General features: G+C 43.3%; 2 protein-coding genes across 4 annotated transcripts; both read right to left on the bottom strand.

Moving 5' to 3' along the window:
• Positions 1–1325: 1325 nt before the first annotated feature.
• On the bottom strand, positions 1326–65449 carry LOC144717651 (uncharacterized). Of its 3 annotated transcripts, XM_078593178.1 has the most exons (16): positions 65102–65449; positions 47631–47714; positions 40075–40149; positions 30468–30704; positions 27897–28020; positions 25022–25063; positions 23470–23560; positions 21067–21208; positions 16148–16252; positions 12493–12583; positions 8359–8437; positions 7097–7174; positions 5164–5266; positions 3696–3799; positions 2399–2540; positions 1786–1873 (listed from the first exon to the last, which is right to left on the bottom strand). In XM_078593178.1, exons 2-15 carry the CDS (start codon positions 47700–47702, stop codon positions 2399–2401), a joined length of 1485 nt encoding a protein of 494 aa, XP_078449304.1. In that variant the 5' UTR covers positions 47703–47714; positions 65102–65449; the 3' UTR covers positions 1786–1873. The 3 variants fall into 3 exon arrangements, with proteins under 3 accessions (XP_078449302.1, XP_078449303.1, XP_078449304.1); XM_078593176.1 differs by having other exon boundaries at positions 1326–2540; XM_078593177.1 differs by having other exon boundaries at positions 1326–2540; positions 65357–65430.
• Positions 65450–78952: 13503 nt separating this feature from the next.
• On the bottom strand, positions 78953–107021 carry SMYD1 (SET and MYND domain containing 1). The gene is made up of 10 exons (XM_078593175.1): positions 106794–107021; positions 104834–105007; positions 99500–99713; positions 97260–97390; positions 94847–94885; positions 92124–92301; positions 90774–90866; positions 89247–89410; positions 83871–84039; positions 78953–79116 (listed from the first exon to the last, which is right to left on the bottom strand). The coding sequence occupies exons 1-10, from the start codon at positions 106919–106921 to the stop codon at positions 78961–78963; spliced, it is 1446 nt and encodes a 481-aa protein (XP_078449301.1). The 5' UTR covers positions 106922–107021; the 3' UTR covers positions 78953–78960.
• Positions 107022–112023: the final 5002 nt, after the last annotated feature.

Raw genomic sequence — 112023 nt, 5'->3', positions numbered from 1 at the left:
ATAACTCATGATTACCTTCAGCATTAGATATTATCCCACACATTTATGCCAGTGCAATTGGTGAGGGATGCATACTAAATGTAACCAATGTTTGCGAGGACATAAAACCGAGCATTATGTCAAGTGGGTATGCATTCGATGCCCACTATGTTGTAATTGCTAAGGCTTAAAATCGTCTTGTCATTTTAATTGATTAACTTCAGGACAAAATTTAAACACCGATGTTTCTTCATTGTAACAAAAACAACATATGCACATGATGAACTTACATTTTGGGCTACAGTAGTACCTGTGTGTGTGTAAATGTGTGTGTGTAATACTCATTGATCAGTTGTGGGGAATTTGGGGGGAAATTCGTTATCAATTCCCACACGAAAACAAAATGTGTTTTCGTCTGTTGGCCTATTGCTTCCAGACTTAGAAGATTGTTCACCAGTTCTTTGCAAGCTTGACTGCTGATAAAACCCACAAGGTCCAAACAGGTCCTGCATTTGCTTATTCAAATTTTGCTGTATAACCTATGTCTGGAAAGCCAACAGTCCGACAGAATAAAAAAACAGAATATTTCTTTGCGTGAATTTAAATTTTGTTTCGTTCTTCATCGGATGTATTATTGCATCTATTGTGAGATCTGTGCTTTTGCCCTCGACAAAATGCATGTCAAGAGTTCATGTTCTGTGAGCCTGTGTCATAATTATTTATCCTGGATTGAATTAGCATAATTAGCGCAACTCAATAGACAAGAATATTGGAAAAAACAAAAGCGGCTCTGAGGATCATCAGCGGACATGATTACAATAATGATTTTAAATAGTTGCACGCAAACTACAGAATGAGGCGAGTGCCAGGTACTGAAATTTCTTTTCAAGCCAAGTAATTAAGGTCTCAAGATTTTCATTGACCTGCAATCATTCTCACCGTTAACATAAAATACAGTGCTGAAGAAGTCAACAACAATCTGGTGCACCCCCCTTGCAATTTAAGCCATTTTAAAACAAGAGGACAACATTAAGATTATTACAGCTGTTTTAAAAGTGCAATGCAGGTAAAAACCGATGCAAACAAAAACACTTATCAATGATGCAACACCTGAATATCCACTGCTGGCATTTTGTTTTTGTTGACACAGCAAACACCAACCAACGACAAAATGTGGAGGCTTTTTCAGTGACAATACCAGCCGCTGATCACTGACCCATCATGTCCTGTACAAATTCCCCAGTGCGAACATTCCAACATGAACTCAATGAGGTTTTAAGGCAGTTTTCCCACCCTGAAAAAGAAAAACCTTTCAGTCCCTCACACAAAGACATATTACAACTGTATTAAAATAACAGTAGCTTTTACTCGTGTGATATAAGAAATGCTCAAGATCTGTCGTTGAGTAAAAAATTTTTTCTCATTTTTAAATGTATTTGTTGTTTGCGAGCTTTGCAGCGACACTTGACATAATTCATATGCACAGTTCACCCGTTGCTTGAAAACACTTAATCGCTTTTGCTTTATAAACGTTGCACTATACACTGGTTCATATGAGGGGCGTTCTGGAATAACACTTGAAATTTCACAAAAATGTATTGTCTAGAAGGTAAGGTTCAGTTGATAGTGGATAATGTTGTTTACAGTCTCGAATCTATTCGCTGTTGGACGAAGGCCTCCTCACACCATGTCAGTTATCATGATTTTTTGGCCATACTTCATCATGCTGATCAGTGCAGATTGGTGAAGGGATGTATCCAAAACTGGTTCGGACATCACTTGCCATTGATGTAACTGTGGGCCCCGCGAGAATCGAACTCAGGTCGCCAGGTTCATAGGGCAGTGGGATAACCACAATAAGAAAAATGAATTAACGTTGATCGTGCCCCGCCATCTGCGGGGAGGAGTTACAATATAAACTATGAAAAGTGTCTTGTAAAGTGATCCAAAGAAATTAGCAGCAATTTTACATAAAACAAATATATACTTTTTTTTTAATTTATGATAGAATTTAGAATTAGGCCACGTAATGATCCGACTAAATTTGTGCTGTTAAGACCTTCCACCACTGGACAGCTCACAAGTTAGAGAACACATCTCACAAGTAAATTTCGTAATTGTATCCAATTGCAAAATATGGTTGTAAATTGCTCTTCAACCTTACTGGTGAGCTGAACCAATACAAAAATGTTGCACAGAATCAATCAATGATTTATCTGGCTGTGTCGGTTGTTGGTGAAGGGTCCGATAATTATGTGGCCTAACCCAAAAATGTATTAAGAATCGTAATATTGGCTGTGAAAACCTACGTGTTAAATATACATATATATGTGTGAGGATTAAAACATTTTCTAGGATGGCCCTCATTTTACATTGCTGTTAGAAAGAGGACGTGAGAGATTGCGAGACAAGACGAGACCTATTTGAAGCGCTGCCACGGTTTGAGGTCAACGGATCGGTTCTCAGGGACGTGGCGAAACCGGCAACGGTCTTCAAAGGTGCATCCAGTCGTTCGCCAGAAATAACACTCATTCCCATTGATTGGTCCACGCTTCTTGTCTCTGTCACATGGGATGCACAAGCGCACACGCACACACGCGCACACACCGTACGATAAAAAACCGCCGCTTTTATAGCCGCAATGTGAAGTTTATCTGAACGGTGTCGAGCTCGGTTGGGCAATACACACAACCAATGGCGAGGAAAGAAGTTGGCAGATATATAAACCGAATTCGAAATAGGCGAGCATTGATTCATGATTAATGTAACAATTCATGATCAATGTCTTTATTAAATTCCCCCCAGTGATTCAATGAATTTCGATGATTTTGGGGTCGCAATTTTATTTGAGAATCACACACTTTTGGCCTTGTTTTCGGAACTATTCGGATTTAAATCTACATTTAAATAGCATAAAAAGGCTAGAAGTTGTTCATAAGTAGATGAAAAAAGTGCGGTGCTACTGTGGAGACGGCGATGGATCGACAACTGATCCAGAAAGCGGACATCTCCTCGTGGGGCAAACGCTCGGCACAAGAAGATTTAAACACGGGGACAGGAGTTGGCGATGTGGACAACTCGCGGAGGGGCATTTTAGACCCCGAAACGCCAGAGCAGGAGCAACCTCCATTGGTGTAGAGATTCATTAAAGTTTCATTCGACTTTAATTAAACCTCATTTTAGCTTGTTTTTCTGTGACACGCATGAACAAACAGCAGTGCATTTTAAGCAAGGAATAAACACCACGCATACGAATGGATTCTCTAAATACATTACAACACGCGTTTGTTCTAGAAGTATTTAATTGGCTAAAAATAACCGTTAAGTTTCAAGCCATACGATGAGATGACGTCACACAACGATGCCATCTGCAGAGGCGAGGCAATCACATGATACGTGATATCATTTTAGCCTAAAACATCCATTTAATGCTGGCTTTTATTTCCAGATTTTGGGCGTCCTGTTTTTCAATGTGCCCGGTTTTATATAGGGAAAGTCCCGAATCGCAAGACCACTTCATGCTCAAGATTCGTTCTAATTGGATTATCCTTCATCATGACTCCCTGCTACAGAGAGAAGTGTGGACAAACAGAGCTAGTGCTTTACCACTTTCAACCTTAATTGGAACACATACAAAATAATACCAAATCGTGCTTTTTGACAACATGGCACACATCTCAGGCGAGTGACATGACGATGTGGGCTCTGAGAAATACCCCGACAGTGGAATGTTAGACGCCTTGCTCTCCGCCTTCGGTGTGTTGCTGGGGTGGTGGTCCGGGTATTTGATGAGAAGCTTAGTGTTGGCCACCTCACAGCCCTGCGGAAGGAAACGGACAAAGCAAATCATAGATAAAGACTGGCTTGAATAGGGGGGGTGGCAAGGAGAACAATTGTACGAGAGTAAGTCACTGGACAAGCTTAGTTGCAACAATAGCTCCCTTACACTGATTGTTCGAATTGCACTTTGGAAGCAAATATAACCCGAACTCTTGGTGTTCCGTCTCCACAGGGAGGTGTGGTTATCTGGAGTTTTGAAAGTTGAAGGGCTAAAAGGGCTTGGGCAGAATGGTCACATAATGTGTGTGATGGCAGACTCGAGGTGGAATACTACATTACTATTTTAAACAGTTATTTATAAAGTATTACTATCTTGATTTGAAGCTTTCGTGAATGCAGGAATCCATACTCTTTGGTTCTTTCGGTAAAGTCACGTAGGTAGAAAAATAAAACATTATTTTTATTTTTATTTAAAGCTTTCGTGACTGCAGGGATTCATCTTCTTGGTTCTTTCGGTAAAGTCATGTAGAAGGGAAATAATAAAATAATATTAATATAAAACGTCGTGAGAATTTTTTTTGTTTTATACTAATATGATTTTATTATTTCCCTTCTACGTGACTTTACGGAAAGAACCAAGAATATTATTTTTTATTGTTTTATTTTTCTACCGACGTGACTTTACCGAAAGAACCAAAGAATATAAAGTATTACTATATTACTGTAAATAGAACACTCGCAAGGTGTAACCATTGGCAATAATTGATGGCGCTGCTCTTGGGTGCGTACAAAGACCGCCTTATACAACCATATGCAGGGTGAACATCCATTCATGCTGTTATGGTGGACGAGGGGGTGATGTAGCCAGCACCATTACTGGCTGCCTTTGTCTCTGTAGTCTCAACATAAATATACACCGCACCAAGTACCAGGTACTTAAGGCTAAACGGACCCAATTTCGATTTTCGGCCATGGCAAATATCTATGACGAGCGATATCTGAACCGGTACTGCCTCCATATGATCAAACAACCCCCATGACCGGGCACAGCAGGGTGAGGCCTTCATCCAACAGTTGATTGACCTAGGTTAGGCCAAGGACAAATTCTGCTGCCACTTACCACCGACGCAAGCCGTGACCGACTGGACAACTGCTCCAAAATCCGAAATACATGTTCATACTTCAGTGCTTTGGTTGCACCGATAGATCAGACATGGGGTCAACTACGCATTCATAAAGAGTTGCAATCACAATGTACGTGGTTGTAATTTCAGCTCACAATGTTGCCGTGATTGTAATTTTAATTGATGTGCTCTAGATCAGTCACTGGGCGAAGGACTCGACGGGCGGCGGGGGTGGTTGTGGAGGCGTCGCGGGGTTAAGGGCTGCCCCGATGGAGCGAACCTGCAGTGCGGACATGGCCTTGGCTGCCGCCTCGCCGTTCGTGTAGTTGACGAAGGCACAGTAGCGCTCGTGCATGACGCGCACGCTCCGGATTGTGCCGTACCTGCAGGGGCGACGGGCGTACGACATTAAATGTTGGGCAAAGGCATCGTCATCGTGACCACCGTTTAATAATTATACCATGCCTGCCGCGCACTACAATGTGAAGGGTGGTCAACAGAGACACCCCTCCCAGCTGTGTGGCACAAGGTGAACGCAGCACTGGCCTGCAAAGGGGCATTCATCTGCCAGGAGAGGGTGATGTTGCTATGCGGTTTTTAACAATGATGTAGTTTAAATTTAGATTTAAAGCTTTCGTGACTGTAGGGATTCATATTCTTGGTTCTTTCGGTAAAGTCACGTAGAAGGGAAATTATAAAAATATAAAACAATAAAATTCTCACGACGTTTCGACTGCAACACAAGCAATCATCATCAGGTGTGAAATCCACAGCAGTTGAAACGTCGTGATAATTTTATTGTTTCATATTTTTATTATTTTATTATTTCCCTTCTACGTGACTTTACCGAAAGAATCAAGAACAATGATGTAGTTTGCGAATAATTTAGCAATTTCGTCAATTTGGATTGTGACGCCACCACACTTGGCCCCTTTTTCCAATAACGTGACGTGAACTTTTAACGTCTGCCTTGAAGCAGGGGGTATTTATTGATACACTCGCACTGGGCTCGAACCACAGCAATCCTATACCGCATTGGGCAGGGAGATGGCGAGGCATCCGTTTCAGCGCGCCCGCGCACGGGAGGGCCATAGGCAAAATGCTGCCACCACCAGAGGGTGAGATGCAAGCTGTGGGTAGCTTTATAGCCAGTGCAATACAATATCATTTACATGTGCACATGAACAGCCCTTTTGTCAATCCACTGCTCGGTGAGAGCCTCGCCACACCGAGAAGGTTGCTGGGATTATTTGACCACAATGCAGTATGCTGTTCAGTGCGGGTTCGCGAAGTCGGGGGGGTACTGATTTGAGGACAGAGATGTAGAAGACACCAATGGATTTTGCTGTACTGCCCTCTGCTGCCAACCACACGTCACTGCAGCCCTATGATAACCTGTGCGTGGTGGTCGCCCATCCAAGCACTATCTTAAGGTCAACCCAGCTTGGCATCGGAGATCTGACGAGGTCGGGTGTGTTCCAGGTGACATGATCATTGGCATGATATTACACTTCCTAACAGATAGAACTCCAATACCTGGGGCAGGTGGACAATACTTTTTAGCCGGTTAATAAGTCATCCTTTTTTTTTACAGTTACCGAGACGTAAGATATTGAAGGTTCAACCGCTGGCCTTTTTACTCAACTGCTGATGTTTCCAGCAAGAGTCTTAACAATAATGGAGAGGATGGCTGAGCTTGCGTAGTGGGCAATGCCAGACTGAGTGGAGGGGAGAGGCTCGCTGAATGTCACCGAATCCGCGGCGTTTGAAGAGTTTTAATTCATCTTTTGGAATTCAGGGTGGGGGTCACTGTTGCTATTAACACAGTGTGTTTCAAATGAAGTACATGCAGTGCATATTAGTAATAATATAATGTTATAGGTAACACATTTTTAACCTGTGACACACGCTCATTGTGTTATGGATGACACGCAACTGTGGCAATCTAATTAAGCGGCGCAATAACAAGCAATGTAATGTTCAAACAAATCAAATTCTATTTCGTGTTTATTAAAATAGAAGCACTCACTATTATTAGAATGTACATTACAGTTTAACGGGAACTGTGTAATGATTATTAAATAAATATTGCCATTCTCCACCGACACATCAATCATCCAGATTGTCTTCCTCCGCTGAATAAAGTGCAGCAGATGTGAATTGAAAGTAACGTAATGGAAAAGCATGATTCATATTAAATGTGAGGACAGTGCCTTTTAAAGAGATCCATGATGGCCTTCTCTGTGACATTGCTCGTGACGTTCCCGATCCACAGGGAGTTCGCTTCCATCCTGAAAAACAACCGCAGAGCATTCCCGTTGATTACATTTATTCCATCTGAAGGGGCGGCGTCACAATCCAAATCAATCATTTGCCAGTAATAAATATAATTGTTTTTTTACCCTTCTATCTGGCAACAAAACTGACACCTTTTTTACAAGGAGTCATGTTTGCATAGACCACAATACCTGCAGCCATAATGCAAACAAAAAACATAACTCTGATAATGTGCACTGTCCTTGAACTTGATTGGTCCACAACCCGAGACAGCTTTCCTTAGAGCCTAGTCACACATGGGTTGGACCAGATGACGCCAAAAGGCGCACAACTCAAAGACAATGCACCATTGTGCGCCTTTTGGCGTCATCTGGTCCAACCCATGTGAGACTAGGCTCTAAGGAAAGCTTTCTCGGGTGTGGACCAATCAACTTCAAGGACAGTGCATATATTATCAGAGTTTTGTTTTTTGTTTGCATTATGGCTGCAGGTATTGTGGTCTATGCAAACATGACTCCTCGTAAAAAAGGTGTCAGTTTTGTTGCCAGATAGAAGAGTAAAAAAACAATTATCATGAACTTAGTGCCCTGAGCTTGAGTCCTGGCCACGGATCGCATATTGTGCGATCATTTTTAACCGGTCCTGGGCATTCAACCTCCACCAACCCACACTACAAGTGTGGTGAAGTATGGTCAAATAACTTCCATTACTGACATTGCATGGCGAGGTCTTCATCCAACCGTGCATTGACAAAGGGCTGCGTATGATAACTTTTTGGTTATTTTCTCATTATAAAGCCTTTGTCGGTAAATTTAGAAGCAGTGCAACCTGAAATTAATGTTTGAAAGAAAGTATGACAACCATATTTTACGGACATCGTAATGTCATACGAGGTGTGATTCCATCAAGTTACGTGTGTGTGGTAACACACACACGGAACTTGTTAATATGGATTTAGACACCGTCACATGTTATGGTATTGTTGTTGCATTCTGTGCAATGGGAAACATGAAAAAAAATTAATCAGTGACATAAGTGCTGAATTGCTGATACAGATCTATAATTGCGAGTACACCTGCCATAGGAATGTGGACTTTCCATCACTGACCCAGGACTGTAACCAGAAATAAGCACTGCCCACTGTGCACTAGATTGGGGAAGGCAGCTTTTACATGTGGATTAATTTGTGAATTTTTACCTGGACGTGTGTCCCACGTGATTATTGTGAAAAATATCCGAATCACTCCCATTGGAGATGTCCATTGTCTCCAGGTACTCTGCACAGACAAACACAAACATCAATGCACCATTAGGCTGAAACAATACAATAGCAACAGCAGCAGAGATACTTCTATTTTTTCTGCCAATAACAGAACCGAACCAAAAATGGAAGTTTGCATCGCTGTTAAAAATCTTGGATTTACCAAAGAAATCACACCTAACGTTCAGTGTCGAATTGTTATAATATAACAGTGCCCTTTGTTTTATCCAAGAGGCCTCATGACTAGTTTTCAGGAGGGTTACGCACCGAGACGTTTGGCAAACTCCGTGACAGAGAGTTCAGCATGGGGGAGCAAACCAGAGAGCCCGGAGAAAACCCACCAAGCATGAGACGATATAATAACACTCAAAAGCTCCACAAAGATAAAATTAAAGACTCCTTTTCTGGACTGCCACCTCGAGGCTCCTCACAAACCAATTGTATAACATTTTGAAATCCCAGGCAGTCCTAAATACACGTACTAGCCAGGATCAAGCCTACTTAGCTTCCAATATAGAATGGGATTGGGCATATTCTCGGAGATTTGATTGCATATAGGCACTTGTAATTACCCATTTACTAAAGCATTCGAGGAGTACTGTGGTCAGAGCGTGCACCTCACGGTTGGAAGGTTGCGAGCAAAAACCTGTGGGGCCAGCTCAGCCCTTCGTCCGTCCACGTTCAATGAAATTAAACACCACGTCATGGGACGTCAACAACGGCTCTCCTACGGATTATGTTGCCTCCTGCCCCTGAAATGTGGAATTTTCACCACTGGCTGAAGCACCATTCGTTGAGGCCAGCACTGCCCTATTCTCGATTGACCAGGGAGAGCCTTTTTTGACTGTAATTTAAATACTGCATCAGTGACAAAACAACTTAATTTGAGCTTTGCCCGTTGTGCTTTAGTGCCAACACGGGGCAACGCTCTCCGTGTAAGTCTCCAATACGGAAACTATGAGCGGCTTTTTTATCTCGCGTCATCATCTGCCCCATCAACCATCATAACTTTATATTATTTGGGTCTTTCGGTAAAGTCACGTAGATAGGTTCAAAAGAAAATAACAAAAAAAATTCACATTTTTTGTTGTTCTCTTTGAACCTATCTACGTGACTTTACCGAAAGACCCAAAGAATATTAATTCCTGCAGTCACGAAAGCTTTAAGTCAAGATTGAATCCTCACCTCATTAGAATTTAATGCCACATCTGACTCAAACAAACCTGCCAACTAGGGGAAGTGTGTGCTGGATGGAATGTGCTCAAAGCAAATTGCATACGTTGTGAAAATGCACAGCGTCTCGACTCTAGAGGCACCTTGTTAATTTACACAATTCAAAAATAGCAGTTGCACCTATGTATGTTGAACTTCTTTTGCACCGTACGTAGCCAACCATGCTAATCCGAGGTGCGATTACATAGTTATCAAAGCACATTGCTACCTGCTCTTGTGCCTGTTGTATTTTCAGCCATTAATGCTGCTCCACGAAATAAAGATGGGACCTTCAGGTTGTATCATTCACCTCCGAAGCGACGTAAAAATGCCATGTGTTTCATAGGTAAAGCTATTTTCAGTGACCATTTCCATGAAACACGTTAAAGGGATTTTATTACCCCCCTTCCCACATGCTGTTTTAAGTCAAGAAAGTCAAAGCGATTTGCTTCTCAAAGGGGCATAGAGGCGGTACTCCTATCCACCACTAGCTCAGGGCCAGAGTGGTGGATATTCTGCATTCCTATGGGGAGGCGGGGGGGTCTATCCATAGGAAAACTATTGTTGACATTCCAACAAAGTGATACTTCTTCTTGGTTCTTTCGGTAAAGTCACGTAGAAGGGAAATGATAAAATAATAATAAAACATTATAAAATAATTCTCACGACGTTTCGGCCACAACGCAAGCAGCCGTCCTCAGGTGAAGAACAGGTCTGTCGGAAAGACAGCGTCTGAATACAGACCTGTTCTTCACCTGAGGACGGCTGCTTGCGTTGTGGCCGAAATGTCGTGAGAATTATTTTATTATGTTTTATTTTTATTATTTTATTATTTCCCTTCTACGTGACTTTACCGAAAGAACCAAGAAGATGAATCCCTGCAGTCACGAAAGCTTTAAATCTAAATTTAAAGTGATACTTATTATTTGAGCAACTCTTGGAGGGATGATGGGCTCGGTCAAACCCCAACCAGGCTATGAACTTGCAGCCTTCTGATTGTAAGCCGCTCATTCTGGCACTGACCCACCTGGCTGGAAGTGACTGGAAATTGCCCCTTTAAAGCTGCGCATTTCCCCCACAGGGCAGCAAACGTGCTATTATTTGAGCTTGAGTAGAGCAAATTACATTGAGTTGTTTTGAACAATGCCATAGATCACATGTGCTACCAACTTGTGTTTACAATTTGTTTTGCCCGGTAACGATGGACGTCCCAGGATGTCGCACAACCAACTTCCTGACACAAGGTGGCAGAGCTTTATTGAAAAACGCGAACGTGAATGAAAGCATTATATTTTACGGGACACATTTACTGCTCGGGACACACCTATCGATTGACCTCAGCGATTTATGCATCGTCACGATTCAGTCGTGATCCAATTCAATTTTTTTTTTGCTATAATAGTTTTACAGTCTCAATTTTACAGCTTGTTCCATTTATAAATAACCCACCACTGATGTAAGAAAAACACCTCTTCTAAACAGAGCGGTAGCACCATATCTTACAGGGGAGAACGTTATAATATTTTTTTATAAGGGCTATTAGATTAGTGGGCGATATCCAGAGGCTTTGCAAATAGCTAATTTCTATATAATTTCTCGCTATTATTGTCGTGGTGGTACGGCCCTTCCACCAGCTTTGTCACGAGCAACCAATCGCAGGGCTGCACCTTTACCTTTGCAAAAATAATAAGTAAAATGTATCACGCTCTATCGTCACGCGGTGCCGTCTTGTTGGTTCCTTGATCACAAATATATAACCACACAAAATTTTGACTCAATCAGAAATAATTGATTATTAAGATCATGCGTGTATTGTATGCATAGAAAAATTTAACTATGCCATATTAAATTATGTAAATACTTAGGATGTGTTCTACGTAGTGAAACGGATGAGCATAAAACAATTCAAACAAGCATCACAATTCACGATTCAAATCGAGAATTGGCTATTTTTTCCCGACCGATTTTACTCTTGTTTTGGGTTTGTTGTTTTTCCTCCCTCACTTGTATAGCTGTAAATCTATTCGCATTAACGTAACATGTGCAGATCACTTGCGCAATTGATGCACTGCTGCATACCTCGTGACTTTGAATAAGCCACAATCATCTCAAATGTATTGGGTTGCATACCAGACACAGCAATAGAGAAAATACGACTGCCAACCACGCGTTATATTGGGCCTCTGAAAATAGGCTTTGTTATTGCACCGATTGGAAATTCTCCAAAAAGAAATGCAAATTCACTGTCAGGAAACAAATCTACTCTGAATGAATGCGGTTGTCATTGGGTTTTCAAACCAAGATTACGGCCTTGGTAGGTCCGAGTGATGATTCATCCTCGTTATCATATTTGCCTTATGCCGACTGCTCCACACAACAGGCAATGCTCTGTTATCGTTAAAGACCATTATTAACCGGCTAGTATTACTGGCTGCAGTGCAACGAAAATGGGCGGATCCTGTCCAACGCATTATTATTACTGTTTTTCAGAAGGTGAGAAACACGATTAGCCGTAGTTGCTGGGGTTGATGATGTGGGAAAGTAGCGTAGGCTGCATTGGAGAATTGGCAAATTACAGCCGCCGTGGAGAGAGAGAGAGAGAGTTCGAGAGCTCGTGCTGTACTTGTGCACGCACACCCGGGCTAGCGTCCGCAAGGCCGAACGGAGGACATTCAAGGACATTGTGCTGTAAATAAAACGGAAGCAAAAAGAAAAGGAATCAATTAAACTTGCGACAAAACAAGCGAGAACACCGTGAAGAGAGGCAAGCTGTGAGTTAGAACAAAGAATCGAGCATTAAGGGGTGGATGCATAAAAGGGGCACTTGGGTAGAAATGGACAAAGGCATCTCACACATACCAGTGCTGTTCACAAGAAAGTTGTGAGCTGCTTCAAAAGATTCCTCCTGATTCAGAGCCTTTTCAGAGTCGTCGCGTGTGAAGCCCTGGTCCTGGAACGGTGGGAGATGAGCGTGAGAAAAACAAGAGGTTCTGCTCAGACTACCAGAACTTTCCGAGTGAATATAATATTGCACATTGAGAGAACCAGGTCAACCCACTGCTGACCAGGTGCTGAAGTATGTCAATCCCCAAAACCTGCACGGCGTTGGAAGGCCCTTATCCAGCAGTGGATGGAAGTGCTGTACATGCACACATTTACATAGGGTACTATACAGCAAGTGTTACACCGATACGTTTTTTTAAACACACAAATCATTAAGGAAAAACTATCAATCATTTAAAACACTTTGTACGGTTTTTTTTTTTTAAACAGACAAATCATTAAGGAAAAACTATCAATCATTTAAAACACTTTGTGCATGCTGCACGTGTACAGCCTTGGTGTCAATCCACTGTTTCTTAATGAGAGCCTCCCCCCCCCCATGCCGTCAGTGTGGGTTGGTGAAGGCAGGAACACATACGTTGCAGAAGAGTACAGTATAACATGGATGTCACTGCACTGCCTTCTTTTGACAACGTAACCCCACAGCAACAACATATTGCCACCTGCTTCCTGCACAGTGGTCACTCATGCAAGCACTACTAAGGCAAAACAAACCTGCTGAGCTTTTGAGATCTGATGAGATCAGACGAATTCAAATGACTTTGCTCATGGGCTTATAATTATAAGAATGGAATTCATTCAGGAAATCCTCAGTCTCAAAGCTCTTATTTTAAAATAGCACACTGCATTGAGATATTTAGCCAATTTCATGTAAAGATAGGGAGGAAAGCAGTAAACCCCGACAAAATCTCAAAACTATTTTTTTATTTCACCAGGTAAGGCCCACCGAGCTATATCGTTCCTTTTCAGAAGCGACCTGGCTTTCACACAAATGATAGCTCAACGAAATGGCTTTTGGAAATTTATAGCAGCAAAATACTCTAAACGTACGTTTCTAAATATGGAGGGAAAACCCGGAGGACCCGGAGAAAAATCCACATAACCACGGGGAGAACATGCAACCTCCAAATATACAGGTATCAGGTTCGGGATAGAATGGGCGACCTCCTGTATACCAGGCGAGGTAGTTAACATCTCGCCCACACACACTCAGGAGGTGCACACAGTTGGACTCTACACCTGCTTGCTGTACTGCTATATTGTGACCACCTCGCAATCCAGCGGTATTCTCAAATGTGAATGATTAACCAATCCTTAGCATCCTGGATCAAAGGAGTGTACCACCACGCCCCGGCTAATGCGCTCAGGACATCAAAAGCTCAGGACAGTCCTTAATCTTTCACTCAAATGATGTTGCAACGCTCAGATCATGCAACCGTTAACGTACCATTCCAGATATGGTATATACATGCGCACAATAGGATGACCATAATTTGAAGAATGATGCACTCTTACTTCAATAACCCCAGCCTAAAATTAGGCGAGCTTAACAGCCTCCCACGTTTGTGTATTCAGAGCCAAAGTGTCTTGCGGTTAATCACTATTGGTGGTTGGAACCAAAAGGTGTAAATGACCACTTTTTACAATGGTGGGGGCCAGTCTCTCGCTCGGGTAACCACGATTGACTTCTTACAAAGCAGTGCTCATTTTATTGACCGCAGGGGGATGACGATGGGACGAGTCGGCCTCTGACGAGATGTGAGTTTGCTGCCACTGCAATTTAGTGGCTTAAAATACAATGTTTCGCTCCGGATGATCGCTGCAAAGTATGATCTGTGTTTTGATTTAGTGTGCTGATCTTAAAGGTGCATTGAAAAATTATAATACTCCGATTGATGCTCCTGCTGTTGTGGACTGACTCATGCAGCCAGCTGTGGCTGCAGGGTTTTGGTAGTACATGTTGTTTATGACATTTATTGTGAAAATTCCGTCACAGTTCCTATGATCACTGTTTCATTGCTTTCATGGCTTTATTTTGGTGATTTCGAAAAGTGTATTGGTTTAGCCATGTTTGTTTGTTGTAGTACAGAGTTAGACTGATGGCCTTAATCTAAGTTGTCTTGTGGTTGTTGTTGGTTGTTTGACTTGCATCCCACTGGGATTTTTGCACACAGCGTTGGTGTACGGTGTTTTTTCTGCAATATTTTCCTGTCTTTTCTTGGATTTTCTGTTTGCACTCAGTCACATATTCACTTTAAGATGTTTTTTGTTCATGTTTTAGTTTTTTGTTTGTTGCGGTTGCACCCGATTCAAGAGCCGAATGGCTCACAGGGCTATACCTAATAAATGAACTTGAACTTGAGTCAAGCGCCCAAACAACAGTGCCACCTGGAAGATTACATCTGCGTAATAACTCGCAGGATGTGTGACAGCGAATCAGTGCTGGTTGTGGCAAGCGATAGTTGAAAAATGTCAGTTAACAAAAGTCGGTTAAAACTTGGAATATTCTTTCAGAAGAATTTTCTTTGAATGTCGCATGTGCATACACAATACATTCAACATCAGGAATATAATGATTCAGCACCACAAAACGACGTTATAATTTGTAAACATTCTGTGGTTGCGACTTGATTCAAGAATGATTTGTATAGTTTTTCCCGTCTATTTTGTACACTTCCACTTGCTCCCTAAACCAAAATATCACATTTACAATTTGTATATGATGAACAATCTTGATATGCAATTAAACACCAAATACTAGGGAGTATTTCCGGAAACGGATCGTCCTTCATTAAAAGGAAAATTATTAAACAGCAGTTTGAACTGCACAGTTGAATGTTGGGTTTATGTGAACGATAAAGTGTATGGCCCAAAACTGGGAAGCTTGAGTTGATCTTCAACATCACTTCATGACAAAAGCATGAAAAAAATTACAGCCGAGATGTTTATGAACACCTGGAAATCTGACAAATGTGTCACCAACACCATGGTCGACACCTGCAGGAATGGAGGGGCGAGACGTTATATATTTAACTTTGTGTGTGGGGAGCGGTGGCGAAGTGGTTAGCACACTGCGCTGAGAACGCGGCGACCCGATTTAGATTCCCGCTCACGAGGCAGAGGTCGCAAACGGGTTGATTCCTTACCCGTACCCAGCCGCACCAGGGTCGCAAACGGGTACCTGTACCCGGCCGCACCAGGGTCGCAAATGGGTACCCATACCCGTACCCGGCCGGGTACGGGTAGCCGGGTGTCGGGTAGGGTACGGGTATCGGGTACCCGGTTGCGACCTCTGTCACGAGGCCAACGTCGGTGACAAATATCTGAACGGGTCCTGAATCTCCCCTAGGTCGACGCCGCCTGAATCGAATCCCTGGTGTGGTGTGTACACATCAGCATTTGGCAAGATAAGTGCAGCTGGGTGGAGGGCTGGCCACCCACCCTTCATGTGCCGTGCAGGTCTTAACAGGTGCTCGCTAACAGCACTTGGCCCAACAGTCTGTTAAAGGCTATATGGGGCATCTTTGTCTCATCTTATAATTTTACAGACCTAGCTCAAGCTATTTCATGATAATTCTTTAATAATGGAGAGACCGTTACAGAGAGTGTGTAAATTCAAATAAAAATATAAACAAGCGCACTGGTTAGTAATGCATATGCCAATACTCACCATCAGCCTCTCAACTTTGATTGAAAATAAAGCGTCTACAGCGTCGTCACAGTCTTTATCCAAGTCGAGGACTCTCTTGAAGGCTTCTTCAGCCTGTTTGTATTTCTAAGGGTGGAGAGAGAAACAATCGATTACTCACACATTAAAACAAACCTTAACATCGTCATCTGCCTCAGAACAGAGAAGCACTAGCCTTTAGTGCTTCTCTGGCTTTTTCACAAGATTTTTCCACAAGGTTTAGTTTGCTCAATGTCTGCTCATGTAAATCTGTTCATGTCAAATCAAACTGTTCTCCTGTCAACTGTCTTAAATGTCTCAGTGTTGGTGCATCCCAACATAAATTGTGAGTGACAAAAACATGATAATTAATATATAAAATTTGGTAGTACTGCATTGGCAGTGCTGCAGAAAGCACACAAATCATAAGCCCTCACATACGTCAATACCACTGCATTAAAAAGAAAAGGTATATGATAGTCAACGTTTTGGGCCATGGCCCTTCTTTACAGCACAGAGAGGTAGAGTGGCAACTTCTAATATTAAACTATTACTAACACTATTTTTTATTTTACCAAGTAAGGCCCACTAAGCTATATAGCTATTTTTCATTAGTGACCTGGCTATCGCAAATGATTGCTCACCAAAGTGGCTTATCGCATGGACATTTATAGCAGCCAAATACTCTTAACGCATTCTTCTAAACTTAGGCCGGAAAAAACAAAGGACCCGGAGAAAAATCCACGCGACCACAGGGACAACATGCAAACTCCAAACATACATGCGTCAGGGTCGAGATTGAGCCCACGACCTCCTGTGTACCAGGCAAGGTAGTTAACATATAGCCACCGAGGTGCCCCACAGCACACGAGACGCCAGAGAGATAAGAGTGGCAACCTCTTGACAGCATAGAGAGGCCAGAGAGTTGCCACTCTACCTCTCAATGTGCTGTGATGGGCCATAGCCAGGAATGGAATCCTATGGGGGCTGGGTTTATAGAGCAGTGGACCAATGCTCTCGCCAACTGTCAGTTAACACGTCTCTCTTCTCTGAAGAGGGATCCCCTGGCTCAAACATCAGTGTTGACATTTCCCGATGTTCAAACATTTTTTTATCAGGTGCTTATTTAATGCAGAGTTGACCTGGGGGATGCTCAATGCACGTCCAGATACGACTTGCAACTGTAAGTAATCAAATATCTCTGGCTCTGTTCTAATGATGGGTGGATTGGCTAAAATGTCAGCATTCTATATAGTGTCTTTCCGCTCATCAAACCTTTATAAAACTACTTTTTATGTTTAGTTTGTTGTCCTTCCCCCGCACCGACCATTAGCATGGTTGGCTACGTACGGCACCAAAGAAGTTCAACATACATACAAACCTGTAGAAAATGGAAAAACCCCATGATAATATCAATCAATGTTTGTTAGACAGAAAGTCCTGTTTAGCCAGTTACCCAGCTAGTATGCAATTGAGATTCGTGGTGCATGAGCACGGAACAAAGAGGGTCCGTACAGGGAAATAGGAATGTGTCGAGAGGGGCAGGCAAAAATAATGCTTCAAGAATGTTTTTTTAAACAATAACAATGAAAACATAATAGAATAACAGTGCAGGCTGGAAAAGACAGAAATGTGTGTAAAAGAGCACACAGCCATTGGTACGCTATGCAAATAAATATGACCAACTGACAATAGCTGTATCGCTTCTGCTTTCGGAAGGTCACATTTGTCTTAGGTGGTGATAGAAGATAAGATAACCAAAATGCACTTCTTCAGGAAATGCTGACGCATGTCTTTCTGTTGGGAACCCGTGTTCATGATGTGTTTTTTTTCCCTGGTTTCCCTCTACACGACACTATGCAAACAATGATAGGTTTTACCCTTTCCGGCAAGAATACAGGTTAAATTTCGATGTAAAGCTTCTTTCGTGACTGCAGTAGGGATTCATCTTCTTGGTTCTTTCGGTAAAGTCACATAGAAGGGAAATAATAAAATAAAACATCATAAAATTTCGATTTAAAGCTTTCGTGACTGCAGGGATTCATCTTCTTGGTTCTTTCGGTAAAGTCACGTAGAAGGGAAATAATAAAATAATAAAAATAAAACAATAAAATTCCGATTTAAAGCTTTCGTGACTGCAGGGATTCATCTTCTTGGTTCTTTCGGTAAAGTCACGTAGAAGGGAAAGAATAAAAGAATAAAAATAAAACATGATAAAATAATTCTCATCTTCTTGGTTCTTTCGGTAAAGTCGCATAGAAGGGAAATAATAAAATAATAAAATAAAACATAATAAAATAATTCTCATCTTCTTGGTTCTTTCTGTAAAAGTTGCGTAGAAGAGAAATAATAAAATAATAAAAATAAAACATAATCAAATTATATAATAGAATAAAATAAAATAATATTTAAAAAATACTGATATAATAAAATAATGTCATAATATTAAACAATTAAATAATATTATATTATATTATTAAATTTCGATTTAAAGCTTTCGTGACTGCAGGGATTCATCTTCTTGGTTCTTTCGGTAAAGTCACGTAGAAGGGAAATAATACATTCTAAAAATAAAACATAATAAAATACAATTCTCACGACGGCTGCTTGCGTTGTGGCCGAAACGTCGTAAGAATTGTATTTTAAGAGGTTTTATTTTTATTATTTAATTATTTCCCTTCTACGTGACTTTACCGAAAGAACCAAGAAGAAGAATACCGGTGTTAAGTTGTTCAAACAACAGACACCCATCAACAAGGCATCAATTCTGCATTAGCCACACTTGGAAACAAAAATGCTTTGATATTGTATGCATTGTCCTTGAAACTGATTAGCTTACACCAGACAACCTCCTTTATGGCTACGTCTCACGATGTTAGGCCAAAAGGCAAACAGCACAATGCAAATATCCAAGCACCATTATCTCGGGGTCAGGAGTTATATCCATACTAACTATTAAGCCTATTTTTTTTACTAGGCTCGTGTTTTGGAAAAAGGCCAAAATATTTTTTTGAAAATAATTCAACGTCAGCCTAATACATATTTTTCCATTGTAAGGTAGTGTTAATGATGAAGGCGGTGTTTCCTTCATTGGGTGCCTGTATACCACCGCCGCCAATGCCAACCCATGTATTTTTTAACATTAAGAATAACATTACATAGTTTGTTTGAAAAAATAATTTGTTACTCAAGAATAACAGTGAGTAGGAACGGTAATAGTGTGAACAATTTTTTCCCCCCAGGGATAAGGCACCGATCTTCACTCGAATCTGAGTGCGTAAAATTACACACAACTAGCTTTTGTCCACATTATGGAACATTTTGGAAATACATTTACCAGAAATGAAACTTCACCGATACTGCATTGCCACTTGGCGTCAACACAAATCTCATTGACCGTTACACCGTTACAGCCGTACAGCCGAGAACCTCCACACCACCATAACATGTTTAGGATAACTGCCATCACAGCGGAAAAGAACTTCCTTCGGACCAAAACGATAAAAGTTTAAACCCTCCAAATTCAAAGACCAGTAAATATTTTGCTTCAAATGGAAGCCGAACTTGTTTTCCAATTATTATTGGGTAACAGGATATTTGTTTCAGTTTTCAATGTTATCTTATCCAGTCCTACGATTTCCTTCCATTAATTTGTTGTTGTTGTAGTATTGTTGTTACAGCCTTGAAGAAGTGTGGTAATGTTTCCTGGCAAGGAATGCTGAGATTTCTTTACAATAGCATGTCATGCACGGGCTTTGCGACCAACTGTTGCTGTTAAGTTGCTCATAAGTGGACAAGGGTTTAAATAATCACATGGTCCAAACATGGGAAAAGGGTTCAGACAGCTGGAAAATTAGATTTCTGTAAAAACATTTTTTATGTAAATACAATCGTGAAACAAGTGCATATAAATTAGGTATTTTAATTGTACGTATTAATATTTTTCTGTATCCTTGTTCTCAGTGGCATTAAGTCATTGGCCAATAATTTCAGAGCACCGCTGTTATTGAAACAATCTGTCGGATTAGTCACGTGTTTTGGTGTGAATTTTACACTTATCTATATTTTCTCTTCCAGCATTTTCAAATGCATGTCAAAGATTTCCGAGCACCAGAATGTTTCGTCTCAATCTTCCTTTCAAAAAATTAGCACCTTGTCTCAATGCATGTTAACTAATGTAGGCGGCTTTGAGCGAGTTTGCAAACATTTTGACTGCAAAATCCTGTTATAAATTTTTCATTTGGCACAATTCAAAACATCAAAACACAAACCTGATTTGCCATGAAGGAAAGCTTGTCAGGTACTGAATTGTGGTGCATGTCATCTAGAAATACTGACCTCAGTGTGTGCTACTTGAATATTTATATAAATACACACACAAGCCTGTAGGATGCTGCATTGATGTCATGGTTAGCACACTGGACTTGCAATCTCGAGGTTGCCGGTTCGATTCTATTTCCCGGCATGGCAGCTTAAACATTGGGTACGTGTATTATATCTTCTCATCCGTGTCCACCCAGAAAAATATATATGGGTAAGCACAGTTAGTTGATTGGCTGGTTGCCTGTGGTGAGGTAAAGTGTGGGTAACTCCCACCTCTTCCAAGACATGTGGCCAGCATGGAATAGTAGGCCAAATACCTTCTGGAGGGGGCTGTCTAGAACTCCCCCCCAGGCGAGATCCTTCCACCAGCGGTGGCACAAGCAAGCAATTACATGGCTGCGCCTTTACCACCTGCATATGGATGCGCTGGGTGATTTGGCAGCGACACCTTCTCACCATCCGTTGATCGCGAGGGCAAGTTCTGCTGCTGTGGCTGCGTAGATTAGCACCTCCGATTGGCTACGATTGGCTACGTACGGTGTGAAAGAAGTTCAACATTCGTGTGTATATATACACGTGAGATAATGTGTGCTCTTTGCCTCAAGTCCGAGCAAGGCACGTCCACGGCGAAAGTGTCCCTTGGCCCAGCCTGGGAAGAGCTCGAGTGCCACATCAGCATCCTTCAGGGCCTTGGGGAACTGACGCAGCATGTCATAACAGTACGAGCGGTTCCCAAACGGCCTGCACACGCCACAGCAACCGGCAGCCACATCAGCGAGATCAAAGTCTCACACAAAGAGACGACGCAGAGACAGGAACATGCACAAACATGCACAAACACGCGCAGGACCTACAACAAATCCTAAACATCCCCATTTAACGTTACAGTCCGGCGGTTGTCCAAATTTCCTGACCTTTCTAGCCGCATACCATGATCCTCATATGGCAAAGAGCCACAAGACACACACGATTTTACATATGCATTCCCTTGCGGGTCACGTGGGGTCGGTCATCTGGCCGGTTCACTCGAGATGGTTGGTGGTGAAGTTTTGCCATTTACAAAACTGGGGGAGGGGCGCATTTGGTTCGCTAACAGTGCCTGGACCACCCCTGCTATTGACCATCAGGGAAAGTGTCGTTGGCGAGCACCTATTAAGGATGGCGCAATGCTCGATGGTGCGGTGCGGCCAGTACCACGCACGGCCACCCTCGTGTCTCCCCAGTGCTAATGTTTATACACTTCTCCAGGTACTCATTTAAGGCAGAGTTGACTTAGGGGAGGCTCAAAGATAAGTTCAGAAATGACTTGCATCTGATGTTATCTTTGACCGAGTTTTATCTACTATGTACCAGTGACATCATGTGAAATTATGCTGCATTTATTATAACCTGCTAACTCCAGCTAGAATTCTGAAACATGTACAGCGTGATGCATTTATAGATATCCCACTAACATAATTAGGGAGACATTTTACTTAAAATCCTCCACACGTCTCCCACCAATCTCAATACACGAAAATAAATATTTTAAAACTCTCCCTCCGTGCGATAAGGGGCCATCACTTTAACAATATTCAATCACCCATTCGGAATAAAGTAAGATGATCGTGAGAAATTAGTGGGGCAATCTATAAATGGATCGCCCTGTATTCCAGCTCGCTAAATCCAGTTGCAATTTCTCTTGTATGAAGTGTAGAAATGTGCATGCAAACTCCACTTCATGGGAGTGTATTTTGACTGTAGTGCAATAAGACAAATTGCATTCTTTTAGGCGTGGATATTCCTAGCTGTCAGGACATACCCAGTAGTGTTAAGAAACCTCAACCATGCGTTAAGTCTGATTTTCACCTGCGAATACACCTTTCTTTGTTGCCCATTTGCAACTCACCATATAAAACTACAAAATGTAATTTGTATAAGATACTGGGAAATTGTACATTTTTGTGAGGCTCTTCAACAACCACAGTAATTCAAAAAATGAAAAAACAAACTGCATTACCCATCGTCATATGGGTAATGCAGGAATTATAGTACTTTACATTAGTTCAGAAGAGAATGCTATGTGCTGCGGAGATGTCCACTGACTTAGGATTCCCTGATGCGATGCAAAAGACGCCTCTCCTTGGCATCCGATAAAATTCCGCCATTTTATCTACGACAGGTCTACGAGTGATCGAGGGCTTAGTCCTAAAGAGACGGCCGTCACTCTTTGGACACGTCGCCCATCTTGACGCGCAAACTCCAGCAAATGGCGCAGCTCCAGTTGGCGGTTGACGTTCGAAGAGGACTGCGACCTTATAAGAATGACGCAACCCCCTTGATCGCCCCACGTGAGACATTGCTCATACAAATTATTCGTGACACCACAATGACAGCAAGATATTTTTTGTTAACGCTGTTGCAAGAGGGCACGAGACTTGTGCAACGGTCCTTTGCTGACCATGCGTGACGATTGATTGACCTGTGCATATAGGCCATCGTCACCATCGGCAAAGATGCATTCACTGCTGGAAGGCAGTTTCCCCGAGCTCGCGATGCAACAATCATCGAGCTGATTTCATCACATCTCCATGACAGACGTATTTTAGGGCGTTCCCTCCTTTGGCTGCCACTTGGTTGTGAGTCTTGACCACAGGCTATCATGCCTTACAGCGGTTTGACCTACTTCAGCCCACTTACTTAAAATTCAACATGACGCTGTGTATGGTGACAGATCCAGCTATATCCTCTGCCTCTTGGTTGAATTGCAAGCATGCCCCTCTCTACGCTGCTTTGTGCAGTTTTCAGAATTCGTTCCATTTTGACATTGTCCTCGTTTCTGATCCACGTCAAGGTCAAAAGTGGCGTTCATAAGTCATTCGACTGGCATACGAACGCGACATGGGTGAATACAATAAAATAACACACAAAATAAATTATTTACAGCACTTTGAATAATGCATATTTGTTAGACACGGTCACAAGTCGACATGGTGTTTGAGCGAAGGTACTGAAAAGCTCACCGGTAGTCGTTTGGGTCTATTGATATCGCTTTAGAGAAGCACTGCACGGCTTCGCTGTACTGTCCATTCTGCGCTCTGTCGTTCCCAAGCACTGCATGGCATAAAAGACGAGTCAAGCACACGCACAGGGGGCACAAATTCATGAGGAGGCACATTCCACGTGCTCCCAAAGGCAACTTCACCTTTAAAGACGAGTCTATATACAGCTCTTTTGTCAAATCACTGCTTAACGAGGGCCTCTCTACGCCACACAGGTGTTGAGGGTTTATTGGACCACGCTTAACCACGTCGGTCAGTGCAGGTTGGTGAAAGCAGGGAGCACAGTACAATGCAACGATGGCATTTGCTGCACGGCTGTCTGCCGACTGAAGCGCTGCACTAGCCAACAACAGCTGCTTTATATCCGATTCACGTTGGGTCAAGTGTACAAATCACGACCTGGAAAATAATTTGTGGACTAATAATGGGAGGCTGCTGCTTAAAAATATTCTTTGGAAATCGTGTATAGTTTATTTGAAAAACGAATGCAGACGTAACTCCCCTTTTGTCATTTACATAGTTACACTCTTAGACAGTAGGAGGATAGAATGTGTGCTTTACACAAAAATGTATGTATTTACACAGCACAAACTGGTTTTGAATGTACTTTACAAAGACTTGATTAATCCACTGCCAATGTTTTCTTGTGAAAGCCCAAGTTGGATAATAAAATATTCCTTTCCAAAGGATACTTTAGTTTTTGCCAATTGACATTACCATAGGGATCTATTATCAAGCATCTCAATTATACTACATCAAGATGCTGTACAATAATCGGGGCATGCACAGCATGGCGAACAACCGGGAACAGGAAGGTGTAATATATGTCAAGACAGTAAAGTCATATGTAGGAGGGTAAGAGGAATGTGTGGAGTTGAAGACTTGAAAATAGACTCCAACAGGTTCAAGGAATTTTTAACAGCACGCATGGCTGGGGAAGAGGAAGTGCGCCAGACGATGGGAGCAGCAGAGAAGAATGAGTGACCTCTCATTGACCTGAGCTTGAGAAAGTGTCGACAATAAGCTCACCAAGTAATTCTAGATTTGAAGCTTTCGTGACTGCAAGGAATCATCTTCTTAGGTTTTTTCGGTAAAGTCACGTAGAAAGTAAAATAAAATAAAAACAAAAATCACGACGTTTCGGAGGCAACACAAGTCTCCGTCATCAGGTGGGACCGTCACAGCCAGATTAGCTGTATCAACTTGATACATTAGCTGTATCAACTTGATACAGCTAATCTGGCTGTGACGGTCCCACCTGATGACGGAGACTTGTGTTGCCTCCGAAACGTCGTGATTTTTGTTTTTATTTTATTTTACTTTCTACGTGACTTTACCGAAAAAACCTAAGAAGATGATGAGTAAATTCCACACGACCAAGTGCTCCACGTGTTTTACAAAGTTAGACTAACAAAGGTTAGTATATATTTAATGTGTACAAAAAAAAACTGTTTATCTCTTGGGATGCGAACGTGAAGCGATGCAATTTGAAGACAGCAGAATGGTTACTTACACAGGTATTCTCTGCTTTTTAACGAATCCGAGTCGGGGTCTTCTCCCTAAACAAAGCAAGCACAGAGGCATAAGTGTGTGTGCAGTCATAGAAATAAGGATTGATATTTGGTCTCGATTTAAAGTACTCTTAGGTTTTTTCGGTAAAGTCACGTAGGTAAACAATAATAAAATAAAATAATAATAGCTGTGAGTGGAGCCACGTCATCACCCAGCTGTGCATAGGATGCACAGCTGGGTGATGACGTGGCTCCACTCGATGTCCGCCATCATACCCCAAAGTTCTTTTCCAAATCTGGTCAACACACCATTGAGAGTGTTGGCGAGATTGGGTCTTTGGAGAAACTGCTCATTCAATGAGGTTCCTTGGTAGGTTGCAGTGCAGTCGAAGACGACACGGATCTTGGAACCTCATTTGCCAGTAAAAAATATGAGAATTGTTTTTTTTACCCTTTTATCTGGCAACAAAACTGACACTGACACCTTTTGATGCCAGATAAAAGGGTAAAAAAAACAATTATCATATTTTTTTCTGGCAAATTAGGTTCCAATGGTGTAAATGCTTACCCCGAGCTCTCATACTCTGATGGTGCATTGTCTTTGAGTTGTGCGCCTTTTGGCGTCATCTGGTTCAACCCATTTGAGACTAGGCTCTAAAGAAAGCTGTCTCGGGTGTGGACCAATCAACTTCAAGGACAGTACATACATTATAAGAGTTGTTTTTTGTTTGCATTAAGACTGCAGGTATTATGGTCTATGCCAGGGGTCGGCAACCTACGGCTCCGGAGCCGCATGCGGCTCTTTACGGGCTGCTTCTTGACGATATGTACGTATGTACAGTATGGACTCAGATGCATTGCGGCTCTTGAAATACTGAATTTTGTACCGAATTGGAAAGAAATGGCTCTTCTTGTTATTTTGGTTGCCGACCCCTGGTCTATGCAAACATGACTCCTTGTAAAAAAAGGTGTCAGTTTTGTTGCCAGATAAAAGGGTAAAAAAACTATTATTATACATGGATCTTCTTTTTCTTCGGGTGGTACACCCCATGATGAGGAATACACTACACTCTTCTGTCTTCTCGTTCCTGCTGCTTTAGGCACTTTCACAGCAAAGCCCTTTGCAATGTCTCTAATGAAGCTTTTGTGGTCCTCATGGAAATCTGAGCTTTTGCTCGGCCTTCTCTTGAGACTGTTGATGCGCCGCCTTGCAACGCAGCGTTGTTCAGCATTTCCACATTCTCACTTCTCAATGGCAAACCAGTGGTATAGTGTCCATCGACCAGCTCGGCTGACCTTGCCACAGATTGCATGAACTGATGGTCGTCTTGTGACATCTCTGGTTTGTCCTCGTAACTGCGTTCTGAGAAGTCCGTGTTGTATTGTTGGACTAACGGTTCTTCAATGTTTGAGATGGAGATACGGTTTGCTGCGAAACTTTGCCATTTTCCATTGGCGTCTCCTGTTCTCATAGGTCCGTTCACTACCCAGCCAAGAGTGGTCTTGATTGCGTAGGGTCCATCACCTTCACTATTTATCACCTTCCATGGTTCCATTGCTCTGTGTGCATTAGTTCCTATCAGCAGGCCTATCTCTGCCTCAATGCGTGGGAGATGCACTTCTCACAGATAGGGCCATCTCTCAACATCATGCTGTAGTGGTATGTTTCCTTTCTTCACTGGAATCCAACTGTGGGTGAAGACCTTTGGCAGGTCAATATAATCGCCCTCCTCAAGTGCACTCACTTCCAGGTCTGACAGGATATAACTGTGTACCAACTTCTCCTGACCCATGATTCGCAGAAGGATTTCAGTCTTCCTGCCTCTGACGTCAAGTTGTTTCCTCAGGGTTTCAGTACAAAACGTCGCTGAACTCCCTGGATCCATGAATGCGTATGTCTCCACACTCGTCGCGACTTCGTTTGGATTTGATTTTCACTGGAACAATGGCGAGAATACAATGTCCGTCTCCAGGCCCGGTGTAGCCACAAGTTTCATGCTTAAGGGACGCAATAGCACTTGAGGCTATCTTCTCTTCAGTAGTGCCATCTTCATTTCTTTTCGAGGTGACAGTTTTCTTTAATGACGTGCAGCATGCTTGGATGCTTCAAGTTACACTCTTGACATGCCATTATTTTCTTACACTCCTTGCTAAGGTGCCCTTGTATAAGACATCCAAAGCAAAGTCCTCTTTTCTTCAGAAACTCAATTCTGTCTTTCTGTGGCTGTTCTCTGATCTTGATGCAAGAATCCAGTGTGTGAGTCTTCTCACAGAAAAAGCAGGGTTTCTGGAAGGCATTAGCAGGTTCCACACAGCATCTGAGCCAGCGGCACAGTGAAATATTTAGTGCTGCATGCTGGGTTCAAAGGTTTTCTTGTGCAAGTGTTTGGAACGGGCAGAGAATTTAGTGCAGTTGTGGAGGGAACCAAATTTTATTCAAACAAAGATGAGCATTTAAGAGTAACAGCCGAGAGGTGAACAGGTGGTTCAGAGGTCCGAGCACTGGGCCGGTAATCCATCACATTAAACTTAGTTCTGCATTTAAATTTCACTAAATTGCAGATCTTGAGAATTAAAAATATCAGTTTGACCAAAATTCAACAAACACCAGTCTCCGTAGATGGGTGTGCGGGAAAGTCCTGCCCCCCTGCTGCGAGGCCCAGAGGTTACTAAAAGGGATCTCAGAATTAGTTCTGCAATATCTGCTTCCACGGGCCATTCTCTAAGATAACGGGTACACCGATCAGCGACAGTTCAGACTGGATTCTGCCTCTCGTGACGCTGACACTGAGAGCACAAAGTGGGGTAACATTGTGAAAGACAACACAAGTGATTCGGAATGCTCCCGATGCACAGCTCTTATTCAGTTCCTGAAACTTGCCTCCATCATGGATGCCTCGCTCCTCCTCTTCTTGTCAGCTTTGCTGGGTTTTTGTAATGCCTTCACGTGGCTCGCCGCCACAGCAAAAAAAGCGCTGTTGACGTCCCACTCCGCATCCTGCTGTGGGAACACAGGGAGACGGCAGTGGTTAAAAAGGGAATTGCAGTAAAGAAAAAGGATGAAAAAAAATCTGAATAGGTTTTACCCTTTCTGGCAATAACACAGGTGGTTCAGATGTTCAAACACCAAATAGAAACCTTTTGAAAGGAATCATGTCTGGATTAACCACATGTACTTGTGGTGAACATGCATGCTCTGATAATACGTACATTGTCTTTGAAACTCATTGGTCTACACCAGACAGACAGGTGTCTTTAGGGCCTAGTCTCACCAGTGTTAGAGCAGAAAACGGCAAAAGGCGAATGGTAACATTGGTGAGACTAGGCCCTAAAGAAGCCTGTCTGGTGTAGACCAATCAGTTTAAAAAACAATGCATATATTATATTCTTGGTTCTTTCTGTCAAGTCACGTAGAAGAGAAATAATAAAATACAAAAAATACAAAATAAATAAATGTGGGGTTCTCCTTGAAAGTTATTGTTTTATATTTTTATTATTTTAATATTTCCCTTCTACGTGACTTTACCGAAAGAACCAAGAGTACTAATCCCTGCAGTCACGAAAGCTTTAAATAAAAAAATGCATATACTATCAGAGCATGTTTTTGGTTGCATGTTCACCAAATGATGTGTGGTTAATACAGACATGATTCTTTGAAAAGGGTTTCTATGTTATTGCCAGAAAGGGTACAATCTATTCCGATTTTTTCATACCCACCGAGCTAGTAGCTCTTTTTCAGACGCGGCCTGCCTACAAATGATAGCTCAACAAAAAAGTGGCATATGTGGAAATGTATAGCAGCCAAGGCGATTCATTACGAACAATATTTATCACACTTCCTCGCCAACTCTTGCAGTTTAAGTCATCTTAGTAGCACACAGCTGTTTGGAAATTATAAAACAAATCTGAGTTACTTTTTTTGTAACAGTCTTGTTTGTGTCTAACTTGTACGTGTGTTCCTTGTTTTTATCACACATGGCTGAACATGTTTCAATTTCACTACCCCTTTCATCAAGTCTTTTCAAAAACACAACAGAGCAGCTTTAATGTCCTGGTTAAAAGTGAACAATGATTTACTACCTTACATTTGATGCCACGAAAATATTGCGTTACGTTTTTGTTGCATGACAACTGCTTGCCTAGGGTGCTGTATGTTTACGTTAAAAAAATAAAAAAAGCTCTCCACTTAAAGAAAAGTCCTTACCAAAAAGCAGAGAAACCAAACCCCACAGGGAAGGGCTCTGGAATCTAATAAACAGGCTGACACAAGTAAAATGCAGAATGCTTCTTAATTTCCCTCATACTCAACATTCTTTAGCAGTGAAGAGGATTAGAAGGATATTCCTGGTAATGATTCTTTTTAGTTTCTCCCACAGTGTTACTCGAATTTATGTTTGCAGGTGTATGACGATAAGTATCCTTATGTAGGAAGGAATGTTACTGGTCTGCCCGCCAGGCAGTAAAGGTCAGTCACAACCCTTTCTTCAGTGATGTTTGTCATATCGTCGAGTGATATAAAATATTATACAATTTGCATTAATAGGGCATCCAAATCCTTAAATATTTAGCAAAGTCCCTGTAAATCCTTATTTCGTCTGTATTGCTATTTTTTCTACACTTTACAAACATAAGTTTTATAACAAACAGAAACGGATTTCCTCCAGTTATCATGTGAACATTAACATTTCTCATGCAAGGTTTTCACAATTTGTGATTTACACTTAAGAAATATAAGAATACCCTTTTATTCCAGTTTTAATCGCAAACAATGGGAAAAGGGTGCTATGAGACAATCCACACAGTCGTGGCATGTGGGCAGCGATCAGTGCTGGTTGCGGTGAACACAAAGCCAGCGTGTGGACACGCTCAGACACAAGCATGTGACTAATAATGACTCCAAATAATAATAATTCTCCAACCAATTAATTTATTTTTAAAAATCTGGCTTGCTGAAAATGGAAAATCTACAATTTTAAAACAACACAATTTATCAAAACCACGCGGGAGTAGCGGGAAAGAAACGTCCCAGGTTGTCCCGTGTGACTCCCTTGTTCAGAACGGAGAGGGCTGTACAGTCTACACACAGTATCTATTGCAATAATTTGACCTGCCTCAGAACATTAACAATGGCCACACATGAGAACTGCTTTCTTTCAAATCATAACACAGAACGAAAATCCTAAATCTCAAGAGGATTAGTTAAAAATGCTTGCGTGCCATGAACTACCAGACATCGCAAAGTCTCTTGTCATATCTTGATGACAAGTAAACATTGTTCTTGAACAAATCCTTCCATGTTTAGGTTAGACCACGGGTCGGAAAACCAACATAACAAGAAAAGCCATTTTTTCGAATTCGGTAAAGAAACACATTTTTTAAGAGCCGCAATGCTTGTGAATTACGTCACAAAGCACTGCTTAAAGACCCCTGGGCTAAACAGTGTCTCACCTCTCCCAGCTCCACTGTGCTTTTTCCTCTTGACTTTTTGGTTTTTGATTTCCTGTCGGCCGAGTGCCTCCGTCTGCTGCAGTCGTCTCCATTTGTCTGTACGCCAAAATTTGGGTCACAGTTCCTGTTCAGACCGTTAAGATCCTCCAAGTGTCTTTCCACCTCCTCTTCCTCCTCCTCTTCATCTTCCTCTGCATCCTCCCCCTCCTCCCCTTCATCGTCATCCGAAGACGAGTCCTGTAAGAATGACATGTGATGGAGGCAGTGTGCTTAGCATCCATTGCATTCAAAGTGATCCAACACCCCTGCACCTGACTTGCATAGCAAGGACAGACATGACAATTTCTTCAGGAATGTTTGTCGTATACAGACGAGAAAGGGTTCATTTTGATAGGAATGCGGGACAATCATTATTTATTCTACTGTAAAAACACTTTGCCATAGGCATTGTTCGTGTTTAGTTGGTTGTCCTTTCCCCGCACCTCTGATTAATTATCAAGGTTGGCTACGTACGGTACGAAAGAACACACACACAGACCAAGGAAAGGAAAGTCAACAACATCAATCAGAGAGGGAAGAGAGTTCCAGAATATAGGGGGCAGCAGAGGAGAATGAGCCACCGTTGACCTAAAATTTTTCCTATCTCGGTCAAAAAAAAAACCCTTTAGTGAATGAAATTGTTCACTATCCTAACAGCAATGAGTGGTGGCTCTATATTCAAGTTATAAATAAAGGCAAAATGTGGTACTGTACCCAATGTTAAGAGTGACCGCATGTTGGTGGCTAAAGCCTAATAAGTCTTAAGGCCTTTATGCTATGCAATTTTATTAAGGATTGTACTTTAAAAAAAATAATAACAATCACTTCTGAAGGATGGGACATACAAGCTCGTACACATTGTATTTTAGTAGTAGGTTTTTACCCTTTTAAACTGGTACAAAACTGACACCTTTATTCAAGGCATCATGTTTGCAATAACCACAACACAAGTAGTCAAAAAAGCAAACAAAAAGAAGCAACTCTGATAATGATAATAATATGCACTGTCCTTGAAGTTGATTGGTCCACACCCCAGACGGCTTTCTTTAGAGCCTAGTCCCCATTGGTGTTGGACCAGATTGTTGATTGTGTATGTCTATATGGAGCAAAGATGTATTTTTAAGTGGGCAAATAGAGTTCAATGTCTCAACGGCCAGGCCTCTTTCAAAAAGTATTGGACAGTCCACAGCATGGGAGACATGGGCAGGTTACCGCGCCGTAAAGACTCATCGGCACAATGCAATCGCCTGTGCATTGCCACGGCGTGCCCAGAGAGCTGTGCGGTCGAGGTGAGTGCAGCGAAAGAGTGGGGTTCTCCTTGAAAGTTGTGAGAACACACAACGGCGCTCATTTACAGGAATACAAATCCAACATGTTCAACGTCAACACGTATCTCCGTGCACGTAGATCCGTTGATGTTCACATGCATATCCAATACGATCCCAATTCACATGCTGAATAATGTTCCTTTCCGTCTGCTTTTTCGTGAAAACGTCGCGACGTTCCCCCATCGCTGTCAACGGGCAAAATGCCAACGTAATGACTCTTTGGTACTTTCGGTAAAGTCACGTAGAAAGAAAATAAATTACGTAATAGAATACGACGTTTCGATTGCAACACAAGCAGTCGTCATCAGGTAGAACTAAATTTGAGAGAGAGACAAAACACAGACACGGAGACACACAGACACGGAGACACACAGACAGACACAAGCAGAGAGAAACAACACAGAGACACACAGAGAGAGAGAGATGTAACATAGACACACAGAGACCCAATGCCGCTGTGTCGTGACCTTAAATAGAGAGAGAGGGGGGTGGGGCAGAGAGAGAGGTGGGTCTGCTGGAGCAGATAAATTAGCATGTCAATGAGAGAGCTGTGTGGAAATCCACCCTGTGGCGGCAGGGGGAGAGAAAGACCCAGCAAGTCTGTCAAATTTCAGATTTAACTTCTAATTTAGCAATCTCTCAAGAACGTAATCAACCAGGCTATGTGTTAACTGTGTGTTAGCCGACTATCGGCGTTGCATTGCATTACATTTCCAAAGATATGCTAAGTTTGTTTTTAAATCCTTTATATTAAGTTCACTTGCGCGCTTGCTTTGCTTGCTTGCTTACGACCGTGCAAATCTTTCAGTCGTTTTTTAACCCACTTCCCGTGATCCAATCGAGCTGACATTTTCCACACAGACTCGTTGTGTGTGACAATTAATGTTCGTGAAATTTTTTTTCCAAAATTTTACACTTTTTAGGACAAAAATATTATATATAATTACCAATTGCTTAATGGTGCCATGCAATCATCTGACCCATAGGTGGCAGCCATCTCAAGCCAGAGGACGAGAGGACTCTAGCCGCCACGCATATAAAGGATTTATAGTGAAAAAAACTTTGTTTTTACGGGTTATACTTGTTTCAAACTGCCTATTTCTCTCGCTAAAATTTACCAGGCTCTCTCATAGGTCCATTCGCTCTTTCTTTCCCGCGGCCACTTCGGGGTGGATTTCCACACAACTCTCTCTAAAATTTACCAGACTTGTTGGGTCTTTCTCTCCCCCTGCCGCCGTGGTGTGGATTTCCACACAGCTCTCTCATTGACATGCTAATTTTTCTGCTCCAGCAAACCCACCTCTCTCTCTGCCCCCCCCCTCTCTCTCTATTTAAGGCCACGACACAGAGGCATTGTGTCTCTGTGTGTGTCTCTCTCTGCTTGTGTGTCTGTCTGTGTGTCTCCATGTCTGTGTTTTGTCTCTCTCTCAAATTTAGTTCTACCTGATGACGACTGCTTGTGTTGCAATCGAAACGTCGTATTCTATTATGTAATTTATTTTCTTTCTACGTGACTTTACCGAAAGAACCAAAGAGTAATTCCTGCAGTAACGAAAGCTTCAAATCAAGTTTGCCAACGTAATGTTTCAAGAGTTTCATCAAGAAGCAAATCTGGCCGTGCTATTAAGTGCACACACGTATTAAACCTGTCACTATGACCGGATGCACGCTTGCAGATCCTTATCCACTCCCCTGGCAACACATTGTTTTCCCCACAAATTCTTGCACTCCCAGCTGTCCTGCCATTATAGAGATGCTATGTGTAGTGTTTAACATTGAAAATAAATAAATCGTGCCCTCGATGACAGCAGACCTATTGAGAACGGCTATGGAATTCTCTGGGCAGGCCACAGCAAGCATGTGTGACCATCTGTTCGCATGCACATAGGCACATTATTAAACATGCATATTTGCACGGGAGTGATCGGTATTAGAGATTAGCAGATTTAATCCAAGCGGTAGCAGGCACATGTCATTGCTGGGCTTGCAAGGACATTTATTTCTCAATACTTTGATGAACATGCGCTAGAATTTTCCTGCCCGCTCATGCATAGACACTCACTTGACACGAGGAATAAATGTTGCACACAAGGACAAAGATACCCCATGTAGCCTTCAACAGACTTTGGGGGCAAAAGTGCTGCAAGCAAGCACATAAGGCTGGCATGGCACACGAGGTGCCGAGCCGACTGAGAGGTCGCCACTTAGGTTGGCCACGAGACGGGAATCGAACTTGGGTTGCCGGGTTCATAGCGCATGGCACCGACGACACAAACGTGTGCAGTGAACCCGAACACGTGTCTAACTTTGCATTTCACAAGTCGTCCAAACACAAGCAGTGTACACTGGGATCTGAACTTGGCAGCCCGATTTTACTGTCGCTACCCACGTTCAAAACATAGGACACACACTCCAAACAGAAGCCTTGAGAAACCTGTTAAACTAACTCACATTCTGGAATTCACAAGTCATCTAACTACACAAAAACGTGTGCAGTGGACTAGAAAATGACTAACATTGCATTGTACCATAGCCAAATAGATCCAGTGAAGTAATGTTATTAGTGTATTATTTACCGATTGCTTAGTTATTTTGACGTTAAACGTTAACCGGTGAACATTAACCAGTGACGTTAACCAGTAAACATAAGAGGAACTGAAGACCATACAAATGAGCAACCAATTTTCATTGGCAATAACTACGTGAGATAATGGCAATAATCTAATTACATTTGAAAAACGCCACCTTATAAAACGTGTGAATGCCAGTGTTGTCGAAAGGTATTGCATTTCTTACACAATCCTTCGTACGAATGAAACATTCACAGCTGGAACAAGAAGTACTTCTTTGGATGATGTGTTATTCAATCATATCATCCATAATTATCTTTAAATGTAGCAACATCACGCTTGCAGATGATTGACATGGCTACGTGCGAATTAAATTTACAAATTCCTAAATTTGGGTACTCATTCTGATTACAAGGTGAAGTTTTTCAAAGTAGAAAAATGCATAGCATTATTACAGGCTTGATTTAACTTGCATATATATACCATTGAATTTGATATACACCCTTGTCTGTTTACATACTTGCATGTATGTTGAACTTCTTTCGCACCGTACGTAGCCAACCGTGGTAATCGGAGGTACTTGTACAATAATATAATCAGACTACATCTATTTTGATGTTTCTGTGACAATTTTATGTTGAATGGTTTTTAAAAGTAATAATAATTTGCACTAATTCGGCACCTTTCACAATGTATATAGGCGTACTACATGCAAACCATGAAGATAATACAGAAAGAACTGGTTGCTAAAGTATGGGCAATTGGAAGTTAAAAAAAGAAAGAAAGATGCGTTTAATTTGTACGAGCCAAATTTTGTTCGAGGAAATTATATATTTTAAAATGTAATATTGATTTATTACTGGTGCACGGTTTTCAATTTCTTTTGGACATCAATTGTTTTGGACTAATTTCTATTTGGCTATTTTTCCTCCAATGTATATTTTACTTAATTGTTGAACTTGTTTTTACACGACTGCTTTCTATAACCCAGGTCACTCTCGCAAATCAGGCTTTGTCTCAGGTTCTCATTTGATTAAACAAAAATAGACTTGAAAAGCAACGAAAGGCATTCGGATAAAAATCATCTACCGATTTTCAGGAGCCTGGCATACAGTGCTCGCGCACACATGTGCAGCACATCTCTCCAAAGGCCTGTGCTCTGTGCACATGAGTTATTTAACACATTGGCTGGATTAATGGAGGGATCCTGAAGGCCTGGCTATAAAATGTGTTCGCAGAAGTCTGTTGCTGTATGCATATAAACATATCTGTGTGTGCACTGTAAACCTGTGTATTTACTAGAAGCGAGAGGCCAATTATTATAATTGTGATTGTAATTCTGCAGTCTCAATTAATCCAAATTTCGTTCATGCGAATACTCATTATCACGGTAACTGTCATTGTGTTTACGCACTGCACTCGGATAATGGCTACCTCAGTTGAATTCCTGGCCACGGCTAACATCAGTGCTGAGTGGTATCCGAACCGATCCTGGGCTCGCCTCAACAAACCCACACTGACCAGCGCAGGGGTCGGCAACCAAAATAACAAGTAATTTTTTTTCGAATTTGGTAAAAAAAAAAATTCACGTGAATACGAGACGGTGGTTCTTAATAAATAACATCACGAAGCAGTCCTTCATGAGCTGCATGCGGTTCCGGAGCCGCAGGTTGCTGACTCCTTGCCCATGGTGAACTGGACTTCCATGGTAAACTGGATTTCCATGGTAAACTGGACTCCCATGGTAAACTGGACTCCCATGGTAAACTGGACTCCCATGTAAACTGGACTCCCATTGTGAATTGGACTTCCATGGGGAATTGGATTTCCATGGTGAACTGGACTTCCATGGTAAACTGGACTTCCATGGTAAACTGGACTTCCATGGTAAACTGGACTTCCATGGTAAACTGGACTTCCATGGTAAACTGGACTTCCATGGTAAACTGGACTTCCATGGTAAACTGGACTCCCATTGTGAATTGGACTTCCACGGTGAACTGGATTTCCATGGTAAACTGGACTTCCAAAATACCAACAAGAGCATTTTTTTCGACTTTGGTTAAAAAATATATATATTTCTAAGAGCTGCAAGTTTCCAGCCCCTGGACCAGCGTCATTAAGTATGGTTCAACAATTACATCCAGCAGGGGACTGCCAAAAGGGGTGTACGTTATTTCTTATCTCATTATACTTTATTGCAATATAATCATCATTATCATCAGCCTTGAGAAATCAACCACTACATGAAAACCTCTCCAAGTGATTGCCAACTCTTAACGATCCTCTGATGCAACCATCCACTTAGCACGTGCACACAAGCTGATTTCATAACTCTCCATTCCCTCTGTGGATATTCTCTCAGATGCGTTTCATTTCTCGGCTGCCATTCCATCATTATTCTTCACCACAGGACATCATCCCTGCCCAAGCTCACTTATTTTTACGAACAGTTTGATTTGTTTTTTAATTTGCATATGTTCTCTAATCCATGTGTTTATATTTCTGTCCCTCCATGTAATTCCAATCATGTTGCAAGGCAGTATATTGTAATTTAAAAAGAACATGAGCTGCAATTTATGACTTCACAACTATTGCATACCGAAAAACTTTGATAACAAATTACATAACTACGTTTATTTATTTGTACAGATTGATAGTATCTCCGGATCTCCACGTGCACACACACATCTATTGTCTCTGTCGTATTCATAAGACATTCCCACATTTTATGGGAGGACAAGTCTGTTTTGTTTTTCACATTCACGAAAATAAACTTTTCAGCTTCTGCATATTCCCAATGTGCCTTACACCAACCCAGAATGTGCCCAATTTCGTCAGAGCTCAGAAGCTCAGCTCGGTAGAGCTTGGATAGTGCTTGGATGGGCAATAGCTATGTACAGCGGATTGTGCCTGGCAGTGAGCAGTGAAGCCAACTCCATTTTTGTAATGTCTTTCTAGATTTGAAGCTTTCGTGACTGCAAGGATTCATACCCTTAGTTTTTTCGGTAAAGTCACGTAGGTAAAAAATGGAATTAAAATTTATAAAAATAAAATAATAATAAATCACAGTAAAATTAATAAAAATAAAATAATAATAAAATCACAGTGGTGTTTTATTATTTTTATTTTATTTCATTTTTTACCTACGTAACTTTACCGAAAAAACTAAGAGTATGTTGTAATGTCCTATACGCACCAAGTCAATGTCAGCCATGGCCCGGGAAGCAAACTCAGATTTGCCAGTTTCGCACTGCACTGCACCACCACAAACTTGTGTATGATATTTAAATTAATTTCAGCACCAAAAATAACCTTCTTTGGAAATGGTAAAATATCTTCCTGTAACAACCAATGCCTTTGTAATGTGCTCCATTATCCAGGAGTTACCTATCCAACGGGGGATTGGGCAATCCGTGTGAGAATCAGCTGACCACCTTTATTGGCAACACGAGATAAAAGCCTTGGGGTCCACTGGGCACATGAGCTCATCCATAGAATGCGAGTAATGTGCTAAAAAAAATAAACAAAAATTCTCTAGAAATAAAATCTTGGCAAGACCAAGGCAGGTGGATTTATTAATTATTTTCAATATACTCTGCTACGATCCCAAAACGGAAAGCATTAGTTATCGCCTTTTCACAACATAGATTTACACTGTGGTTGGAGCATATGGAAACCTAGATAATACTGTCTTGTAAGTGTACAGTCTTTACAGAGTTCTCGGGAATGCAAAAACAAAGTTCGCCAATGGCATGTTTCCTGCAGGCAAAAAAATACAAACGAAAATACTTCCACAAGCTCGACTGAGCAACTGTAAGTCTACATTCCAGCAGCAATTTTACACAACAGACAATATTGCCAACCATGCCTTCATGCAATTCAACATGAGCAATGTGTAATTACATAAGAGATGGTGTGGCAATGATTACTTGTCTCCTATACCCGATTTGTTTTGATGACAAAAAACTAGCTTCATTGCATGAAATGTTGAACTGGGTTGTTCTAAGAACACATAATTTATATTTTAGTCTATAACAACATTACACATTGATCGAATAATACATTTTTTTACGTTTCATAATATATTAATGCACACCGTCAGTCACGGGGGTTATTTGACCAGAGTTCATAACACGGTTTGGTATGTGGAGTGGCGGTGGTGGTGGGGGGGTACATTAATCTCCCTCGCAGATAGGGTACAAGTACAAGCATACACTTCAAGATTCTTTCGCGACTTCCTTCACGCAGCGCGAGAGAACCGCTCCGTCAGTGCAAACAGACGAAGGAATTTCACATCGTGTTCTCGTTCGGAAAGGAGGGGGGGGAATCATCTTCTTGGTTCTTTCGGTAAAGTCACGTAGAAGGGAAGTAATAAAATAATAAAAAAGTTTTATTTTTATTATTTTATTAAGAACCAAGAAGATGAATCCCTGCAGTCACGAAAGCTTTAAATCGAGGGGGGGGAATGTCAAGGGCAGTGTGTAGATGCCTCCCTCACACAGGTGAATTGCATGAAAACGTCATGATCCCGCTTCATCTTCGCCGTACACATTGACCGCGTGCTTGGGCTCGTTGCGCAATGATGTGTTGTCAAACCCTGCGTCGACATATTTTGTACAGTTTATCCATTTGGTCTGCATAAAAAAAAAGCGTCGCACACATTTTTTCCCGATTGTGTAAACACACAATTTAGCAATTAGGCAATATCCACGATACATTTACGTGTTTGTAGTCATCACTTTGGCAACAACGAGGAACTTTCAAATTTTAAACAATGCTAATTAAATAGCCCAAATTTACTCCTTGCTAAAATCATAAATGCACAGTGCTCAACTCTTGGTTTGCAGCCCCGGCATCGAGTGTTAGAAGTTCCACATTCCTATAGTGGGCATCAGTCTCTCATCAGGGGATGCACCACTGACGACAGTGTTCAGGGGTAGGCGTCATTGGCAGTCGTCTGGAGTGAAATATTTCGAGGGGGGTGCAAAATAATTGGAATTCAGAGTTCTCGCCATCCATCACGACACGTCCTGTATTCTTCTTTGCATTAGGGATGTTTCTGTATCATTTTGTTGTTGTTGTTGTTGCTGTGCTCAAGCACCATGGATCTACCTTGAAAAATAGCCAGAAAAACTGGCTAAACGAGATCATCCGTGGGACAAATAAAATAATTTCAAACTCGGGATGCCCAGGGCCCCAGCCACCTTGACAGACGCGAGTATTATTAACCGAGCATCACCCGTCTATCGTTGACATGCCACTCAGGATCAGAATAGTTATTTATCCTGGAGAAATACAATGAGCTATGAAGCTCTTCTTCACAGATGTCCAGCGGGGGCGGGTCATAAAGATACAATATCAAACAATACACTGCAAAGTATAGGAACGGTAAGCAAATCACGAAATATAAATATGTAAAATAAATAAAAAAAGTTCAAATTGCATAATTACACTAATTCTCGGGCAAGGCAGCAAAGCAACAACAAGAACAGCCCAAGACCACACAGAGACATTGCGCAATCCCTCAATAAAATTAAACAACAAAATGTAACTATCGATACATGGGCAAGGATGAAAGTTACAGACCTCGGAGGGACAATAGTGCAGAGGTAACTCAAAATAATTTGAGGATTCATTTGCGTGCGGCAGACAAGGATTTACGCTCACCTGAATTCTCAATGTCAACAGCGTTCCCGCGAGCCCACTCTCGGTCTGCTCGATTCTCCTACGCTCCTTCTGCCGCTGCAAATAACACAACAACAAGCAGCAGCAAGGTCAGCGGAGCAAGAGAGGAATGCAGAAAAGGTGGTTCTATTACTATCCATGGTAAATAATGACTCCAGGAGGGATAAAGCAAGCAGGCAACCCAGGAGGTATTATGGAAATATTTGATTACTAGCCTTTTGCCCGTCCAAAGACGGGTGTATTGCAGTAAATCTGAAACTTGCGAGCGAAAATCAGACCGCGATGTGATATTCATTGCATCCATTCGTGTGCAATTTGTAAGGCCGCGGTAATACAGACCTATTTAATTTAAAGGTTATTATGCCTTGTTCATCATGACGTCCTTTTTACTTTTATGTCTCAACAGCGTTACAGAGATCGCGTGACGTGAGGGTTCTGCCTTTGTAGTGAGGGTTATAAGTTGACGCTGAGGAGGGGGGAGGAGGTGCCCCGCCCCCCCCCCATGTGGAGTGACGTCACCCGCTAAATATTATTAATGGTCGGGGGGGGTGTCCATTTGGTGGACATCACCTGTTCATGATTATTAATGAGGGGGGCTGGTCGACGTGGAGTGATGTCACGTGCGGGACACACAGACATTCTTGGCTCATTATAGTCGTTAATAGTCGTCACTGTTAAATTTCGATTTAAAGCTTTCGTGACTGCAGGGATTCATCTTCTTGGTTCTTTCGGTAAAGTCACGTAGAAGTGAAGTAATAAAATAATAAAAATAAAACATAACTAAAATAATTCTCACGACGTTTCGGCCACAACGCAAGCAGCCGTCCTCAGGTGAAGACAAGGTCTGTCGGGGAGACAGATCTGGTCTTCACCTGAGGACGGCTGCTTGCGTTGTTTTATTTTTATTATTTTATTACTTCCCTTCTACGTGACTTTACCGAAAGAACCAAGGAGAGGAGTTGTCACTGTTGTTGATGTATTCATCAAACATTTAATATTTAGTTTAATACTTGATTCGGATTCCTATTTATTCCATATGTAAGTTGCAATTTGCCCGAGTTTCACATAATTAGCAATATCACATCTTGTTTAATTTCTGTTGTTCAAAATTGCGTGTTATGGATGCTTTGTTTTCACCTGGATATTTTAAAAATTAAACCTTTGCTTCAACCCAGCATGCCGTTGCAAGTACATCCAAGTATCATTGTGTCCTGATGGGTTGTTTTCTAATTCTTTATGAAATAAACATCCACTACTGTTTACAGTCTTATAATTGAACTTATACACCCATTAAATTTCTGCTGACAGCACTTTACCCTCCCACCCATTGCCTAGACACTTTCTAATAAGTGAGAGACTGAATTAATTATAACATACAAGCGGGAAGTACCCGGCGTTGTCTGGGCGAAAAATATATTTCAAAACTTCTCTTAAAAACCTGACATATACATTCACCAGATACTAAGCTACTTTGAAAGCCCAGTGGGCCGTTTGTCCATTTCTCCACCAACAAAATTATAAGAGGCTTTCACAAGTTCAAAAAGGAATAGAAAGTGGGGGTAAATAGTTGATCTAAAAAGTTTCCGAAAATTATCGACCCCCCCCCCCCTCAAAAATATATATATACACCCTACATACAACAAAGTAGTTTCTATTGACTCTGTAGTTATATCTACTGACTGTACAGTAGTATTTACTGACTGTCGTAACTACTGACTGTAGTAGTATCTACTGGCCCTACAGTAGTATCTGCTGACTCTATAGTAGTAACTACTAACTCTATAGTAGTATCTGCTGACTCGATACTAGCATCCACTCACTATAGTAGTAACTACTAACTCTATAGCAATACCTACTGACTCTATAGTATCTACAGACTCTATAGTAGTATCTACTGACTGTAGCAGTATTTACTGAGCGCAGTGGTATATACTGACTGTTTTAGTATCTACTAACTCTGTAGTAGTGTAATGTTCTTGTATGGAGATGGAGTCGTCGTAGAGGCAACACGGTTTATTTATAATATAACAAGGTACACTTAATCCCTAACACAAAGGGGTAGTGGCCCCTTTCACCCACAACCTGGGGAGGTACAGCCTCCGGGCTATCGTACCTAGTCACTCTGACTTCTCTAGCCCTCCGTCTGGCTAGACCTAGGGGAGGCTGACCCACCGCTGGCCCGGTGGGTCCCTGACCACTGGCCCGTTCAGACCTGGCCCTCAGAAGGACATCAGGCCGAGGGAACCTCAGGGTCCTAACCTCTCAACCACTGGCACCGCACTGAGCCCCGGCCCTTAAAAGGACGTCGGTGGCTTGGGGTCCAGGGTCTTGTCTCCAGGCGGGCTTCTGGCTTCGGCTTGAGGCGAACTGCCCAGCGCTCTCCAGAGCCCGCTTTATATACTGTTTCCCCCTGAGGGGCGGGGGGGTCTGTGAGATCGCAGACACTGCCCACAGCCCCTCCCCCCGGCGGGTCCCTGCCAGGAGTACACAACCGCCCCATACCGGCAAGCACCCTGGTTCTGGCGCGCGTGTGTGTCAACATGACCACCACAGTAGTATCTACCAGAGGTGTGGACTCGAGTCATGTGACTTGGACTCGAGTCAGACTCGAGTCATGAATTTGATGACTTGCGACTCGACTTGGACTTGCATAACAATGACTTTGTCCCACCTATGAGATGTGGACTCGAGTCATGTGACTTGGACTCGAGTCAGACTCGAGTCATGAATTTGATGACTTGCGACTCGACTTGGACTTGCATAACAATGACTTTGTCCCACCTCTGGTATCTACCAACTCGATAGCAGTATCTACTACCACAACAGCAGTGCATACCGACTGTGGTGGTACCTGCTATCACTGCAGCAGTGCATACCGACTGTGGTGGTATCTGCTACCACTACAGCAATTCATACCGACTGTGGTGGTACCTGCTATCACCACAGCAGCGCATACCGACTGTGGTGGTACCTGCTATCACCACAGCAGCGCATACCGACTGTGGTGGTACTTGTTATCACTACAACAGCGCATACCGACTGTGGTGGTACTTGCTATCACCACAGCAGCGCATACTGACTGTGGTGGTACCTGCTATCACTACAGTAGTACATGCTAACTCTATAGCAGTATATATCGACTCTATAGCACAAACTACGAACCTGACAGAGTGCTGTTGTGAGGCCTAGTCCCGTGCCGAGCCCCCGTCCTCGCCTAGATTGCCCAGCCGGCCGAGGTGGCACCTTGGCAGGCTGGGAGTTCGGCCGTTCCCCTCCCCCACCATTCCCCCACCCGCTCTACAATAATAGTATCTAAACGCTATATTAGTATCTACCGACCCTATAGAAGTGCACACATTGGGGTGGGGGACATGACACTTTGTAGAATTTATCTCAGCGTTGTGTTAATTTTGTTTAGCATTTTTAATGTGAATGAGAATTCCCCCCCGCCTCCACCGATGGCGCATGTGCGTTGCTAGGGTTAAATCCCCGGTCAGCTTTGACGTTCGCAGAGCGGTGCAAGGAAATAAATAATAAATGACCCTCAATTGTTAATTTAACTACTTTAAAGTTGACGGATGGGAAAATGAAATAGCGCTGGCTCACCACGGGGCTTATGGCGTGGTACCTGATGATATAATGCACAACAGACTTGTTTTAGATGACCAACTCAAGGGTCAAAATGAGATATGATGCAAGAACTCAAGGCATGGTGGAAGGTGGTGGTATATAATGACGTTAACAGTCCAAGGTGATGTTTATTCAGAGGCTGAACATAGATATAAGCCTCGATTTCACAATGACCCAGACTGTACATTTATCTGCAGCTGTCAACTTATTTCTAGGTGAAGGCCTCCCCATGTCGTGTTAATCATGGGGCTTGTTTTACCATACTTCACCACGCTGCTTAGTGCAATTTGGTGAAGTGGGAGCCCAGGGTAAGTTCGGCAATCACTCGCCACTGATGGAAGTCGTGGCCGGAAATCAAACTCAGGTCCAGTGGTAGTGCTAGCCAATAGGGGGTCCCTTGAAAAGAAAATAATTTGGGGGCCCTTTTCAATTCATACAATCAATATAATGATATAATTACTTGTGCATTTATTCAGGAAGCCACATTGAGTCGTCGGGAACCTTCCAGGAGAGTCATGTTTTTTTATTTTAAGATCTTTTCAGCCAATGAATGATGAGTGTTTATATAAGTGGGAGGAAACACCTATGCATGGGAGGGGTCAATGCTGTCTCCATACAGATGGAAACAGATGGCGATTAGTCCACTTCCTGTACTGCCTTCTCCCGGCAAGCCAGGGTATTGGCACCTTGACGCCCACGGGAAGAGAGTTTGATAAACAAAAATATTGTGCTATCCACTAACCCGCGCCACCACAGTGCTGGATTACAGGCGTGTGCCTGATGATAGTCAAGAAATGTAGATGTAGTGAGAAAAGAGAAATGCATACAAAAATATGTCATGAGATGAGAGATGCAAACAAAATATACATGAGATATTAATTGGTGCTTTATGTTAATTAGATTGTTTATTCGAATTTGAAGCAAGCGGATATTTAATGGACCCTAATTTCTGAAAAATCTGGGACACCTTTTGCTTGGTTTGTTTATATGCACCGCACCGCCACTGTTCAGACGGCCAGGTTCGTAGTAAGCCACCGCTTCACCACCCTACATTCCTCACCAGGGTGCAAATGCAGGTCTGAGCGCACACACGGAACAGATAACAGCTGTGTGCGCCAAATAGAGTGCAAATTCTGTATTCAAGCTGTAGTCACTCATGTGCGTTACCAACCTACGATGCATGCCAGGGCGAAGTGGTACCACTTATGTTTACTCTTCCACAACAATCCTCAGTTAGACCTTTTTTCCCCAAGTCATGCTATTCTAGAGTAAACCCATAATATAATGGTTCCCAGTTAAACTTTAACAAAGTTAAAAGGGAAATAAAGATGTTTTTTCACGGTTTTATTCCATTTACGTATAGCCACTTTTACCGACACCGGAATTTAAACAGATTACATTTATGCATTTAACTAACATTTATGTATGTACACAAGAGAACATACACAAGTTAGAGACATCGTACTGAATATTAAGAAAAGTGTGTTTGACCAGGGCTTATCACTGTTTATGCCTCCTCGGATTGGTTACCAAAATGTTGCATTCAACAATAACACGTTTCAAAAACTGTTGCTTTTCCATCCTGCCATACGAAAGAAGATCGCTATTACAGATGAGATGTCCAATGGGCCAAAGAAGCAATAGAGTGGAGATAAAGCAATAAAATCAGCTTGTGTACAAGGTGCTAGATGGTTTGTTGCATCGCAAGATCGTGAGAGATGGCAAGGGCCTGGGAAAGGACTTCATTTAGCAGTGGCTTGATCATGGCTGATGATATGTAGAGAGTAATGTATTTATATAAACAGACAGTTTAACTGTACACCATTATTCAAGTCAGCTCTACAAATAGTTAACACACAAGACGATACTGGAAACTAAATGGGACAAGGAAAATATAAATTGATTTTGCGGACAATAGCATTTTCTCAACCATTATTGGTGCCACCCAGGAGAGAGATTAGAGCAGGGTGAGGAACCCAGCACACCCCTAGGGCTTAATTTCATAGGGCCCATGGCTACGCAAGGCTGACCACTTTTAAACACCTAACTCACTGCAAACATCTTAGCCGGGTGCCTATGTCTGGAGCTGCGAGCCAACATCAATGGGTTTGGTGATAGGTAGGCAGTCGCAGGCATCACATTGGTACGGTAAAGGCGAGCCCTATGTTTATTTTTGGATAATATTAAGGTATGTGTGTGTGATGTGTGCCCACATTACCGATCCTTCAGAGGTATTTAAAAGTCCTACTCAATTCTCAGTAAGGAAATAATTCCCTACTCCTGGATTAAGGGGAGTGAGAGAGGTTCGCTTTCATAAACTAAGGTACAAAGCTTATACCGTGAGACAACAGTGAAGGTGAGTAAAAGGTCTGGCCTTGTGTGCACAATGATTACCCGGGCTCTTGGTATGGGGAGTGCAAGTACTCGACACAGTCAGGAAAAGTTAAGCAACCCACTGCGTTGAAACGTTCCATTCATAAACATCCTCAAAATTACTTAACCATATGGACAATATACTTTTGCCGTGTACATGGAAAACATTAATGAGGTGTATGTACGAAGATAACTGCATTCAGCTCATCATCAGCCTTCAACCACTGCTGCATGTCTCTCCCCAAGCTGTTGCAATCGTTCACGGTCTCGTGATGCAACAATCTATATAGCTCCTGCACATGCGCTGTTTTCCCTCTGGGCGCCACTCCACTTTTAATCTCGACAGCCACTTTATCAGACCATTCTTGTGACGTGTCCTGCCAAAGTCTAATTACTTTTTCAATGGTTAATTTGATATCTCTAACTTGTGCTTGTTCATCTTCTTAGTTTGATCGGTAAAGTCACGTAGAATGGAAATAATAAAAATAATAAAAATAAAACATAATAAAATAATTCTCACGACGTTTCGGCCACAACGCAAGCAGCCGTCCTCAGGTGGAGAACATGTCTGTCGAGAAGACAGAGTGACTTTACCGAAAGAACCAAGAAGATGAATCCCTGCAGTCACGAAAGCTTTAAATCGAAATTGTGCTTGTTCTCTATTCAATGCTTTGCTTTTTGTTTTTCATTGTAATTCCAAGCAGGCAATTCTCCATTATTCTTTTTGAACTTTTCAGCTTTTGCTCCATTTACATGGTTAATTTCAGTGTTTTTGATCCATATTTTATATCAGGGAATTCACAACGTCAGGGGGTTGTGGTTCCTTCTGTAAATGGCTTTTATCATTTCAAAAACTTTTTATGAAGTAAGTTACTCGAGTCGCAAATTAAAAACGGCACACGATCGCACGAGAATTGCAGTGGCAATCTGCTGCGTTGTTGATGAATGTGTTGGGTTTGTGTTATTTGCGCTTGTGCACCACTGCCAACGCAATATCACAATATTTTTGCGTGTGATTGGTGGACAAGGCAAGCTGCAGAAAATGACAATTTTGTTCATCCGTGTTTAAATCTCAGTTGCACTATAATTGGGAAGCCAACATGGACACATACCAGCTCACTTCTTAATGTGCATTCTTTCACAGCCACGGGAACGAAATGGAACAAGGCATAGGTTACCAAACCACCCCACCTCAGTTTAAACTAGAATATCCACATCAACTCCATCTCAGGCTTCACCGATCAAATGAAATTCACGTAAAACGCAAGTGTTGCTGTGGAGCATTCTGGGTATAAACAGAAGCATGAATCGGTTCTCTGTCTCCATATATAAACAACACACTAACGTAGTCCATCAGCCAGTATTAGTCAGCAGCATATGTACGTGAAAGGAAACACGCAAGATTGGTTTCGACCTTCAAGGTCTCACCATCAGATAGGCTCGTTGAACAAATGCTGCCCAGTTAGCAACCTTGGCAAGAGCACTCCATCGAAACTCCGGGGCCTTGTTTCACACAGCTCAGAGACACACTTTACCTTTTTCTTGGCCCTCCTCTTTTCTGCCTTCCTCTTGGCTTTCTCTTCCACGTGCAGAAGCTCATCTCCCATCCTCCGCTAGTTCTGCCCACAAAGAAAACAATCCATGAAAACGTTAAAAAAAGCGAAAGTACACCTTTTAATTGTGTTATCCCATTTACGATTGCTCTTTGGAAATGACCTTGCGTCAGGAACATCAATCTTCATTCGACGCCACAAGTGTGCAAGATAATTAGGATGCAACGTAGATTGTATCCCTTTAAGTTCGTGCTGTTTTCTATGCCGACCTTGGATACGCAAGTCATTATAGAATTTAAAAGATGTAAGGATTCAGTGAAAATATATTAAAAGGCAAAGGGCCAAAGTACATTAATTTGGATAAAATTAAATAAACCATATGGTGCATTGGATAATATTGTTATAAGTACACAATAAGGAGCTAAATTCATTACTGTTCATTTATAAATATATATAAATTGTGAGTATTACCATTTTAAATCGCGTTTCTTTAATCAACCAAATGTGCCCCGTATTGTTAAGAGCAAGGATAACACAGTGTGGGCGTGCTTTGTCAAATGAAGGTCGATGCAAATTAACACAAAACTTGGAAAATGTTACGTAAAAATGCGGGACTTTATAAGTGTCTTCATGAGGCACATTGCAACGCAGCAGAAATGCCTTCTGATCCATCATCATGACAGAAGATTGATTATCCGCACATTTGCTCCACTTATCGACGGCGAATAATATCGGAATAGTGCTGATCAAACGCAAGAACAAGGCGGCTCATAAGTAGATACGTAGAGATCTCCTCTCTACGTATCTCCTGTAAAAGAGAAGTCTACAGGAGAACTATACTTATCTCCTGTCCTGTCCCGTACAGGACAACGCTACTCATCTCGCGTACAGAATTATACCCATCTGTAATGCTCTGCATTGAAATGCTCTGCACCTCAAGCTGTGAGGAATGAGACTTCACGAAATTATTATTTATATACTTTCAAAAAATGTCCGGAATGTTGGAAGCACACAATTACCGTGCATACATTCACGTGGAGACAAAAAAGACAAAAACAACTCAACCAGGGCTCATGTTACGTTGCGTTTGTAATGTGGTGATTTTATTTTGCTCACCTTAACTGTATATTTGGGGAGACTACCGCTCTTTGCAAGAGCGATCCAGCCGTTTGAGCAGAGAATATATTTAGAGTTTGTCGTGCCCTTGACGAGTTTAACCTCTCAATGTGGGTCTTACAAAGATCAATGAGCATTTACCATATGGGTGGTTCATTGCACTTATCCCATTGCGGCTGGGCTATGAGACAACGTCTGAGCCCCTCATGAACTCACACAGACCAGAGCAGACTGAAGAGGCACAAGTACAATACAGTGCTGCCCGCAATTAATTATTGAATATCATTCTCACAAATGGATTCCGAGCTCAAAATAAACAATGTCTAGACATTTCTACAAACACCAGGACGTGTTTTGGAGCATGTTCATTAAAAATAATAATACTTCATTTGTGAACTCGCCACTCGATGCAATTTGCAGAACCACAAAGTATCTTATTAAAAAAGCAATCTATTCGTGACATTGTGATATTAACATAGCCGTGATGGCGGTTTAAATTACACAGTAGTGTCGTTTCACTTAGACGAACTTGACACAACGAATTAATGCATGTAACCGAAAAGCATTCACAGTATATTAATAAATAAGACAATGCTCATGTTGTTTTCATGAAGTGTAATCAATCCAACATTGAAGACGTGTGTCTCGCAAATTAATGAATAGCAAGCAAAATACACAAACAGTTGATGTTCGTGTCCTTCCCATGGTAGTTAATTAAAAAAAACAATAATTTCATCATGACTTCATGCAAAGGTGCTTCCCAGAAAACAATGAAAGTTGGGCCAAAGGTTCCGAACCACAAGCTGACTGACTGACGTTGGCACGTTTTACTGGGGGGGATTATTTAACAAAAAAAGGTACAAATCAGGGGCTGCTACCATTCTTAAATGACAACACATTTACATCATTTATAATATACACGGGGGCTGTACTACTCACAACTGCAAATTCGTTTTTTTTTACTATGACGTGAACTATCGCTTCACATATTCCTCTAAAAACACAGGTGTCCATATACAGAGTACACAACAAACACGTGTGCATCACCTACTGTAATCACCCACAAATGTCTGTCCGTCCCGCGCGTGACGTCACTCCACATGAGGCCCACCCTCCTCATGAATATTCATGAGTGGGTAGATCTTGACACGAACGCAGGTCGAGCTCAATTAAGTAATTAATTACGCAAAGTCGCTTCAAATATGACGTTTCTTTACAGAAAGTGACGGTAAAAAATAAATCTACACAGTGCTACATCCGTGCGTGACGTCACTGCAAAAGAGCCCCCCCTTTCATTAATATTCATGCACTCTATTCCACATGCCGCACCCCTCCTCGATAACCATTAGCGGGTGACGTCACTCCACATGGGGAACCCCCCCCCCCCCTCATTAATAATGAAGTGAACAATTTTTCTATTGAATATTTCAGATTTACTGCAACATACACCCGTCCTTGGACGGGCAAAAAAAGCTAGTAATCGATAAGAGTTCATGGTGGCAGAGATAATTTTGGTCGTAAGTTTTACCTACGAGACATTTTTCTAAGCCGGGTTACAGTGCGACAAAAAGAAGCGTACATCACTTTATTTAGGCAAATTCATTGGCAGCGACAGTTTAATATTTCTCCTTTTATTTTTATTCCATTTCAGTGGCGCAACGGAGTTGTGTGTTCCACTGCTGGTAGCTCCCATCCATTCACCCAGCAGCGGATAGGCAAAAAGGGGGCTGTTAGATGAGCATAACAGTATTTTCTCGCAAAAATGTCCAAGTCTTTCTATATACATCAATGCTTGCAACGTTACCCTTGTCGGACAATGCATTTTTGTGAGAGAAAGAAACTACTTTAAGCCCATAGGCATTGCAATACAGTAGTTGAAACACGTCGTTAATCACGTGCATTTGGAAGCAGTCAAGTCGGACCCACATTCTTCCATCCAAAGGCCCTTCATAGCGCACAGAATGGACCACTGCTAACTTGACATTATGCATGAGCAGACACTTACTTAAACACATTGGTGAAATCTTGACTTAAAGCTTTCGTGACTGCAAGAATTCGCATTCTTTGGGTCTTTCAGTAAAGTCACGTAGATAGGTTCAAAGAAAATAATAAAAAAAATTACAAAAAACTACGACGTTTCGATTACAACACCAGCGATGGTCATCAGGAGGAAATATACTTTTTGGGGGTGATATTTGCTTCATCTCATGTGCATAACCCACGAAGCCAGGCTGCAGCACAGGCTGGTCCAGATGTCTCGTGACCCCCCCCCCCCCCCCCAATTAATTGGATTGTTTGTTGTTCTTGCAACGTTCTGGCCTGCCCCTGCTGGACATCTGTGAAGAAGAGCTTCAAAGCTCATCGGATTCCTCCTGTATAAATACATATTCTGATTCTGAAACGCACTGTGCTTAAATACAGGCAACGCAAAATTTTTACTCACGAATGTCCAGCAATTCTGAAACTGAAAGTTATGCGACGATAACCATGGAAGAAGGTATACATAAAATACTGTGGTTTCAAAGTGTAGTTTTATATACTGCATATGCAAAACATAGTAAATTATCCAGTGCCTTTGAACAAATGACTCGGATTGCACCAATCCTATCTTGTCAGATGTCAGAGGCTAAGCATGCGTTGAGCCTGGATATTAAATTGGGGTCACAAGACATTTGGACTACCTTGTACAGCAAACTACCTAGGTGTGTTCACGGTTGTATTCTATCGCTCTCTGGAGTATCTCTCCGGAGTATTTCATGGTTGTACTATCGTGTGTTGTGTTCGGTTTGATGTCCAACGTTTCGCGTCACTGAAGAATCTCCCAGAACGTAGGGAAACAACAACATCAGCAAGGGTTTTGTCATAACCTCTCCCACTGGGTGTTTAACTCAAGTGCATCAAAGCAAAGTATGTTCATTGTTTACCTTTACAAGTGAATTGTTTTACAGTTCAAGAAACAAAGGGCAAATATTGCATGACTTTGCAAAGGATAAATAATAATAAACACCACCATGTTATAGGGCATTTTAGAGAGAAACTAAAATGTTGTGTCAGGTTATTATAAACAGCAGTCTCATTTTGAAAAACAAGATTTGATCTGCTGCTAGCTCCTTAAGGGTTTCCTGCAAAGTCTTAAGTGGAAACTAAATCAAGGAAGAACAAATGTGTCCAATGAGGAGCGAACAGACCGATGCCACGTATCATCACTAACTTTGTCAAAGAATGTTTCCATGCAATACAGAGTACACTGTACTCGCGCAATGTATGGTTAACGTCTTGTTGACCTTTTAACTTTTTTTATGACGTGGTCACCCTTCCAGGAAACCTGCTTTAATTACAAGACTTAAAACAAGTACAGAATGCCCACAATGTAAAATATTTCCCAACTCGCAAACGGTGTTGTTTTCATAGTAATAGGTTTTTACCCTTTCAACTGGTACAAAAACTGACTAGGCTCTAAGAAAAGCTGTCTCGGGTGTGGACCAATCAACTTCAAGGACAGTGCATATCATTATCATCATCAAAGTTGTTTTCTTTTTGTTTGCATTTTGACTGCTTGTGTTGTGGTTATTGCAAACATGATGCCTTGTATAAAGGTGCCAGTTTTGTACCAGTTGAAAGGGTAAAAACCTATTACTTTGTTAAATGTCTTTACATTAACAGGCTAAAGAGGTATATTCCTTGTAAATTCCATCTCTAGCCCCACCCACTTACCCTTGGGTTGTACCCATCTCAAACCCTTATAACCTCTGGCTGCAGTAGTTCTCTCGCTATATTTCTCCTGCCTCAGCGGTTCACCTGCTGTATCTTTTCACCTGAAGACGATTGCTTGCGTTGCGATCGAAACATCGAGATTTTTTATTATTAGTTTTCTATCTACTTGACTTTACCGAAAGACCCAAAGAGTATGTGCAAACATTGTAAAATGCCCCACTGCAAAACGACAGTGGCTGTTATGTAAGCAGCTAGCACAAGTCACGTTCTTGAGGTTATTGCACTCTCGTCAATGCAATACAGTACAATATACAGAAAGATTCGTATATTTTTTATAGCGAGTGGTGCAGCGGGTAACGACACGTCACCGTGCAACACGGTGACCCGAAATATAATAATTGGGTTTTCCCCTTTTTTTTTGGCAACAAAACTGAAACCTTATTACAAGGATTCATGGCTGCATTAACCACAATACTTGCAGTCAAAATGCAAACAAAAAACATACTATGATAATATATTGGCATTGTCCTTGAAACTGATTGGTCCACACCAAGGGACGGCTTTCTTTTGAGCCTCGACCCAATTGGTGCTCCACCAGAGGACGCCAAAAGGCGTACAGCTCAAAGACAATGCACTATCAAAGATGTTTTTGTTTGCATTTTGACTGCAAGTATTGTGGTTAATGCAGACATTAATCCTTATAAAAAGGTTTCAGTTTTGTTGCCAGAAAAAAGGGGAAAAACCCTATTATTATATTTTGGTACTGGCAAAGGAGGTCTAATGATGACGGTGACCCGAGTTTGATTCCCAGTCCCGTCATCTGTGGCGAGTGACATCTGACTAACGTAGTGAGGCCTACGGTCAAACAACCCCCATTACCAGGGGGTTCGGCAGGGGGTTCGGCAGCGGCTCCAAAAGGGCTGCTCCGTGACGTTATTTCTTAAGGACCGCCGTCACGTATCCACATGCATTGCGTCTCTTGAAATAGTTTTTCATCGAATTATAATTTTTTATTGTTATTTTGGTTGCTCGCCCATACCCATGACCAACAGAGCATGGGGAGGCCCTCATCTCACAGCGGACTGACAAAGTGCTGTCCAATGTATTTTATTATTTAGCATATAAATTCGTTCTCATCTCAAGATGCTGTACAAATGAGTGGGATATTAACAGTGTGTATATATATATTGTTGGTACAAGTTGTAGAAGTGACACTAACACAACCCTGGTCAAAACAATCTGTTAAATTACTACGGCATGATGATGACCTTGGACGTGTGTCGTGGTGGAGCAGCGATTCACGCACTGCACGATGAATCAGTCCACGTGGATTTACTTCCCAACCACAGCTAGCATCAGTCCTGGGTCACAGTCATCACTGGTTGAACAACCCTCATGTCAAAACGGCATGGGGAGACTTTGATCCAGCAGTGCTTGAATAAAGAGCTGAACATTATTGTTTGTGTATATACTTTAGTGTGAAACGTGAATGTTTAAAATGGCATGTTGAAAGGCTAATTCGGGAGAAACAAACATGTAATTATAAATTGTGTAAGATTCAGATGTTAGATACTGGCTTAAACAATTGCAATTACTGGCTAAACGTCGTACTCAGATTGGAAATGTCGTGGATTTGCTCTCCAACACACCGGTGTGCTGTACTAGTAACGAATTGGTATGTTCCTGTTTACGTGACAAACCTTACTAATTGGATGTGTCGGGTGGTGGCGGGTTTAACGACAAATTCATGTTTACGCGATCTAACAAAATAACTGTATTATGGATGATATTGGTCGCGACAGCCTACGTGTTAAATGGTTTACACTATTAAAAACTACTTGGTAACAATACGTTTATAACCTACTATCCGTGCAGATCAAAGCAAAACAGAAATAATGGGGAATTTTCAAGGCTTCATATAAATAACTTTACCATATAAATCACTGAGTAGACCGGGACAGGTTTAGTGTCACTGGATCAGTGGGCTCGTGGGACAGACGTATGTTCTAAAAGTGATCTCCCTTGCACATAACTGTTCCATTATTCAACATGCCAAACACATGAATGCAAAAAATATATATAAACTGTATTAAGTTAATGGAAAAACAAATCAATCACACTCTAATAAAAATACCACTACATCACGTTGTGTAAAGCAAATTTATTTCCATTTTAATGTCAATTCGAAAATCAATGCTGTCCAGTACTGAAATATATCATAAGGCATTTATGTGAAAGAGCAATTCACAAAATATTGCTTTGTGGGCTACATTAAACATTTAAGGTCATTTAAAGGGTAAAACCTCAGCTGAGCAACTGCATTGTCCAACACAAGCTCTGTCCTTTACCCCACACGTGTATTTCCCACGTGACCTTTTGAGTACAGATGCTGTCATTGTTTTTGTGACGACATTTTGTCTTGGTCATTGCTCTATGTACAAGGTGGTTCAGATGTCTTGTGGCCCCCATTTAATTATCTAAAAACTTAATATGTTTTGTTTACCAATGGGTGTGAAAACAGAAATGAATAAGCAAAGGAAAAAAAATGCGAGGAGTTAATTAATTGGGATTCACAAGACATATCGGCCACCCTGTAGGTTACACTTCTTTCACACCGTACGTAGCCAACCGTGCTTATCGGAGGTGCGGGGGAATGACAAACGAAAAGACAAAAATATTTTCTAAAGAACCGAGTTTTCAATTGCAAACACATGGGTGAATAAAAAGCACTGAATAATTTACTTCAATACGAGAGCAGCCCCTCCGAGGTCGTGACGGATTATAATTGTCAGGCCTTGGTTAATTCACTGCGAGAAGAAGGCCATTCCACATAGTGTCAGCCATGGAGGTTGTTTGACCATGGTTAACCACGCTGGTCAGTGCAGGTTTTTAGAGCGAGGAAGGGGTCAGGACCAGTTCAGATATTACTCAAAACTGATGTTAGCCGTGCACAGCAACTGAATTCGCACTGCACTAACCACTGCTCGTTCCATGAAACTTGTTTTACAATTCTATAACATCCTTTCTGCGTGTTTAAACAATTGTCCTATTGCAAAAACAGAGGTTTAATCTTACCTAGGGAATCACAGGAAGTTTAAATAACTTCTGAATGTGTCAGCTGCACTGAACAATAATACTGTAAAGGATTACAAACCTGATATTACAATACTTTACTCTCAATGTGCAAAAATGTTGTCTGCCACAAAAACAACACTGCGACTCATTTATCTGGCTGTCTTTTAAATTACAGGGCCAGGTACATTGCTTTATGGTTCTGAATATCTTTGAACAGTTAAAATCCACACGATCATCCAAAAACAGTACAATATTAAAATTAAATAGATAGGATAATTAACTACGCTCATGTACCGTACTCTCAAAACGTGTATCTCACACAAACAGGATAAAAACATCCGTCCTTGATATTGCTGAATATATACAACATAGTGCATAGGTTACACGTGATGAGATTCCATCATACTGTACAGAGTTTTAAGAAGATCTCAAAACATGGTGACAGCAGTGACTGCTGCAGAGAAGCATTTCCAGTTTGCAAAGTGGTAAGTTACTCAAATTATCGGCACACATTTTGATTTGAATAAACCAAGTTTTTAATCCCACGTTTTAATAAAAAATGACGTGCGTTTTTTCAAAACATTGCATTGTATCATGCACTGCACGTACATGTACGGGCCCTTTTGCCAATCCATTGCTGGATGAGGGCCTCCCCACGCTTGGAGTATGGAGGTTATTTAACCCTCCTAACTCCACACTGGTCGGTGTGTGTTGGTGAAAGCGAGAAGAATAGACGTTGTTAACATACTACGATACGCAGTACCCGTGCAATCATGGATTTTATGCAACGTTCCCTGCTCACCTGCCCAAGCAAAAATCTAGAGTCAATCCTGCTTAGCTGCCAAGATCTGATAACATAGGGCGCATTCGGAGTAATTTGTGCTCGAGATTGCAGGGCACAAAAGCAATAGCATTTTCAGCATGCGAGATGGGGAATTTTATATGCACAACATTTCGGTGGACTAACAAATATTATGCGAATCATTTACTTTCGTAAACCCGATTTATTTTCGTTTTCATTAAGATTTTTCCATTGGATTAACTTTTCATGCAACCGCATCGGGATTTCTTGCGGTGTGTTCAAGGTGCGCGGGCTGGCTGTGCGGCTGATAACGTTGCCGTTACTACACTAGTGCTGCGGTAAGTTGTTGTTATAATAAAGTAGTTTGTTTTTTGTGTGGTTATTGTGGTAGTAGTTGTTGTGGTGTTGCACCATGGTTGCAGTGGTTTTTGACGCTATAGTTGAGCTTGTAGGATCTGTTATTGTTTGTGAAAGGTGAACTCATAGGTTGGGGGGGGGGGGCTTCCTTGCGTGTTGATGGTACGTTCCTTTGCCTGGTAGGATATCTTTACCAACCACACGGACCTGCGTGGTGAAGCACGGTAACGTCAAAACACCCTCAGGTGTGTGATGCACATAAACCACCGCCAGCCAACCAGTCCCCCCACAGTAACTCTGGTTCCACCAGCCATGGCATCAGCAGGATAGGCGAAGATGCAGCGGGGGTGCTAAGAATATTAACATCGTATGAATACGACGCCTTCTGGATTTCGCTATTGCAATAACACATGGGTGTCTGGCTACAAATAAAACTCCCGAACTAAAAAGAGAACTAATAAAAATAAACTAGTCATATATGGACCCATATTTTTCAATTGTAGTAATATTTTTTGTCAGTGGGAGAGCTGACAAAAAACATGGACTGAGATTTTTAGTCTTTCCAGGAACAAAACAAGATATTAGGATTTAAGCGTACAGTATTTTACATGAAATGGTCCAGCTAATATTAGCCCTCTTGAACCATTAGACTGTGAAACATAATTCAAATTTAAATGGTAATTTGTAAAAAGGGTAGGTTATAAATGTTTTTTACGAGCAGGGACATGATTATAATTAACACCTTTTTCAAAAACGAGTAGAGAAAATGAATATTAAGTACCCAAAGTACGCAACACTTAGACACCAGGAATGAAATGGACTTTCTGGAACAAACCCCTAGACTGCGGGATGTATCTGTCCTTACGAGATCTAATGCAATAAGTGATCACCAGGTTGGTGCGATGCAAGTTACACTTCAGCAAATGAATCCGAAACATGAACATTGACAAATCAAATGGAGCAAATGCTTAAAAGTGTGAAAATAAACTGGTAAAGGTGCATGCTTGGAATGATACGGACCAGGGAACACATGCATTGCTGAGATATGATTCATCATTCGCCGCTGAGATGTGCAGACACAGATGTATTTATGTATCACGAGACTGTGAGAAATGGTGATAGTTTGGGGGGGATGGGAGACTTCATCTAGCAGTGGATAATGGTTGATAATGATACACAGGAAGTTGTCTGACATTTTAATTTAAACTTATGTAAATACTGCACAGAAACCAGACAACTATCCATACTATAAAATACCCACTCTTTCATTCAACACGATCCTATAAACTGAAAATTTAATGTACTCTATTTGGTTCACCAATTCAAGAATTGTGTTAAATAAAATAGATACAAATACAAGTATAGACAGGTGGAAATGGTGTAGTGGTTCACACACTTTATGATGGGCTCAGTGACCCGAGTTTAATTGCCAGTCATGGCTAACATCGTTGGTAAGGGATATCACAACCGGATCTGGCCACCCCCTTTCACCAACCCATACTGACCAGCACGGTGAAGTATGGTCAAACAACCCTCATGACCGATATGGCAGGGAGAGGCCTTCATCCAGCAGTGGATGGCCAGAATGCTGAAAGTTACGAATTTTTTGTATTATAAGAAAACAAACAAAAACTTACAATAATACAGGAATACGTCTACAGAGCATAGGTAAGATATACGGACTCACCTTGACAGATCCTTAATGTCGTGTTCAAAACACTTGCACTGCCTATCAGTGTCCGTCCAAAAAATGCTTACCATGTACAAAAGAAAATGAACACAAAGGCTCTTATCAGAACGCTGTATTTCTGTTACCGAATCAAAGAAGAACAGCACTCAGGAATGCCTAGGCTCAGCATGTAATGCAGGCGGAGGCATTACAACAGTACTGTATTACCAATGACGTACTATGTGGTGGGTGGTAAAGGCAAAATGTAACTTGTACTAACATTAAATCACGTGGAACAAAGACATGCGATCAAATGTAAAGCTCGTCGGCAATGGTACAGGAAATACAAAAGAATGGTATTCACTCTCAGCCAAGTACTGTACCCAGTAAACATGGGACATTGGGCCAACATTGGCCCTACAGTTCTAACCACATGCCAACTTTGCACTACAAAGGCATGTGTGGCCTCATGCTGTCACCGTGACACGTGGTGAGTCAGAATTCAGATGTGTCCGAGTGATTCATCGCAATTTACCAGAAACAACGTGCTAAGAAGACGGCAATGATACATATTTTAAAAAATCCATTGTTTATACTGATGTTTGTGTTCCCCACGTCAATGCGTCTTGCCTTCGCCCCCCAAGGACTGACTAAGTGTGGCGGTTCAGGGTAAATGTGTGTCCCTGCAATGGGCTTCGTCCAAGTTAATGAAGAGGTGGGCATACCCACACTTTACTCCACACACGCGATCTGCCGATCGCCTGTTGTGTGACCATTTATAACTGCTGGGTGGCAAGGAGACAGGGGATGCCAGAAAGTTTGTCCACGATGGTCAAATAGCCCCCCATGACCAGCATGGGAAAAGGCTCCTCTCATCCAGCAGTGGATTGGCAAAATGTCCATTAAAACAACTCCAGTGTATTTTTCGATTTTAAGCTTTCGTGACTGCAGGGATTCATCTTCTTGGTTCTTTCGGTAAAGTCACGTAGAATGGAAATAATAAAAATAAAACATTATAAAATAATTATTTTATAATGGTTTATTTTTATTATTTTATTATTTCCATTATTTTATTATGTTTTATTTTTATTATTTTATTATTTCCATTCTATGTGACTTTACCGAAAGAACCAAGAAGAACTCCAGTGTAACTACAACAACGAGAGAAACGTTCTTCCTTGATGAGCATACCTGACACGACATGAAGGGTAGTATCACAGTGCAGACAGTATGTATTCGGGCTGAACGATTAATCGATTTCAAATCGAAATTTGAAACAATGCGATTAGGAAATCGCAAAGGCTGCGATTTTTTGCGATTTGAAAAGTCCTGTAACTTTCTTATTGGAATAGTTTTTTTTTATTAAAACTTTATTTATTGAACTTAACAATTGTTCTATGTTTGATTGTTCTATTTCAATTAAAACATTTAAATAAATACAGGTTGGAAGCAATTCATATCTTAAAAATTCTCATCCTTGCATTAGAATATATAGAGCAGTTCATATTTTGATGGTATCATGTGCTAATGCTCCATCGCATGTTTTAAATCTATTACACGGTGAATATTGAACTGAAACTTGACTTCAACAAATTTGATCGCAAATCAAATCGCGATATCCGTCAGTAAAACTCGCAATTAGATATTTCCCCCAAATCGTTCAGCCCTAGTACGTATACACTTGTGGGCAATCCACCAAATGTGCCTGTGAGAGAACAAGACCTTTGGACTTCGTTGTGACGACAGTGTCCATTAACTAAAACATTATGTTCTTCATCCGTGTTGTGGTGTCCCCCAATTGTTAGGAAGTGTTGGTTCAGCAACTACTGACAGCACGGTGTGCATGGCCATACACGCACACACGATTGAACACCACTGTATCAAAAATAACAAAAAAACCCACCACATTTATATACAGTATATGAAAAAAAGAGTAAAAACACCGTTTCACCTCAATTGATATACATGTTAGAAACATGTTCATTGATGGTCAATATGTTTAAGAACATGACTTATACTCTACTGCAATTAGCACAGTAGACGTGTTGTAATTACTGTAAAAATAATGTTTTGTATTTTTTATGATCCCTTTCTTTGAACGTCAGAATACGTACAGTACTGTGCAATTAGCACATACTGCCAAGATAAGGCAGTGTAAATGATCTCGTATGTCAATCTAACACATTTTAAGTGCCCCTTTAAGTAATTTGTCATGCAATGCATTGCCTCATTCTGATAAAGCCATCAGCCCATCACCATGATACATCAGCCATGATCAATCCCCTTTAAAAAAATTAGTGGGATATGGTACCGTGGAGGAAAATGATTATATCATCACCAGTCATGATCAATCCATTGGTGTACAAAGTCCTCCCCAGGCAAGTCAACATCTCCTACCATCATTCGATATTAACAACTACTACTGCAACAGTTCAACACGGAGCCGAGTTCATCACTCCATCTCTGCGGCACGAATTCCTCCTAATGCTGCCACTGTTGTTTGTGGGACGACTCCAACCTCCGGTCAATCATCTCATATACTACCGTAGTCACGTGTTCTGCTCAAGCTCATTTATACGACTCAACAGTCAATAGGACGACTCCAACTTGAACATATGGACGCTTATTTTTGCAATAATGTTGCTGTAATTTCAACTATTTGTCATTCAGTTATCTGCACTGGCAGCTACAATAAGCAGGTTTACGGTTATAAATGAGAACATTACGGTAGAGAAGTTAATTGCATTAAATAGCTTTTTTACTCAAACGAATTTACAAAAAAAAACAATTAGTGTACAGTACAAGCAAAACCCTGGGAACGATTAAAACAAGATTTGTTACATCTTCCGCAACACACAGGGAGCTATCTTTAACCTGTGTGTTCTCGAATCCATGTGTTCCTCTTTTCTGCTATAATATATTAAACAGCCAACACCAGCTGTCTTATTAAACTACTTCAATGAACTGTTTTGAAACCCAGGAGGTTTGCCATTAATCCAGATTGAACATTAAGACTTGTTTTTAGGACCTGTTTTGAATAAACCAGGACATAAAACCATAAAACACATTTTTTTCAAACCCAGGCTAGTGTATTGAAGCAAAGGGTTATTTCATACCCAGCATGGCATGGGGAGGCCCTTATCGAGCAGTGGATTGGCAAAATGTACATTTAAAAAGTACTTACATTTCGATTTAAAGCTTTCGTGACTGCAGGGATTCATCTTCTTGGTTCTTTCGGTAAAGTCACGTAGAAGGGAAGTAATAAAATAATAAAAAACATAATAAAATAATTCTCACGACGTTTCGCCCACAGCACAAGTAGCCGTCCTCAGGTGAAGACAGGTCTGTCGAGGCGACAGCGTCTAAAAGAAAACACCACCAGACGCTCCAAGCGTGGTGGTGTTTTCTGAGGACGGCTACTTGTGTTGTGGCCGAAACGTCGTGAGAATTATTTTATTATGTTTTATTTTTTTTAATTTTATTATTTCCCTTCTACGTGACTTTACCGAAAGAACCAAGAAGACAAAAGTACTTACAGTATACATAAACCAAATGAGGTCATTTGTATTCCTTGATAAAAATCACTGACATCACCTCAAACATACAGTACCATATTTCAGTACATAACAGTGTTAGTTTACACAATTGTAGGGCAATTCACCAAATGTTCCTGCGATAGAACAAGACCTTTGGACCAAGATCTGACGATAAGGTTACATCGACTGAAAACATTCATCCGAACCGGTGGCGTTTCAAACTGTTCACAAAATGTCCTTTCAACAACTATGCACGATACATTTGAGTTGTTTTGCTAATGTGCATTTAATACACGTGCTGCTGATCCACATCCATCGCTGCAATAGTTTATCTTCGTCAAGACTTCCGGAACGCCTACAAACCAGGGGTTGACGCCGGTAAGAATGGGTGACCACCATGCACAAACAGGTTGTCACAGTCCTCCCAACACACAAACAAACACATGTTATTGCTCCCATTGCTGACAAGCATTGCCCGAATAACCCCAATGACCTCCACGGTGACCCTCCTCACATTCAGTGGATTTACAACAGGGCTGTACATGTGCAGAACAGCGTGTACATTATTCATTATTCTTTCATGGATTGTCAGTCTTAAAAAAACTAGTATCGATATAGCACTTTTAGTAGAGGATGTAAAATGTACCCAAGCAAAGCCCTTCCTTAAATGCACTGCTGGATGAGGGCCACCCCCAGGAACATTTGGTGAATTGCCCTACAATTGTGTAAACTAACGCTGTTATGTACTGAAATAATATGGTACTGTATGTTTGAGGTGATGTCAGTGATTTTTATCAAGGAATACAAATTACCTCATTTGGTTAATGTACACTTGGCAGATTGACATACTTCACCACGCTGGTCGGTGCGGGTTGGTGAAAGACCGACGAATAGTAGGTAACAATGCATGGATATTTGTTTACAACTACCCTCTGTAGACCACCACGTAGTAGCTACACCGACAAAGCGACCCTCTAACCATGGTTTGCATGGTGGTCACCCATCAAAAGCCACTGTCCAGGTTTAAAAACTCCTGCTTAGCTTTGCGAGGGGTGGCCTGCCTGCAACACCACTTGACTTTGGGCATACGAACCTCACCACGTAGCCATGTGCAGTCACATCTCTGATAGTACATCATGAGCAAGCTCATCATCTCTCGTGCAGGAGCGAAGGTGGATTATGAATGAGATGGCACGATAGATTGATGATGATGACGGCTATTGGCAATGAGACTGCTAAAAAACAACACAAGTCATTGTGCAATGGTGTAGTGACACACAAACACACAACAAAACCAACCATCATCGCGCGGTTTGCAACTTAAAAAAAAATACCAACAAGACGAACCACTCAAAGCGAAAACTCCCCCTCGTGTTGCAACCAACACGACATCGAGTCACAGCAACCTCCTCGGACAACGATGCGAGAAGAAGAAGGGGATATAAGAACTGTGTTGTTCAATTATCGAACAACAACAACAGCAACCACGTGGGCCAACAATGCCAGGCAAATGTTTTGTGACGAGCAAAGCTTCAGGACATTTTTTTCGATTTAAAGCTTTCGTGACTGCACGGATTCATCTTCTTTGTTCTTTCGGTAAAGTCACGTAGAAGTCGTGAGAATTGTTTTTATTATGTTTTATTTTTATTATTTCCCTTCTACGTGACTTTACCGAAAGAACCAAGAAGACTTAAGGACATTGACAAACATGAGGGCCCCCCTCCCTCCATCAGCTTGGCCTACAATCAACAACCGGCAAAGAATAAGACAAACCAAGCATACTAACTATAACTCTATAGTTATAGAAGCATGGGGGGATACAACCACACGAGTACTGTACCGGATATGTAAACAAAGCCCCCCCCCCACCACCACCACCACGTGTCAATCCACTGCTGGATGACGAGGGCCTTGGCCCATGGGCCCGTGCGTGTTCAACTTCACACGCTGTTGGGGTTGTGGTGAAGGGGATCAAATCGTGTGGGGGACGTGGTAGCTGCCATCCCCACACAGATACATACACCACGTTAACAACCACCACCACGTTAACCACCACCACCACGTTAACCACCACCACGTTAACCACCACCTCCACCACCACCACGTTAACAACCACCACCACCACGTTAACAACCACCACCACCACGTTAACAACCACCACCACCACGTTAACAACCACCACCTCCACCACCACCACGTTAACAACCACCACCACCACCACGTTAACCACCACCACCACCACGTTAACAACCACCACCACGTTAACAACCACCACCACCACCACCACGTTAACAACCACCACCACGTTAACAACCACCACCACCACCACGTTAACAACCACCACCACCACCACGTTAACAACCACCACCACCACCACGTTAACAACCACCACCACCACGTTAACAACCACCACCTCCACCACCACCACGTTAACAACCACCTCCACCACCACCACGTTAACAACCACCACCACCACCACCACGTTAACAACCACCACCACCACCACCACGTTAACAACCACCACCACCACGTTAACAACCACCACCACCACCACCACGTTAACAACCACCACCACCACCACCACCACGTTAACAACCACCACCACCACCACCACGTTAACAACCACCACCACCACCACCACGTTAACAACCACCACCACCACCACGTTAACAACCACCACCACCACCACGTTAACAACCACCACCACGTTAACAACCACCACCACCACGTTAACAACCACCACCACGTTAACAACCACCACCACGTTAACAACCACCACCACCACCACGTTAACAACCACCACCACCACCACGTTAACAACCACCACCACCACCACGTTAACAACCACCACCACCACGTTAACAACCACCACCACCACGTTAACAACCACCACCACGTTAACCCAGCCCGTGACATACTTACACCACGTTAACAACCACCACCACCACGTTAACCCAGACAACCTGTTTGTGCATGCTGGTCTCGCCTATCCACCATCTCTCTCTCTCTCTGCTGTTGTTGTCCGACCCTGGGACATCTCCCCGGCATCTCCCCGGCGATGTTAAAGAACTGCGCTCTCGTGAAACTTAACGCAACTTTGTCGGCTCGAGGCTGGGACTACCCCCCACCCCCCCGGTGTCTGCGGCGATAGAAGAGGCGAGACGCTTAAGTTCGAGACTCTTACCTTGTGCTTTGCTTTACACCGACGACCGGCAGGCAGCCTTAATGATAATAATTCCAATCGACAACCAACACCGTAAAAAAAATCGACAAAGTCGTCTCTTCTCGTTAGGGTGAGACCTCTTCTAAGGCTCCTTCTTTGATTCCGACTGAACCACCGATGCAACAAAACCCATGAGCCACCCGCTTTACTTTAAAAAAACACCCCGCTGTGCTCGTTTATATGTTGCACGTTTCCGCCCCCCTCCCCTCTACTTACTTCCTTCCGTAGCTGTGTGCACGAAACATGTGACAACTACGGCACAGTCACACACGACCACCCCCCGTCCCTTTTGTTTAACCCCAAACACGTGAGAGAGTCCCTCCCCCCACCCACTACAGCCCCCCCCCACTCCGGGTCCCCCCACCCACTACAGCCCCCACCCACTCCGGGCCCCCCACCCCCTGCACTCACCCCCACCCCCTCCACCCACCCACTCAACCACCCCCACCCACTCCGGGCCCCCCACCCCCCACGCACTCCCCCCACCCACACACCCACCGCCACACACCCACCCCCACTCACACCCACCCCCACTCACACCCACCCCCACTCACACCCACCCCCACTCACACCCACCCCCACTCACACCCACCCCCACTCACACCCACCCCCACTCACACCCACCCCCACTCACACCCACCCCCACTCACACCCACCCCCACTCACTCACCCACCCACCCCCACCCCCACCCACTCACCCACCCCCACACCCTCACCCACCCCCACCCCCACCCACTCACCCACCCCGCCACTCACCCGCGTCCGCGTTGTCTCCGGGATTGTGGGCGGGTGGGTGGGGTGGGGGTGGATGGGCGGGCGGGCGAGCGATCGAGGGGGCGGGCTGGAGGGGTCCCTCTGGGGGGTACTGCGAGGGTCAACGTAGCCGCTCGTTTAAGAAATTCTGATTTATAACAATTTTAAACGACACAAAGACAATATATACTATCCCGTTGTCCATAATACAGTATACACAATAACACAACAACAATAATAATATCCCTCTGTATAGGCTTTAACGGGCTGTTGGGGGTGTGGGCCAAGTTTTCTGTTCGCGATCAGCTTATTAAGGCCCGGCCGCCTTTGTCTCCCTCGTGGCGATGTTTATACACCGCGCCGAGTACTCAGTTGAGGCCGAGTTGACCTAGGGGAGGCCCAGGACTGGTTCAGATAATCGTCACTGGTGCCGAAGCGAACTCGGCTCGCCGGGTTCGTAGTGCGCTAACCACTGCGCCACCGCTCCCACCACAACACAATCTCACACGAGGATGATCACTTATTAACTGTTCCCTTTGTAAGTCTGTGTAATCATTTACTTTGCAATACCTGGTAGCAATAATGCTTCTACATTTAAAAAAACGTTACTTCATCACAAACCCGTTACATAGTTTAACGTAACACGTACGCTTAAAAAAATCATGGAAAATAATGTGCAGTACTAGTCTAGTTTGGCAAAGTCGCAATTATATCTTCTTAATCTCTCCCCCAAAGAATTGGGAAGTTACCTCAATTCATAATCACGCACTGTTCTGTTACTACTCTACACACTCTGTGAATACATACTGCTCGTACCAAACGCTGCAGTAAAATTGCAATAATATTCCAGGTAATTCCCCCTCCCCCAAAACTTCTCTTTACAAACAAATTAACACACAACCCCCCCCACACTCACTCACTCAATAACAACACATTGCTGCAGCGAATGGGCGACTCACGATTGGCTCAGCCAACCAGCGACATCCACACCGACCAGATGAGAAGGGCAGCAGGTGGCGTGATGGTTTGCCCTGACAATCCGTGTGGGCAGATGGGTTGAAAAACATGTTTATACTGGTAGGAACCTCCTGGTTACACCAGCCCACAGGGGATTATTGTGTCCGTCCGTCCGTCGTGCTTCCAAAAAATGGGAGGGGTGGGGCTGGGTGGGGAGGGGAGGGTGGGGCTGGGTGGGGAGGGGAAGGTGGGGAGGGGCTGGGAGGGGCTGGGAGGGGAGGGGAGGGTGGGGAGGGGCTGGGTGGGGAGGGTGGGGAGGGGCTGGGTGGGGAGGGTGGGGAGGGGCTGGGTGGGGATGGAGGGGCTGGGTGGGGAGGGTAGGGAGGGGCTGGGTGGGGAGGGTGAGGAGGGGCTGGGTGGGGAGGGTGGGGAGGGGCTGGGTGGGAAAGGTGGGGCTGGGTGGGGTGTGGGAGGGGTGGGGAGGGGAGGGGCTGGTCACCCCGTGGTGCCCTTATAAAACTCAACGTTTAACATACTCACGCCGGCTTTTGCCCGCCCTCACAGTCGGGCATATTTGCGGAATACACCACGCCGCCGTTGACCCTGGCCATTGACCGAGCAACCCAACGTTCCTACCAGCTCCCTCCGCAGGAATGTGTTTAATTCCCTCCCTCCCCACCCACCCAACCAAACGTAAAAATGAAGACCTCTCTCTCACACACATAGACATTGATTGGGGTGAGAATTGCACAGTGCCTGAGCCAGATATATAAGCACTTAGTCTTTCACGTGACACAAATTAAAGTTCTCCATCGAGTCGTAACAAAGATGCATGGGAGAATTAGGACGTTTTATTCCCAATATGTCCCGACAGCCTGTGTTCTCTCACAGACTGTCGGGACATGTTATTGGACAGGATGGTCCAGATATCATGTGACCCCGCCCCATTTAATTATCTAAAACGTAATATTTAAAAAATAAGAGTTTATTTGAAACAGAAGTGAATATGCAAAGGGACAAAACATGTCAGGGGTCTATTAATTGTGAGACACAAGATATCTGGATCACGGTGTACATAATTTTAATCAGCAGCAGCCATGGTCAATCCACTGCTGGATACATTCCTTTGCCCCCCCCCCACACAGCTGCGGTCATAGTCTTGCAATGTAATAAACTCGTTTAAAAAAGTTTTCTTTTAAACAACGGTTTTATTTCGATTTAAAGCTTTCGTGACTGCAGGGATTCATCTTCTTGGTTCTTTCAGTAAAGTCACGTAGAATGGAAATAATAAAATAATAATAATAATAAAACATAATAAAATAATTCTCACGACGTTTCGGCCACAACGCAAGCAGCCGTCCTCAGGTGAAGAACAGGTCTGTCGAGAAGACAGAGTCTTAACAACTTTGTTTAATTCGCGGTCGAGAAGTACGTCAGTGGCACCTGAGACACGCGGCGCCTGCGTTTTGTGCGAAACGATTCCACAGTTTAGGGACCACGGCGTTTTTGACCTACACAAATATATATAAATAATAATAAGACGTCCATACAAAATGTAAATTGCTTTAAAGTAGCGAATTGATTGATTAATTGACGCCGATTTTGATACAGGCATGCATTGTCACCGGATCTGAGTGCGTGTGCAAAATGTGGAATTGATTGTACAACGGGAAGTGGACGAAATTTTTATAACAATATTTGACCCAGACAACCATATGAATCAAGTTAAGTAAAACTTGGTGCACTTTGAGGCCACGTGAATTGTCGAAGGCTCGATGCTGACTGGAGGTCACGAGAGAGACCCAGGTGTCATGAGTTGACTTGGCTCCTTTGCTGTAACGACTTGCTGCGGTTTAGTCGCTCGTTGTTGTGAGCGTCGTTCCCCCGCTGTTGTTGGAGGGCGACTGCCTCCAAACTTTCCAGTCGCGTCCTTCACAAAGATCTCCCATGTGGCCTTGAACAGACTGTTGAGGCAAGTGCTATGAGCAGGCACCTATGACGGCCGGCATGGCACACGAGAACGTGAGTGGCCTGCACCATGCAGGCCAATGTTTACGCATCACACTACGTACTCATTTTCGGCTGAGTCTACCCAGGGGAGGCCCAATACCGGCTGAGACCATAGTCGCTGGTATTGACCGCGAGCGGGGATCGAATCCGCGTGGCCGGGTTCACGAGCTGATTTTATCGGCCCGTCCCATCGGACGCGTTTCATTCTATCATTGTCACTCCCCGTCATCCTTCACCATCGTCCCCCATCTCTTCGAGCGACACGTGCTGCCCAAACCCACGTGCAGTTTTAGTCATTAACACGTTCTCTAGACCGCGTTTTTGCCCGTCTTTAAACGTCATGGTTTTAGGTCAAGTTATGTTTAGGGCATTGTTGGGATCATGGGAACCCATGAGCAAAAAAGCAACCCACATTATTTTATTTCGCTACTGTCTATATCTGGATGTTGTGGATAAGAGTCTGAGCCGGCCCAACCACGTGGTTCAGGGATGATACGTGACCACTTGATGACCCAGGTGATGGGCTACAGTGGTAATAGGACGATGTAGTTTGCATTTTCTCCCTGTGGTCGCGTGGATTTTTCTCCGGGTCCTCCGGTTTTCTCCTCCACGTTTAGAATCGGCATCACGCGTTTAGAATCGGCATCACGCGTTTAGAGTATTTGGCTGCTATAAATGTCCACATTATAAACCACTTATTTGGATTATCATTTGTGGCCAGGTCGCTTCTGAAAAAGAGCTATATAGCTCAGTAGGTCTTACTTGGTAAAATAAAAATAGTTTAGTTGAAAATATGTTCATGTACAGTACTGAAAATGTAAAAAATAGAATATTTAAAAAGCTGTAGCAAGAGAAACAGAATTAGTTTTTTTTTACAGCTCTTTGTCAAACTACGTGGATAAAGCCCTCCCCCCCCACACCGTTTTGGTCATGGGGGCTGTTTGACCATACTTCACCACGCTGTCACGATGGGTTGGTGAAGAGGTGCTGGTGGTAACCGAGCTGAAATCATCTTAAAGGATGGTGGTGAATTGTATATGAATCAGGATTTAAGATGATAACAGCGGGGCGATACGGTTATGTACGTCAAATGCGGCTCATTGTTTACATATTGGTGGTGCATTGGTGTTTCTGTAACTTAAACTTCGTCATTGTATGATAATTATCAATCAAACATTGTCCACTGCTGGGAAATGTATTTTCACATCGGCTTGTGTTTGCGCAATGTTTTAGACTTCTATGGAAGACAATAGTTGTTTTGTTCTCATTGCTATTTGCTACAGCGCTGTAATTTTGTCATGTTGGTGACCCAGATCAGTCTCGCAAAGAAGACTCTATCCCGGTCTCTCGAGTTCTCTCGCCTGGTTAAACAACGAACTTGAAACCAGAACTGGATGTTTTACAGCCAATTACTGTTTGACGCCTGGATTAAAAAAACTGCTGTGAATGAAAGTGATAAGCGTGCTGCTCATGCTGACAAAACAATGGAGTGTACCGTCATTGATAGGAATTTGATACGTACGTATTGTCACTGCTGTAATTTATGGCAAGACGCTATGTAATTTAGAATATAGAGTACTGTGTATCCTATTACGCTACATTGTACAAAGTGTCGTGTTAAAATTAAATTGGTTATGAAGGTAGTGTTTGATACGTATGTCAGGACACAACGTACCATTAAATACGAAATTACAATGAAAGCTTAAAATAAATGGAATGCTATCGCATTACCGTGGTTTGACTTTTATACGAGATCACACATAATTTGGGGATAACTTCAAATCACCTGAGGATTAAAGGTGTCCTAATGAGATAACGTGAATATTTCATGCAACCGTGTAATTATTTTCAACCTTGAAATTGCCTCTTGAAGCCACTGTTAGCGGATGAGAGCTAACGATGCGGGTATTTTGGCCTACTCTTCCATGCTGGATAGACGTCTTGGAAGAGTTTGGAGTACCCACACTTTACTCCACTAGACACGACTAACTGCGTGTAGCCATTTGTTATATTGTACTTCTGGGTGGACAGAACTGAAATACATCTAAGAAACCTGCACCACTGTTTCAATTGCCGCATCTGTAGATCGAATCGAAGTGTCGATCTCTGGATTGTAAGTCGTGTGCTTACCATGACGTCACGGTAGCATCCCTAAATGTGTCCTAACGTGAATCAATGATGGTCATGCAGTTGAAGGAAAAGTAATTCATAACCCTATATAATACTCATACCATAGACTGATGGATGTTTCATTGCTTGAAAAAGAAAACGTAAAAAATAAATATTGCTCAGCACACAGCTGGACAGCACATTGCTGGAACACAAATAGTTGTGACTTTACCACTGCACTTGGCTCATGATTCTCTCTCCAGGTTCCCTCAACAATGTCAACACTTCTCACTTCATGGCCAAGGTTAACACTGGTATGGTCAAGCCACCCCCTTGACCAACGTAGCATGAGGAAGGCCTTTATCCTGCAGTGGCTTGACAAACAGAAGTGGATTTGATGCATGCATTATAGCATAGGATGCACGGCCATATACAGGTTATTCACGTCTTTAAAACTGTCAAGTGGGCTTGGGTAGGACACGTAACGAGATGAGACGATAGCCGGTGGTCAATAATAATGACAAAGTGGCATCCAAGGTACGGGACGAGTCCGAGAAATTTATCCAAGAGGAGATGGAGCGATTAAATCAGTTTATGTGCACGTACTAAGCGGATTATTACATCACGTGATAGAGATTTGGGCAGCTTAGGGAGGCCTAAATCCAGCAGTGGGTTGATCATGGCCGACGACTGATTATATTACAACAGGCCGTGTGTACATATCTGCTTACACCATTAGCGTATTCGGTCGACAACAGAAATTGATTTGTGACCGAGGAAGCGCGCCACTGTATCTGGGTATTAACAGATTAGCGTATTTGAAAACATTGTTTTACTGCAGAGGAAGCACAATATTTTATCATGTCATATCCAATTGCAATTCAAAAGGTCAAAGATACGACGCAACTGCATGTAACTAACAGCACAAACATAAACACTGACACGTACAAGCATTTCAGTGGCATACTGGAGGCCTTTGAAATGCAAGCACGTGCTGCACAAGATGGCCATGATATCACTAAACCGTGCCAGCTGTCTGTAGTGTGGGGGCATTTTTCGTCTTGCTGTGCCACTGACATACAACCATTTGTATACAATGCAGGCTGAAACTGAGATTCTGTTCTACCGGCCATGCCCTATAGTTTTCTCTATAGTACCGTAAATTAAATAGAAACTTGAACTTCACCAGCACAGTTCCATGATTCCCAGTTTTGTTCTCACTCTCACATGAGTTATGGCCAATATGAATATTTGTGTAGTTGGTAATTAAAAAAAAAAGCGAGCATTAGCTATACAAACAAGTATTTTTTTGGAGTATTTATATTGTATACCTGGGCCAATGGTATGGTGATGATCATACTACTGGCCCAGGTTAATTGAACCATAACATGGCTAACAACAGTGATAGGGGTGTGACTAACATGGCATAGCGAGGCCTTCATCCAGCAATAGATTAACAAATGGCTAAACATCTCATTATTGCTGTATTCTATACCCAATGCACACATGAAACGTCCATCATAAAAAAAACATAAAAAGTTAGGTAAAGATGTCATGGAATTCATTGCTCGTGCAACTGCAAGCGAAAGGGCCTCCACTCGTGGCACCTCTAGAGGGTGTCTCTAGAGGTAACTTTGGCCTACTCTTCCACTCTGGCTGGACGTCTTGAATACATGGGAGGATCCACATGTCACAGCACCACACGGGACCTGTAGATTGACTGTGTTGAACCTGATAATTGTTTTTTTACCCTTCTATCTGGCAACAAAACTGACACCTTTTTTTTTACAAGGAGTCATGTTTACATAGACCACAATACCTGCGGTCATAATGCAAACAAAAAACATAACTCTGATAATGTGCACTGTCCTTGAAGTTGATTGGTCCACACCCGAGACAGCTTTCCTTAGAGCCTAGTCTCACGTGGGTTGGATCAGTTTTGTTGCCAGATAGAAGGGTAAAAAAAACAATTATCATATTTTTTACTGGCAAATGAGGTTCCAATGGTGTGTTGAACCTATTTATACTGCTGGGTGGACAGAGGTGGGGAGGGAGGGATGGCATTTAAGAAACTTGCCTGGTTGTTTAAACTGCCATGCCAAGAAATCGATTGTAACCGGCCACTTCTGTATTGCAAGTCCACTGCGAGAGTTTGCTGTAAATGTAACACAGATGAAGTGTAAAAAAAACACACTCAACATTCTTTTATAGCAATACAGCACATTGGTTTCTCAGTAAACGTGTCAAACTATTTCATGGAACTATGAATCATTTTACGTGGTTCCAACTCGAAAAAAAAATTCCCTTGAAGATAATGTGAATTCGTGAGTAGGGGCATTGTTGCGTTCCAAAGAGGTACAACGAACAACAAGTGGAACAGAATGTACATAGATCATTATTAATAGAAAACCAGGAAGTTGGCAAATTGAATTTGGCCTCTTGCCAGGCAGCAAGAGTTATCAGAATAACAATGCCAGTGTGGGCCCCTTTCTCACCAACATGTTTCAGTTGCACCCAATGGGCACTTAGCAAGTGATGTACACAGATGGTGTTCGGCACATTCATGGAGGAAGTATGTTGTGCATGAAAATACGAATTTTGCAATGAGCAACATCCTAAGTTGAACACGCGTGTCAATCAACAACACACTACATTTGTATGCGTTTCAAATTGTCCATGCCACGTGATCCGTTTGTTTACATATTCCTACTCATTTGCACAGACTCTTAAAACCCGTGCTGATGGGCAGAGGCATGCTTTGGTCCTGTACCTCAAATGTGCCTCCAAAATCATTAAGCGTTGCTTTTTCATTTAAAATTCCCCGCGCATATGTATGGTTTACGCAAACATACATTGTGTGATTTTAAAATCTTTATTTTTTTTATGATGGTTCTGAGTATATTGTTTGAGCTGGATAAGTTGTCGATTTAGAACTCTCATGGTGCAATCGCACGCAGCGAAAATGTAAAGGATAGCGGAATATGGCACAGGTGATATTCCTTTAGGCACGACTACCGAAAGCAAATATGATGAGCACGTTTATTTGAAGTAGGTATGACAATGATATATAATTTGTTAAATGTTGGCTCTAATGTCTATATGCCCATGAAATCACTGTACACCTGTCTGTGTAAACATGCCGCAGTATTATTGAGCAAAGTCAACACACGGGTGCGTTATTTCTTAGCATACTGTGAAAATGCAATCCTGCCCCCTGCAGTTTCAGTTATGTTACTACCTCACGTCATCACTGGTAGGAACGCACGCAGGATAGTAATTTGATAGGTGACCACCATGCATAACAGGTGTTATAGGCTGTCGACCCACAGGGGTGGTAGAGTTGCCACCTGTTTCGAGTTTGACCTCGACAGTCTGGGAATTGGCATCTGTGTACAGGTGGCAGGAATTGATTTGCACTGAGCAATGTTTAGCTTTATCAGATAATACTGCAGTTCTGATAGACGATTGAAATGACAGCTGTTTCTTATTTTCTGCTTCAGAGCAACGTGTTCTCTCACAGTGCATTTTATTTGTAAAATCACCACGTTTGCAATGAACCCTGCCTTTCACCAGAGATAAATGCTGTCTCCATAAAGGCATCACACAGTATGCACATCTAATTTCCTCAGACTCTTGGGATTACAATAATTGAATGGAGAATGACATATTTCCTGTGGCCAACATATCATCTTCAAGAGCTAAGACAAAGATCCCCCGTATAGCCTTTAACAGACTGTAGGGCAAGTGCTGTTCTCGAGCCCCTATGAATGCTGGCACGGTGATGGGTTTGTGGATAGGGGTTCCCAGGACCCTTTCACTGCCGATTTGTAGCCGTGGCCGGGAATGAAACTCGGGTCACTGCTAGTGAAGGTGCACAACGTAGTGTGCAAGCCACAGTACCACCACCCCCTCATGCAGAATGCATTGAATCGTCCAAAAGCCACACGTTTGCAAACGACAGTATATTGTTTACATGATTCAGCAAGTGCAGTTTAATGGAGCATGGTTATTGCAGGCACTTCCATTTTCCATTCACCAATTTTATGCTTACCTTTGTTTTAAATCGATGTTTGGACCATGCTTACTTGTGGATTCGAGCTTTTGTCAAGGGCGTTAGTCGGCTTTCAGCAAGGAACGCACTTAGGAAAAAAAAACATGTCTTGCTGTCATATGGACTAGTCAGCTGTTTTCCATGACGTGGCATGTCACGCAGATGACTACCACCTCCCTTCAGTCGTCACAGGTCGTTCTGTCCCTTTGGAGATGCGAAGAATAATGTTGGAACAAGTTATAATAGCGGTTCCTGGAAAGCACGACATTTTAAATGGAGTGTGTTGCTAAGTAATACAAACTTTAACAGATCTGTCAATAACACTACAATAAAAGGACAAAATACATATTTCAGGTGGCTTTTTAGCAATTTTACTTCTTCATAGCACATCCAAAATTAGTTTGGCTATAATAGTTAACTTTAAACTGAACACATTTTTATCGGTTACGTTCGATAAATGCAATTCTTGCTTATAATTCTTTGTGTAAAATGCTATTTAAGATAATTATGGTACTGAACGTTTCTTATACATTTTTTTTATAGTACAGTACTTGCTGAAATACCTGTTTGGCAGTAGTGAAAATGATTCAGTTACAAGTACTGATTATCAATGTCATGAATTAGGGCATTAAAGTTAATTCAGTGGCTCATTAAAACCCAAGCCAGCTGTAAAACATTATAAGCAAGCCATGATTTAGAATGCAATTAAAAGCAACGAAACATATAATTAAACAGCTACATTTTCAGTGTCACAGCATATCAATATTGCAATCACGCAAACACTCATTAATTGGCTGATAACACCTTCACATGCAGAGGACCGCAGAACTTGGGGAGGAAATTTGGCACCAGCTCAGTGCCTGGCTGCCTTTCCTGCTTGCCCATCGCTCCTCGCGCCTCTGACTCGTTTTCTCTCTTTTAATAGCGAGTGAATACTGTGCGTTGGCGTGTTACAAGTTGATGTATTATAAACGCCGTATTTGTGAATTTAATCACGGATACAAAATGTCGTGTGTTTCCCTTCTCCTTTGCATGCGTTTTCATATCTAAGCATATATTAGCCATCGTGATTCAAGTTCAAAAACATTGTTTTAAAATCATCTCCAAAATAAGCACGACAATGATGTGATTGTAGGTTACATTTCAAATGCAGCAGAGTTTGAAATAAATCACATTTAAAAAGTAAAATAACATACAGCACACTTGTGAATAAACTGAGTCACCAGATATAGTCCGTGGGCAAGAGAAGACCCCAGTACCACCGAAAGTAGCAAAACTATCGTCATTCCGATTTATAACCCCACTGATTTCAAATTATTATCACATCTTTCGATTTAAAGCTTTCGTGACTGCAGGGATTCATCTTCTTGGTTCTTTTGGTAAAGTCACGTAGAAGGGAAATAATAAAATAATAAAAATAAAACATAATAAAATACAATTCTCACGACGTTTCGGCCACAATGCTGTCTTTCCAACAGCATTCAGACGCTGTCTTTCCGACAGACCTGTTCTTCACCTGAGGACGGCTGCTTGCGTTGTGGCCGAAACGTCGTGAGAATTGTATTTTATGTTTAATTTTTATTATTTTATTATTTTCCTTCTACGTGACTTTACCGAAAGAACCAAGAAGATATTATCATCACCATTCACTGTTGTTGGCCACGTCACGAAATTGGAACTGCTAAAGTGATGCCACCTCAGCTGAGACTGAAAAGTAAAATATCTCGTCTGGACTCAAGGACTAACACAAGTGACATCATTTCCTGAACTATATTCTTTGGGCGGGTCACCACTAAAAAAATGCTTCTTAATTCAATAGGCCTTACCTTAAATACACCGACTGGCTTACTTACGGTGGTTCAGTACATCCCTGCAGCATTACGTTGCGTGTAAAGAGAAAGGCCATACGGAAACTCACACGGGGCATGACACAGTCAGTGTTAAAACAAACTTTAAAGCAACTCTAATTAAACCCTGAACAGAACTAGTAACGATTGCTTTCCTCTCTCGGGCATTCTGCTCTAGATCCCATCGTCCCCCATGCAGGAATGGCTGCGACGCCCATTTCTTAATTGCTTAATTGCCACTGGTATTAAATATTGTACCAAATTAGTTTTATAGTTGACGATGTAATTATAGAAGGGGCGCTGAGCTTTCCGTGGGGTGGGGGCAACAGCCCCCTCCAGTGCCCCCCCCCACCCCCCTCCAATCCTCCCCCCACTCCCCTCCAGTGCCCCCCCCACCCCCCTCCAATCCTCCCCCCACCCCCCTCCAGTGCCCCCCCCCACCCCCCTCCAGTGCCCCCCCCCCCACCCCCCTCCAATCCTCCCCCCACTCCCCTCCAGTGCCCCCCCCACCCCCCTCCAATCCTCCCCCCACTCCCCTCCAGTGCCCCCCCCACCCCCCTCCAATCCTCCCCCCAGCCCCCTCCAGTGCCCCCCCCACCCCCCTCCAGTGCCCCCCCCCACCCCCCTCCAATCCTCCCCCCACTCCCCTCCAGTGCCCCCCCCCCACCCCCCTCCAATCCTCCCCCCACTCCCCTCCAGTCCCCCCCCCACCCCCCTCCAATCCTCCCCCCACCCCCCTCCAGTGCCCCCCCCACCCCCCTCCAGTGCCCCCCCCACCCCCCTCCAATCCTCCCCCCACTCCCCTCCAGTGCCCCCCCCCACCCCCCTCCAATCCTCCCCCCACCCCCCTCCAGTGCCCCCCCCACCCCCCTCCAGTGCCCCCCCCCCACCCCCCTCCAATCCTCCCCCCACTCCCCTCCAGTGCCCCCCCACCCCCTCCAGTTCCCCCACCCCCCTCCAGTGCCCCCCCACCCCCTCCAGTGCCCCCCACCCCCTCCAGTGCTCCCCCCCACCCCCTCCAGTGCCCCACCCCCCTCCAGTGCCCCCCCACCCCCTCCAGTGCCCCCCTAACCCCCTCCAGTGCCCCCCCACCCCCTCCAGTGCCCCCACCCCCCTCCAGTGCCCCCCCACCCCCTCCAGTGCCCCCCTCACCCCCTCCAGTGCCCCCCCACCCCCTCCAGTGCCCCCAACCCCCTCCAGTGCCCCCCTCACCCCCTCCAGTGCCCCCCCCACCCCCTCCAGTGCCCCCACCCCCCTCCAGTGCCCCCCCACCCCCTCCAGTGCTCCCCCCCACCCCCCTCCAGTGCCCCCCCACCCCCTCCAGTGCCCCCACCCCCCTCCAGTGCCCCCCCACCCCCTCCAGTGCCCCCACCCCCCTCCAGTGCCCCCCCACCCCCCTCCAATACCCCCGACCCCCCTCAAGTGCCCCCCCTCCAGTGCCCCCACCCCCCTCCAGTGCCCCCCCACCCCCCTCCAGTACCCCCCACCCCCCTCCAGTACCCCCCACCCCCCACCCCCTCCAGTGCTCCCTTCCACCCCCCTCCAGTGCCCCCCCACCCCCTCCAGTGCCCCCCCTCCAGTACCCCCACCCCCCTCCAGTACCCCCCCCACAACCCCCCTCCAGTGTTCCCCCCACCACCTCCAGTGCCCCCCCTCACCCCCCTCCAGTGTTCCCCCCACCACCTCCAGTTCTCCCCCCCACCCCCCTCCAGTGCTCCCCCCCACCCCCCTCCAGTGCCCCCCACCCCCTCCAGTCCTCCCCCCCACCCCCTCCAGTGCTCCCCCCTCACCCCCCTCCAGTCCTCCCCCCCACCCCCCTCCAGTGCTCCCCCCCACCCCCCTCCAGTGTTCCTCCCACCACCTCCAGTGCCCCCCACCCCCCTCCAGTGCTCCCCCTCACCCCCCTCCAGTGCCCCCCCCATCCCATCCAGTGCCCCCCACCACCTCCAGTGATCCCCTCCTGTGCCCCCCATCCCCTCCAGTGCCCCGCTCACCCCCCTCCAGTGTTCCTCTCACCCCCCTCCAGTGCCCCCACCCCCTCCAGTGCCCCCCTCCAGTGCTCCCCCCCACCCCCCGACACCGCAAGGTCTGGCTCAGTATCTGCGAGGGAAGATGGTCTTGATGTACGGCTCCAGTAGGCCATGGAGCTCACTCTTGCGCTCGAGGGCTCGCTCGCTCTGGACAACGCGCGGAACGACTTCATTCATCCGCAGCAGAGCAATCTCCCTCTCCACTTTCACCTTCATCACCTGAGCACACGAACACGCATGCGCGCGGATGATGAGAGTGGGTTTTGTTCGGATACGTGCCGTTCATCTGATTAATGACTGCAACAAATACAAAGACAAATGTCCTTCCAAAAAAACGTTCACTTGTCCACTCCACTGCTCGTGGAAGGGCCTCGAAGAGAGGAAGCTCGATCGAGCACTCCCCCGACCCTCTAAGAGGGTATTTTTGGTCTACCCTTCCACACGCTTGTCGAGGTGGGAGTATCCACACTTTACCCCACCACACGCGTTTCGCCAAATCGCCTGTGGTGTGTACACGCTTATACATGGTGCTTCAAAAATGCGTTAACACTTCTGAGAATTTGCAACATTGCCACAAGAAATGTGCCTCCGGGCTCTGGAGACCACGTGGAGACGAATCCAGGCACGTGTTGACAATGATGGCGAACAAGTGGACATTCTGAATTATTTTTGAAGCTATGAACATACATTTGTTATCATATTACAGTGTATTATCCGTTCTTTTTCCAGTAAAAACGATAGTCACATATAAGTGTTAATATTGTTTTTAAGCACTCTGTACTGTTGGGTGGACAGAGGCGATGTGGTCTTATTGTTTCAAATGCCATACAAGGCGTTCCAATGAGCAACCTCGAATTGGATGAACGTTTATATGCCATTCATATTTTGTCAAATGATTGCGCTTATGATGCAGTGCATATGTTTTAATTTGATAGGCTAAATGTGATGGATTACGAACCAATCACAATTATAATCACGCGAATGTAAAAACCAATGCCTAAATCACTGCTCATGAGGCTGTTAAATAAACAAATCCCACGTGGAAAAAGACTGCTTACGAATACATTTTGATGATAATTATCCTATCTATAGCTCTTCTGCGTGGGAAACGAGCAATTTTTTCTTAAGACTACAACATGTTTAGAAATGTTAATTGGTCGTGGGACTTTGTTTTTCATCGGAGCAGAAATCACAATGTAATTACTTGGTAAGAGCCTCAAATTACAGCAACAAATTTAATGTTGTCAAGTCGAATGAGGCATTAATATTTTAATTGTGTCACGCGATATTTAGTCGGTAATTGCCAGATAAGTGCCCCAAACTTACGATGGCCCGAACACCCTTCACCTCCAGCTCGAAAATTAATGTAGAAATATCACGTGACGCTTGTGTGTAATCAGCTGCAAATTCTAATCTTGCTGACTTGGCCACTGCAACCACCGTAATGGGTTTTACGGGGCGATTAAAATGTAAATAATTCCCCTGATGCTGAGATGTTGTTTTAATTATTAAAAGGCTCCACACAAAACACTTTACACAGAAACGTATTGTTCTTATACACGAGATACAGCCACAGGCAGGTGTGAGGGGGGCAAATTAACCTCATGGCTCTCGCATAATGTTCGTGATGCGGTAATTCTTAGTCTGTTGATGGTCGGCGATGCGGCAATCGACTCATCTCGACGAGCTGTACACTACGATGCACCACGATGCGTACCGCGAGCCTTCAGGGTTTCAGCGCAATCGTCCTCGCTGCATTTCGACATTGCGGAGTGGCACCGATTTCGGATTGATTGGTACCCCAGTCGCGGAGTTAAGTACACCCCTGGACAAAAATAGTGTCCCAGAAATAAAATATTTAATTGCCTCGGCAATTTTGTATTAATTGGTACCCCGGGGTACCGCCATAAGGATCAAATGTTGAGTTTGTGAAAAAGAGGATGTGGATGTCTGTTTTGCTGTGGGTGCAAAAGGTAAAACAGGACATACAGTCAATACTCGTGCCTTTAATTATATTGCCGCAGACATGCTGCGCTTTTACGATGATTATAAACGAGACATAAGCCATGAGGAGTCGTTCCTGGGAAAGTCTGAAGCAGCTCAGGTCTTGTCCCAAACAGAAGATGTGTGTCTATGTTGTGTGTCTCTCTCTGTGTGTCTCTGTGTTGTCTCTCTCTGCTTGTGTGTCTGTCTGTGTGTCCCCGTGTCTGTGTTTTGTCTCTCAAATTTAGCAATCTTTGGAAGAACGTAATCAACCAGGTAAGGTGCTGACTGTTGTGTTAGCCGACTCTCTGTGTTGGATTGCATTGTATTTCTAAGTTCACTAGGTTTGTTTTCTACCTGATGACGATTGCTTGTGTTGCGATCGAAACGTCGCATTCTATTACTTAATTTATTTTCTTTCTACGTGACTTTACCGAAAGAACCAAAGTCATCCCTGCAGTCACGAAAGCTTCAAATCAAGTTTGAACATGTGAGTTTGGACCAGAGGTCGCAATCGGGTACCCGATACCCGTTTGTCACTCATTTCGGGTAGGGTACAGGTACGGGTTGGATATGGCTACCTGTACCCGGCCGGGTACGGGTACCCATTTGCGACCCTGGTGCGGCCGGGTATGGGTAAGGAATCAAAACCCGTTTGCGACCTCTGGTTTGGACCCCCCTTTTGCAGACCCACACCACTTCCGCATCCCTTCGCACTGTATCTCCACGGATGCAATAGTACATTTGACTGGCTTAGCTCATGCTATGTCAAGCAATATATTTATTGATGGTTATTTATCAATGTTTGCGATATTTGCTCACAAAAAACATGGCCCTGAAGTTAAGCTACGCCAGAGATGTTGTTTCGTTTATAACCATCAAATACCTCGTTTGTTAGTTGTCCAATACATCAATATTGCTCCCTGCACTATTTATGCGTGTCGTTTTTGTTATTGTTGCTGTGCTCACACACCACAGATCGCCATTGTAAAATAGCCGGGGAAACTGGATGAATGGGATCATCCGTGAAACAAATCGAATAAATAAAAAAAACTCAAACTATTAACGGCATGTGTCTGTTCCATGTGTCTGTTGAATTGGACTTCCACGGTAAACTGGACTTTTATGGTAAACTGGACTTTTATGGTAAACTGGACTTTGATAGAAAACTGGACTCCAATGTTAAACTGGACTCCCATGGTATCGTCACATCTTTCCGAGGGAGGCCCTGGTGAAAACATTTCAGTTTATTATATATTATTTCTTACACGGATTGTCTCATGTAGCCAGTCGCATGGTTATTTAAAGAGGGGCAAAACAACTCAGAGTACAGGGTCCTGAAGGAATATTGCGCACAACTAACAAACAAGGTAATTAACGCAGGTCGTAAACAAAATACACGCGAATCGAAAACAAATGCCAACATCTTCTTGGTTCTTTCGGTAAAGTCACGTAGAAGGGAAATAATAAATAATAAAAATAAAACATAATAAAATAATTCTCACGACGTTTCGGCCACAACGCAAGCAGCCGTCCTCAGGTGAAGAACAGGTCTGTCGGAAAGACAGCGTCTGAATGAACACCACCAGGCTTGGCAGCGTATATTTAAGCTGGGTTGGAGAGGGAAGAGCGCCTTGACAAAAGAATTTGCATATCAAGAGGAATTTAGCATATTTATGGGAAATGTGGCCGAAACGTCGTGAGAATTATTTTATTATGTTTTATTTTTATTATTTTATTATTTCCCTTCTACGTGACTTTACCGAAAGAACCAAGAAGATGAATCCCTGCAGTCACGAAAGCTTTAAATCGAAATGCAAACATAATAACATGAGAGCAAGAGGCACCACAAAAAAAAACCAAGGTGCAATTACAAGTAAGCTTCGTGGCCTGAAAAAAGTGAGCTGCGTGGCCCGAGTGCAGCTCGCAGGCCCGCTGGTGGGAAAGGTTTCGACGTCTTCGCTTGGTTTAGCAATCGGGCCAGTGGGCCATTCATCGGAATGCAGCAATGCCGGTCTGCGTGCACGTTGGCTCTTGTGCACTGTGGTCCAGATGTCTTGTGATTCCCATTTAATTCTCTGAAACTTAATTTTTTTATTATTATTATTACACGCTTTTATTTAACTCACATTTGTCTGTTGTTGTTGCTGTATCCTCAAATCTTGTAACTCAATTTTAATCCACTTCCCAATGTGGTATCGACTGCAAACTTGGTATACTTATGTCATACTGATGACAATACTATATTCTATCATAAAAAAAGAAAAAAAAACATTTTTAAACGTTATTTTTTATATGTTATGTTTCGGCTTGGGTCTAATTATCCACGGTCAACTAATGTTGGCTGTAATTTCCCACAGTCCCTTATGTTATGGCAAGCTTCGGGGCCACTTCCTGGAGTCGTGGAGTTCTTCAATTAATAGTACATTTCATAAAAGCGTGTTTAAAAATATATATATATACTATTTTATATACTGTACTAATGGGTGTGAAAACAAAAAATTAATAAGCAAAGGTAAAACAAAATGTTAGGGGTCATTTAATTGGGGGGTCACGAGACATCAGGACCACCTTGTACATGACAAAAAACATCTGTATACAGCACATGTGAAATTAGCAATCTGTCGCGTTTTAAAATCACTAGCATTGTTTAATCAAAATATAAACTATCTGAATTTGCAAAATAAATAATTACGAAATATACGTGACAGTATAGTTAGGCCTTAATCCAATATATTTACAAAGGGATAAAAAAATATTTTAAAATGTAAGTAACATTTTTGCATTATATATGTTGAACTTATTTTGCACAGTTCGTAACCAACCGTGCTAACCATGCGTATGTAATATGACCATCACTTTAGCTACGGGTGTTTGGAAGACTAACCTGAATAAAGCATTATTCATATTTTTTTTGCAATTTATTTTATTTCCGGAAGCAGCGGGACCATATTTGGCCAAGGCTGGCCCAGAGAGCACGCGGTTTGTACCTGGATGTATTTTGTCCTCGCGTGCGTGGCTCCGTGCGTGACGATGAGAATAGCAAGCGCTTCGCACAAGAAGGTGTGGGCATCTTCATAGAGGGCCGAGCCATAGCAGAGAGCGCCAGCCCTCACGAACGCATCCAGCAGCTGTGGAGACTTTGGGTGGCACACGTCACTGCAAACGCACAGAGGTCAGCAACAGAGACAAAGTTGACCTCCGTAGGAAAGAAGAGCTCTTGGCGTACAGCGGCTGGCATGACGCACAGTAGGGTAAGGTGGTCAGCACTATGCCCTGCCGCCTTTGTATCTCCAAACTGGACTGGGCCAGGTACTCGTGTTTAAAGGCTGATTCGAGCCCAGGGGAAGTCTACGCAAGGTTTATATAATAGCCATAGATGATTTGCGAGAACAGGAATCAAACTCAAGTGGCCGCGTTAGTCGTGATATGTGAGTGACACACAGAGAGAGAGACACACACACCGTGGCAATTAGGAATATCACAAAGCAGCTCAATTCTTCTGGCTGTCCACAACATCCTGTCAAGCGACCTAAAGTTGTGGTTGATAATATACGTTTGCTATATATATACATACAAGCAAATATTTCACACGTAAGACTCATTTGTCATGAGAATGAAGGTGAAACTCACTGAATCTGCGGGCAAGTGACAACTGAAGTGAAATCTGGGGTGATGTAAAATTTGTTGGAGTGACCCATCATAATTGGTGTGTTTTATTATTAGCAAATTGCAATGATATTCAATTGCATTCGGTTGCTTGGAATTAATTATATTCAACAACAAGTTATTAATGAGCTCGTCGGGGTTGAGAGGTTGCGCTGTTGTTTGCGAACTGCATCAGCTACGAACCAGACGACCTAAGTTTGTTCCCTGGCCCACGGCCATAAGTGGCGAGTGACATCTCAACTGGCAAGTGGCATCTCAACTGGCAAGTGACATCTCAACTGGCAGGTGACATCTCAACTGTCAAGTGACATCTCAACTGTCAAGTGACATCTCAACGGGCAAGTGACATCTCAACTGACAAGTGACATCTCAACTGGCAGGTGACATCTCAACTGTCAAGTGACATCTCAACTGGCAAGTGGCATCTCAACTGGCAAGTGACATCTCAACTGGCAGGTGACATCTCAACTGTCAAGTGACATCTCAACGGGCAAGTGACATCTCAACTGTCAAGTGACATCTCAACTGTCAAGTGACATCTCAACGGGCAAGTGACATCTCAACTGACAAGTGACATCTCAACTGGCAGGTGACATCTCAACTGACAAGTGACATCTCAACTGGCAGGTGACATCTCAACTGTCAAGTGACATCTCGACTGTCAAGTGACATCTCGACTGGCAAGTGACATCTCAACTGGCAAGTGACATCTCAACGGGCAAGTGACATCTCAACTGGCAAGTGACATCTCAACTGGCAAGTGACATCATAACTGGCAGGTGACATCTCGACTGGCAAGTGACATCTTAACTGGCAAGTGACATCTCAACTGTCAAGTGACATCTCAACTGGCAGGTGACATCTCAACTGGCAAGTGACATCTCAACTGGCAAGTGACATCTCAACTGGCAAGTGACATCTCAACTGACAGGTGACATCTCAACTGACAGGTGACATCTCAACTGGCAAGTGACATCTCAACTGACAGGTGACATCTCAACTGACAGGTGACATCTCAACTGACAAGTGACATCTCAACTGGCAGGTGACATCTCAACTGGCAAGTGACATCTCAACTGGCAGGTGACATCTCAACTGGCAAGTGACATCTCAACTGGCAGGTGACATCTCAACTGGCAAGTGACATCTCAACTGGCAAGTGACATCTCAACTGGCAAGTGACATCTCAACTGGCAGGTGACATCTCAACTGGCAAGTGATATCTCAACTGGCAAGTGACATCGCAACTGGCAGGTGACATCTCAACTGGCAAGTGACATCTCAACTGACAGGTGACATCTCAACTGGCAAGTGACATCTCAACTGTCAAGTGACATCTCAACTGGCAGGTGACATCTCAACTGGCAAGTGACATCTCAACTGGCAAGTGACATCTCAACTGACAAGTGACATCTCAACTGGCAAGTGACATCTCAACTGTCAAGTGACATCTCAACTGTCAAGTGACATCTCAACTGTCAAGTGACATCTCAACGGGCAAGTGACATCTCAACTGTCAAGTGACATCTCAACTGGCAAGTGACATCTCAACTGGCAAGTGACATCTCAACTGGCAAGTGACATCTCAACTGGTCCTGGGTCCCCCTTCACCCACCCACATTGACCAGCTCGGTGAAGGTTGGTCAAGTAACCACCATGAATTGACAAAGGAGGAAACATTGAAGAGGGGTAAACATTATTATGTTTTTTTTCGGTAAAGTCACGTAAGTAAAAAAAATATAACATTTATTTGTTTTCATTTTAATTTATTTTATATGTTTTTACCTACGTGACTTTACCGAAAAAAACAGTATGGATCCTTGCAGTCACAAAAACTTAAAATCTAGAATCATGATTACGTTATTATTTTAGTATTATTGTATACATAAGTCTGTGTCAGCCTTCCACACACAAAATCGATTTGCTTAATTTGCCACGCTGGCAGGATGCCAAGCAGGACGAGGAGGGACTAAGGTTAACCGTGACTGGGGAATATTATGTAGTGGGAAAAAAAACTACTTTGAAATACTTTATACACTCGGAATAATTAATCAAACTGCTATAAAGCAAATCAAATCAAAGCTGTGTAAAGTACCGTACTAAGAGTTTTTTTTTCTAGAGTTTCATTTAAATCACGTTACCATTTAAAGCACTTCAAGTAGACAGGGACAGGCGGAGTGTCGCAGGATAACACTGGGCACTTGGGACAGAATTCGTCTAAAAGCGATATCTTTCATTCGCTAGCCTGCCAAACATGTTTCTCGAAAATTATAACCTGTATTGAGTTCATGGCAAAACAAATCATTCATTAGTTATTTATAAGATGGGGGAAAAGGACATTGTGGAAACTAAACATAGCATTCTCTAACAGATCCATTCTCTGTGGATTATACGGTTCTTTGTCAGTGCAATGAGTCACATTTGAACATATCCCAGAGGTCCTAATTATGTGATGACAATGATACACTTACAGGAGTGAGGCATACATGACTAATTGATATAACATCTCAATGATATTCCTAAATTTAATAACAAAACTTCGATGAACAAAGCAACACCGTAAGCTGTGCATCTCTTTAAATTGGCAGCAAGACTCAGCTCTCGGGAATACAACCCAGTAGGGGACAGCGTAGCCTGGAACGTTGGTTGAGGAAATAAGCTCATTAAATCACGAGAGAGAGGCAGGAGCACAACACGCAGTTGCCTTTACCTGTACGTGGCCTGGATACAAACAGAGAAAATACGACTGCAATTTTCCATTTTTCCAGCACCACACAAAGCTGGCATTGGTAAGAACACGTTCTGATTAATCCAGTGGTGGATCTTTATCTGATGATAATGATTTTATACTAATTATGGTTACATAATAATAATAATAATTATGATAATGATTCAATAATAATGATTAGTTAATACTTTTGATTTAAAGCTTTCGTGACTGCAGGGATTCATATTCTTGGTTCTTTCGGTAAAGTCACGTAGAAGGGAAGAACCAAGAATATAGTTAATACTATAATTTGTGGCGCTTTGTCAATTCGCTGCGAGGTGAAGGCATCCGCAAGCCATGTCATTCGTGGGCGTTTTTTTCTTTAGCATATTTCCCCATGCTGGTTAGTGCGGGTAGGTAAAGAGGGTCAATGTTTTTGTAATTTCAACTTGGTTCGTAAAAGCATCAAAATGACTCCTCATTCATGGAAATTGGTGAAGCTGCCTAACTCTGGAATTCTCCTAACATACATGCATACAGATTAGTCGCTTATATAACAGGACCCTGCGGGGTGGGCTGGTAGGAACGAACAATTGAATGGCTATAATAAAATTAAATGGCAAAAAATGGCCGCCAATAAGTGGATGCCCCGTGGCCCCCCCCTCCACCCGCGTAACCCCGCCCCGGCCACCCGTGGCCCCGCCCCATCTCGTTGTCCCCGGCCCCTGCTTGTTGCCCCGCCCCTTACCGCCGTAACTCCGCCCCAACCCCGCGTAGCCCCGCCATCCACCTCGTGCCCACGCCCCCTGCCGCCATTGCCCCGCCCAGCCCCGCGTAGCCCCGCCCCCTGCCGCTGTAGCCCCGCCCAATACACCCCTAGCGGGGGAGAGATTCCCAGGCCTGGCTCTAGGCTGGAAAGCCGCCGATGAGGAGGGGGTAGGGAGTTGTTTTTAATGTAAAAGCTTTAAATGTAAATGTTTCTATTAAAAAACATCAGGGAATGTAACATTGTTAAACATTAACTCCCTTTCACACACGCGGGGGTACGATACGAAGGGAGAGTTTGAGGCATTGTTCGAGGCTTGAGGCCTAGCTGTAGGCTTTAGGCCGCCGTGAGTTAATTTTTAATTTAAATGTTTTTAATATTTATGTAAAAGCTTTAAATTTAAATGTTTCTATTTAAAAGCATCAGGGAATGTAACATTGTTAAACATTAACTCCCTTGCACACACGCGGGGGTACAATACGAAGGGAGACTTTGAGGCCTAGTTCTAGGCTTTAGGCCTAGCTGTAGGCTTTAGGGCGCTGTGAGTTTTTTTATTTAATTTAAATTTTTTAATTAAAAGCTATCTCAGGGAATTATAAGGGAATGTTACACTTGTTTAGCCAGGAAAGCCTCACAGAGTCTAAAGGTTTTTGTAGGGTCATGCCAAGTGTTTGCAGTAGGGGGCGATGTTGCTACACGGACGGACGGACGGACAAACGGACGGACGATATAATCTATTGTAGGCTGGTCCACTTCGTTCCTACCAGTAAAATACACCATACGTACATGGATGGTGCTCAAGCTTTAAGACTGCCACACTCTAACTTATTGGTATGTTTCATGTCGATTATCGTAGGCTAAATGCGTCCTGTAACGTGTCTATACGTGCCAGTTACATTTGTAGCATATGAACAACTCACCAGGATTGCACCAGGTCTCATTAACATCTCGGAAGCTAAGCAGGCTTGAGCCTGGATAGTGCTTAGGATGGAAGACCACCGTATAGACGATGTGCTGGGAAAGTAACCATGACTTAGAAAAAAAACCATGACCTCACAGAGGGCAGTGCTGCAAGGTCCACTGTGGTTCTGCACTTGCAATGCTCCCATACCTCTCCTCCCCGCCTTCACAACCCTGCACTGACCAGAGGCGTGGGAAGGCCCTCACCCAGTAGTGGATTGGCAATAAGGGGCTGTTACGTGTTCATGATGCTGGATGGATTACCGATAACCGGTCACGGCCCTGGCTGCGTAGATGGCAGCAATGCCGAGTTCCCGGTTGTGCGTGGCAGCCTCTGCCGCAGCGCTCAGCATCCTCAGGAGGTAGATGTTTGTGTCTGCGAGCACCGGCAGGTGTTTGTCCAGTGCCTCTTTACACAGGCTCCACACCTGTGGTCATGCAGAACAAAAATATGTTTCTAGATTTGAAGTTTTCGTGACTGCAAGGATCCATACTCTTTGGTTCTTTCGGTAAGGTCATGTAGGTGAAAATAAAAAGAATAATAAAACATAGTAAAAGAAAATAATAAGAATAAAATAAAAATGATTTAGTTATTGATTTCATTTATTTATTTTTATTTTATGCGATTTCATTATATTATTATTTTATTATTATTATCATTGTTTTTATTTTCACCTACGTGACTTTACCGAAAGAACCAAAGAGTATAAAATATGTTTGTTGTATGCATGTATGTTAAAACTTTTTTTTTCACACCGGAGGTGCGCGGAGGAATAACATCACACTGAACACGCAAAAAATATAGACCAGCGATGCTCTGAACATTTTGAGTATGATTTTATGCCACCTCTTACAACCTGCTGCAGCAGTTGAAAAATTGGGACAGGTTCCTTAAATCCCACCCGACAGTAGCAATACGTGCACCATAATTAGCCAATTGGAAGGTTGCACGTGGTGGCGTAGAGGGTGGATACTACCACCTCTTCCAAGACATTTGGCCAGCATGTTAGAGTTTGCCAAATGCCCCTTAGAAGGGCTTTCGAGAGACTCCATCTCTTGGAGGCGCATTCTGCCAGCACTGGCATGAGCAAGTAATTGCAGTGCTGCACCTCTAATTTTTTTTTTACTTTAACTTATATCAGGATTGGGGAACCTAGAGCCCGACAGCCTGTGACCACATGAAGCATACTTCTTTAACATAACCTGCAAATCATAGCCACACTGATCGGGTATGAGAAGGGAATAGATCCGACCTGGAAATGGTAACTTTAGCCCACTCAAGTCACTGCAAGGGCCTCATTATTATTTCGGTGGACAGGCACATAATTCTACAAGTTATTATTATTGGATAATGCGAAGGCGCGTGTTAATGTGTGGACAACCAAAGGTATCGTATTTAACGTCCTACAAAGGTCTGTAGTTAATAAAAGGTTCACACTTTTGTCTTCGGTCAATGTACATATTCATTTGCGATTAGCATATACATATGGTGTTTCAAATAAGTCGGGTTGTGCGTGTTATTAGTATCTTTCAAATAAATTGCTGACCATGATTGTGAATGTACAGTGTTTTATGAGTACGGTGTTTTAGGTACTTGAAGAGCTCATTAATTCAGAGAAAAATAGCATCGCAAAGGCAGATAAATCAGAGCAACGCAACGCAAAATATGCTCCATTGCTACGCGCAATTAAAGCTCACGTTACACAGTGTGGCTCGCCATGAATTACAAAGCACCATTACATGAATTGGCAGTCATGGTCAGTAACCTTTATTGTCTGGCATTTACATTACCTCGTCCCAGTGCCTCTCTGCCAGGGCCATGTCAACCTTCCCAAGGGCATGTTTGGAGTCCTCCGCAACTTGTTTGGCATCGATATCTTTTGACTGGAAACAACAAACAACACGAGCCTTTCAGGATTATGTGTCCTTGGGACGACTGCCTGCTTTAATGGAAAGCATGTTTGCTTTATATAAATCAAGAGCTGTGAATACTGAGCATTGTGACTTGCAAAATGTGGGAATTAGCTTTGAGGGTGACCCTGGTGTGGCGAGAGATGAAATTCTAAAGGAAATTCAATAAATGGTCAAAAGTCACACACAATAGTAAATGGGTATGTAAATTTGCCACGCAAGTTACAATTCTTAGCTTTAAATGCATCAGTGAATGAAAATGTTAAGTACATATTCCAGGTGAATTTGTCGTAGGATTTCGATTTAAAGCTTTCGTTACTGCAGGGATTCATCTTCTTGGTTCTTTCGGTAAAGTCACGTAGAATGGAAATAATAAAATAATAAAAATAAAACATAATAAAATAATTCTCACGACGTTTCGGCCACAACGCAAGCAGCCGTCCTCAGGTGTCTTTCCGACAGACCTGTTCTTCACCTGAGGACGGCTGCTTGCGTTGTGGCCGAAACGTCATGAGAATTATTTTATTATGTTTAATTTTTTATTATTTTATTATTTCCATTCTACGTGACTTTACCGAAAGAACCAAGAAGTTGTCATAGGATTTCAGCAGCTTATGCAAAGTGAAGCCTGGGTCGCGCTTGGATGGGAGATCGCCATGCACACGCTGCTTGTCGTACGGTGCACTTAAATCACCTGCTGTTCTCTACTTCTAAGCTTCCACATCTGTGTTCCCTGCACCTTCGCCAACTCGCACCGACCGGCGCGGTGAAGTATTACCAAAATAACCCAAACAATCCACACGGCATTGGGGGGGGGGGGGGGAGGGCTCATCCAGAGAACACGGATTAACAAAAGGGCCGGAAATGATATATTAGTGCACGAAATTTCGATTTAAAGCTTTCGTGACTGCAGGGATTCATCTTCTTGGTTCTTTCGGTAAAGCCACGTAGAAGGGAAATAATAAAATAATAAAATTGAAACATAATAAAATAATTCTCACGACGTTTCGGCCACAACGCAAGCAGCCGTCCTCAGGTGTCTTTCCGACAGACCTGTTCTTCACCTAAGGACGGCTGCTTGCGTTGTGGCCGAAACGTCGTGAGAATTATTTTATTATGTAATATTTTTATTATTTCCCTTCAACGTGACTTTACCGAAAGAACCAAGAAGATAGCGCACGAAAGTTTGGACAAGGCGTCACTTATGATCACGTCTGGCGAGTTGCGAACCTTGGCTGCGGTGAGCAAAGTATCTTGCGTCTGATCCTGACAGTGGACACAGTTGCACTCGAAGAAATAATCTCGGAGCAAGAAGGCTCGACGCTCCTCCGCCAGGCCGACAAAACTCAGGTAGGAGACGGTGAGCTCCTCGTCAGCGTTGATCGCTCGCATCACACGCAGCTCCGCCCTTTCGTCGAAGTGAAGTTTAGAGGCGGGGAGACAGGGGCAAAAACAGCCTTTAGAGTAGATTTGCTTTTAATTAGCACGCTTACCAAGTCGAATACATATTTTGCATGAGGATCCTCCCACGTTTTCAGGCGCTGTGTATGATTGCATTTTTTTTGCGTGGCAAATTTGGACCATGATGCCGCCACACAATGGCTTACTCTTGAGAATTATGTCACGGGATCTTTAACGTTCACTGTGACGCAGGCAGCGTGTATTTTTAAATCCTTTATATTAAGTTCACTTGCTTGCTTGCTTGCGCGCTTACGACCGTGCAAATCTTTCGGTCGTTTTTTAACCCACTTCTCATGATCCAATCGAGCTGACATTTTGCACACAGACTCGTTGTGCGTGACAATTTATTTTCGTGAAATTTTTTTCCAAAATTTTCCACTTTTTAGTAAAACATTTTTTTCATATTTAATTTAAAATACCAATGTGATAAAAATGAAACTCTTACTCAAGAAAAACATAAATGAATAATAAAATAAAACCGATGCCACGCATATAAAGGATTTATAGTGAAAAACTTTGTTTTTACGGGTTAATTTTTTTACAGTTAATAGATCCGTGGTATTAATCATGGCGGCCACGGGATTCGAACCGTGAACCTCTGCAACAAGTGGCGAATGCGCTACCGCTGGTCCATGTCACATGACAAGATATGCAAATAATGTGTTAACCATAAAACGTGAGTAATTCTCGTGGCGAAAAGAGTCCAGTAAAGGGCTAATTACTGTATCTCTGGAAGACCAATGAATTACCGTATAGACGATGTTCTGGTAAGTAACCATTACTTAGAAAAACAACCATGACCTCACATAAAAAAACCAACCACGACCTCACGTAAAATAGATGTCATGTTATTATACCACCACCACCGTCACCAGCGCACTGAACAGCGTGGTGAAAATTTATCAAACGACACCAATGACAGAAAGTCGCGAGGAGGCCTTCATCCAGCAGTGGACTGAGGACTTTACATGAACATTGCACTAACAACCACGAGACGGCAGCAGTGACCAGTCGGTGATTATTTATTTGGCGATGCATTGGCAGCGGTGCACATCAGAAAAAATAGCCAACGAAAAATTAAACACCTTTGTCAATAACACTGTTGTCTTCAAAGGAAAAAATATATATTACAGGCAACGTTTCGAGCAATGGCCCTTGTTCATAGCACGTAAAATCACGTGCTATGAAGATGGGAATAAATGTATGTGCTATGAAAAATGGCCATTGCCTTTAACATTACATTGTATATATTCTATATTTTTACTTTTAAGGCCATAGTGCCATTGACACGTGTGTTGAGTTTACGGTGAGGTGGAAGGTCACCCATAGGCAATGCAGCTTTCATTCATGGGGTAACCTTGATGAGGTCACAAGTAACTGGGTGCTGAAAGGCAAAGCCTAATGTGAGTTCAAGGTCATTAATTTTATGCAGTTTTATTCAAGGTTGTCATAAATAAATAGATGCCCTGCCATTAGAATGGGCTGGTACGGGCTTGTGGGTAAAATGACATGGATCTTCATTGGATAAATGAATAAAAAATCATAAAGGGTTTGTCAAATATACCAATTATCGGGTATGTTAGAGGCAGTTTTTAAGAAACTGCATTCCAAATCCCAGCACTTGCATTTACTGATAAACGGAATAAAGGTGTATATGCTAATTTACGTATATTTACTAATACACTTCATATCTTCACATATTTTAATTACATGAAATTTGAGTTGCATATTTTTTATAATTATTTGCAATAAGTACAGCCGTGTACTCTGATTGTATATGGGTTTATCCAACCGTGTCCTAAAGAACAAAGCGTTAATAGATATACTGTACTATGGGAACCTCATTTGCCAGTAAAAATATGATAATTGGTTGTTTACCCTTCTATCTGGCAACAAAACTGACACCTTTTTACAAGGAGTCATGTTTGCATAGACCGCAATACCTGCAGTCATAATACAAACAAAATACATAACTCTGATAATGTGCACTGTCCTTGAAGTTTCCTTAAGGAAAGCTGTCTCGGGTGTGGACCAATCAACTTCAAGGACAGTGCACATTATCAGAGTTATGTCTTTTGTTTGTATTATGACTGCAGGTATTGTGGTCTATGCAAACATGACTCCTTGTAAAAAGGTGTCAGTTTTGTTGCCAGATAGAAGGGTAAAAAAACAATTATTAGATATACTGTATTGACAGCAACTTAAATACATAGGGATGCGATTTGTTTATTGATAGTTACATTGCAAGCTAATATTCTAACCAGCCATTAAGTACCTCCATCCGCTGAAAAATACAATTGCAGCACAAAGTTTGCTCTACATTTAAATTGTCTGCTTCATTGCCTTTGTGATTGCCGTCAAAACGTTTGAATAATTTCCGAGCGTGGATTTCAGTGTTCACGTTCATCACAGTGCAATGTTGTATGCATTCCGTGCAATGTTACATGCGACGCGAGATACAAAAAAATAATGACAGAAAATGTTTCGCTCACCTTGCACTGGAGTGGAAGGTGGTTTTATTTGCTTGGCGGCTGCAAGACAGTTTAACGCACCATTTATGGAACATTCAATACATTGGGAGTCTGTGAATGCCCGGACCTTGTAAAGGAAATCGCTCCGCAACAGGCCATAGCTTTTATCCTCAAATTAGTCTCATGTTAGCCTGGTACGAGTAAGTCAACGTGGTTCACCCCCACGTGCAGCTCATGATTCGATGATTTAACACGATTCAAGGCCGCTATTTATACCGAAAATCAATCTTCTAAATGTTTGAATGCAGCAGCCGATAGAGGTCATGTGAACCCATTACATATGACAATTTATTCATATTAAAACATCGATTCAATGCATGCATCCTGGGCGTATTGACATATTTTAATCGAATGCATTATTAAACCTCTAGTTTGTAATCATGACTAAATTTAAAAAATAGACAGCAGTGATATCTGAACACAGGAAGATACTTTCGCTTCATCAACGTGCACTGACCGACGTGGTGAAGTATGGTCAAACAACCCTCACGACCTACCCAGTGTGGTGAAGCCTTCATCCAATAGTTGATTTACAAAGGACTGTTTTCATTTCGTGTTCAATTGGCAGGAAGAAACAAAACCGAGTATAGCTCTAAAGTGTGTTTTGTAGAAATTTTGACAGATAATAACCGAGGCATGTTTATACCGACACATCCTGAGCCGGAACTTTTTTGCATGATTGAATATATATCAATAACCATCTCCGTCTGTGTAATCACATCCCGCATCATTGTTAATGCAATGCTAGGCAACACATCATTGGGTAGGCAATTATATTTGCTGGCACGGAAACAGAGACATTAATAAACCACGATTCCTCTCCATTTATTACCACTTAATGCCAGCGACAGGATTAGAATTCAAACGAATCCCCATGTGTGTGTGGTTTTTACCAATGACTGCATGCAACGTACTTTGGTACATACTGTGCTAGGAATACAAACCCTTAAGGAGCCATTTAACGTCCTCCATTATATTTAAAGCTCTGTTACGTATATACCAATACCCGCCATGGTGACGTCACCACGTAGCCTGTGCCAGACCACGTGCACTTTGAGGACCACGTGAAGTGTCGATGGCTCGCTGACAGGTCACGGGACATACCCAGGTGGCATGGGTTGACTGACTGAGATGACTGGCAGATGTACCACCTGTGCCCCCTATTGTGTTATGTATATGAGAGATGTATCACTGTCATCATCAACATCGTTACCACCAAAACAACCAAAATCTATCCAGAATATTTTTTCTTTGGGTTAGATCGCATCAATATAAATGTGTCGTTAAACCCGCCACCACCCGACACAGCCAATTAGTAAGGTTTGTCGCGTAAACAAAACATGCAAATTAGTTGCTAGTTCAGGGCATCAGTGTGATTGAGAGTAAACTCACAACATTCACAATTTGAGTACGACGTTTCGCCGGTAATTACAACCAGTCTCATCCTGCATAGGTTTTTCACACTCGTGCCATAAAGCTCTCCGATGGGTTTTCTGGTTGTGCCGCGCATTGCTCAGCAGAATGTCCTTTCCTTAAGAGGCTCCCAGCACGTGGAGCAAAACGTCAGACATCCCACCGAACAATACCCGTGGTATAAACTTGAAAACACGCACCGGAGAATCGGTGCAATAGAAACGATATCAGAGCAAACTCTTTAAGGAAGAAAAAGCCTGAGTGGACAGTGTGAGATATTAATAGCATAGGCACGGGAGTTGGTCACCATAAGGTTGGCAGAGGTCTGATAATTAATAGGAGGCACCACAGGGACATTATGTGGTTGGGTGGGTGAGGCATAAATCATGAAACAAAGCTATCCAGAATGAAGCGTTTAAAACCTAAGCAGCAACCCTTGAACACCCAGCGGTATTCAGAACCACCTTCCAATCCATGTTTATTGTCTCCTCGTGGGATTCCATTTGCTCTGTGAATTACTTTCCATTGTCTACATTTGTCTCCACTTACGTTCCAACTGTTCGCGTAAAATCACGAGAAAAATAACAAATACATTTGGAATACGCACAGCTGTCAGTGCACCACCCTGTGTTAGAGAATGGTCCTGGAAAATGGTGTTACGGTGACTTCACCCCACCTCTTAATCCACGTTAGGAGCACACCTTTGAATGCCCGATTTATAACATGTCAATCAGGCTGAAATGTTTAGGACTCAGAGCTGGCACTTATCCAAATAAGACGGCTAACCAAATGCTATATTAATGTTGTACAGTCATTGATAATTATTGAACCGAGACCATAAACTCATAACAGTCGAGAACCCAGTTTGATCACGGCCCGGCTGAAATGCAGATTCGAACCCAGGATCTTAGTGGCGCTGGCTTGGTGCTCAGTCCCAAAGTGCCACCCGGTCAAATCTTACTTTCCGTTGTTGAAGGTCACGCAGCAATTGGGCCAGCAGTCGTGATTAAGCAGGCTGATGGTTGGAAAGAGGCCCACCCCCATGGCTTTGACACCACTCTGGTCTGTCAGGATGAGGCTGTTGAGGTTAACCTGCAATAAATCACAACACGGCACAGTGCTCCTCTCGTCGAGGTGCATAAACCATCACGCAAACTCCGGCCACCCTCGCAGCAGAAGCGGATTTTTGATAACCATCGAACAAAGACGGTTACCGCATCGCGCGTTTCAGATGCGCTTCTGCGTCCGTCTGGAACCCTCTTTCTTCCTATATTAGGAAGCCCCTGGAGCTATGCATTGATTTTTTTTTATTTCTGATGACGATTGCTTGTCTTGTGATCGAAACGTCGTAGTTTTTTGTTATTTTCTTTGAACCTATCTACGTGACTTTACCGAAAGACCCAAATAATATAAATTGAAAAGAATTTCTTTAGAACTGCTTTTTGTGTTTAGTTTGTTGTCCTTCCCCCGCACCTCAGATTAGCACGGTTGGTTACGTACGGTGCGAAAGAAGTTCAACATACATACAGCAGACAAGTCGTTAGGGTTGTTGGGTCATACTTCGCCACGCTGGTCAATGTGGTTCAGTGATGGCAGCGATAATAGATGGCAATGTAGCCCCGTATCAGCCTATAGCACCTGTATATGCACGATGGTTGCTTAACTAAGAGCTATCCATGCTGCTTAGTTTCTGAGATATCATGAAATCGGGTAGTTTTGGTCATGGGCAATGACATTCATTCAAAGGTTTATTATATCCAGCACTGATTGAAACAACAAATGTAATGAGAAATAGCATGAGTACCTTAGTCTTGGGCTCACAAACAAGTAGGAACAATTGGCAAAAGCATGTGTTAAATAATCAAAACGCAAAAATTACAACATGAGTTTAAGACGGCTATGCAGCAATAATTTCACGATTTACCTCTTCCCAATCCCAATGATTAGATGAATAATCCACGTCTTGGGGTCACAATTCCCTACCAGAACCGATCACTTCGTGTCCCGTTTGCGTTCTCGCGTGTACCGCCTCTCATTTGGTCCATCTCATTGTAGTGTTTCGGTTCGCATTCGTCTACCATTTGCATTTAATGTCAAGGCATTGTTCATAATAAAGATTTCACGCGCGATTACACACGTGTACAATGAGTCTATGAATGTGAATCCAATCAAAGAGTTATTTAAATTCGTACAGTGCGGTATTCATGCCTTTTTCTAAAGTTGACTGTGTTTGCTAGGGTTCACGTAACCTCGTGTGAATTTTTCCTTTACGAGCAGAGCTGAAGCAGCTTTGGTTTAACATTAAGTTTAACGCCGGCATGTAAAGGGGGCACTCGCTATTTTAAGTGCCTTCTATTTGCGCAACTTTGTCCCTGTCAATTTGTGAGCGCGCCAGTGAATCCCTGGAGCAGGCTTTGTATCTCCCGCATTGCATGGAATCGAATCGCGAAACAGACGTGGGCTTCCTACGTTTGTAAAATGCTTTTGTGTCTCTTGCTCGAGTTAACTCCTTCCCGTTCTGAGACGTATGCAAGTTTGCAGGATGGGTGTCTCGTTCACCGCTGAATCCCAGAACGCGCAAGCAGTTAGCATTAATTTTATTTAGAGAGGCATAGCGCCGCTGTTTTTAAACACATTCCTGCGGAGGGAGCTGATAGGAACGTTGGGTTGCTCGGTCAATGGCCAGGGTCAACGGCGGCGTGATGTATTCCGCAAATATTGCCGACTGTGAGGGCGGGCACAAGCCGGCGTGAGTAGGCTAAACGTTGAGTTTTATAAGGGCACCACGGGGTGACCAGCCCCTCCCCACCCAGCCCCACCCTCCCCACCCAGCCCCTCCCCACCCTCCCCTCCCCACCCAGCCCCTCCCCACTCAGCCTCTCCACACTCTCCCCTCTCCACCGAGCCCCACCCCTCCCATTTTTGGATGCACGACGGACGGACACAATAATCCCCTGTGGGCTGGTGGAACCAGGTGGTTCCTACCAGTAAGATATTGTACTCGCCGCAGAGAACTGTCGCGACACGACCGCACTCTACGATAGCCACACGCCTTCCCACATGGCCTTGTGGCAGCCTCGGTACTGGTAACGTTCTTTCATTAGTTTTTCTTCCGGTTCCAATCCGATTCCGTACATCATTTGCATTTCATCAGTACATGTACGTCATCAGAACGGGAAAGGGTTTTAATAGCATTCTTACAATCTGGAGCATTTGCAGTATGAAGGCTGTGTCGAAGTGCTTTGCTGCCGCGGGGCAAAACTGCAGGCACGCTGTCACGTCTTGCTCCATAGCTTGCCGTTCGTCGTTGCTCAGCCTCTCGATGTGCGTTTCCAGCCGATCTGGAGAAATGATTTCGCCCTCTGCTCCGAAAACACTGTCCTTAATCACCCGCCTCAAAATACGGGCCACCAACCTATTTAAAAGGATAATGACAACAACAACACATTGTGAGATCATACCTCCGATTAGCGGGGTTGGCTACGTACGGTGCGAAAGAAGTTCCATATACGTGTGCATACAGAAAGCAGCTCGCGTGCAGATGGATTGTTACATCTCGGGAGCATGAGAGATGACGAGGGCTTGGTCAGACTTTCATCCAACAGTGTATTGATTGTGGCTCATGATAATGATTATGTAAAGTCCCATCACAATAGAGGCCTACTTCTGTTTGTGCACAATTGCAAAACTAATTGGCACGATGCTGCATGGCATGGCGACACATATCCGGCCGTCACAAATCCGCCCTGACGCAGTGCAGTCGTTGGGCAACTGCATCTTTCTGCGGATGTTCACTATTGTATTCTTAATCTCGTGTACATTCGCCTTTAAATCACGGTAAATAATTATCCCATCTTCTTGGTTCTTTCGATAAAGTCACGTAGAAGGGAAATAATAAAATAATAAAAATAATACAATAAAATAAAATTCTCACGACGTTTCGGCCACAACGCAAGCAGCCGTCCTCAGGTGAATAACAGGGCTGTCGGAAAGACAGCGTCCGAAGGACGGCTGCTTGCGTTGTGGCCGAAACGTCGTGAGAATTTTATTTTACCGAAAGAACCAAGAAGATGAATCCCTGCAGTCACGAAAGCTTTAAATCGAAATTTAATTATCCCATGTTCAAAGCATTTTCTCTTTTTGTCCAGTAACCACGATGGTGTTAACTGAAAATGTTGTCCGACCCGAGCACGTAAGCACGACCTTTCAACTTATCCACCTATAACCTCAGTCTCCAGTAAGTCTGAAATGCGACGTTGCTCTGCATCTCACATCTCTTTACTGGAACTACAATACCTCAGTAGTGCTGCCTATGCCAAGTCTGTGCGCGTGCTGCATACAGCAAGCAGGCTACGCAGGGGTTAATAACAGAGAACCCAGCCCACTTTGCCAAATGCGAAAGGCCCAATTCCTCATGACGAGGGAGATGCGGCCACAACAGCTAATGGGAATTTAATGTAAATTACTGATCAGTTATATAAGTGAATGTCTCTCACACCTGGCACTGGAAACATAACAAGAGCATCTATAATCCACGAAGTAGACCGTTCATTGGATGCTCTGCTGGCTTGTATTAAAAATAGCATGCTGTATTGTACATGCGTACATGTAAGTGCACAATCCCATTAGTCAATCCACTGCTGGATGCTGAACGACCGTGTCAGTAATGGGGTTTGTTTGATCATACTTCACCGTGCTGGTCCGTGCGGGTTTTGTGAAGGTGGCAGGGAGCATAGATTTTGTAGCAGAGTACAGTACAACATAACAATGGATTTTTCGACACTGCCCTCTGCCAAGCATGCAACTCTGTAGCAGCACCAGCATCCTAAAAACCTGTGTGTGCACGGTGGTCACGCATCATCCGAACACTATGCAGGCCCAACGCATGCTTAGCTTCCGAGATCTGACAAGATAGGGTGGGTGAAATGTGGGTAATTTTTTCAAAGGCACTGGATCATATATTTTTAAACTACGTATTTTGAATCCACAGTATTGTATATAAAATACCTTCTGCCATGGTTATCGTAGCATAACTTTCGATATAGGAATTGCTATACAACGTTGAGTAAAGTGTTTGCGTCGTCCGTATTTAAGCACAGTGCGTTTCAAAATGAGAATATTTATTTAGACTGGAGGAATCCGATGAGCAATAAAGCTCTTTTTCACATATGTCCAGTAGGGCACAAATAACCTGTGTTTCCCTTCGCAGTGTGGATTAATGAAATCACATCGTGCAAATGTTCAAAGGTTCTTCTACTCGGTTCGCCATGGCAACTCGGTGTCAAATGGACACGCGGAATGCTCCCAAATGCCTGGAGCATTATGACCAGCTGCGGCCGCAATAAATGCGACATCCCATCAGCTGCGGCCCCAATAAATGTGACGTCTCATCAGCACTCCCTTCCCCTGCCCCTCGCTAAAACAATTCAATATCGTTCATCACGAGTATTCTTCTTGTGCGAGTTCGAAAATCGCAAAGGTGCGCACGTTTTCCGATTTTGCGACATCAAAGTAATTACATGAGACGTCTTCTTGGTTCTTTCGGTAAAGTCACGTAGAATGGAAATAATAAAATAATTCTCACGACGTTTCGGCCACAACGCAAGCAGCCGTCCTTAGGTGAAGAACAGGTCTGTCGAGAAGACAGAGTCTCATTCAGACTCATTCAGACTCTGTCTTCTCGACAGACCTTGTCTTCACCTAAGGACGGCTGCTTGCGTTGTGGCCGAAACGTCGTGAGAATTATTTTATTATGTTTTATTTTTATTAGTTGATTATTTCCATTCTACGTGACTTTACCGAAAGAACCAAGAAGATGAATCCCTGCAGAATGAGACTCTGTCTTCTCGACAGACCTGTTCTTCACCTGAGGACGGCTGCTTGCGTTGTGGCCGAAACGTCGTGAGAATTATTTTATTATGTTTTATTTTTATTAGTTTATTATTTACATTCTACGTGACTTTACCGAAAGAACCAAGAAGATGAATCCCTGCAGTCACGAAATCTTTAAATCGAAAAATACATGAGACGTGTTTACAGGGAAGGATAATTTGCCTGCAGTAAGTGAAGATCCTGCAACCAAAAATAGAGCCACAGTACAGGGTGGTCCAGATGTCTTGTAACCCCCAAATTAATTGACCCCTAACATTTGTGTTCCCTTGCATATTCATTTATGTTTTAAATTAACCTTAATTTAGAGAATGAAATGGGGGTGGTCACAAGACATCCGTAGACATATCGTGGTGGTACGCGCCTCCGCGTCGATTCAACAACAATAAAAGTGCTGTACATGTACTCGTTTATTTTGTTTACCCGCGTACCAATTAAATGAACACCTGCTTAAAGTCAATTTAAAATAAAGGCGCTACGAGACGCGTCGAGGCCCATTTCTTCATCAGCATCGATGGCGAGATCTGCAGCAGAATGCACGACAGATCACAGCAGACCGCATATCCTTGCTCAGCCTGTTCAGCACTCCGCCTGTGTCAACGTCTGTTTCACGTTGACTGCGTCGTGCGCCACCGTTATTGGGTTAGGGGCCGTCCATAAATGACGTCACGCGATTTTGGATGATTTTTACCCCCCCCCCTCGTCACACGACGTTGCGCATTTTGATGTGACGTCACATTTCTCCCCCCCCCCATCCTCTCGTCACACATCGTCACAAATGTCTGACCCCCCCCCCCCCCTAGATGCGTGACGTCATTTATGGACGGCCCCTTATTGCCCTGCTCCCCCCCCCCAATCACCACAGTCAAGCTGCAGCGGTGTTGCTCCCTCCTCCTCCTCCTCTTCACTACGAGTGCAGGAATGGGAATGTCAACTGGGAAGGCCGTCTCGCAGGCCTGGGATTCCCAGAGCCTCATGAATAGCTGCGCGCAATCCAACCAATGCCACGTCCCCCATTCACACTGCGACAACTGTACAGTCATAATAATTTTCCTAATCGTTTTACAATTTTTTTGAAAGTGCACAGTTGTTGCGTCAATCATAGAGAGAGAATGATTGAGAGGTGCGGGAAATAATATTAAATTTTATACAGCATCATTCATGCTAAATAGCATGACGACGAACGAGTTTAAGTTCCTCGGTGCAACGATGTGTGCTGTGATGGGTCACTAGAAGGAGAGATGAGATCAAGAACAAGGGATGGATGGTTGAAATGGTGAGAGATGACTGGTGTGGTGTGCGATAAGAGGGTCCCAGTTGGGTTGAATGGAAAAGTGTGTAGTGTATAGTGTAGTGTATAGTGTAGTGTATAGTGTAGTGTATAGTGTAGTGTATAGTACAAGACGGTGGTGAGGCTGGTGCTGTTGTATGGGGCCGAGTGCTGGGGCACAAGAAAGAGGGAGGACCGAGCTATGTGAGTCACATAGATGAGGATGTTGCAGTGGATGTTGGCTTCAACAAGGAAGCACAGGGGGTGAGAAATGAAGAAGTGAGAGGAAGACTCAAGGTGGTATAAATCACAGATAAGATGAGAGAGAGAAAGAGAGAGAAACGACTGGTGTGGTTCGGTCATGGAAGAGAGACAGCAGAAAGATGATGTGGGTCAGAAGGTGCAAGTGATGCAAGTGGAAGGAAAGAGATCAAGAGGAAGGCAGAAGAAGAGGTGTAGTGCGATGGGACACGGTGGCCCGAGGGAGCGGAAAGAGAGATGGCCCGGGACAGCGTGGAGGAGGTTGGCAAGGACAGTGGACCCCACGTGAGTGGGACAAACGCGTGGAAGAAGAAGATCCATGCTAATAGCATCCCATAACGCAATACATTACATTAATTAGATATAAGGACCAAATCCAATATATAGCCACTATCAAGAAAATGAAACCCCTACTACTAAGCAAAATCTAAAATGAATAAACTAATTAAGAAACGGCACCAAAATAAAAATCGCAAACAACAAAAAAAGTTTTCACAACAAAGAAATTGGTCCATTAGGTCTACACATCATAGACCACAATCTCAACTTCCCAACCAAGCCAGGAAACCTTCACAGGAGGGGCATAAATCACAGATACGCGGGAAGGCAGCCAGACACGGCATCGACAATTCCCCAAGAGCTGTTGGTCCTAAAATGGAATGTTCTGGCGAATACTCAATCGCGCATGCGGGTAACAATCAAAAGGGCGCTGTGGTGGCGAGATGTTAACTCTCTCGCCTGGTATACAGGAGGTCGTGGGTTCGATCCCGACCCTGATGCCTGTGTATTTGGAGTTTGCATGTTCTTCCCGTGGCCGCGTGGATTTTTTCCCGGGTCCTCCTGTGTTTCCCCGACACATTTAGAAACATGTGTTTAGAGTATTTGGCTGCTGTACATTTCCACATGATAAGCCACTGTGTTGAGTTATCATTTGTGGCCAGGTCGCTTTCTGTAAAAGAGCTATACAGCTCAGTGGGACTTACCTGGTAAAATAACAATGTTTGTTTGTTTAAAACCCCGCACAGATGGAAACCGATTGAAAACGGACTTACATTAAGCATGCGCTGACAACGTCACAAAGGGCTCGGAGCGGCAGACGTCAAAAGCTTTCTTACCGAACGTTGTCCGTGGGCAGGCCGCAGTTCTGCATGTCAGCGCACTCCAGGCTGTGTTGTGGCCAGCCTTCTTGTCGGCACGTCCGATCGCAGTAGAAGGCGAAGCCACAGCGACCACACCGCAGCAGGTTTTGGCCGGAGCGGAAACAGCTGTGGCAAACCTGAGTAAAGTGGCTTAAAAAACGCCGGCAGAGAGAAAACGCCAGGCCGTGCCAATGGATTAAAGCAGAAACAAGTACAAGCCGTAAAAACAAAGTTTTTCACTATAAATCCTTTATATGCGTGGCGGCTAGAGTCCTCTCGTCCTCTGGCTTGAGATGGCTGCCACCTATGGGTCAGATGATTGCATTGCACCATTAAGCAATTGGTAATTAAATATAATATTTTTGTCCTAAAAAGGGTAAAATTTTGGATTTTTTTTCTTTCACGAACATTAATTGTCACGCACAACGAGTCTGTGTGGAAAATGTCAGCTCGATTGGATCACGGGAAGTGGGTTAAAAAACGACCGAAAGATTTGCACGGTCGTAAGCAAGCAAGCGAACTTAATATAAAGGATTTAAAAACGCAACAGCATGTCCAGGTGCGTAATCCATTTGCAGGTAATAAAGACGCAGCCCTGCAAATGTGTGCGCATGCCACTGCTGGTGGAAGGGCCACCACTAGAGGTGGCTCTGGAGAGCCCCTCTAAAGGGTGTTTTGGCCAATCCTTGCACGCAGGCCAGACGGCTTGGAAGAGGTGGGAGTACCCACACTTTACCCCACCACACGTGACCTACCGATCGACTAACTGCAGCGTGTTTATTGTTACCGCTATGTGGGCGGAGGAATTTAAAAAACTTGCACCGTTGTTTCAACCACTGTAATGGCCGGTCGAACCGGTGACCTCTAGTGTGCTGACCTACACCACGGCCTTGACATTTGCAGGAGTAGAAGTGTAATATTTCAATACTTAATCACTGCATGAAAAAAAAATGGAGATCGCCCATTCATTAAAAATGTGTCATTTTGGCGAAACAAATAAGATAGAAAATGGTCACTCAGAAATTCTGTGTGGTTGCCATGCCTACTAGTTTTTCATACCTACACTGTATTAAGAACAATTTTACATATGTTGTGGAACAGTGGCAGAGTGGTTAGCGATTTGCACTATGAACCAAGCAATCTGAGTTTGATTCCGGGCCACGGCTAACGTCAGTCACGAGCGATATTTTAAACCGATTCTGGCACACCCTCGCCACTAACCCGCAATGACCGATGTGGTGAAGTATGGTGAAATAACTCTGCCACCCGTACGGCATGGCGGAGGTCGTCATCCAGCAGAAGACTGTTAGGTAAGTGAAATTCAACAATGTATCGAGGTGTATCTCTTCGATGTGTTTTCGGGTTGCCCCGTTTGTTCTTCGGCACGTTGTCCGACGTTTGGTTCCATGTGCTGGAAGCTTCTTCATGAACTTGTAACCAGAAATTCAGTTCCTCAAAAAGCTCCCAGCATGCGAAGTGAAAAGTTGGGATGTTGTTCTACAGAGTTTGAGAGAGTGGCGTTTGTATGTTCTCTCCCTGTTCTCTAAAGTGAAAGTGAGTGCGTGGAGTTTGTATGTTCTCCTGTTCTGCAGAGTGAGTGAGAGGAGTTTATATTCTTGGTTCTTTCGGTAAAATCACGTAGAAGGGAAATAATAAAATAATAAAAATATAAAACAATAAAAAATTCTCAGTGAGAATTCTTTACTGAAAGAACCAAGAATATGAATCCCTGCAGTCACGAAAGCTTTAAATCAAAATTTGAGATGAGTTTGTTGATCACAAGGCAGAGCTCTACAAGCACAACCACAAAAAAGCTATGCAAGTGGTATCGGATAGATCGGATGGTGGTGGTCATGATGATGACAGTAGTGACTTGCCATATACAGTCCACACGTATTGTACCATGTCAAACGCGACACCGTACCTGACAACATACCTGTCAAATGCCACTGCAGCGTAAGGCTTTGCTGAGAAGATGACGTCCCCGGTTTGGTAACTCCTTGTGGCCACCAAACAGCGTCCTTTCCCTGGCAGCGTCACAATCTTTAGCCCTTCCAGAAACATGGCTCTTTTAGCAACAAATGTTGATTTTTTTTAAAGTCACTCAACGAATAATGTTTATATGGCTGTCTGTCCCCTTCGACGAAGCGGCGTTCTCAGTTTGCTTGTCCCGACAGAATGCCCAAGGCTTCGACAGCAAGGGCTCTATAGAGATAACAGCATCCGTATATTAAGCCAGCCACGCGCATTCAACACCATATTTAGAAGAGTCCTGCTATGGTGACCTACCCAAGGGATATGAAGTTGAAAGCGAGGTGGCCGCAGTGCTAGGCAACCTACAAAAAGATCCTAAGCCCCTGTCAGTATCACAATGTCTGCTATTTTCTTGTTAAGTTATGAGTGCAAATACCCCTCGGGTTTTAGATACATTTTATTACTGGAAGACACTTCAATTTGACACCAGTATAATTGTTATAAAAGATAATGTTAAGTGTTGATGTTAATTGTTATGATGTTGTGTTTGAGCGACACGGTAGCGAGGTGTTAACTACCTCGCCTGGTATACAGGAGGTCGTGGGTTCGATACCGATCCCGACCCTGATGCCTCTCTGTTTGGAGTTTGCATGTTCTTCCCGTGGTCGTGTGGATTTTTCCCCGGGTCCACCGGTTTTCCCCTATACATTTAGAAAAACATGCGTTTAGAGTATTGGTTGCTATACATTTCCACTTGATAAGCCACATCGTTGAGCTATCATTTGTGGCCAGGTCGCTTCTGAAAAAGAGCTAGAAAGCTCAGTGGGTCTTACTTGGAAAAATAAAATAGGAAAAAAAAAATAGGAAGAAAAAAAATGATGTCCGTATTTTTTTTGTTAACAGACGTCCCTAATTTAGAAACACAGCACCTCATTCTTGTAAAGGAGTTGCATTTCAATATCACAATTGAGAGTGCCACGTGCCCCGCAGAGTAACACGGGAACATATCTGAAAAACTGCGCGCAGCCATTTAATAATACATTACATTGTCCATGACTTGAAACGGAATACGATCGCAGGTATATATCTCATTCATTTTAGATTTGGTAAAACTAAACTGCCTTTTCGACAAAGGTAACTGGATACGTCCAGAGCAGGCATTGTGCGCGATGGTAAACCAAGGTGAACCCTGGGCCCGGCCCGACGCTGGGCTTGGTGTTCTTCTCACACACACTAATGGCTCGCATTCTATTTTAGGCCAGAGAATGCGTGTTACCGAATAAAGCCCTTTGACATTGCGATAACAGCAGGAGACGGGCACGTTTTTATTGTTTCATTGTTTGGCTCGCCTACTTGTTGAGTAACGTGTGTACGGGTAACAGCGCGTAACCGCCGCTTTGATGAAGGCATTTTCGCGCTTGTGCGGGCCTTGAAAATGATTTGACCATACTTCGCCACGCTGGTCAGTGCGGGTTGTTGAAGGCAGGGAGAGTATAGATGTGGAGTACAAGAATGGGTTTTGCTGCACTGCTCTCAACAACCCACTGCATGGCCCTGCAGCCCTCTGGCAATCTGTTTGTGGGTGGTGGTCACCCATCCAAGCACTTTACAGGTTCTGAAATCCTGCTTAGCTTCGGAGTTATGATAAGACCAGATGCTCTCCAAGGTCATGTTTTTAGGTCACGTCAACATGTTGTCAAAATTTTTTAACTTATAATTCACTTGCTTAAATGCCTTAATAAATATTTAAACAGCGTTTCACCACAAAACTGACCAGAAGGTGAAACTAATGCACACATATTGAGCACTAAGTTAAGACTGCATTGGTGTCAGCAAGCGTTGCATTATTGTCCACCAGAAATAACGTGAGCGGAAACGATCACTGGGTTAATCTTCTGAAAATGATTTTACTGTTGTCATGAGCTGACTTAAAAAAGTCTCTATGTACGAGATGTGCATTTTTTGTTTCACTACACTTGGTGAGGCTGCTATCGAGGAGTCGTTTGAATTGTGGCTGCTGGTGCTACTGCCGATGACTCCTAACAGTACGCAGACTAGGTAGCATTGACTTCAACATGTATTCCTTCATCTCCACCAGTGTCACCCTCCAGCATTCCCCTGAACATTCAAGACTGCACGATCGGTGTTATTAACTGAACACTGGTTTCATTCAGGGTGGCAGTAGTGTAGGATGATTGGCATGGGCGCTGCTGCAATAAACTAAATGGTCACCCTCCCTGTCCAATTCCGACCCCCCGCTCCACCCCCATCCTTCATACCCGGACGTCCGGGCTCCTCCAGCCCATGGGCCCCCGGTGCAGTTGCACAGCTTACACCAATGGTGGCCAACATGTGGGCCGCGGGCCTATGAGGCCCCTCCTGGTGACCTGGTCTAAGTGTGTCTTGGGTGATGTATGGGCTCATGATTAGCGAACAAGCACAATTTAAAGCTTGCGGCCCACAGAGGTGAAGGAGGTCCGCTCACGTGGCCCACTAACTCGTCTGGGTTGCCCATCACTGGCTTGTACGCTGGATAGCTATACCACTGCAAGATGGGAATCCTGCCACTGCAGCTGTTGCTGCTCAGTGAACATGTACATTTTAATGATCGATGACTATAAATTATAAAGGTGAATTTGCCACTGTTTTCCTCTCATTACGAAGTAACGTTCATGAAATTGTATATGCATGTCAGAACTATTACTTCTAATAAATAAATATAATACGTAATCCACTGCTGGATGAAGGACTCCCCACACCATGGCAAGGTGGTTTATTGACCATACTTCACCATGCTGATCATTGTGGATGGTTGAACGGTGTGCCAAGATTATTTTAAAATATAATTTTTCGCTGTTGTTTGTGGTCGAGAAGAAAATTCAGGTCACCGGGTTCATAACGCAGTGTGCTCACCATTGCTCCACATTCCATCCCCAACATGAACACTGAACAGTATTCTATATTTGCAACTTTCTGTATTAAATGAAATTGTCATGGAATGTATTTGACATTGTATTGGCATTTCTACAAGCTAATAATAATATTTTTAAGTGCTGTGTGTGTCTGGCATTAAAATTCCCTCGAGCCAGTGAGAGCTCATGCTGGTTTTTCTCTCTTACATGAGGACATCTTAGCTTAACTTTCAGAAGATTAACCTGGCAATCTTTTCCACCCGTGTTAATTCTGGTACACAATTAGGCAAAGCTTGCTGGTACCAATTCAGCATCAACTGAGCACTCGACGTGTTCGGCAATATGGTAATTTCACTTTAAAATAAATTTTGTGGTCGAAAGTTGTTAAACTATACATTCAAGCATTTCACGGAGTGAATTAGGAATCTTGACTACGTGATGGCACACGCCTGTAATCCAGCACTGTGCAGGCAGCGAGGGTTATCGGATCGCACAAATGTTGTGAAACTCTCTTCCCATGGATGTGGAGGTGCACTGGCTTTCCAGAAGGCGGTATCGCAAGTGAATCTCCATCTGCCCCATGTGTATGGGATAGAGTGTTGCCCCCTCACATGCTGTTTATTCATTTATTTTGGTGCTGCGGTGTTCTCTCATATGTAGAAACACTTTCATTGGCTGAAAACGTCCTGACATATACAGAGGACTGCAAAACTTGGGCAATTGTTGTTGCCGGCTCACCGCCCGGGATGCTGCCTTCACGTTTGTCTGTGGTTCCTCCTGCCTCCGTGCGGTACACGATTGTAAAGCATTGTGAGATGCAAATTTTCATGAATTGACGCTCTAAAAAAACAACTAGACTTGATCTCGGAAGATAAGCATGTTTGAACATGGCTAATGCTTGTATGGGTGACCACCAGGTTGACATAGGGCTGCAGGGCTATGTAGTGGGCCATGAGGGGTAGTGTAGCAAATCCCACGGTTGAACTGTACTCTGTCTCGACAACTATTCTCTCCCTGCCTTCACATGGTCACACAACCCGCCACGTGGGAATGCCCTCATCCAGCAGTAGATTGCCAAGAGGCCTGCACGTGTAGATGTTACCCATCAAGTAGGCAATCCAGATATAAAAAATAAGTGCAGTCTCCTGCACTTGCCGCGAAGTGAAGTGCTCAGTTTGGTCGCAAGCAATGCCCCTGGCCTTAAAATAGAATGCGAGCACAAGCCGTGTCGGTCACAGGGGTTGTTTGACCATACTTCACGCGATCGGTGTGGATGGGGGGTACAGGGCCAGTTTCAGATATCACTCGTCCCACACAAGTGCTGACCGTGGCTGGCAATCGAGCTCAGGTTACCGGATTCATAGCGCGGTGCGCTGATCACTGCGCCAGCATTCCACCAAATTTCCTTGGTCATCTGATGAATATAGCAAATCCACGTACATTTTCACTTCTCCGCGCATATGATATACCACACGTAACACTTATCCGCACATACGATGACTCGTATGTTCACTTAGGGGCCGTCCATAAATGACGTCACGCACCTAGGGGGGGGGGGGGTCTGACTTTTTGTAACGCCGTGTGATGAGGGGGGGTCAAAATCGTCCAAAATCGCGTGACGTCATTTATGGACGGCCCCTTATCCGCACATCCGATGACTCACATGCTCACTTATCCGTACATACGATACATCTCATGCTGACCTATCCGCACATATCAAAACTCACGTGCTCAGTTATGCGCACATAAGATAACTCACATACTCACTTATCCGCACATAAGAACAGGTCCCTGCGGGGTGGGCTGGTAGGAACGAACAAATGAATGGCTATAATAAAATGAAATCGCGGGGGTACGATACGAAGGGAGAGTTTGAGGCCTAGTTCTATGCTTTAGGCCTAGCTGTAGGCTTTAGGCCGCTGTGAGTTAATTTTTTATTTAAATGTTTTAATTAAAAACTATCTCAGGGAATTATAAGGGAATGTTACACTTGTTTAGCCAGGAAAGCCTCACTGAGTCTAAAGGTTTTTGTAGGGTCCTGCCAAGTGTTTGCAGTAGGGGACGATGTTGCTACACCTAATCGGACATCGGACGATATAATCTATTGTAGGCTGGTTCACTTCGTTCCTACCAGTATAACTCACATACTCACTTATCCGCAACATACGATAACTCACATACTCAATCTAAATTCGAAGCTTTAGTGACTGCAAGGATTCAAACTCTTCGGTTTTTTCGGTAAAGTCACGTAGGTAAAAATAAAAAATAATATAAATAATA

This window comes from Lampetra planeri, chromosome 4, assembly GCF_965212315.1.
Source record: "Lampetra planeri chromosome 4, kcLamPlan1.2.h2, whole genome shotgun sequence".
Taxonomy (NCBI): domain Eukaryota; kingdom Metazoa; phylum Chordata; class Hyperoartia; order Petromyzontiformes; family Petromyzontidae; genus Lampetra; species Lampetra planeri.
The sequence above is the reverse complement of the archived record's forward strand: the minus strand, read 5'-3'. Positions and strand labels throughout refer to the sequence as shown.

Bases quoted from the DNA above. Each gene is read 5' to 3' on its own strand.
- LOC144717651 (XM_078593176.1), bottom strand. From the start codon at position 47,702: ATGGGAGATGAGCTTCTGCACGTGGAAGAGAAAGCCAAGAGGAAGGCA. The intron at 30,705-40,074 runs GTGAGCGTAAAT...TCATTCTTACAG, and splicing joins TGTTGACATTGAGAATTCAG to GACTCGTCTTCGGATGACGA. The intron at 7,175-8,358 runs GTAAAAATTCAC...GTTGTTTTTCAG, and splicing joins CACGTGGGACACACGTCCAG to GATGGAAGCGAACTCCCTGT.
- SMYD1 (XM_078593175.1), bottom strand. From the start codon at position 106,921: ATGTTTCTGGAAGGGCTAAAGATTGTGACGCTGCCAGGGAAAGGACGC. The intron at 84,040-89,246 runs GTAATCCATCCA...GTGCGTTTGCAG, and splicing joins AGGGCCGTGACCGGTTATCG to TGACGTGTGCCACCCAAAGT. The intron at 79,117-83,870 runs GTACAAACCGCG...TCGTGTGCTCAG, and splicing joins CGAGGACAAAATACATCCAG to GTGATGAAGGTGAAAGTGGA.